The sequence below is a fragment of the Neopelma chrysocephalum genome, unplaced genomic scaffold (assembly GCF_003984885.1).
Source record: "Neopelma chrysocephalum unplaced genomic scaffold, ASM398488v2 Primary Assembly neopelma1_24, whole genome shotgun sequence".
NCBI lineage: Eukaryota > Metazoa > Chordata > Aves > Passeriformes > Pipridae > Neopelma > Neopelma chrysocephalum.
Genome location: NW_020897693.1, coordinates 19,622,730 through 19,742,640, shown reverse-complemented (window position 1 = coordinate 19,742,640; position 119,911 = coordinate 19,622,730). Strand labels below are relative to the sequence as shown.

The following is a 119,911-nucleotide window of genomic DNA, read 5'->3' as shown; positions in this document are numbered from 1 at the left end:
AGTTGTTTTTATTTTTGGTTCAATTAAATAATTTCACTTGCACATTGTAATAATATTTTCGAAGTGGTCATGCTGACATTGTGTTTGATTCTGCAACAAATCACCTCTTGCAATAAAGAAATACAGAGTACTGTTGGGAAATAGGGCCCTAGGGGGTGGGGGAAATGTGTGTGTGTATGTGTGTGTGCGCGCGCGCGCGCGCGTGTGTGTAGATAAACAGATTTGTATGTATAAGAGGTTTTCTACCTTGAATGGTAAACAAGTTTCTCAAAGTTATGGAGAATGCAGTTACAGTGAAAAACACTTAGAATGTCCAAATGTGTAATTAATATCTCATGGGCATACTAAAAATGAGAAAAAATTTCTCAGTTCTGATAGTTTTGTTGAGGCACTAGATCAAGCTGTACTTTGGTATTGCAGTCTGTCATGTCTTACCGTCACATTTTAGCACGGCAGAGATCCAGCTGGCACAGCCTAATCTATAACAATGTGATTGTGTAATACTAATGTAATTAGCACAATCTCATGTGAAATATTCAGTAAATGTTACAAAGAGTCTGAAAGGATAATACCAAAAGCAGGGCACAGAGAATGACTAATTACAAGGTGGCAGTAAACACCTCTGACTTTCACAGTTAGATACAGCTCCAGTTTCACCTGACTTGAGGGAAAACCTTTCTAGTTGTCAGCACAAGCAGAATAACAATGTATGTTCCATGTCTTTACCATGCAGAGAAAGCTTAATTCAGTCATCAGTAAATTAATCCATGTTGCCCAAAAGAAAAATGTCAGGATGCTATAAAAGTAGTTACAGAATATGCACACTGTTGTGCCTGCTAGAGTATGGTTGTCTCTTTTTCCAGGGGCTTATTCCCATGCGCTGTTTATCTTGGCAAGTGAATCACATAATTAGGAAGTGCTCTTGTTTGCCCTCGGGGTGAATGGTGCTCATTACTCAGAAGTGTTGAGCCTGTTCTTGAGAAGGTGGCCACTGGCTCCGGTGTTACGCATACATAGTGAGCTGCAGCCACTGAAAGAAGAGTTAAAGGATGGAAGAGTTGTTGGTGTCCTCCAAAAAATTGTATTGAGACACCACCCTCTTCTAGCTGGAAGGCGGCCGCTTGCTGTCACTTAGTGGCAGTGGAGAATTTTTTCTTGAGTCTCTTGCTCGTATTTCTCCTTCTCTTGCAAAAAGTGAAGGGTTTTTTTAGTGGTCTCTGTAGCAGAGAACATGCTTTTATTTTGAAACTTTCTAATTCTTCTTAATGAGATTTTTGAAAGGTAAAGAACTATGTGAAATTCCATTATCATTTAACACCATATCACTGTATTTGATCTAAATTGCCTCATAAAAAAAAATCTCAAAAGTTTATTGAAAGGCTTTAAAGATGATATAAGGGATCTGCAGCTGTGACTTTCAGCACCAACTGGGGTCTTACATGGCAGCTGTTGCTGGTAGATCATGGATGTTTTCTGTGTAAAATTGGTACCAAAATTTTTAGAAGGTTTTGCGGCCTCTTATCAATTGGATTACCATTCAGACAAACTCTCTTGAGAGCATGTACAATGAATAATAAAATTCAGTATTGTGACATAGCGTTAAAAATACTGCCATAAAGCAGTTTACCTCCAGGACATTGAGCTTAATGATGCCGTCTCCATCTTTATCAAAGGCATGGAATGCCCCTAAAACAAGGAAACAAAAATATATGGAGTAAATTAAATTACTGTACATGTAAAGATGATTCCCAGATAGCAAACCAAATGGTGCTCCTGTTGTGATATGCGAACTTGCTCAGGTATTTACTTACATGGCCAGCAAGTGTTCCTGCTGTATTTTTCCTTAGCTCATTCAAGGAGAAACACAGTGTTTCTTTTATGCTTGTATGAGACAGCTGTAATATTTTCGATTCCCTAAGCACATATCTTTAGTAATACCCTACACAGGCAATAGTGCTTTGAGAGTATGATGGGGCCCTGAGCAGCCTGGTCTAGTGCAAGGTGTCCCTGCCCACAGCAGAGGTGTTGGGACAAGATTGTCTTTAAGGTTGTTTTCAACCCAAGCCATTGTATGAACCCCTGATTCTGTGACTGTGCCTGGGGGGAGGAGGGGAGGTGGTGCAGTAGAACGGGGCAGCCACTCACTGAACATGGCGTCCAGGCGCACGAAGCAGCAGATGAAGCTGTCAAAGTCAATGTTCATGTTCTTGTCTGCATAGCGCATGGTGATGATGTCGTAGAGCTGGTTGTTCAGCCGAAACCCTGCAGAGGAGCAAAAACAGGGCACAGCTGGGCTGTGGCTGGGGGAAGCGCTGGTCCAGGAGTGGTTTGGCCATAGGTGCTTCCCAGGCCCAGCTGAGGCTCAGGCTGGATGGTCCTGCTGCAGCTGTTTAATAAAGTGAAGTAAAGCTAAAAGGAGCTCCACTGTGTCCAGCTGCTTTCTTAAAACAAGAGTAACATTTTGAAATTATGATTTGGGAGGGCCAGTAGCATGTGAGTTACCTCAGGCTGTAAGTATGAAAAGGAGAGCAGCAGACACCAAAGAGTGTGCTGCTCAGCTGGGCCTGATGAGAGCAAATCAACAAAAACTGGGCAACAGAAGCACAGGAGGAAGTTTCTATGAAAACACAATTACACAATGGTAAAAAAATAGACAAGGAGGCAACCCCTTGGTGTGGTGTGACTGAATTGTGGCACTGAATGCTGCAGCATGTGACCATGCCTCAGAAGGGTCTGTCACAATTTGGGTACAGCTGTTTGTTGGCTAAATGCAAGGTCATGCACGGCCTATGTGCTGTAAGATCTGAAATTGTTACTGTAAAATGTCATCTTAGTTCTAAAGTCAGAGTGCGAGGTATTTAAATATTTTCTCTTTTTACATTGACAACTTTCCTGGTGAGAACGGAAACCTGGAAAAATAAAAATTACCCATATTTCTACTGCAGGAATCCAAATACAGATATAGTTTTGTCTTTAGCACAGGATCAATCACTGATGTTTGGTAAAGTACACGGTAGCCATCTGTTTCTGTTCCTTGATGTGCCAAAATACTACTGAAGACAAAGTGTCACTGACATCATCCCATCTAGGTTTATAATACTACAGATTTTTGGAATAAAGAGGTCATCTTGCTCCCTCAGAGAGCTAATAAAGACATTTGCAGAGGGAGACGAGCTCTCCAGGGGAAGAAGCACACCAGTGTGTCTGAGACAAGCAAAAAAAGTCAAGTCTCTCTTTACAGGATGAATTTCACTAACTGCAAGTTTTGCAAAAATACTTGCTTCTCATTGTGCAGGTAGAAGAGACTGAACCCACAGTGGCTCAGTACCTAAGAAACATTAACATGACTCAATAAACGTTCATCTGATTGCCTCTGATGCAAACTTCGGCACTGATCTGCTCCATCTGGGTTTCAGTGCCTGTACAGTTGGGTTGAAGGTTTTCCACTGTTCTCTGTTTGTTACTTACACAAATATAAAGAATCCACAGCTTAAGTAAGAGCAAATGTCTTCAGCACTCCCTGAACAGCAGGACTCCAAGTAGGAGATCCTTAAAGCAGCAGAGCATCACTCATGGGAAATTTAAAGAGAAGCTGAAGAGATCTATTTGGCTGGCAAGACATACAAGGCTTGCCATTTGGATATTTGAAAAGCTCTGTTGGTGCAAAAAAATATTTTATAATTTCTCTAGGGTCTGTCTTTGCAAGGCAGCACTGTGTTTCTTATCTAACTCTGTGATAACATCAAACAAAATAAGGTTTTGGACACTGTGCATTGAGAAATACCTGCATCATTGACTGCATTGCGCATCTCGTAGCTGTTAATGGTTCCTGAATGATCTGTGTCATAATGCTTGAAAATTTTCTGGAAAAAGAAAAAAATAAATACACAGTAGTAATAAAAACTTCTATTTCTCTTGCATGTAGCCACTGACTGGATATAGGATGTGTGCCTTAGGCACTTGGAGGCTTTGCCATATGCCTTATGTTCCTGCTGCTGGGCAGTCTGGATTGTTAGCACAGAGTTCCTCTCAGTTACAAAGTAAAATAATTTAGATCCAATCTGTGGGAAGCAAAAAGCCCTCCCCTGGAGATTCTCCTTTTTTGACTTGAGTTTATGCTGTTAATCCTTTCTCTTGATTGTCCTAATTAAGCTATTTCTGAGGCCTGATTCTAGTTCCCATCATTCTCCTTCTTCAGTTTGTAAGCCTCTGTGCTATTCCTATGGGGAAAGTCTCTCCTCAAGTGCAGGAGCTTCAGAAATTCAGGCTATTTGCTTAGGCTGTGAAGTAGGATGACGAGAGACATTACTTTTCATTTTAGAAGCTAATGCACAATATTTTTTAGCCTTTCTTTTTGCTGTAGTGTACGTACAGAGTTCTGGTTTTCCTACATGACTTTTACCCTGCAGAAGCTGTGAAGAAGAGTGATGTGAATACCAGCAATACCTGCCAGCTTTTAATCTTGTCCCAGAGATGTTGAAATTCATCAAAGTTTATCTTCCCTGAGCCATCTGTCTGTGATGCAAATATTCAGGTAAAAAACCCACAACATTTTTAAGATAAAATTAATTAAGTCTGCAACTACTGGTGAAGGGATGAATGTGAAACTGAGTTTAGTATCTCCTCAGCATTAAGAGCTGGCTGAGCTGTGCAGTAAAATATTCTTAAACATTTTGGTTATTGTGTATAGCATATTGTTTCAGGAGTGTGAAGTATTGCTTGTACTTTGTGTAGAAGCAAACTTCTGGCACAGGAGACAGCCTTGCTCCTGAAGCTATTATAAAAGTGCATGAGTAGGATGTGGGCTCTTCTGAAATACCTCCAAATGTGAAGCTCACCCAATATTTTTTAAGACAACTGAGCTTTACTCTGATGTGAAGCTCTTTTTGCCTTGCTTTCAAATTAATTGAGGACTAAGCAAAATTTTGACTAAAGCTATTTACAAAAATGTGTTTAGGCTCCAATCATTATGGCTCTGGCTTGCAGTTACAGTTTTGTTCTGGTCATGTTCGAATGCGCCTATGTCCTCTCAAAATCATGTGTTATGTCAAACTGGGAAACGGAGTGATGTTACAGCAGAGGTAACCCCATGTGGCATGTCACAGTGTGTTTTATTACACTTGTTCCAAGACAATTTCTGTAGGCATTGCATGCTGAGCATACAGTAGACTATGTAATACATTATAAACTCAAGGAGAGAAATATAGTAAGTTTGTTGGCAAGAACTATAGTTATGTTGGGTTTGTTTAAAAAAAAATAAATCATGCTTTAGTGCATAAGCTGGCCAGTCCCTGATACCTAAGGAAGAGTATGATACTAACTGATTTATTCTGTAGTTTTCTGTTTTGGGATATATTTCTCTGCCAACTACATTAATGTTGAGATGACTTGAATTAAAATGTAACCAAACCAGGAATGGTGTGTTATCTGACTACAGACTACAACTTGCTCTTTTGCTTCCCTGGCTTACTAAGTCGTGTGTGTGCGTGTTGGTGAGAAATAGTGGACTAGTGTGGTTTCAAGCACTCCTTTTTCACCAGAAAAGGATACATCCATTAAAGCAATCATGCTGCGGCAGGATTCCAATTCAAATCCTTCTGACCTTAGGTCCTTATCTGAAATAAACGATCCCAAATGAATACAGATCATGCAAATCAGCAAGTGATTTTCCTCTCAGGTGCAACTCTAATCAAAGCAAAAGCCAAACCTACTTCGTTCATCCAGTAAGAAATGAATGTAGAGAACTGTGAAAAGACTCTAAGTAATGTTACTGCCTGTGAATTAGAGATATCTTTCTTGACTTGTTATATACAATAAAAATCTCTGGAAAACTCTAAACTCACTTCTAGGTTACTATGCAAGTTCAGAGTCTGAAAGCTAAAGTTTGCTAAACAGGGAGAAAGGTCTGTCTCTCCATTAGAAATTTTTTTAAAGGGAATTTGCAGACTGCTAGAAATGCTGTATTGTTCTGTGTGGTACTTCCAATGAACATATGCTCATTTCTGAATTATCAGTACTTGATCACCTGTAGAGATCACCTCTGTGAAAAGTTCAGCTTGCTAAAGTCTTGGATGCAATGTTCATGGAAATGTAACTAGGAAATTTCTGAGTTTGAAAACATAAATAATTTTTAGAGTGAAACTCCGAGGTGGGGGGTTATGCTATATCACAGATTTTTTTTGTTGAGGGTTAGTAAAAAATATGCTAAAACTCACGTTTTTTTACGACGTTATTGAGAACGTTCCTAAGTTCTTCAGCATTGATCTCCATGTCCTGATGAAAATGTGGTGAGAATATAATTGATTACAATGTTCTTTACTTATCAGATAATTTTATGGATGAATATGCTAAAAGTATAAAGTCTTTGGTCACTTTTCAGTATGGCACATACATGTTTCAAACTAGAGAGCGTTCTAGTTCATATAAACATTAGTCCGAATCTTTCTTGAGGGTGCAGTACAAGGTAGGTCTGAAGTTACCATATAATGCTTATTAAACTACAACTAGAAGAATGACCAGTAATTTCAGTGTATAAGACAAATAGCAAAATCCGACAATCTTTGTATCCCATTTGCAGCCTATTGTTTTATGCAGTTCTTTCATCTGTTTTTACCTTTAACTTTCCTTGTTAGGCGTATACTGGAGGGCATTGCATTTCTAACTTGTTTATACTTGCTGTGCGAAATAGCATCTTGCAGTAGGGATGGAAGAAAAAAGGCTGAATTTAAATGAGGTTCCCTCATACAGAATGGGAATAGCTTATACCTACATATGAGGATAGCTGTATGCTTAAGGGGTTTTTAATTTGATTTTACTTATCCTCAAATTTCAAAGGAATTTCATGGAAGGAAATTCAAAGCAACTTTTAATATTCAGTGTTTTGAATCCATGAAACAGTTGATTTAGGTGCTGTTGTGGCTAGGCTGCTTTGATGGCAGACAGGGATCAGTTACATACTTACATCTCCTGCAATCTGTCGGAAAATATTCCTGAACTGTTTTTGCTCTTCACTCTCCTCATGACCTTTTGCTGAAGAACGCTGAAAAAAGACAAGCAAAGAAGAGATACATCCTTAGCCCAGTGGGGAAGAGAAAGGGCCTGGATGGCTCACTTGCCCTCACATGGGGCATCATCTTAGTGAATCTGGAGCCCTTTGGAGGAATGGGTTGTCCTCCTGTTCCTTTCACCATTTTTTGGTTAATTCTGTTACTTAAAACTGTCAAGTACTTAACTTCATCCCATTGTTCTCTTTTCTATTTGAAGAAGCCTAAATGATTACTTTCACTGGCAGTTATCCTCTAATTTTTTGTTTCAAAACATTACAAATGAGAAGTTTGGAGCAGAAGAGGCATATTATAGAATCACAGAATGGTTTGGGTTGGAAGGGACCATAAAGATTATCTAGTTCAAACCCCTCTGCCATGGGCAGGGACACAATATCTGCCTCATAGCCGGTAGGCTATAAACAACCAAATGAGAGCTCTCCATAGTGTGGGGGGCCCGTTGCTGGAAGCATATAGCATGTGAGGCAGAAGAAAACAATGAACATGAAGCTTTCTCAGACACATGGAAAGGGCAAGCCAGAACTCTGAAGCTGATACTGAAAAAGGAAACTAGGAAATTATATGTAACAAAGTTAATTTCTTGGCTTAGTTCTTGTTTTTGTTTGTCTAAATGCGGAGGGAAATTTAGATTGGTTCCCACTTTGCCACCTGTGTGCTCTGGCAGTCATGCGGCAGAACAGCACCCTTCCTGTAAGCAGGTGCTCCAGCCATGCTTCCAGTGCCACAAGCCTGAATGTTGGATCTGGCTGTTACATTTTTTGTCACTCACCCACCTGCAGGCAGAAACTCTGAATTTGCTACTCTGCTTTCCTCCTCTCTGGTAGGGGGGAAAAGAGGAGGCATGCAGGAGCTCCTGGGTTTACTCATCCTTTACCCTCTGGTCAATGGGGACTAGTGTAGGGGGGTGTAGTTTGTAATGGGGAGAGGCTATGATCATTGCCAGGATCTTCTGAAGCCCTTCGGGTGCATTTATGCGTATGTCCTGTGTAAAGCAGGTACTGCAACAGGGGGCTGAGCAGGAGTGAACTAAACTTCACTGCTCATTGGAAGGGATCTCTCACAGCTGGGATCCTTGTATGATGCAATCATGAGAGCAACCAGATGTTTTTAAGCAACTGAATCCTCCTGCAGAGGTGTTAAATAACTGAAGAGATAGTCTCTGTCTGCTGATTCTGATTAGATCCACATAAACCAGATACAAGTTATTCTAAGATTTGATGAAAAGCTGTTTAGTATCTTAGGACACCTCTTTGACCCATTCCTGTGCTCTCCCCAGCCACTCTTTCATGCCTGCCAGACTAAGCCCTATTTCCCCCTTTGCTTTATGCTGCAGAAACCTTTTTCTCATCTACTTGGTTTTTTTCACCATCTTTGCCAGCATCTTCATCTGCTGTCAGCTCCTTATTGCTGTTCGCTCTGTCGGAAACAAAGATGATAGGCTAGAAGAAGAAGAAGGAAGAAAGCAAAAGAGAAATAGAAATTACACAAGAAGTAGTGGAAGGGAAAATATTTGGTGACAACCAGTCTGTTGTAAAGTGCATGCAGCAACAGCTTCCACTCCCTGAGAGCATGATCAGAGAAGCCAGATCTCAGAATGAAAGAAAAGAAAGAAAGAAAGAAAAAGAAGGTGGAGGAATCTCTGAAGTTACTGCTCTCCTTGTGCTAAAAATAGCTGCAAAAGTCTTTTTGCCAAATAGTGCAATTTCTGGCTTCTAGCTTTTCTTTTCAGAAAGCCAGTAACCGTTTGAATGTCTTTGGGTTTTGTGGGTTTTGTTTGTTTTTCAGTTGGTGGGGGTTTCGGTTTTTTTCTGTTTTTAAGAAAAATAAGCTTCCCAGATTCTCATCAGTTAAACTGATGAGCTTGCCCATCTCTTTGAAGGACAGTAATACTGAAAACTAACACAATCTGAATCTTACACAGAAAAGGAGTATTTGTGTAGGAGCTTGTTAGTTATGTGAAGCATGTTTTTTCTCTTGCATGTATTGATTCTTTAAGCACTCAGCTGTAAGCAGCCACGTACAGTTGTCCTGGTTTAGTGCACTTAAAACAAGGAAAACTGCTAAAAGATGTGAATGTAGAGCACTCTAGAGTGTTAATTACAATCAACCTGTCTTGAGATTAAAATGTCTGATTACATTTTCAAGGTCCTAAATGTGTTGTGTAGAATCAAAAATAGAATCCTGGACTTTGGTGAGCAGAAACTTCAGGAAAAGGGAGTAGCTGCATTAGGCAATAGAAAAGCAGATGTGAGGGCACATGTCTGAAGAAGGGTTGCTTTTCACTAGCAAGGGGTTTCAGGGTGCCTGTGAAGGGGAAGGAAGGAAAGGCAGTTTGAGCAACCCAGAGGATCAGGCTGATAAAGCTGAAAAGTTTCTGTTACCCTTTTACCACCTCTTTGAATGAGAGTGGTATATAATGCTAATGCTATTTCATTAGAATCCAATGTAGGAAGACAAAATCTTTGCTGCATGCAAATGGCCTCATATCCAGTGCCCTTCAATAACTAGATCAGGTTCTAGATGCAGAGAAACGATGATACCAAGGAACTCTGCTCCTGCTGCATGCATTGAGTGTGCTCTTTGCCTTGCTGGCACTTAGCACATTGTACAAGTACTTACCTTGCCCTTTTTCTTCTGTATGAAAAGAGACAAAATTAAAAAGGGTTTGATCAGATTATGCAGAGCTGATGGTAAAGTTGTATTTTTTTTATCTTTCCCTTTCTCATATTAATCTTTCCCATTCCTATATTCATACAAATTTTACCATTTCCTATGTTCACACAGCTTTCAAATCACTAAAAATGATGGAACAGGCACCCACCAAGGAATGGCATACTGAAGGACAGACATAGCAAAAACCATAGCAAAACTGTGTCCCATCTTATCTGGGGCTTTGTCCACTTGAATAAAATCTCTACTCTTCCTTGAGCTCTGACTATTCCTTTTCTTTTCTCCAACCTGTCAGTGCAGTGGAGATTGAACTTCTGTGCCCATAGATCAATGATATCTGAAGTGGCAATTAAATTTTGGTCTGACCAAATCAGAAAATAGTGTATACAAAGCAAGTGTCAATAAAAGTATCTTGATGTGAAAAAAACATGGAAATTTGTGATAAAGGAGCTGTCATGTGGCTGCAAATGGTTTCCTGCTGTAGGTTTCCCTAGATGTGGTGCTCCTCCTCTCCCTACCCCTATTCATACACAAAAGAGGACCAGGACAGTACTTACCAAGGGACGCTCTGCCTCAATCATGTTTTCAACCTCCCTAGTAGAAAGCAGAAAGTAAATAAATCAGGAAAGTGACTGTTCCCAATGTTGCTTGTTTTTGTAGGTGGTTTGTAAGCAGCCACTTGAACTTTTTGAACAGCCAGTGGTGTGGGCTGGCTTCAAGCATTACAGCTCCAGGCTTAACTTTTTCCCAGTTTAAGCTGAACATCCCAAGTACCATTTCCAGGAGGGCTGCTGCCTGATTTACTCCTGTAAAGAGCCTTGATTACAGTGAACTAGAAGTAAAACAGAAGTTTTTTAGTCTTAGTAAATGGCTAATGGTTTGTTTACAAAGGACATCCTGCAAGTAGTAAGCTTCTCCAAAGACAATTCAAAGAAGGTTCTTGTTAGATTATAGGGGAAGCTTGGGGAAATAAGTTTGCAGCTTGGAGTTTCTAATGAGGTTAAGAATATAAAAAGCAGGGTGCAGCAAACTGGTAACATGACTTTAGCAAACTAGCAAGCTGACCTCCACCTACATGACCAGATAAATGGATCTGCAACTTACTCTGAAAGACTTCTTTTCTCTGAGAAGACCCTCAGGATGAATTCTCCCTCCTGGTGGGGTTCGTATGTAGATGGAATGATGACGTATTCACTGGGAGGTAACCGGAAGCGTTCAGAGATTTCTCGCATATTTATGTAGGTCTTACTTCTTGCTTTGGAGGCATTGTAGAGGAAAAAATCCTTCTGCAGGTGGTGCTTAGTACCATGCATCTGCAGAACAAATGAGTCAATTTGTCTTCAAGGAAGCCTTACCCATTCCCGAGATGGCTTGCCATGTGGGCAGTACATGGCTGAGACGGGAAACAAAGGAAGCAGCAGCTTAGCAAACAGGGAGCTGATGAGTGGTGATACCTGGAGGCAGATACCAAGTCTATCACCTAAAAGTTGCTACTGACTGAGTCAAGTTGGCTTCTGAGGGCTGCTCCACGGCCCACCTGCAGAGCGTGTGGCTGACTTCTGCTGTGTAGGCATTTTAATTTGACTGTTTTGTTGGATGCTGAGTTGTGTGTAACTTAAGTTCAGCTACTTTCCTTGGAGGGTGGTATGGCAAGGAATGGTGTATGCAAACTCTTATATGCAGAGTGGTGAAGTGAAGGTGCTTTCTACTGGAAGCATGTCCTTGTCTGGACGAAACATGAATTCTGTATCTGCTAAACAAACATGACAATCAAACATGGCATTGGTTCAAATATGAAAATTAAGTTCAAGAATTGTGGGCTAAGAACACTTGCAGGACATTTTCTGCAGATATAATCATCTGTAAGATAGTAAAGAAAACATTCAGACTGTAATTTTCATGTTTTCCAGGTAACAGAGCCTTCAGTTGAGCTTGTTAGCAAAACTTGTGATGCCAATTATTCAGCTACTGTCAGGCTCATAAAAAATGTAGTCTGTGTACTTTTAATAAGCTTTCTTCAATGGCTGAAAATACCATTACTTTTCTAAAGAAATTCTAAGACTATAGAGAAAACACTGTGACTGCAGAATATAGGATATTGGCTTTATTTTTAAGAGAAAATGGAAATGGTTTAGGGTGGTTCTGCATGGAGTGCAGAGGCAAAGTGCTCGCTGGCACTGCTTCCTGCAGCCCGGGCTCACTGACTGACTGTGCAAGCAATGGCCAGGTCTCTACAGACTAGAAAAGAAGGACTGAGGAAGAGGTGCAAGTGAAAATGGGGTGCAAGTGAGAAAGAACTAAAAATTACTCACAAAATGTTACTGATAAACACTCAAAGCAGAAAGGTTAGCAGTTTCACTGCTGTTATATCCCTGAAAATGAACTTGACTGGGCAGTCTCCTGCTGACTTACAGATAGGCACTACAGTAACACTGGCTGTGAATATACACCAAGGTGTCAATCTGTCTCCGTTCTGCACATACCTCTTTGGGTACCTTAGGGAGAAACAAAGAAAAGAAACAGTCAGAGCTGCTGGGTGAGTACTCTTGTTTATAGATCATACAGAAGGGCATTCACATAGATTTCTGGGGACATAGACAGTAATCAAAATGCCCCTAGTTAGATAAGCAATATCCCACTTCCTGTTTAGGTTTCTTGGAGTCTACATGAGATCAGTTAAGATTTGTGCAAGAGACAAACAGACTTTTTCATCAGGTCAATAGTAGGGACAGGTTAATTGCTATTTATGCATCTTGGATATCTGTTTCCTTTTTTACACTCTTCTGCCAAAAAAATGTTTAGTTTCAGAAAGGACAAAAGGAAAATTGAAGAATATATGGGAAAGGATATGTTAAAATCTGGCATTAGGTCACTGTAAGAGCCTATAAAGTATGTTACTTAATAGATGGGGTAAACCCCGAGGTTACTATGGTACAGTTACAAAGACTTGAATTTCCTTCCTTACTTCTAGGTTTTTCCCTGACTTCCTTGCAAAGCAAAAATTGCAATTCTTGTAATCAGCCTGAATGATTCAGTGACTCTGTTGGTAAATGCATACTGTCAGAATTTGTGACCACAGTGTGACCAACAGAGCTGGTACCTCATAGATGGCAAAGCCAATGGTATACAGGCTGGCTCCCAGCTTGCGCTCTTTCCTCCTGTTTTTCTGCATCAGTGCAACAAGGAAGCTGCAGATAACCTCTTCATCCTCAGGATCATCATCTTCCTCCAGGAGCTTCAAGCGATACTGGGGATTGGTCCAAAATGTATCTGTGAAATCCCACCAACGACCCAAAGAAAACAAGTAAAGCTTCAGTTTTCTAATGATACTCACAATCAAATAGAACTTTTAAGTTTCCTGCATGCAGCTCCTGAGGGAAAGGTTAAAAATGGGCTAAGACATGGATAGGTTTTTTTACATGTTATGGCTTTTATTTAATTCTAACAAAACTGCAAAACAAAGGACGATATATGAAGAACTGTCATCTGATAAACTTCCAAAGCCCCTAAAATTATCACTAATCCACTACAGTGGATTTCCCAAGTGAAATCTGTTAGAGTGAAATTTATCTTTTACTTGAGGCACTGTGAAGTGTTGGAACAATGACTTATCTTCGTCAGGGCTGCCTTTTGGGCTCTTATGATGTTCTGTCGCAAGATAGTGACTTAAGATTTCCAGCTAACAGTTGCATGCCTTGTCCTCTGAGGAAGCAAGGCTTTTCCTGTGGCTGAGCACTGGTCAGGCTGTGATATGACTTAGCCTTTTGGATCTAACGTAGTCCCCATCAAAGAGGCCATATCTCTCAAAACCCTTTTCTCACCTGGATAATTGCGGCAACCTCCAGCTGAGCAGCCTCTCACCCAGCGCCCTTCATTGACTGATACAGTCCAGGTTTGGAATTTATCTACTTCCAGGGTGTCTGGTGTGAGGTTACAGATCTCAAGCTTTGTGAAGTGCCTCATGAAATCTTGAAATGGCATCCTGTAGGAATTGAGGGGAAATTGAACCCAAATGGATTTACATGGTGGGCAGTTGTCCGAAAGACCCACCTGGAGGAGGGTGAGCAACAGTACTGTCAGTATTCAGACAAGTTTGCAGTGGGAGTGCCATGTTTTCCAAATGCTTTTGGTCTGCTGGTAGGCCAATTAACACAGGTATAGCTCCAAACTCAGGGAAACTGAGCTGAGAGGATGGTATGTAGGAAGGGTGATGGAGGGTTTGTGGAAGTGTAGCATAATTACACTGTGTTGGTTGCATTGAATAATCTCTGGTGGGAGAATGAGGGAAGCACAGAGCAGGGCTTATTGGAAATATGAAGGGGAACAGGGATCGCTGCAATGGTTTTAGCAGATTTGTAGTACTGCAATGTGATTCATTTCTCCTAGAGAAGCACAGGTTTTTGACTGATATTCTCACCAGAACTCCCCATCCTCCATGACCTTGTGCTGCAGGCGGATCTTCTCTGCTTCATTAACAGAGTTCCACTCCTCTGACCTTCAAAGGAGTAAACAAGTTAAGTTGTGATTTGCAATACAGCTTCCATTAAAATTTCTACACTTTACTGTAAACATCATCGAGGGGAAAGGCAAGAGTCACCTTGCTACATCCATATAGACTTTTAATTTGTGAGCTTTGCAAACATTTGTTTTCAATGCAACCCTCCTCTTCATGTGCCTAAATAAAAAAAACAATTGTCCTATTTCTCTCTGCCTTCTCTTCAGACTTCCCCTTAACAGTTCTCAAATATCTGCTGAACTGTGTTAATTTTATTTAGCTTGTATAGCTTGTAGGAAAAGGTGTTTCCAGACTATCATTGCTGAGGTAGCTATTGAAATTCCTTTAGTAAGACACACTGACATCTTGCTTCATTCAGTTCTTTCATAACTTATAAGATTTTTCTCCTGTCACATCTTGTTTTGAAAATGGACATTACTGAACTTGATAGACAGTAAAATCAGAATTAATGTGTCATTATACTGGGCTCTCTCTTCATTTCCATTTCCTAAAGCCCCTCTTAACACCTTGTTTAGGTACCCTTTATTTTTTTCAGCTTCAGCTAAGCACTCAACTAAAATCGACTTCGAAGTGCATATGTCAAAATGACAACAAAAAAAATTCAGACACCTCATCATTGAATGTTAGGGTCATGCACAAGCTGCATAAGGGCAAATAAAGCTGCAACTTTTTTTTCAAACCACACGAAGCTCCTTTTTACTCACTTGTCACTCCAAGGTCCGTTCCATTCCACCTGTCCCCAGGGGTTTCTCAGCCGTACCAGACGTAATTTTTCCCCTTTAAATACTGTCTATTTGAAAAAGAATGCAACAAGAATAGACTGAGAGGTTCAAAAGAAATATTCTGCCTTTCAAATTGCTTACACCAGCTTCTCCAGTGATGGTGCTTTCCAGGGCCATAGCCCAGCCTGACCTGCTTGGGGTGACTGCAGGAAGACTGTAAGATCAGGAGGTGGCTGGCTGTGACCACCTTTGCCCAAGCGGTGGAATATCCATTTCCCCAGAAAGCAAAAACTTAGATAGGTTTGTTTCTCCACAAGGCATTCACTTATTTGAATATAAATTTTGGTTCCTTCTCTCATAATTTGTTTTGCTTTTTACCCCTCTCATAGCTTAGCTGACATGCACAGTGCTAGGCCAGTGTAGATTACAGCTCCCCACAGCTGGAGGAAAGGGACTGTACATACCTCTTCCACAGCTGTCACAGAGTAGGCATGACCTTTGACGAGCCCGCAAGACATCCGGGTTTCATACTGCATTGGCACTATGGTCTGTTAGACACAAGATAAAAACTTGTGGGAGTCATGCAAAGCTCAGTTGGCTGCTCTCAAGCAGATATTGCCACCCAGGGCTTTTGGAGGGAAGATGACACTGTTCAGGTGACAGGACTTTTTGCCTTGTTCTCCTCTCTGTTTGTCAAGTGCAAGCTTAGTGCCCATAGAATACATGTTGTTGGTTAGAAAGGAGTGAAGCATGAACTAAAAATGGAAGAAGTTAATATTGATTGGAAAGGACATTTTATGGCTTATTTCCCTTTTCTGTAGACTATTGCTTTTTGCACTCAGAACATGGTAGTATATAGCATGCTTAATCAAAGTAATTAGATTTTCCTATTAGTAGGACTATTCAGCCTTTTCTAGGATAGTATGTTCTTGTATAGCTCAGTAAGGTTATTACATATGAACTGGAAACATCAGAGCAAATCAACATCTAGAATACTTTCATCTTTATATGTGGCTATCTTATCACAATGGCATTTAAACACCCTATTTAATACACTATTGCTACTAACTGACACTATGTTTTTACTTAATTTCCTGTAGAAGTGGATATTTTATTCCATAATTTTTAAAATCCTCATGATTGAATTTTTTTCCATCTGACATTCAGGAAGGGCATAGCAATGTGTTGCTCAGGCGTAAATACATTTGTTGTCTTAGTAATCAACTTTTAGTGTGTCTGATAGATTTTTACTTGCAAATCTCAGAATGCTGGTTATCTGAGAGATAAAGAATTAAGATCAAGATGGCAGATGCACACAGGTTGCTGTACTTGTAGGAGAGATCACTGTTATCAGTTGGAGGGGAAGGCCCTACTACACACACATGGACCATGTGCAAAACGTCCCCTCCTCTGTTATGTCTGTTGCTGGGACATGTTGCAAGGCCCTGCCAGTAACTCTGCCACCTCTTCTTTACAGATCTGATGGCATGAGAAAGGCAGGGCTGGAAACAGAGGAAGAATTAGTAAGGTCATACAGATACATTCTCAGCTTGCACAGGGAGGATCTCATCCAAATATTTCCTGGCTGTTGCAATGATTTTCCATTATTTCACTTCTGCTCCTGGTTTTTGCTTTCCCTTGATCCTGTTTTGATACTTTTTATGCCTATAGCCTCAATTCTATTTCCTTTTTTCTTAATTTCTACTCATGTCGTTGCCATCATTACTTGTCAGAACCCCTTTCTCTTCTTTCTCTTTGAGAACATTAACTTCTGATGTCCTGGATCACTTCTCAAAGAGCAGGCTTTATCTGCCTTTTTCCATCAATAGTCATGATTTTTTTTCTGGTGGTGCTTTGGGAATATGTAATAACCAGCAGCACAACAGCTTCTGGGGCAGCAAATATAGAAAGAGTTTTGCAATCTTCTTTCAGTAGGCAGTCACTGGGGAGGAAGTTCTCCCCCCAGACATGGGTGGTTTGGACAGCCATGCTTGCAAAACAAGACAGTCGTACTGGGCTTTCCTGAAGAATTGCAGCATTTCAGTTTTTTAGGAAGAACTAAATATGGATGTGAAAAGAGGAAAAATCAGCTATTTCAGCTGTAAATGCAGAAGAAAGTTTGCACAACCAAAAATTTTAGGTGATGTAATTGTGGAGGATTTTTGTTTGATTTCCACCCCTCCCCCTCCAAGCAAGAGATGTAATTTCATTGTCATGGAAATGCAGCTCCCTAAAGGGCAAGATATGACAGAGAAGGAGAAGGCATCATGTCCCTTTACAGATTCGAAAGCTTTTAGGTTGCCTGATATGGGATTTTTCTTAAGTGGTTTTAACATCCCCCTCTTTATTTTGCAAGATACTTAGGTATGCTGGAGTTACTTTGTATTCCATCGCACATATAAAACTGAACATGTTTTTCCTCTTCCTTGTTGGGCATTTTAAATGAGGACTTTAATGGCAGTAATCTAAAAGGAGCATCCCTAAAGCATTCTCCTGCATTTGTGGGCAGAGCACTCAAAATAAGTTCACCAAGGGCTTTTGTGCCTGGAGTGAGAGCTGTGCAGAGCTTGCTTTTGGTCTCTTTCACATTCCATGCACACTCGGGGATCTTGTTCTTCCTTTCACATTCTATGCACACTCAGGGATCTTGTTCTATTCTAGTACTTTAACAGTTTTGTTCTCTAGCACCTGTGCAAGAGAAGGACTTGATAAAATCCACTAATAATTTTCTTTTTCTGGAAATTATAAGTCTGTGCCATGAGCCAACAGCCCTTTGCCTCAGTATCAATGAAGCCCTTTAATATCAGTCACTGTGTTTGAAAGCACTGAAGTCTTTTAACACGTATGTCAAACAGTATCCATAAGAACATTTCTTTAGTGTTGGGACAATTCTGTGAAGCCAAACAAGGTTTTAAAAGCATAGGTTATAAGTTTCTCTAACAGTTTGTAAATAAAAGCACTGTGAAGTCAACTGCTTAGGAGACATACGAACCCAGGCTGGCCTCTCATCCATCCCCTGGTAGTTTGCAGTAGAATGAGTCATCTGTGCATTTTCTAGATTCTTCACCATGCGAGCAATGAGTTCCCCAATGTCGCTTCTAGGAGCTGATCCATAGGAAAAGCCCAGGTTATCCTGGCACAGAGAATGGGAGAAAAGTATTATGCAGTATGATGAGGCAGGGAGAGAGAAGAGAAAGGGTAGAAGAAAGATGAGTTGTAAAAGATAGCCTAGATTACTTCTCTTCTTCCTCATTATGTCCGTAGTTATCTAGAGTGGTCAATAGCAGCATTTGTTCTCCCACCTTTACTGCAACATCACATTCCATAAAGTATTAATTTTTTAACTTTTAAATTTACCACAATAAATCAAGACAATCTGAGGCCACGTTGGCAATAAAAGGTTAATTTCCTAAGTATTTGCACACTTAGCATCTTTGACATGAAGATTTGTGTCTTAACAGAGTTGCAGCACTCCCATACTAATCTTATTTCACTCGGTGAGGGTACTGAGGGGGCAAGGGGTGCTGGTTTTGCTGGTACCCCTTCTCTCCACTTCCATGTTCTGTTTCTGTTTATTTCCCTTTTGGCACTCACTATTTGCTAATGGTCTTTAATGGGGATTACTCTATCTCCTAGAAAAGGATGTTTTCTATGTGGCCTAAACCAAGCAGTTCCAAAGGTGGCATAGATTTGGTTATGAATGGAGAGGTCCCTCTCCTCTGCCATTTCTTATGGCTTATCTGCAAAATTCATATGGACTCACATCAATGGAGCTGGCCATGAGGGATCCTCTGTCAATGGCATGTTTCATGATTTTATAGATATCTTTAGGGGCATCCTTTATCTCGTAGAACTCAGTGACTCCTCCAGTGAAGTCCTCCATGGCTTCGGTGGTGTTGCCTCCCTTCAAAGCTTCATATGACCCGTGGAGTCTTAGAAAGAGAAAGGAAAAAGATTTTCTTTTACACAGATAGAGATACCTCCCTATATATTTATATCTACCTTGTGTGTGTATAACTACAGCTATGTAAACACACATCATATAAAAAACCCCAAACCATCTGCTTGGTAACTCACAAGTTAAGAGTTTTAAAACATGCCACCTGCACAGATAGGTAAAAAAAAAAGGTATGCTGAAAATCAAATGTAGATTTTTGAATGAGGAGCAAAACTTCCTAGAAATCATGCTTTAGCCCATCCCCAATTCTGAGGCATGAGAAGCTATGGGAAAAGGCATTGGTACGTTCAGAGCCTCTCTATGTGCTTGTTGTAAATATTGTGTGCAGTGGTTTAACCACCTCCCCAGCCCGAGCCTTGAGGGGGAGCCCGTCACAGTCCCACATTTTGTTTTACTTTGCATAGGCCTTTTCCAGGAGGGCGCTCCAGAATTCGTTGCGCTGGGAGGATTTGGTAAAGACCAGCTGGTTGTTGTACGTGGGTAAGCAGTCATCAATGACGACGTCCACCCAGTCTCCATAGCGCCAGAACTGAATAAAGGCAAACAGAAAAACACCGTGGATTGACTTGGTGCAGAGAGGGGGAGCCTGGCTGAAAAGTCAGGCTGAGAGAAGGGAAACGTGGAGCTCAACTGCTTTGTAATGTGGCCAAAACTAATGGGAGGGAGGCAGCTGTACTGAATTCCCCTGGGCAATGTGTACAGGACAGTGAGAGGTCCCTTAAAAGAATCAAGGGAACTGTGGAAAGCAGTCAACCTTTTCTGAATAAGAAGTTCTTTGATAACTTGTTTTGACAGACCAGTTGTTTGTGGGCCTAAAAATAGATGCTTTTGCCAACTACCCATGTGTCTGTGCTGGCTCTAGTGCTGCATCTGAGCAGTGAGGCAGGACTGAGCACCTGTTCCTGTTCCTTATGCACAGGACACAGCAATCTGCAAATGCTTCCTTGGTGGGTTAATGCTCCCTAATTACTTGTATGGGTTGGCCCTTCTGTGATTGCCCTAATGGAAATATTTGGCGTGAAGCAATTCAATCCCTTTTCCTCCCTGCTATCACTCATGCTTCCAAAGAGAGGAGAAGCTAGAGGAAAGAGCGTGCCAAGAGGAGCTGAGCTCTGTCTTGGGTACATCTGCTTACCACTAGGCAGAGGGACTCACCTGGAAGTGAAAGATGCCAGCATAGTTTTGTATAAAGGACTGGTCATGAGGTATGACTCTACAGAGTAGTTTTTTATTCAGTGTCAGGCAAGCAATGGCAGCCAGAAACCAGCAGTTACCTGTAAATGAGCAGAAGCAGCAGACAAAATGAAGGGACAGAGCAACTAGAATCAAAGGGAAAACCTGAGATAGTGCAAAGTGACTTGTTAATTCTCAGTAGAGCATGATTCTCCATATGTTCTGCAGTACTTTAGCACTCTACCTATTTGTGCTCTAGAAATGCTCATGGACACTGTTCATGGCTGGGTACACACGTTACACAGATGATGTTCCCTGTAACTTAGAAAAAGCCTAAAATCTGATGAGCACTGTTACCTGTGTTAAGATTTCCCTGTCTCATGTGGATGCCTGTCTGACTTCTTGGATTAGTTCTCCTTTCAAGCTTAGGACAGAGACCAGCTGAGAGATAACTCTCTTGCAGGTAGAGCTCCCTACCACTGAGGTTCAGACTCTCATTTTCTGCTCTAAAGATGATTGTCCCAATCATCATTCTATGGGGGCTTTTTCCTGCTCTTTTCTTCTCTTTGAAGTGTCTGCACTGTTGTAAACACTGTTCTCTTTAACGCTTTTCAGTTCCTCCTTCAGACTCTTGTACAGTTTGCTGCCTCTGTGGGAGCCCTGGGAAAGTGGTTTTCTCCCATAGTACTTCTGTGTTCAGCAGAGGGGGACTCTACCCTAAACTAAAACCTAGCTGCTGTTGTAGGAGAGGCTCTAGGGTAAGCTTGCCTGGGCAGTGTGCAGTAGAGGAGTGAAATAATTTTATGAGGTAGTGAAAACTTAACCTGATTGAAGAGAGTTGTAAAAGAAACTTATGAATCTGGTAGAGTGATAAGACATACAGAAATACATAATGTGCATATATTTTAGAAAGCCAACTCTATACATATAGCAGTACTATATGGTAACTCTTCTAAGTTACCTATTTCCCCTTATGAAGGATGGGGGTCCACTTTGACCAGGAGTTTTCTAAACTATCCAGTATTCTGCAGATGTCAAAAAAGTAAACAATGCTATGAGTAGCTAGGGAAGGAATGGAAAACAAAAAAGAGAGCATATTATGCATGTAAGTTCATTTGCATCCACACCTTGGTATCTGTGAAGTTCTGGTCACCTCAAAAAGAAAGGCAGTTTTAATTAAATATAAAAAAGAAAAAGTACTAGGAAGGTGATGAGGACACATTAGGGTGTGTTAGCTTAGGAAAAAGATCACAGGAGGAGTTATAAAACCATGAAAGACATGGGCAAGCTGAGTGGTGAAGGACTTTACAAAGCAGTGCAGGTGAGTGCTGCATGGATGACTGCTGCAGAGGCATCACTTGTACCTAAGTAATGCCTCTATATAACAAAGTATCTTTGAGCATCTGAGCTTAAAGTATTCAATATAGTGGTTGTTCTTGAGTACAATGCACATTTAACTAAAGGCCTTTAGAAACTCCTATACAGAAATGACAGTACTAAATACCTGAAAAGATACAACAGTAACTGATTAGATTTTTCTCTCAGTCAATAACTCCTTTGTTTTATTCTTGTCTTAGCTGGTTTTGTCCCTCCTCAAAGTCCAAAAAAAAGGCCAAATGGTGTTTTGAAACACACTCATGACATTAGTTAATGAAAAGCAAAACACCCTGCAAAGCATCTTTCACTGAAAGTTCTTGCCTAGATTGCTACTAAGCAGATATTGATGATTTTCTATAGAGAGAAGGAATCCGTAGATGTGTAGGGGTACACTGAGACAGATGATTTTAAATATCATTGTGGAAGAAAAAGAAAATTAACTGAGAGCTAAACCATATTGCAGACTTTTAGAAGTGCAGAGCTGAAGTAAGAATTTCATACCTAATTCTCCTTGGCAGATATCTGTTCTGTTGGCTCCACCAATAATAAAGCGTGGATTCTCACAGATTTCCTGCAAAATAGAAACAGATGGATGAGCAGGAAAAGCATGCATTATGATGCCTCTTTAGCACAGAAATAAAGGCAGTTTTAGAAAGTTGTCTTGTAGGATAGCTTGTGGATATCAAAACCTCTCACACAGTTTTCATCTGCAGAGTTTCGCTATGAAAATGTTTTGGAATCTGGGTGTTCCAGGCTTCAGTGAGAGTTTTCTTCATGTACCTACAGGGTCTATTAACTAGCCTGGGGGGCTCCCTCTGTACAGGGTGCAAACACATTAAAATTAGAATAGGGAAAAATATTTTTTCTCCACAGTAATGAAAAAACCCAAAACACTGGAGGAGACAGGAGAGTGGGTAGCTGAAAGAAATATCAGGGGACCAGAATAAATTCTTTTAAAATGACTGCATGTTTATGGCGTCCAATTTGCAGTAACTAATATGCTGGGGCATTAAAAGGGTTGAAAAATGCATTTTGTCAGGAATGAACCTCGGTAGTACTCCTCCTTAAAAATTTCCTAGGATCAGATGTAATTACCAGAATAACTAGTTGCTAGTTAAGAGATTTTATTCTTTTTCTTATGTTGAAATATTTAATTGACAGTGCTGCATTAAAAAAAGGCCAAAGATATCATCTGTCTCTGAGGACAGGTAAGTCTTTCTTCTGTCTTGCACATAGTAAAATGTATTGGATTTGTCAGTATTTATACTAGTACAGAATGGGTACAAGATGCTGTACATGCATAAATAATTATGAAATTTCTGTAGGGAGGGAAGGAACTAAGAGCAAATGAGGTGGGACTATTGCAAGGTTACAAAGCCCTTTCCTATATAGGACAAAGAACTGTGGAGTATAGGAAAACCAAGGGAAACCTGTCCTACAGAGAAAAAAAAAGCCCCTGCTTTATCCCATCTCTCATTCAAATACCTGGTATGGGGAAGAATAAAAAGACACAACTTTTGGCCCCATCTCTTATGAGGGTAAGGAAAGAAAGATATTGCAAGCTGAGGACCACTGTCCTGAGCAGCTGCAAATGGGGAAGAAGGCAAAGTATAGTCCAAGAACTGAATCTGCTGAAAGACGTTGGGACTAGAGTGGGAAGGAGAAAGAAGAAACAACTGACAATTGCTTGTGTGGCAGCACAGGCAGCTGATGCTACCTCTGCAGTCTAAAGCTTTTACTCATGTCATCAGGGTAGCCCTGGCTTTTCCCAGACTTGTGTTTCAGGTTTAATAATTTCCCTTGGCTTAAGCCCACTTTTTTCCTCCTTCACAGTAATCAGCTTTGACGTAAATATTTGGATTAGTCATATAGCCAGATAGAGAGACCAACTTCCACGTCACTTTATTCTCCTCAAGGGAGAGAATGTAGGGATTGTCAAGTTATTTTGCACCTTGGTCAGCTGCCCTGGGCTCCAGTTCTGTCAAGGCAGCTGTTTGAGATGCCTTCATGCTTTTCTTCACCCACTTGCTTTGTTGAAAATATTCTTCCTCACATTGCTGTGGTGCTCTGCTGAAAACCAACTGTGAGATGCCAGATTTTTTGTTTGTATTTTTTCCAACTCTATTGTATTTTGGCTTGATCCTGCTCCTTTTGTTCTGAAATACAGCATGCTGTGTTTTAGTTAAAAGTAGTTAGATGGTGCCTATGTGTTTCCAAATATTAAATGTACAGTGACGATTGTTACTCAGGGCCATTTATTGCTTCTTTGGGATGCAAAGGAGGGAATCATGCATCTGTCATTTGGATTGGTTTAGTTATGACAGAAATGCTTTTGTTTCATTTCTTTATGGTGGCCAGATGTGTTTAGAACACTGTGGGTATGATTTTAATATTGTATTTCTCTAGTTGATCTCCAGCTGTGCTAGTTGTGCTGAGTATAGTTGAAGCTGCAGAGAAAGGTTCCAAGGTCTTTCAGGGCTGAAGTACTCAGTCAGCAGAGCAAGACAAACTGGTGTCTAAGACGCAGGTGGCAGGTCTGTCCTTCCAGTCTTCCTGGCTGAGCAAGGGATTGCTTTTCATCTTTTAGGTCAAGGTATCACAGAGAATCCCAACAGGCTGCACTTCATTGATGCAATGATTCATTTAGAAGAGTCCCCTATGATCTGAGTATTAGTATTATCCAAAGGACCTTTGTGTTGCACTAGGCTGATTCACTTCAGACCGAAATTTCATTACAAAGAGTCAAAGTTACAGCAAGGAAAACAAAGAATCTCAGGAAAAACCAACTAGTGGTGCATGCTGCTTTCTGGGCAGTTGGAAGGGAGCACTGGAAAATGCAAAGGCAGCATGCAACTAAAAATGGCATTTGACCTTTGGTATATTTTCATTAGATTTTCTTCTGTGTCAGGAAAAAATCTGCCAGGCATACTGTTGCAGCAAAAGGCATTCATTCCTTCAAAATATGCTGTTAATAAACTGGCATTCTAAGTAAATTCCCTGAACTGATCCTACCAAATAGAGGAAGCTTGCCTAAGATAATTGCACCCTCATTCTTCTCCCTTGATCTCTTGTGGTCTAGACCATGCTATTAAAGGGCTGTGCTACACAATTCAAGGCAGAACTCAACATTATCAGACACCAAGCTGGTTTTAAAGCTTCTGTGTCAGATTGACCTTCTCTGAAAGTCCTGCCTTGGCGGCACTAAATGCCATCTTTGCTTGTAGTGCTACCTACACAGGCCCCATTTTGTGATTAATAAATTCAAACAGCTTCACATGTGTGCAGTGAATCAGTCAGCAGATTTGACTGATTAATTTTCATTCTAAGCAAAATCCATTAGTTTGTTGACTTAATTTTATTTGTATTCATTATGAAAAGAAAGCTCCTCCTGGTGATTTTCTTGGCTGCAGAGAGGATCACCATTAGGAAGTCATTGAATGTGGCGGTTAATGCTGTGACCTAGCTGTGAGCAATGAGAATGACAGTGCATTTGAAAGCACAGTGTCATGGCAGAGCCTCCCTATCAACACCTAGTGTCATTAGATCCAAACAGGACTGCACCAGGCCTTCTCAATACTCTGCATTATGTTATAATACAGACTTTTTCTCAGCTTTTAAAGATCGGTAACTTCCTCTCTGCTCTCAGCTGTGAGAAATTCCCACAGGCAGCATAGTTGTGGGAGGCTGAGACCCTTAAGAAAACTGAGCACAGCCTGTCACTGAGCTGGATATAACCTGTTGCAGGTGAGAACGGTTCTATTTCCCCTCTATGTACTTAAACCCTGCTCAGGCATACTCTGAGCAGAAATACTGCAGAGATGGATCTTCCAGTCTTTACTCAGGGAAACTTTCAGGGCTGTCACTTGGCTTTTGCCTTGACTGAGTATTAGGAGATCTTCTCTGTGCATTTATGTTGTGGCATGGCAGTCACTAGCCGGGTAGAATTACAGAGGCCTTCTCACCACCCTCACGCCAAGGCTCACAGCTGCTCTGCATGGCAGCTGCCCTTCTGTCAGTGACAGACAAGACCAGCCCTCATGCACTTGTTGCCCTTGCAGCAGCAGAGGCCAATCGTTTTGGGAGGTGGGAGAGGAGGACCTGACCTCTGGGTAGCACTGACTGCAGAGAGAACAGTCTGTAGGGCCAGATGCATGAGAGCAAGGGGTAGCTCCGGGGCTGGGATGCTGGACACCTCTCACCACTCTACTAATGAATTGCAGAAGCACCGAGGAAAAGGTCAAGTTACAGGACAGACATTGCCAGGGAAAGCAGAGAGGGCCCAGGTCCCCACAGCCCATGTGTGGGAGAGGGAGTTGCTTACACCAGGCTCAGTGGGCATCTCAGCTCATTTTTATTCAACTATTGACCCAAATTTCAAAGTTATTGAAATTACCACTTTATAAGACTATAGTTTATAAGATAGTTTCTTCCTTTGCAAAAAAAAAAAAAAGCCATTACAATTTAGTAAGAATAGAAGTTGTCCATATCTTTACAGACTATTACAAAACATGGCCTGTGCAGTTGAGACTTTACATGTGGTGCTTCACTGATTGTTTTCATCTCTTAGCAAAATACTCTTTAGCCCACTGTTACTACTTTATATTCATTTGACTTTATGAAGTTCTGTTGACGTGTCTATCCTGGCTATTTGTGTGTACATAGTATCAGACAAGTCCTCCTACCAGTGCTATGTAACCTACAGTTTCAAAGCCTGGGGTCAGTCAGCGATCAGCACCAATAGATACAGGTCTTTTGCATCAGCGCCCAGGAGCAGTCTCACTTTGTGTTTGTGGTATGAATGACAAGATAGGGGACATATTATAAAAGGAGAAAACGTTACAGATGAGTGAGTTTCTCTGGGCACCTGCTGGGTACAGCACTGACATGAATTATAGGGTTTGTTTTAAAACAAACACGCTTGCTACAGAAGGCACAGGCATCTCTACAAATCAGGCCTGGTGTGTCCCCAGCAGGGACAACTGTCTCTGTCAGGGTCAGGACTGACTGGAGGAATAATCTCACAGCATAACAGTACTCAACAGGCGCAGACTACTGCTTTCTGGATTTCCTTCCTCTGCTCTACTTGCAGCTGGCACCACAGATACGTCAGGTGCCTGAACATTTGTGTCAAAAGAACATCGATAGCTTTGTTTTTGATGTTTAGGTTGTGTTTTAAGTCTTAAGTAGTCCCCAGCTTGTTGCTTCTTCATGAATAATAAGTACAGAGCTTCCAAACTTACTTGTTGATGAGTGACTTAAAGAAATGTCTTTGGGATAAAGACCCCCATGTCTGAACCTTCCCAGTGACAAAGTCTTGATCTATGCATGCACAGTTAATATTAGACAAGTCTGAAGTTACATTATACATTTTTTTTTGTTTTGTTTTGATGCTTTCTGATATGCACACTTGCAGTCTGTCTGCTCCAGGGTGCTGGCAGTCATGCACTGTACTGCTGTATCACTTCCCTCTCTAGAAATAGGGAAAATCACATCCCTTTAAGATGAGTGACTTGTGGCTGCATTTAACCCATTCACACACATTTCCAGGGGCTGATGCAGCCATTGTGATGATAAAGAAATAACAGGGCACATATGCACAGGGCATAGCAGATGGGGGACTCGTTTTGATCTCTGCACATTGCTCACATTGTTGTTGTGATGGCAGCATGCAGCCTTCCTCCACAGCTGTAACCACTACCCACAAGAGCTCCTAGTCTTTTGCTATTTAGTTACACTTCTAATCAGTTTCATCTATTTTCGTGATCAGTTTTATCTATTACCACTGACTTTGCCATTGAGGCACAGATTTGGGTGTAGGGGAAGAATGGCAAATCCAGAAGAGGTGGCCAAAAACTGCCAGGGAGAGGAAGCTGTGGAAGCTCCTCAGGACCCTCACTATCAGACAGGAGCTGGCAGAGGCCAAGGCACTGTCTCACGGGCTGCCTGGCTGGAGGGAAGCAGCTGCCCAACAGATATGACAGGAAGAGAGTATAACTCCTCCTGTGGTAGGACAAGGAATCAACTGGGAATTGAAGAATTAGTCCTCTGTCTGTGAGAGAGACAGGCAAAAAAAAAAGAAGAAAAAGAAAAGGAAGGCTGCCTGGGGAATACCCACAGGATAGGAAAAGTGAATGGGATTAGTAGCCAAGAGTGAGTCTTCATAGTGATTAGAACATCCACATTCATGTTAAGTGGGTAAAATGCTAACCAACAATACAAGTTGGACAAGCAATGCTGGGAACAACTAAATAAAAGCATGGTTTAGATCATAACTTGTCCTTTCACACATTAGGAAAACAGCAGAATGCTAAAATAAAGTTGTAAGTGAAACAAGGTAGTATTAAAAAAAGTTAAGCCTCAGTAAACTCAGTAACTTCTTGCAGAATGAGGAGAGTGTTTCTTTGGAAGCTTCACATGAGAAAATCCCAGGCAAACCATGCAAGAAGAAAATTAAATTCTCTATGTCTCTTTCTACCTGTTTCATTCAATCTCTTTTTTTTGTTGTTGTTTCATTCCGGTTTATTGTATTTTAGTCATTATATTCACATTCTCTGAGCTTTCACAGCCCTAGCTAGTTATCTTCCAGGAGAGCTCTAAGGAAATATATCTCCAGTTTATTCTGCCTGCCTTCTCCAACACACATTTTTGAACTTGCAAAAATGTAAGCTCAGGGTGGTTACTTCAATGTATAGAAAAAGGCACTCAGTAAACATGTTACTTACATGTGGTCTTTTCCATTCAAACTTGACAGGGCTTTTCTGGCTATAGAAAAGGGAGGACTCATTTGGTGGGAAATCAGGATCTTCATAGAGAATGTTCTTCTCCAGGCACTTCTTGTGAAGCTCTTCATAGGTCTTCTCCTTTGCACTGATAATGGGCTGGTTACGACTTATAATGGCAGAATAAATCCCCCCTGTGCCCCCACCTGCCCCTTCAGTTGTAGTGCTAATAGTAGGGCTGGGAACTGACCCAGCAGCTGTTTGCTGAGCCACTGCTGCATTTATGGCGGACGGCATGGGAATCAGGCATAAAGCAAATGTTGAAAGAAAGCAAGATCTTGCAAACTGAAAGGAAATTTCAGAAAAGAGGAAGTTGCTATGTAAACCGTCTTTTCAATCTGTTGAAAGTCTTCTAGTCAAATTTGCAAGCCAGAAAATTCCATGTGGCTTTTCATCCTCTCAATGGATAGAAGTTTCTCATAAGAAATTGGGATTTATTCCTTGATGTGGGATAAGATGATCTGTTGGCTAAGTCCTGTGTCTGACTTGTAGTATCTACAGCATGCCTGTGCGCCTGCCCTGTGCGTGTAAGTGTCCAGATGGGACAAGCTTTAACCCGTGAAATCTAAAAATAACTACAGGCGAAGAGAGAGGGAAAATGAGAGGGAGGGGGTTAGTGAGATGGTGTCAATCTTCTGTGCAGCTTGTGCTGAGGCCAGGCATGTTCCTGGGACAGGTTTTGTGTGTGGGCCGACTCCTGGGGGAAGCAGTTCATATTTTTCTTAACTAGATAACACTGAAACTGGAAGCTACACACCTGCTGGCTTGGGAATGTTATTTATGAGGTACTGCCAGGCTATAATCTCGTCCTGCCACTCGTAAAGGAATTGTTGTACTCTACTTGTTTCTACCCTTTGCTGTGGAAAAGATATAGACAAATATTTACTATTAGAGAGGATTATCTAAAGACACACTCCTAATGGTGAAAAAGGTGGTAATTTGATGCTACTGAGGTCAGGTCAGTACCTGCCCGCTGGGTTTGGTTCCTCTAGAGAGCAGCTTGGCAGCACTAAAACTCACCTGATAATAGCTACCTCCCATATAAAAGGCATCTTTTTGTGTAAGGGCAGAAAAGTTTATAAGGGGCCTAGCGTGGAAACTGGGCTGTTCTCTGTGTGTTAGGATATACCGAAGTTACAGGAGCCATCTGACTCTGCAATGCAAGTAGTGTGATGCAAGGGCCTTTCACTGCATAGCTTCAGCAAAGATGCTCATTTTGCAGCCTGAGCTGCTTTTATATTCTCCCTTTCTGACCAATATAACAATACATCTGTTTATTCTCATATACAGCTCTGTTTCCAGAAGAATTGTCAGTGGGAGAGGTCTGACATTTGACAAACTCCTTGTGGGCTGCTGGGGAGGATAAAGCGAATGATTAGCAGTGGGTTTTGTTTGGGTTTTTTTCTGTTGGGATGGTCAGCAAGGGTCAGGGTATGACCTGCTGCTACTTTTATAGCTAACAGTTCAGACAGTGACTGCATGTGGAATGGCAGGTGGACATGCACTTCTCAATTCTAAGCCAATGTCGCTCTTTAGGTATGTTCAGGAGTTACACCTGTTCAAAATACAATTTCTCCTTTTCTTATTTGTTACTGGACAGGTGGTTTTGTTATGGAGTCCTTTTTTTTTGTAAGAAACAGTAGTTTCTTACAGAGCAAAAATGAACTAATCTTTAATGAACTAATCTACGATGTTAATATTGCTAGTTAATTTTAATGAAGTTTTCTCTCCAGTGGTTTTTACTAATTTATTTCAATTATTTCTTTTGTAAAGATATACTAAAAATTTATTTCTTCAATTATGGCATAAATACATGGATAAGTACATGAGTTACTACAAATAGCAATGTAAATCATATTCTTTGACATTTATTTCCTCAGATCTAAAGACATGACTGCTATAATTTTCAGCAACTGATTCCTATTCAAATCCATAGAAGTTAGGCACTTCATACCACTGAAAATTTGACCCATGACTACTTACCATGGTGCAGATATCATACTGAGGGCCAGAGTATAAAAGCTAGTCACTTTAGCATTCACTTTAACCAGATACCCCTGGAAGAATACTCGGTAGTGATTCTCAACAGCAGAAAGAAAGTTGGAAGGAATAAGGCATGTAATTTGCTTAGTTTTTACTTTATTTCACTTTCCAACTTGAGAAAGAGCAGTTAAAATATTTCATTAAAATGCACCAGACAATAATTATATCCTGTCAGAAGTACTGCTATGCTTAAACATATTCAGAAATCATCAATTAAAGCTTAGAAGCTGATAGAAAAATAGTGTCTGTCTCTCTTTTCACAGACACAAAAGATGTATTTGTTACTGTTCTACCTGGATTAACTGAGCTGCATTAAGCACAACAGTATTTATGTTGCCAGTTCCTGGAGCGGAGGCTCACACGGTCTCCTAGGAGGTGCTGACAAACAGCTCTGCAGAATGAAAAAGAAAGAACTTAGGGGTCTGGTGGGGAGCAAGCTACGCTTGAGTTGTCAAGAGCGGAACACTCAGTTTGTTCTCACAGTTGCTATTCCCAGAAATCTGCCCTGCAGAGGACAAACAGCAGCAGGTGGGAATGACTGACTAAGCACAGGGAACTTAGTAATGTTATGTTGGCAAAAATCGTGACTATCCCTTTCTGTTTCCTACGAGTTAATTTACCAGTGTTTGTAGAAAATACTCCTTTATCTTACTAAAAGAAACTAAGTAAACTATGTCCTTTTATATTCAGAAACCCAACTGATGGCATGTTCAGTTTTGACTCAAAGCAGACTGGTTTTAAAATAACGTAGTTTACAAAGGAAAGGGCAAACAAACTGTAGAGCAATGGCAGCCTGCGAAAAGGGATGCCTAGTATGGAAAGGCCTGAGGGAACAGGCAGGATGTAGTGGATGTGGGACTCAGGATGTCTCCCAGTTTTGCAAGGGAAGCAAGCATCAGGACAAACCAGTTCTGTTTGCAGAGATGGTGCGAAAAGCAAGGGAACATTAGGCTGGCATTGTAACAAAATGGGAGAAAAGCATGAAGTGGGATGGCTACATGTAGAATTAATCCCATTAATATTAAACTGCTCCATAAATGCCAAGCTCAAATCTCAGCCAGATACTAAAAACTGATCAAGACAGTACTAAAAGATGTGTAATGGAAGCTAAACCTTGGCAGGAGCTGGAAGATGTGGAGGAGTATAGCTGCTTTACTGGGCTGGCTTTGATCAATGACACTCAATCATCAATGAAAATTCTTTTCTAATAAAAGACTTTTTTTTTTTTAAGTAGTACTTGCAGATAGAGAGAAGCAATAACATGGAAAATGTTTCCGTGTGAGTATAGCTGCTATCCTAAGCCAGTACTGCAGTTAATGTGGACCTGTGCCTTTTCAAAATCCAAGTTTCAAAGCCAGCTGTGGGACAGCCTTCTGCACTGCCACGTCACTGTCTTCTACTATTGCACAACTGACTGGCACAACCTACTCAAACCTTACCTCCAGTGACTGAACTGTTCAGCGAGCCTGTTGTTTGCTTTCCTGTACAGACCAGCTCATTATGTGTTGTCATAAGGACTGGAAAAGGGAAGTGTCTGTAATCACACAGGGTGGCTCCTTCTGTGTTTGTTTTCACAAGGCAGCTTGCAGGCAGAACTCTGGTGATAACCTCTGCATCTGGCATATCTACTGGTGCTGCTTGTCAAACTGGCCCAGATCTCAAGTGCTCCAGTCTCTGAATAATAGGATTTCCAAATACTTACATTAAGCCCTGTGCCAATTAGCCCCAATCTCACCTCATCAATTCATGATTTTTTAGTGCAAGTGAAGGCAGAACTGAAGCTTAATGCCTAACTAAAGCTAGCCTGGAGCAAATGGTATTTAGCTTATTTCCCCAAAGATACAATCCTAGTGCTATTGCTTTTGCTGAATAGAAGAGCTATCCAAGTTTAAATTAGTGCTTTAAAAGAAAAATTGTAGGAAATCTTAGTTTGGGGAGTGTCAGTGGAAAAAATATTTGTTGACTTGATTGGATTCAAGTGAATGTTTTAAGTCCTCCCAGTTTGTTTCTCCTCAACCTCTCAATGAATTGCTTCTCTGAAGAACTTGTGTCTCAGTTGATACAAATCTCCCAGTCAGCATCAACACTCAGGGCTAAGTTTCCCAGTGTCAGCGCAGAGGTCTTCGTATCATATGTGAAAACCACTTCCTTTTCTTTCCCACCTGAACAGGACAAGAGAGTTTACTATTTGATATACGAAGAACTCTTCTGAAACACAGTTACATATGACTCTCTCCAGTTTTTAATTCTGACTGACCCTGCCACTGGTGGAAAGAATCGATTAAAAAAGAAATAGAAGTCAAATCTGCCCAGAATACACATAAGAATGCAGCAGAACTGGAAAATAATTATTTCTCTTTTTCTGATCTTTCAAACTATGGTATGTCAAACTGTGGTACTATTAAAGGATTTTTCAGAAAAAAATAACCCTTGTTTCTGCATAGGTTTTCCTCCAAACACCCCTGACAGGTAGAGGCAGAAAGTCCATTTCTCCATGACTCCCAAAGTGAAGGGACATGCCTCAAAATCAACCAGAAATTATAAGCCCTTTCTTGTAGATGCCACTGCCTATCCATATGAGATCCCTCACAACTTCTAGAGAGCCCCACATAAGCAAGAACTCTAGAGCTTTTGAATAAGCAAGAAATCTGGTTTTGTCTAGAAGTTTCCTGTTCTAGATTAGGCAGGTTTACAGATCTGAGCAAATGGACCTTCATTTGAAATGCTATCTCTGGTCATGTTCTGTGCAGGGCAACATTGTCTGAATTTGTTAATTCCAAACCACTTTTACTGATGTATCTATTGCCTTACAAAGCCAGCGTGCTTCAGTTCTGCATGTAATAACAGTAGTGAATAGCTGCTGGCTCCTTTCACTAAATTCTGTCCTTGATACCAAAAAAGTAGCAAAGAAAATTAAACAAAGAGGCTTTGTATGCTGTAACACTTCCATTATAGAGCTGCCAGTTTGACATCTCTAGTGAATGGCCGCAGAGCAACAGGATTTCAAAAAACTCTTGAAATCAGTTTCAAAAAATAGAAGTCAGTTCATTACCCTTGGAACTGGCTGTCACAAAAGTGGGTTGCTTTCCAAATCCCAGAACTATCACCCGCTCAACCACACATGAGGTTTGGTATTGTCCACTTTCATCTGCGCAGCTGAAAAAAGAAAATTATTTCATATACATTAGTTTTTGGCCAACAGTAGAGGTTCAGTATCATACAGAGAAAGTACTACTTTGGTCTCATCCTGAAAGTTCCCTATACTATAGGTTTCCTTTCCTCTATTTACCTTTCTCCTAAAAACAAGTAAAACTTTCTCCCACTGTCACCTAATTTTTCACCACATATCAGATTTAACAAATATAGAAGAAAAAGTTTGAGAAGGTATTTTATGGCAAAAAGTATGGCTGACTACTAGGAAAGTTCTGGATTTTCACAAAACAGTAGTTAAAACTCCTAGGAAAATTGTAAAGCTAATTTTTAACACTTTTTCAAGTAAGATGTTTCAATCTGAGGCAAAATTATCTTTCATTTTAATTTTTATTAAAAAGCCCAAAAAAACTCAAATCAAAATGAAACTTTTTGCAGTGAACAAATGTTGTATCATTCATCTAAAAATTACTTTTTTCCAACTTCTAGATTTGCTAGCAATTTAGCAAAATTTTTCTTTCCCATGCTGTATTTTTAAGATCTTCAGATTGAATATTCCAGATCAAGAGATTTGAATTATACTTTAGAATTATCCAAACTAGACTACAGTTTTGCTCTGTGTTATATTTTTAGCTTTAGGACCACTGCCTGCATACATTTGAACCCTGAAGGACTAAAGAATGTCTGCAGAATCACCATTTATGCACTGCACAGCCCCACTGGCACCATACTTCAATAGTAAAAGTGTATCTAGCATCTTGTTCCTTACAAGCAGCTAAGGATCCTTTTGACTTTTAGGTTTTGCCACACAGCCTTTGCAGGTTGTATCTGCTTGTGCCTCCTTTTAAGTGCTTTTCTTCATGACAATATACATGGTGAAATTTGTGGATTACTTTTGGAGAATACAATGGCATGTGTTTGTGGTGCCCATACAGAAGCACTGAATATCTCAAGTTGAAAGTGACATATAAGATTCAAGTTCAACTCCCTGCTCCTTCCAGGACTACCTAAAATTAAATCATATGACTAAGAGCATCATCCAGATGTGTCTTGAACTGTGACAGGGTTAATGCCTTGACCACTTCCCTGGGAAACATGTTCCAGTAACCAACCACTCTCTCAGTGCAGATTATGTTAGAAAAATACATCTTAGAACAAAAACCACTCCAGGTGTTGCCTACTTGCAAATCTCCTAGTTTACCTTCTTTTGTCTCTCTGATGGGCTTTACCCTTTCTAATGACTTTCTCTGTACTTGTGTAAATCTCCAGAATCTCTAATTTGACTAGACTGAAACAATAGGAGACAACTCAGTATTTCATGTGTTGCTGCCCGTAGACTTATGCAGAACATCGTTCACCTCTGGAGTTTTATGACAGATTCTGCACACTTTGGGACTTCACTAAGAAGTAGATGACACTAATACTGCTACATTTGCAAGAAGGCCTCAAACTAGAAAAGACATTTCCAGTGACAATGTATGGGTGGCTTTTGTCCACAACTGCTGTTACCTGGAAGTGAAAATGTTCTTGTGGAAAGTGAATTTCCGATATAGGAACTGCTTCTTGTGGAGGTACTGAAATGAATGTCCATCATCTACATAGAGTTCACCTATGGCACAGGCCTGTGAAACACACCAGATGGAGCACAAATTAACAGCAGTTTCTAGTGCTGAACAATGAAACTAAAAATGTCTCACTATATGTTATGCTTCATATTGAAGATGCGTGTTTATTTTTCTTTAGCAACTTGTATCCCTGGAAGGCTCAGGCAGTCCAGCTCTGAGAGTGCTGGACATCCTGGTTTTGTAAATGGATGCGGGTGTCAGGTGTCACCTCATTTATTAGAAAAGACAGTTGTAGGAAGCTCTCTCTCTATGCCAAGAGGAAGCTTGTGGCCTGCTCATTCTCTGCTCCTTCCTCCAAGGGACTAGATGAGGGCTGAGAAAGGCTAGAAAAATGTTCTGCCTCTGCTATACTCTTACAGCCTCACTTTGAAGGAACAGTGCAGGAGAGGCGGAAGTCCCCTCAAATTGCAGAAGTGGAGAAGAGCCACTGGGCATACAGATGTAGATACCATTGTGCTGATCAAATAGGCAGCAAGGGCCTACAAAGGTCAGATGGAGTAGAAGACATCTTTGTAAAAAGGGAACACTATCTCAAAGTACCTCTGTGTCCAAGGCCACATGGAGTTCATAAGAAATATCTATCATCCATTCAGTGGATTTCCCAGCTGCGGTCTTCAGAGGTATCACAGTGCCCCCCCGTTGGAACACAGGAAGCTGAGAAAAACAAAGCCGGGGTAGAAAGGTTCACATACTCTGATCATATAATTTTAACATGGATCAGGAATAGCTGAAGTTTGCTCTTATCAAAATTTAGAAGTGAACTTCTACTACAAATATATAAAGAAAATGCTTCAATTAACAATGGGAATAGTAGTAACTTTCTGTATGTGTATAAGCAAAATAATTTTGCTCGGAAGAGTAACCCTCACGTCACCTCACTTTCTTACCAGGACACAGTAGTGTTCCATCTAGCAATAAAGGAGATGGGACTTTTCGAAAACAGCTATTTTAGGTTACATTTCTACAAAGAAATTGAAATGTCACTTTTCTAATTATGATTATTGACAAAACAAAAGCTAAGGTGTTTTTTCTGCTCAAAGGAAGTAGCATTTTAAAACAAAAACATACATTCTCTAGTGTTACTGGGATCTTCAGAGTGCCTGCATCTTCCATTCGTTTAAATTTTCTGAAATCATACCAAACCTAGAAAACATGAAAAAAGAATGAGCATAACATCTATGGCAAGATTTGTTCCCTCTGCAGATGCAGTTACTCTCCTGCTTAACCTGTCACTATTCCTAACAACCTATTTGATGTGCAAGAGGAAACATTCACTTTTCAATTAAATGACCTTTTGGATGGAAAGAATCAATTCTCATTCCTGAAGCACAAAGATAATCTGATCTTTTCCAATTCTCATTCCTGAAGCACAAAGATAATCTGATCTTTTCTACAGTTTGCGTAATATCTTGTATGTCTTAAAGCATCTGGAAGTGCAAAACAATGAAACACTTTTCTTTTTTTATCTAGTTCCTGAAAAAGTATATTTATATTGAAGTGAAAATTAACAACAAAGTTGCTATTAACAGGTGACAAAAAAGAGCTGCACCTGAACTTCCCACACACACTTGCCAGCAGGTTTAACTGCTTTTAGTGTGCAAGCAGTCAATTCCCACAGAGATCTTGATAAAAATATTTTTCTTGTTTGGAGAGCCTAGTCTGTTTTTCTCCCTACACTGAGAAGAATTCTACATGTCCTCAGGTGCCCTAGTGGAGTCACAAGGCTCTGCATGGTGTCACACACTCCCCTTTGTTGCTTACCCTCTAGAGTCTCAGGTTTTCCCTTAGGAACTATTTTCCCCAAATTATTTCCCTTCCTCCACCTCTCAGCTGCTGTAGCGTTAACACTCTTTGTAGGAGTGGACGACTGTGCCATCCTGTGGATAAATACTTTTACTTCAGAGAGGAACTGATCTCTGTATATGTCAGTCTTTGTTACACATGTCCCAGGCTACTGAGACTTGTATTTCCTTGTTAAAATTTTCCCTCCCCACAGCTTCCCTCTGATTTCCTTATGACCTTTCTTCAAAGTTCCCTTTTTTCCACATAAAAAGTGAAGTTTAACCCAAAGAGAAATACATGAAAAAGGGAAATTGACAATTTAGTGAAGCTGTTTTATGGTGTTCAATGAGAAGCAGCAAGCCTTGAGGGAACATTTAAATTATAGGGAATCTGAGATTTGTGCAGCAGCTCTTGGAAAGGCAAGAAAGTAAATTCCCTGTGAGCCAAGCATGCAAGGTATCGAGGTGGAAAGAAGGGTTCAGAACGGCTCAGGATGGCTGGCCAGCACTTGGCATGGCAGCAGTGCTCAGCAGTTACAAGACGAGGAGCTGGAAGGTTCCTGCGTAAAATACTTCTTTGGGCAGAACAGCTGAGCAGTTCATATTCGTCCTTACCTCCTCTGACCCTGGAAGCAGAACACTCACTGTCTTGGCCTCTTTCTCTGTGACTGGATGCACCAACAAAGCATTTCCTGGAAAAAAACATGAACATGGCTGTGGTCCTCAAGGCTGCATCACACCAGAGCAGAAACTGTGTGCTCTGGGGTTTTCAGCCTCCCATAACCATTTTAGGAACTTGCTTGGGCATGCCATATACTTAAGTTCACTTTCTACTGGAAAAAATGGCATGTGTAAGGAGCTGGTGGCTACCTGACTTCAGCAACCAGCCATACCGGAGTGAAAAACAATCATGTTTGGGTGGTAGTTGTTTGCTACTGCCATTTTTGAACAGACTGTGGTCTTAGCTGCTACAGCGAACTTTCATGTTGCAGGTCAAACCCAACCATGTTTTTTTTAAGTGACTAGTGAGATAAAACTCAATTTTGCATCTCATATGACCCCTACTTTCAAAGTGCTGTTAAAACCAAGTCCAGTCCCTTAAGAGGTTTCAAGTTCTATATTCAATTACAATATAATTTTTTTAAGTCTTGGGCAGAATTTTTGTGTTTTCTTTCTGTTATGCATACTTTACCACCTTAAAAGTATTTAAGTCAAATTCCAGAGAATAAGACACCTGCTTACCCAGCATGTACTCATACTCCACGTCAAAAGTTTCTGCTTTTCCTGGAAACTCTACCCAGAGAGGCCTGTAGAAAGAAAGAAAGTGGAATTCAGTTACTTTTTCCTCTCCAGTCAGCCCGTTCAAGTCCTTCTGGCATTTTCAGGCTCCATTTTCTCCCTCTCTTTCCAAGGTACAGTTACCAAGAACTGAAGATAGGGCAAGGTTCTCTTCTGTGCCAGGTGACTCGAAGTACCCCTTTGAGTCACTGACAAAGAGTCCCCAGTACAACATGGCTTATGACACTCCAATATACCTATGACTTCATCTCCTGCAGCCTCATTTTCTTCCCTCCTGCCTTCTTCCTTAAAAGCTTGCACTACTTCTACCTTCCTTCTAGCAAAGGAGAGGTGAATGAGCCTTTCTGATACAGTCTACCAGCAATGAGCAGCAGCTGATGAGCTAGTCCCTGCAGCACAGTTCTTCCTGTTCTCAACAGCTCACTGCTGCTTCTATAGCAAGTCTCCTCCTGGTCACACCTGAAAAACCTGCTCCAGAAGTTAATTTTCAGTCTTTCTCAAAAACAGGAGTTGTATATTTAAAGTTTGAGAGATTATGACAATGATAGCTTATTGAGAGACGGAGTCTGGGTTTCCTTACACAAAAAGCCTGGCTCACCTTCTTACTCATAGGCATCCACTTGTTCACTGCAACCCTGCTCCTCATGTGCTTGCTAATGAGACACATTTTCCACTCTGCTTGTCTTAGTGAGAAAAATATCATGTTTCCTCTCTAATTCTGTACCTACTGCACCAAATTTAACACAATAGAAGTGTTATTTAATATTGTGGGCAGTTCACATGTCAACATAAGCTTCACTTCAAGAAAGACAGAAACCTACTGTCTATGTCAGCGCATACAACAGGTGCATCTTGGCCTATATATGTGCAAATCATCTTCAAAACCCAAATCACTCAACCGTTCCCAAAAACACCTTTATGTTTTTAAAACTTAGGAGATGTATCTGCATAACAATACGTAAAGGTAAATGTGGTGCAAAAGAACAGTTCTAGGGCAACCTCGAAGACACAGAAATCAATACCAAGGAGATTACTGACATTCATCTCTTGTTGAAATAATTGCTGGATTCAGTTCCATTGAGGTATACTCTTAGAGGTTAGAGAGCAGCAGAACAAAAATTTATTTTCTAATTTCATTTCTGTTCTATATTATTAGATACTCTGCTAAGAGAAACATTAGAAGGGATACTGCAGTCATAAATTATAAACTTATTAATGTGATGTAAGCTTTTAGAACAGTAACGATTATGCAGTAACAAGTATTTTCATGAGGGGCAAAATGGCATTTAAATATTTAGGTCAGCAAGTTCAGAGTCCATTAAGCACTGTTTTATGTACTGGTTGGACTACTACATAATGTTCTTTATCATGACGGGAAGTTTGAAGTATACAGTATTTTAAAAACATGTTTAAAGACTGTGAAGTGTTTATTGAATTAGTGTGTTCCAGGTGTCTTTTGGAAAAAAACCCAAAACATATAATTTTCCTCTGAGAATCCTAGGAAAGCTTGCAGAATGCACAAAAATAAGAACTCACTATTATTATAATTTTTGTGGGGGTTTTTGTAATTTTTTAATATTCAAATAAGTAATCACAAAAGTAAGAGAGGCTAATTTAACTTCCCTTCTCCAAGTAACTTCCTGAAGATAATCACTAAATCTCCTGACTTATGTTCTTACCTCATAACTGGTTCAGCCGCTGTGTGTGCCCGATAGAACAGTGTGTATAAGTAAGGCAGGAGGACGTAGCGCTCTCTAATGGCTTTCCTGATGATCTGGGTGTTCTTCTCCCCAAAGAGCCACGGTTCTCGCCGTTTGCTCTCCATGTTAGAATGACCTCTGAAGAAGGGCTGGTAGGCTCCAGCCTGATACCAGCGAACAAGTAATTCTGGTTCTGGATCTCCAATAAACCCTCCCACATCAGCTAGATATTGCGCAGACAAATAAAAATACACATTTTTGGAAATTATTCTGAAAAATGTGAAACTCTCCTCTAACAAACATTCCAAGTGTATAAATCCATGCATTTCACAGTGTGCTCGCTGTTCTGCTCGGTGTAACAAGTTATCCTTTAAAAAAAAATATCAAGAGAGCTTTTGAAAGCTGAGTACCTTTCTCAGTGACAGAGGACTGTCACAATGATGCTACAGAACACCACCTGAGGACTGCTGCTGGACACGAACATCACATAAGAGCTAGCGGAGAAATGATGATGACAGCCAGGTTTCAAGCTTCTGAAACCAGACTGATCTGTGAAACTGTCTGGAAATGCACTGGACTGTTGAGCTTTCCACCATCTGTGTTGAAGTCTATGTTGGGAATACAAGCTTGGTGACACCATTTATGCTTAGTGAGAAACACATTACCTCCACAGAAGGAAATCCCTGCCAAGCTGATGGTAAGAAGCATTGGAATGGATATTTTCAAGTAACTCCACTCCGCTGTGTTGTCTCCAGTCCACACTGCCCCTGGAAATACCCAGTTTCAGCATTACGCAGGAAAACCAAGTGTATACTTCAATTTATGCTTGCAGTTAAGGAAAGAAGACAAGAATAGACACGAACCACTCGTGAACTGCTGTAATTTGGAACTTTTTTTCTTTATACATACATGTTCCTGAAATATGCAGTAAAAAGCAGGCAGTGGTTTGCCACAGGACACAGGTTGTTATTCTGCCTTTAACTTGCACACGCTTTGCTAGCCTTTTATGATTTTTTAATCACTTGCACTCTTATGAGATCACCATGTCAGTATTTCTAAGACAATTTCTCTCCTCTCTAGACTCTTATCCATCAAACTTAATAGAACAAAGCAGCAATGAAGGCATCCAGCTAGTCCTTACCATACTTCTGTGATCCAGCAAAGAAAGATCGTGTGAGGACAAATGGTCTCTCTTTTCCTGAAGAACGTCTGATGAGTCCTTCTGCAGTTGCCATTTGCTGAAAATCATGAATATAAAAGCCAGGAAGACGAACTCTTTAATTAGAGTATTTTCTAGACTGCCTCTTTAGCCCTTCCAAGTGAGAAAAATTAAGAACCCACAAATAATACCTATTATTAAAGCAACAAATTCTTATTAGAATATAATTGAATGAAAAATTATTAATATTGTGTAGTCACAGTCGATGTAATTTACGTTGTTATGGTAGAAAGGCACAGATGTCACATTTTCTTGTGACCAATCACATAGTTTATTCCAAATATTGCAATATCCAGCACAGCAGAATCCTTGATGAAGGCTACAGAATACCTAGTACTGTGTAAAGTACCACATTAGACATACTCCATGGCAGTGACTGCTGTTTGTGTCTCCAGATACTCTACCTGGTAGAATCCATAGAGGTTGTGTACTTCCCGATGCTCCCAGTTATTGTAGTGCACAGCATCTTTCTGCATTGTTAGTTCTGCCCCTTTGAAGACGGAAGGCTCATTCATGTCATTCCATACAAACAGGATATTAGTGGATCCCTGTAACACAGGGCTGCAATTAGGTCATGACAGAGCCATTGCTGTGACTTAGTGTGTTTATCTCTAGTGGGTGTCAGATCAGTCTGGGGTGTGACTAGAAACAGCAGCAGTAAAGCAAGATATGGTAATTACACTTCTGAGGTCACTTGAAAGCTGCCAGTTGTTCATCTCATCTCTCTTGGAGGCCCTTCTGGTAGCAGCCTGCAAGCCTACTTGATTTTTGCAATTCTTACCAACTCAGTAGGCAGTTGCTATTTCTGCCTTCTGGTGAGGGAAAAGAGGCAGGAAAAAGAGAAGTATTAAACAGATAGGAGGAAAAATCAGAGAAGGCCAGAGGTGAAAAACTGGAGAGGAATAGCAGCCTGGGAAATATGTACCATGCATGTCTACTAGGAGAGTGGTTTCAACAACTCTACTGCAAACTAGAACTTTGGGGCAGGGTGGGGGAACTGGAGGTGTCCAGCAGTGGTCACTCAGACACTTTCAGCACTAGGCAGGATGGTCAGAATAAAGTGACTATGAGCTATGAGAGAGCACTTCCACATTGCTCTTTGTGTGCTATCACAGTAGTAAAAGCTGAAATAGCAGCAGCCGGATTAGATTATGCAGCAGGTGATTCTTAAAATGCCTGAAGTTTGACCCTTCTACTGCTGCAACTAAGTGAGCATGTTCACTGGTGGCATATGGATTTCAACTGTCTTAGTTTAGATAAGTCCATGGAGAAAATCCTTCTATGGTGCTTCAGCTTATCAAGATATTTTCCTCTACATTACAATAATACAGCTACAAAAGTCAACTTGCTTAGCCAGTATCTTCTTTTTCTTCTCCATTTTCAGGCTTTCTGGGGTATGTAGATCAGAGCAAATAAATACAAACCTTGTATGTTTTGAAGGCAAATTGATCTGCATACCATTTTCGCACTTCAGGATTGGTGAAATCCAGGTAGCAAGAGGAACCTGTGGATGTGGGAGATCCCAATTATTTACCTGATTTTAAGAGCATTGTCTTTGCACCTAAATACAGTGGCCTAAAGCTACAGTGCTTTTCACCAGCAGCAATAATGTAGTCACTATTTTTTCTGAAATAAAAGCTCAAGAGCAAATTCCAGGCTGACTTGGAACTCAATACACCCCTTGCCATATCAACACATGTAGATTCTGGAGGTCTGAAGCTCAGCACCCTTTAAGGATGACTGCTAACAGTCTGAAACATGTTCAGATGTGAACAGGAAGCCAGGGAAAGACAACATCCCTGGTATTTTGAACTCAAACAGGAAAGCATCACTGAGAAGCTGAATAACTACATCGTGCCATGCTACCAGAAGTTGTAACATGTCCTCGAATTTTCCCATAATCGCTCCTTTGCCAGGACTGTGAGCTTCCTGTCTGTAAAGAAGTGGGACAACCTGCTTTGCCTCCACCCAGTGAGATCTCCTTATGAAAAATAACATGTCAAATCACTATATTATGATTGAATCAAAGGTTCAGTACCAGGGGTTCACTTAATTTCATCCAGCCTACATAAGCTGTGCTCACTGCAACAGATCAGACTGCATTTCTGTATCCAAGACAAGTTTGGAAGAGGAATGGCTGTTCTCATAAACAAATCCAATTTTTTTAGTTCTAGGCACTGGTACTATCTGCAGATTCAATAGATGTAACATAGGACGTTATACAGCTGAGGCAATTAGAATATGACTATATCAAAGAAACCACAAGGTATTTGAAATTATTAATATTTATAAAAAATGCAAGGAATGTAAGACTTTAATTCCTCTTCCATGGATACCAATTAAACTATTCTGCAAAATTTTTAAAATAAACAGCTAAAATGTGGAGACAGAGTGGTTTTTTACCTGACCAACAGATGCCCTCAAAATCTTGCCCATTTCTGTCTTTCACAAAATATCCCTTGTCTTTTGCCTGTGAATACAGGGTATATGTGGGATCAACCTTAATGTGTGGATCTACAATGACGACAAGCTGACAGGATAAGAAAACAAAATCATCATTAGCATCAATTGTGCTTAATAAAACAGTAAGAGTTCACTTTTGATAAAAGGTAGAGAATGATTTCACCTCAGGTAAAAAAAGACAGCTGTGTCACTAATTTTAAAAAGCAGTTACCAGTTCTTGTATATACTGTGCTAGACTTACATATAGGGGCTGAATTTACAAGGAGGGCATGAACTCATGCTTACCCCTCTGAAATAAAGGACAAATCCCATTGTTTCCAGTAAAAGCAAGTATCCCAACCCCTAAAAACACTGTGTTTTTTTCACTGCTGTATTCTGTGAATGGGAAAATATCTGCCTTACACGTTCACGTGCCTGCTTAAAATCATACGCCTTAAGACATTTAAATATATTTTAGTTTGTGTAGGATACAACAGCAACAGATACTGTATTTTGTAGTTCTTTTCTGCTGCCTTTAACTGCTTTGCTGTATAGCTGAGAAAGTACTATAGCTCCAACTGAGAGATTATAAAACTTGAATGCTATTTCAGCACTTCCACATTCATTGACTTTTGGCGAAGATCAATAATTAAGCAATTCTACAACTTTAAGATATTGTCTACATTTTAATACCTCTATAAGTATAAGGAAAATATTTTAGCTGTAAAAGCAGAAACACAAAGCAAAGCTGAAGCAAGCACAGCAACTACCAACAGTGAAAGCTCATGTTAGGAAGAAAAATTTTCTGCTGTGTCCATCACAGCACTGAACTGCTTCTGTAAGACAGAGCTTCACATGAGTCAAACTTAGCCTGATGGTCAGGATACAAAACAAACTACAAAATAAAATGGCATGAAGAACTGAATTAAACATGATAGCTTGCATGCTGTAAGCATCACCAGACAGCAACAGAGCCTAATTTACTCTGTTGTAGTTAAGCTGTTTTCAATATCTGAAGTACTTAGGTTAAAGGTAGATTGGGTAGACTCACACTACAGAGAAATATTTTCTTTCTTCCTGTTATATTTTTACCTTGCGTTTTTTCTTCTTGAGATGTTCTTGCATCTTTCTGGGGTTCTGGAATTTCTTTTTGTCCCAAGTAAAATACCTCTTGCCATCTGTGTGCTCTATGTCCAGCCATATCACATCATAAGGAATGTCATGTGCATCAAAGCCAGCATCTACTGCCTTGACATCTTGTTCATCCTCATAATTCCATCTGCACTGATGGTAGCCCAGAGAAAAAAGGGGGGGCAGGGCTTGAGTGCCTAGGAAGAGTATATGAATGAAGATAAAACCGTTAATGTCCTTCAAGAATTTATCTAGAGACTCTAGAAAAAGTTAACATGATTAATATGCGTCTCTCGAGCTAGGGAATGCTGGCCTAAGTTCTTCATACCAAAGTGACTAACTCTTGAAATAATGAGCATTACAATGAGCTCAACAGTCAGAAAGAGCAAAGGGCTGTAATGATAAAATGAGAGTGAGAAGGAACTTGCTGTTCCACGATGCTGAAGTGTTACTCCAGTAACCAATATAATTTTATTCTTTATCTTTTTCTAATAAATAATATTCCAGATTGGTTTATCTGTCATTAATGCAAACAATTACATAAATTTGAATCAGTACAATGCAATTTCTGTGACTACTTGAGCAGTGTAAACAGGTCCACAGGTGCTACAGTACAAGGAGAACCACTGGAACTGAAATTGTTAGGAATTTTTAAAATTAGCAAACATGCTTGTATGTATGCATACAGGAAAAGGGAGCTAGGAAACTTTCCTGAGCATGCACTTCTGCTTGCCGAGATCCTCCAGGAACCTGGCTACTTTTCTATTTCCATTCAGCTGAACCACGTTCTCTTCATAATATCTGTGCAGCAAAGAAACATTGCTAACAGACTAAAGAACTACCAGGAATATTTAGGTACTTTAATTCTCTTTAGTACACAAGGAATGTTGCTTTCATAAAATGTTAGTCCCCTTCTCTCCATTTTTTTTTTACTCTCTTTCTGAGCCTCTTGTTTCTTTCCTTCCCCATATATGCATGGGGATGTATTCTCTTCCCTAAGGGGCACACTGGACACTTACCTATGTTATTTCTCTAGTGTCCAGGACACATTACTTTATAACTTCAGTCTTTACACATTATAAGGGGGCCTGTCTTAATGGTGACTGGTAGTTTTAGGCCCCTGTATCTCCCCTCTTCTTCTAAACGTGTAGTTTCGGTTAGCAGTAATTATGCTGGCTTCTCAATTAGGGCCAAGTATGACCAGCTTCAAGTGCTAGGGAAAACAAGGATGGAGGCCAGTCTTCACAAAGTACCAGCCTTTGCTCTACACACTGCAGCTTGGGAACAACTGCACACAATGGGCTAGGTAAATATTAACCTGCTCTTGGGTACAGCATGTTCCTCAGAGAATCTCCCAGGTAAATGCGCCAGACTGACTCCAATTATATGAGTTAGTACCTGTCAGTTGTGCAAACTGCTTGAAGATATCAAAGGCAGTGGGTCCCATCAACAGGAAAACATCGATGATTCCGCTTTCTGACATCCAGCGTACATTAGTTAGAGGCACTGCTCTCTGCTTAGCAGTCTCTGCAGCAGACCTGGATGACATGCGCTTTGAAGGAAACCAAGGTAAAACTGAATCTCTCTCGGCCAAACTTTTATTCAATGAAGGAGAAAAGATGGAAACACACAAAATTCACTAACACATACCTGGCAGGTATTAGAAATACACACTGAATGTTTCTTATATATCCTTCACAAATCCTTTACCTTGCATACTGTTTATACAAAGTAGAGCAATAGTTAATGAGGAAAAATGGGTAATGAGGGGCAAAATAATTAAAGCTTTTCTGTAATTATAGACTATGCATTTTCTGTAGGATCTTTCAGTAATATCTATATCATAAGTAAAAAAGAAAATTAATAATTTTAACCACATAATGCAGTGCTGGAACAAAGCAAGATTTTCCTTTTCCTCATTGTTTCAATTTTAACAGAATTCATGTTTGTGTTTCAAGAGTTTGAGTGAATTTCTTTGCCAAACATTCTATGTTTCTTGAAGGTCAATTACATTCCACAGAGGGAGACTGCTTAGCAGAAATGTGTGCCAATACCAAGAATTTAAAAACTTTGAGAAATTCCTTAGATACAAGAGATTGTCAAGATTTTTGTCCACCCGTTTTTCTGCCTGCTACATACACCTGTGTAGATCTTTTCTGCATATTTCCTCTTTGCCTCCTCCTGTAGACCTGTTAAGATTCAAGATCTGTAACTCATCTCTTTGTTATTTTCAAACAAATTTAGTACTAGGGACAACAGGAGGAAGAGACTGACAATTCTTCATTAGGGAGCAAAAGATAAATCTCCAATAATGTTCCAACATTCCTGTTGGCACAGCCCTGAAGCGTTTTCTTTTGTTATTAAATTCTGAGGAAAGTGAATAATTCTCACCTCAGCTACTGCCTTTGTACTAATATCCACCAGCGTTTCTGAAGAGTTCAGCCAGAAGACCCCTGAAGTTCTGTTAGGCTTGTGTGCTAAGAGAAGGGGCACTGAACCGTAAATGCCTATTTTATCATGTATCTTGTGGCCGAAGATATCCAAATTATAAAGCCGGTAGGCATCACCATCACTAGGACAAACAAACAGATGTATTTATTACGTGTAAGCATCCTGCACCAGGCCGATTTTAACTCTATTGCCATTCCACTAAACTTGGTGAATACTCGGTAAGCACTCTGTATTGTGGCCTTTTGTTTGGCATCTAGAGCTGAAATATGGGCAGCCTAGATTACTGCTTCTTTGCTTTGGTCCTCGCTATCTGAATCAAACAAGATTTTTGCTGCCAGTGAGACTGTTTGCTCTAAATCCTAAAATATGATTTCTGAACTCTCTCATCGAGTTGCTCTGAGTTCTGCTAAAACATGACTCATCCTGAAGTCCAGAAAAAACTGAATGGAAAACCGAGGGAGAACAGAAGAGGCCATTTATGAAATTGCAGAGTGGAAAGGGAAAGCTGAACAACTTACTCTACATGGATAGTGGTTTGCTGTATAATTAATCTAAAATATACACTATATGATATGCATGTCTCAAGCTGTTGTCTGCATTAAAGTATTAAGACAATGTTATAGCTCTCCTCTACAAAAAAATCCCAACTGCACTCATTAGCAATCTGGCTCCTTTACCTGGTGTTTTTGAGAAGAAGTGTTTCTGTGTGTTGTGGTATTCCATAAACATGATCATATCCATGTAAAGAGAAGTCCACGCCTACAGAACTAGGACCTGTGGAAATAACATTAAAAGAGAAGAACATAGAGTGCCATGCTCAGGCTTATCTGAAAGCAACAGAGCAGAGCAACCTAACACGATAAAACAACTGAAAGTTTCAATAATTAACTCTTTCATACTTCTTTTCAACTTCACTTCCATTATTACTTTTGTTTCACAGAAGTAATGCTTTAAACAGATTTTATTGTATTTATTCTGATTTTGAACTTCTTAAGAAGATAAAATGAATCACTTGAACAGAACCTCCCCCCAAACAAGTTCACATAATCATGGGTCATTTCTTTATTCTGCAGTGAAAGGCTTAAAATTACCTCCTGTTTCTATCCCGGTACGTAAAAGCCAAACTTTGCAGCATAGTGGACTTCAGAGTCTGAGCTGCCTGTTTCCCACTGCTCTTCTCTTCAGCCTCAGCCAGTGGAGCAGCATGCACAAGAGTCCCTACCAGTGATATCATCTTGTCACAATACTGAATCCAGGGCAACTTTTGACAGGTGACCAGAGATCCTGTAGACTGACAAGCAGTGACTTCAGGATCAGAACCTGACCACATGGACTTTATTCCTCCAACACAGAAAAAACCATGATGCTGGCCTAATACATCAGATACAGCATGAACAACAGAGACATGTCTTGACTGTGAACTGAAGAAGTTTCTGTCACCAAAAGGAATGGCTTTCAGACCCCCCTCTCCCTACTGCAGCTGCTGGGTAGTGCCGGTTGCTATAGAACTCTGCATGCTAGTGGTAATGAACAAAGCTAACTAACTTAATTAATACAGAATACAATGAGACAGACAGCAGATGGCCATACATTTTGGTAATTGATAATTTAAATCGTATTTGAGCTACTGCTCTCACGTGTATGTAACCTCCTTATCTCTTAGGATTGCTCAGTATTTCCTTTTGTAGTCCTCACTTTAAAAGAGTTTCTTTGTACCAATTATTAATGCTTAGATATCATGATTTCTGATATGTCATGAGAATAAACTACAGGTGAAATCAATGTTATGTACTAATACTAAGAAAAGAACATACAAAGAAAATAATGTATTATATACATGTACACTCAGACAACACAGATAGTGTTATACTGTGTCAGAAATGGCACAGTGAGTTGATGAAACAGATCACATTGACTGTGTTTCCTCTTGAACAGAAGTCTAACGAATATTTGCAGTACTTTTGTCAAATTTGTTACCCATCACTGATTTCTGATTAAAACAAAGTTAAGACAACTGAAAAGCAGGAGCGAGTGAGACATTGATAAATTTTAAGCAGATAAACAGAAAGCAGACAGATGAATGAACACAGGTTTATACAAAGCAGTAAAGCTGTTTTCAGAACCATACTGAGGCTTACCATGAGCTTTGATGTCTAAGAAACTGCCAAATTTCTCTCGCCAGAGACCTAGATCCTCTTGTTTTTCCTGCACAAACAGAAACAGCTAAGCCTAGCAAACGCATCTGCTCACATCGTGTATTTCTAAGAAAAGTATGTTTTTTCACGAGACTTATAAATTGTTAACTGCTTTTTTGCCAACTATGGTTAATACAAATAAATCCAAACCACATTTAGATTCTGCTGCAGCAATTTACACTGCCAAACTGACATGCATGTGTTGCACATATGGCATCTGCTACAGCATAAAAGTAATACCCAAGGTCTTGGATAGAATCATAGAACAACAGAACAGGCCATTTTGGAAGGAGCCTCAAAAGATCATCTGGTCCACCATTTAATGGGTAAAGGGAGCCTAGATGAGATTATCTAGCACCCTGTCCAAATAAATCTTGAAAATCAGAAGTGATGGGGACTATACCATGTCCCTGGGGAGGTTTTTCCAGTGAGTAATTATTCTCACTGTACAAATGGGTTTCTTCTGGATGCTGTATACATTTATGAAATGCAAATCTGCATGGATAGAACTAAACAGGAAAATCCATACAAACAGAAACCAACCTATTCCTCCAAACAGTAAAGGTAAGACAACAAAAAAAACTCTCCAAACACTCTGCAGTCCTGTGTGTGTAACTGATAGTTTTAGCCTCCTTGTGTCCTGTCATTCATTGTCCTAGAACTTCCACTTTTTGTAGCGTGTTTCCTAGTTTTCTTTTCTACATTCATCCCAGAATAAGCGTGGCCTCTTGCAGCTGTGTGACTGCCCTGGCAGAACTCAGAGCTTAGACATAAATAAGCTGAAGGCACATAGCTCTTGCCATTTATAACAGCATAGCAGAATAAGCAGCCATCTGCTCTACAGAAGGCTAAAATTATATCCCGCACATAATTCAGCCTCTTCAGAAAAGTGCAATGTGCCTCTATGCACTGCCAGGACCTGGTATTTTTTCAGAGAGAATCTTACTTCTGTATTAAGCCTGAACATAGGTGGAGGTGTAGTTTTTGACTGTTCTTTTGAAACTCTCTTTGCAAGGAACAGGGAATTTGAAAATGACCGAATATCACCACAAAACTCCCTTTTACATATCTACTCCAGATCAAATAAGAGAACATAAGAGAAAGAAATGATTAATAAAAAGGCCATGGAAAAAACCATTTTTGTGCTAGATCTACCTGAGTGATGCCTTCTACAGACTTGTTCAATCTTCATTGAACTAAGAATTTGCAAAATATCTCAATAGGTATACCAGGTCCTTTTTGGATTTCACTAGAAAGTGGTTAGACTATATTTGTAAATGTAGTACCAGGTGAAATGAAAATGTGATTTTAATTCCTTTTTTTGCAAAACATTTGTGCTGCAATTGCAGTAAGTATGAGTTACCTTAAAGTAATCACTTGCTGCCTCCTCATTTTGTGCTGTAGGTTTTCTAGTGAACACAAATACACAGAAATAATCAGTTTATTGTTAACATAAGTGAGGATTTCAAACAGAAAACTCAAATAGTACTATGCATTGCTTTATACATTATCTAAGGGTTTTGGTGCTTGACTATTATGAAAATTGATTTCATAGTTGAGAGCTTTAACTTGCAAATAATTTTAATATTCAATGCCTTAAAATAACCTTCACTCAGTATTCGAGTCAGGTTGACTTCTTGGCCTTTCAGGTTTATTTCTATCTGTGTAAGCACTTTACTGACCCAGAAGATCCTCACTTCTTTATCATTCTGGTTTTGAAATAATGCTTTACAGGAGATACGCTTGCTATGCTCTTTTTCTAGTCATGACATGTCCTGCACTATGGTTTCTCATCCTTCCAGCACTTTGCAGTGTGATTGACCTGTCAAATCTTGCAGCTCTATGGCACAATGTAAGTTGAACAAAACTTGACTTCAAGAGCTTGTAAAGTGAATAAAACTTACCTAAAGAGTAAGTCTAGTGATAAAAAAGATGAAACTAATAACCTCATCATACTACCATCACTCATTCTCAAGAAATATAAGGATACTTCAGCATTTTACAGAATTGGCCATTAAATGAGGTTAGCATTTTGCATATGGCTGCTGCAAGGGATTAAAACAGTCGGCAGCTAGTCGATCTGGAATTTGTTTGTTAAAACTTCACCATATACTTATTAAACTTACGAAGTAAAAGAAAACACAGAATTTAATGCACAAGAGCTTTCAAAAACTGCAATTCCAAAGAATTGTTTATCTTCAGCTACAGCACAAGCAGTACATATGATGATGCAATAGACAGATACTGTACCTATCACTGGGAGGTGGTTGTAGGTGCTCAAAATATAACAACCCATTGGAATTCATGCTCATAACAGTTTCACCCTTGGACTGCAGCTCAACTTGGAAGGGGTGTGCTGTGACTTGAAGTTTGTAGTCCCCATTAACACTTGACAGTGCCAGAATACCTGCCTCCTTGTGGGATATGAACAGTCTGGCAAATGAAAAGCAACAACAGCAACACGTGAAATCCACTGTAACTAAATAACAATTTGAAACAAAAGACGGACTAAGAATATCCGCATGCATTATGCAAACCTCAAGGCTAATGTTGAGGCAAAGAATGCCTGAAATACATGCTGTGCTCGGGGTTCACTGCATAGTGCAACAAGTGGCTACAGAACTGCTGTGAAAACTATCCAGAGCTTGCATTCCTGTCACATTAACATATAATGCCTTAGGTAAAAACAACACATTGTAACAAGTAGGTTATTTTCTGATTGGGTCAAATAGCCTCAGGTTTCTTTTGTGTACAACAAAACTTCCTCCTATGTATTTAACAAGAATTTTTGAAAGTAAATTAACCATATGCATTTTTATTTTTAATTCTTGTAACAACTTTGTATTGTAGAGAGACAACTGTACTGTTGCATAAGTGAGGGACAAAGAAAAACACTTGCAAATGAAGGTGTGTAAGTTACTAAGGTGCTAAATCATCTTCCCATAACTTACCTCTGGGTGGTAGGTTCCTTTATAAGAACATCAGGGACTTTGTATCTTGCTCTGAGAGGTGAAGCTTCATCAATTTTAAGCCTGAAAATATTGCCTTCTATTTCATAAATTTCTACTTGTAGAAGAACCTGGGAACAAACAAACAAATAAACTGTTAGTGATAAAAAATACCAACTTATTTTTTAACACAATATCACCAAACACTTACTGTCTGGAAAAAAACGAACATGCCTGCTTTCTGATTTAATGTTCTTCAGCACTGTTGAGTAAAAATCATTATCCATATGAATTTACACCAGCTAAATCTACTTCACCCCTTCGAAGAAGCAATGTTTTTTAAGTGAACTCTTCATCTTCAACTTACAAAGTGCACATAGCTGCATTTTGCAGCTCTCTCCCCACAGCAACATGGAAAACAGCAACATTGTACACAAATCTCAAGGTTAGTACAATTTCACTACTATGCTGTCAATGTAAGAGTGGTAAAATCCTGAGATGTGGACCTTTTGCAAAAACATCAGTGCTCTGTCTTCACTGGTATGCACAGTGCTGACATTGATCAACTGTGTCAGAAAGACACCTAAAGAAAATGTGCTAATACTGCCCTACTCACTGTAATTTGCTATTTTTTAGTTCAGGGATCTGGGAAGTCACTCTATTCTAGAAAAATTACTTACTTTTCTTCCACAGAGGATCCTGACACCACAAGTCTGATTTTTTTTCTGTTTTTTTTTTCTCCTTAATCTCTCCTCCTTTGAGACACAAAACTGGCTGAAGAATTTTAGCCTGATATCTTTTCCCACTATGTGGAAGCAAATCAATCCTGCTCTCTTCAAACGCATGAAAGCATGCAAGAGCCATAAAACCAGAAGAAAAGTAGGCAAGACAGAAAAGATTCATTTGGAGTTTCAGGCACTGCTTCCTAGGAAACATTTTACATTATGCTATCTTTGTATAAACCCCCAGATAGTCTAGGAAGCCATAGAATTTTCAGTCTTTCATATTCCTTAAAATCTAGACAAAAAATAGGCTCCTTTTTCTGTGCTGACTGCAAAGAAGGTTAGGATTAACAAGAGAGACAGAAAATAACTTTATGAAAAGTATCTACATAGTGTGATGGTTAGAGCATGGAAGTGACTTGTAGTTTCAAACTCTCATAATCTGAGCATGTGTTAGGTTGTCTGTTCCCTGGGTAAATGTGCCAGCTGCTATGCCATTAAATTAGAGAAATAGAAGACCCTCATCTTCCTGTTTGTCATCTTACATGCAAAGATGACTTCTTTTTTTCAAAAAACTGCCTTTGAGCAAACACAGGAATACAGAGGCATGGTTAGGTGGTGCTGGAAAATATGTCCTCTTAGTCCATTATAGAAAAAGAATTTATTATTTCAAAGTAGTGGAGAAAACTCTGAATTAAAACCATTTTTCAGCTAAAAAGAGTTCTATTCACATTTTTCATAAAGCTATTAATTTTTTAAAGTTCCTTAAAATACCTCTTTCTCTTGCACAGCCTCAAGTTGTCAAATAAATACTGACCAGTAAGAACATATTTAGGCTTATAGTTTGCATTATATCTTAAATATCTATCACTGAAGAATCTTAAAATCTGCAAATATTATCAGTCTTGTTGATAATATTTACTGCTCTTTCTGTAAGCACCCTCTTATGCAAGGTGGGATCTCACCTTAGTCTCCTCATGAATAATTTGGAATTTGACATTCTCATCACTTAATGTGACTGAATCCAACAATGCTCGATACGAGGATTTTCCAGGACATAACAGTTTCTGACGCCTGTCAAGACAGAAAATTATTTTTGGTCTCTCTAATTCTTGTAGTTTATATCACATAGAGGGACACAGTACTGGTAGAAATGTTTACTTAATGATTTTGCCTTGAATATTTTCAAATACAGTTATCAACACTTCAAGTCAAATCGGAAAAAAAGGAATATAGTTCTGAGCATAGATAAATGTTTATGAATGAGATGTTAGAGGGGTTTGGTCACCCATCACCACTCTACAGGGTTTTTTTAAACAATAGTAGTCTTAATTCAAGTGTCCAATTAAATTCTTAGCTCTACAGTTACTGTTCTTTCATTGATCCCAGAAATTTCAGCTCAATAATCTGTTTTTCATTTTCTGTCATATATCTTGGCAACTCCGGTGAACAGCTTTTACATTCTGTGGTGATGAAGCAGTGTATGTTTGTAATTAGTAACCTCCTGAATACATACTGAGGAAATTGTTTCTCAACATGTCTGCTGACTACAGAGATTTGACTGTGGCTTTTGGCCCCAATAATGTTTTTAGGACAGAAACCCTGAAACAGAGGCTCTTTCAGCTGTTTGTAGAATGCTCCTTGCCAAGCCCAGGTTTTATGAACTATTTCAAGATAAGTGTCTTAGAGGCTACCTTAAAAAGAAGCTTCTTCAGTAGTAAACTGATTTCGTTTCCTTGCAAACAGGAACACAAATGTGAGCAATCAGTTAAAGGATTTCTTTTAAAAGCAGAGCAAAGGCAGGATCTGATACTTACCAATGTGTAGCAAGCTCCTCCTGAGAAATTAGAGGTCTTATGTTAAATGGTGACATTCTAGAAAGTTTTGGTGTGAAAGGAGCCATGCTCCCATTGAAATTTTTTTTGTTGTTTGTTTTCTGAACATAATTTCCTGCAGAACAGATATGAATATCTGAGACTGTAACCCAGTACATCAGCGACTAATTGGTGTAACACTGGGAAATCATTCCTTTCAGTCAAGCAGCACAGGATAGAAGACAATGGAGGATGTGAGGTAAAAAAGGTTGAGGAGAGGTATCACAGTTAGAAATGGGATGAGAAAGATAACTTAAGGTTAGCTTTAAGAGACTAGTGAACTAGAATTTACATTTGACACTCAGTTCTGGCCAATGTACTTGCTCAACAGGACTGTAATCATGTATGCTATTGTCACAGACTAAGGGTTTCTATTGAGTGTTTTGCTGTTTTGAACTACAGATAGTCAAAAAACATCCACATCAAGAAAACAACCTGCATCTGAGTGGAACTATAGTTAAAATATTGCTGGAGCTTAGTCAGATGAGAGGATTCTCTTGAATATTAAAAGAAGACATTTTGGATGTAAGATTACGCCTTTTAAATATGGTGATTACTGTTTGCTGATAGGTGAGTGGAATGCTCACTTTGAAAGATAAATCCTGAAAACAGCAGACTTGTGATTAAGAATCAATGTGTAACTACTTCCTGTATCTTTTAATATTACTAGTTTAAAAATAACCACCACTCTACACTACAATTCTCCTTACCTGTAAAAAGCAATCTGGTTGCATTTCTTAAAGGTGCTTTTGTCCACAGCCTCATCTTGTACACTACAAAGAGCAGATAAAGAGTTTACTTGTGTTCACCAAACACCTGCTGAATGATGAGATGTCAGGGTTCCTCTTGAAGACAGGTCAGGATTAAAGACAATGCAGAGAACTCTGGTCCAACATTAAATGTGCTGAAATTTGAACTACTGTGTTTAGATATGGGAAGAACTTCTTACACATTTAGTTCCATGCTGAACCATTTCCTTTTAAACTTTGAAACTTTATGAAATGATTGAATCTATGACTAATGGAGCTGAATTTCAGCATGACTGAATTCTTGGGGGTTTGCATTTTGAAGCCAGACCTCTCTCTGCAGTCATTACAGTTAATTATTATGTTCCAGTAAAAAGAATGGAGAAATAGGCAGGACTGGCAGAAAGGAAGAAATTCTGCACACTCCTTTTCTACCTTTAGTGGAACCGACAAGGAAGGGAGGCTTGTGATGGCCCTGCTGACAGCACTATGTTATCTCTAGGCTTGGGGTAACTTTTAGATCTATTAGATAACAGTAATTTTTTGGGTTGCCTGAAATAAAAATGGGCTGCCAGTAGTGTCTATCATCAAAATACTTTCCAGGTCATGCTAAATTCAGACACAGATGGAAGTGAATAAGGTATTAGTTCTGGCAGACAAAGCACTGATGCTTATAGAATACTTACTAATTACATACATGCAACATAGAAAATTCAGGCGGCAGCCATTGAAACTCAGTCACAATTATAGATCCTGGATTATTATTGGAGATCTCATAGAACCCATATATTTAGACAATTTAGCCATTCCCATTTTTGCCTGAAGACACATACGTCCTTTCAGGTTTTGCTCCAGGTCCGTGGGACTTTGTTGCCGCATTTAAAATCCTGCAGCTCGCCTGCCTTCCAGCGGTGAAGCTGTCCCGCTCTGCGGCCCAGGGCGTGGGGAGGCTTTGCCCGGGCAGGGCGCCGGGGACAGCACCGCCCCGGCCCCGCTCGCCCGCTCCTCACTCCCGGCACACTTGCTGGAGCCGGGCCCGCTCTCCGCAGAAACGGAGGGAGCCGGTCCGGCAACACCGGGGGAGCGAGGATAGGGTCGGCCAAGGAGTCCCTACCAGGCAGCGTTACCTGACTTCCCCTGCTGTGGCCGCCTCCATGGCGGGGCTGCTCCGAGCGACCCCCGCGGAGAGAAGGGGTGACAGCCCGCCGGCGGCGGCAGGGCGCGGGGGGCTGCCCGGCGGCAGGGGCGGCAGCCGGGGAGCACTGCGGGACCCGAACGCGGCCGAGTCAGCGAGTGACACCTGGAGGCGGTGACAGCCCGGGCCGAGGCGGGGAGCGGCTCCGCCCAGCGCCGCTCCCGCCGGCCCACGGCCGCCGCGTCCCCCCGCGAGGAGCGGAAGAGGCGCGGCCAGCGCGGCGGCCTCCGTACGGCGGGATGGCGGCGGCGCCGCGTTGCGGGGGGCGGTGGCGGCCCGGAGTCGTCCTGCTGCGGCTGCTGCTGGTGCTGCTGCTGGCGGGCGCGGCGGGCGCCGGGCAGCGCTCCAAATGGCGGCTGCCGGTGCTCCTGGTGAGTGCGGGGAGCGCGGCCGGGCCCTGCAGCCGCCGGGCCGGGCGGTGTGGCGGCGGTCGGGGCTAACGTGTGCGGGGACAGGGGCAAGAGGCCGTGGCTGCTACGCGCGTCGTCCTCGGGCGGGACGGCTGCGGCCGGGGGCGTCCCTGCCCAGGCTGCTCCTCTTTGAAGCCTGACCGCACCCGGGGCTGGTGCTCGGGCTCGGGGCCGTGGCTGCCCCCTTCCCCGCTTCCAGGCTGGAGCCCTCTGTGGCGGGTCGGTCGTGGCGGCGGGGAGAGAAGGCTTGTGCGGGAAATAGTTCGATGAGCAGCGGAGGGAGCGCGGCCCCTGTGAAAGCCGTAATGTGGGAGGGAGCGAGGGAGGGAGGGAGGGAAGGAAGGAAGGAAGGAAAGAAAGCGGGAGGGTCTCCCCGGCTGGTGCCCGGCCTTGGGAGGGCCTGTGCGGGGAGAAGACGCCCCGCGCCCCCCCTGCGGCCGGGCTGGCGGCCCGCACCGCCTGGGCCTGGCGTTGGGAACGCTGGACCGAGAGAGGTGCGGGCCTTAGGGAGGGTGAAGGGAATTTCGGCACTTCTGACAAAGCATGTGTGCTTGAAGTTGTGCGGGGGAAAGCTGTTTTGCCTTACTTTAGGTCTGCCTTTACGTGGCGGTGGGAGTAATATGCGCTTTCTCTGAGACCCTTGAACTTCGGGAACAAAACTGAAGGATCATGGCAAATGCTTCTTTTGGTTCTTAGAACAAAAAAATTTTTTTGTTGAATAGTCCAGACTGTCTCATCAGCAAGAAAATGGTAATCGTTTCAACAAATGTCAATGTGAAATTAATTCCGTTTGCAGAACAAAAAGCCCCAAGCCTCTCAAACCATCTTTAAAAGTATGTTGAAGGGGTGGTGAAGCATGACTGGAAAGTCCAGTAAGTCTGGCTCCAGATTTGGCATTTGCTTTCATTACTGTATTGACTTAAAACAGAATGGAAGATTATGTTTACTTAAGCTCATTGACATTAAGCTCACTAATGTCTCTTCTGTTTTTGCGCCTTTACAGGGGAAGAAGTTTAACTTTGGGAAAATTCTCTTCAGCAACACCACCATTTTCCTGAGATGTAAGTGCTTATAAGGGATTAACCTGCTTTTTCTTCTTTTGGACACCCCTCCTACTTTTAACATTTGGGACTTAAAACACTGTGAAGTGTTTAACTGCACTGGCTGCCATGACAGCTCATCTAGCGCTGTATGAAAGCCATAGCTCTGATATGATTGGGTCTGTTAACAGCCTTGAAGCTTCTCAGTTGTGATCTGTTTAGGCTGGAGCAGAAATGAATGGCTCTTCAGGCCCTCTGTAGAGAGGGCAAGATGGGTAATGGGAGCACCACTTCATTTCAGATAGGGAGTAATCAGGTGTGGGATGTGCTGAGCTGTACTATGAGGTGTGCTTTTCCTATTGAAGATTTGCTGAGTTCCTCTGACTGGGAGATCTGGTGCTGACTGGGACAGGGGCTATTTGTATTGCAGAGTGACTGCCACTGTACAGGAGGCAATGCTTTTTGAGGACTTGTTCCTTTTTAGCTGAGTGTTTCTGGGAGTGGTAAGGGAATGTTGCACACTATGGCAGAGCTCTTCTGAGAGGTGTTTCCTTCTCCTGATCCCAGTGTGCGAGTGTGCTACAGAGCAAACATGTTTGCAGCCTTTCAGTTTTTTCTGCACGTTGCTCTTTGCTGATCTGGCCAGGTCGATAGGTTATGTAGGTTACTGCTCAAAGGAGAGTTTCTGTGAAATACCCTCTTACCCGTGAACATGAGCACAGCATTTAGATGGCAGTAAGATGATGTAGGTGAGTGGTAGAAGTGACTAGCTGACTTTGAAAGGCTTGAAATCCTTGCCATGTGCTTTGAGCACTTTGAGGGGTTGTTTGCACCATGGAGGGGGAAGCTGGTCTGCACCAGTTCTTACCATTCAGGTGGGGGGAGGAAGCTGTTTGGTTTCTGTCTGCTGATTGGGTGCTTACACAGGTACAGTGCCTGTGAATACCCTTCTGCACTTGCGTCAAGTGAGGAAGTGAAAGTCTCACAAGAGAGACTAGTGGAATCTGTGCCTGTGTCAAGACTTAGTTGCTGCAGTGATTGTATTCTTTTTAACTGAGAAAACTAAGGTATTGTGGGGTTTAGCTAATACTTCTTGGTGAAATTGCATGTTGCTGTGCAATGTATGTTTAGTACTTACCTTACTGTTTTTCAGGTTTAATTTCCAATACCTGCTCTTCTTGGGATAGTGTTTCAAATAAAGTTTGTTAAGTGCCTTCATTGATCCCACATTAATCTGAAACAGGAGGCTAGTATTTGAGTGGTTGTTAGTGAACACTCATCATGTCAGGGTTAAGGATTTCCCACTTGTAAAGTGTAGCTCAGATGCTAAGGTTTGTTTCTTGCAGTGAGACAATTGTGAGTTTACAGCTGCAGGATCAAAAGGTAGGAATCTTCTTCTTGGGGAGAAGGAGGGGGGTTTGAAAGGGCATTTGGAGCTTTGGTAGGTTTTAGGTTCTTTCCTAAAGTTTAATAGAAATAGTGTACTTGTAGTAATGTGGCATCTGAGATATGGGTCCTTGCAGTGAAGTGTGTGGTAAGTCTAATCATGCTGAAATAACTGCGAGAAGGAACTAAGGCATAAAATTTGTTTGTTAAAAGGCAGATCTGGTGTTAGAATTTGATCCCTTGGCTCCTGATGTGGACTTCAACTACACTGTGCTTGCAACCTTTAAACAGGCATTAAGATTTAAAATTCTTTAGTGAAGACACTTGTTTTACATACCAGAGTGATTAAAAGATTTACATGAATTTGGATAATGAATCATGGGAAGAGGAAGGAACAAAAGCTGTGGACTTAGTTTCTCAGCCTAGATGATATTTAAACTACATGTGATACTGGGAAGCTTCAACTTTGCATATTTTTTCTTTTCTGCCCATGTCTCTGTGGAAACTGATCTCCTTTTTTTTTGGCGTCTGTTGCCTCTTCCATCTGCTGTGTGATGTTTGTGTGGACAGTATGACCCTTCTTGTCGCACATGATTGCTCGTGGGTTGTTCATGGTTTTGGTGAGCACCTGCGTCTCCTTTTCCACTGCCTCTTTTTCTCCTCTTCTTGACTTTTTTTGGTATGTTTGTGCTATATTAGTGTCTGATGCTTTCTGATTCTGGCTGGGAAGACTGCTGCTGGCATTTAGTGTTGTCAATAATGAATTTATTTTTATCTACTACTTTTCTGAAGTGCTATTCTAGAAGGCATTTGGTTTCTTGTTTAGGATCATGGTAGAAACCCTGCTCTCTGTAAATGAGTACAAAGACTGCATTCAAGTGAAATGTTGCTGACTTTTTTCTGAAGGCTGAGGAACTTAGATTTCCATGTTGCTGAATTCAGTAAATGCCATGGATGCTTTTTCTATTTTAGAGTACTTCCTTTTCAAGGTTTCTGTAATTTTGATGTTTGCAGATACTGCGCATTTTTCTAGTCATGACCTGTTTTACCTTTAGTGGGTACTACTGCTGAATATGTAGTTGCTTTTTTATTTTTAATAGATAGAAAGGTATTTAAAAGGTATTTTTGAATCTTTTGCTAGCTTTTTTTTGAGATGTTCCTCATTTGATCAATTTTATTAGAAGAGCCTTTGTCATCAAAGAATTTGCCATCTACCCATGTCACTGCAATGCTTGTGTTGTCTTTTAGTTTCTTTGTTGTGCCCTCTGCAACATCTAGGGCAACGAGGAACATGTATGCCTTGTTTTCATGCTTACTAGGAGGTGTCATAAGGACACTTATTTTTCAGTAATTTTCCTTAAACCTTTGGTATTAGGAACTGTTGTTGATTTCTTAGCTCTACATATAGATGCTTTAGTAGCCATGAGGTTTAAAGTGGGATTAGTCAATTAAGATTCCATGGCAGGATCTTTCTTCTAATTGCATTTTTTACCTTCAGTGCTCAGTATGGAAACATTCATTAAAAGTGTACATGTAACAAAGTCTGAGATGAATGTGCCTGTGAAGTTGTGGGAACTTCTTAGCCACTACAAACATGCTGTTAACTCAAAAGAGTTTTGCCATCTATTGACTGGGAAGATGCAAACATAATCATCTAAATGGCTCTTCCAGAATAATCGCTGCTCATTTTGTTTAAGGGTGAAGCTTGCCTTCTTAATGTCAAATTGTCTTCATCAGGTTCTAGTTTAAAATTTGAAACACAAAAAACATTTTCCTGACCGGGGGAAGGTCTTAGCTTTCACTTTTATGCATGTTGTTCTCTAATAAATCAAAGTGGCAAGTTGTCCAATTGCTGTTTTAGGTAGCATTGCAGCATTGGCAGCAAGAGCGAATGTATAGATGGCTGGTTTGTCTTTTGGGGGGGGTGAATGTTGACTTGCAAAATCTTACCTTTTGTATTTATTTTCTTGGTGATGGTATTGATATATTTAAATTTTATGTGCAAATTGCTCTTAGTATTAATCTGTTCCTAACTCTCTTTGCTTGGTGTGTGTCCCCCCGTCTCTGGAAGGGAGGCCATTTTTTTGTGTTGTAATCACTGATAGTCACTGCTGTTCTCTTGTTTGGTATTTGCAGTTGCAGAAACATCCCTGATTGTCTTCAGAACAAAAGGTTTCCAAATGATCTTCAACTCTAATAGAATTGTATGATGTTATAGTGGAATTCTGTGCTTGCTTTCTTTCACTGAACAGTAATGGGTTACTTGAAGAAAATGTTTTTCTATTGTTTTCAGTTTCATGTTTAAAATGTAATTATGGTAGTTTTGCACAGATTGGAAGGAAAAGCATGGAAGGTAGATGGTGTCTTACATGTTCTTATCTGGTGGTTTTTTTTGGTCTTTTTTTAGTTGAAGGCGATGAAAAAGCTTGTGATCCTTCCTTAGGTTTCAATGTTACTTGGTACTTAAGATATTCTGACTGCTACAATGAAGTCTTCAACTTTGGGGTAAGAATTGCATGGAAAAACATAGGTTAGATTTTTTTCTGGGTAAGCAAATCTAGTGGGGAAGCAATTGGAGATGTTGCTCTTGCATCCACATTGCGATCTTCCATTGGAAGATAACAGATTTCTGGAATGGAATTGATCAACAGCTTGCTGCAGTTGCTAACTTTTTTGGGTTTTGGGTAAGGTGGAAGTGTTTGTCAGAATTGTTCTAAACCCAGGAGCTTAAATAAGTACATTGACTAAACTAAAGCGTGTGAGTTTATGCTAGTTGAAAATACTTACAACAATGCTTAATGACAGTGAATAGAAAAAAATGAGTTTTTTCATGTTTAGTCTGAATTCTGTTCTTTATGTGTGCACATTGTAAGTATTAGCAATTTGTATGAATGTATAGTGTTTCTATCAAATGTGGTAGAACACAATTGTGCTTTATATGGCTTATACTTTTCCGTGTTTGCTTTAAATATTAATTATGACAGTTGTAACTACTAATCTAGCACAAGACTGAGTCTTAAATTTTCAATGTAATAATGTAGAGTTTGTTTGTGTAGGCTGAAGTTTATGTTGGCTACTGCACCTCCACTGTATTAGTTCTTACTCAGAGCCTGTATGCCATCATTTTTATAGTCTTGTGTGGTCTTGATGGCCTTTATTCTATTAAATTTGGTTCAAGAGTGTGTGCAGAGTGAAGCTCTCCAGGTCTTGCACCTGTCTACTTAGATAAACCATTTGAAATATTGGATGCTAATCTAAGTTCTACTCTATGTTTGGCAGGATGAACAGGCAGATAACTATTTTGGGACCACAGCTGAAGAGCATCCGGGTTGGTCAGGATACTATGCCACTGCTTCTCTTCTCTTTTCAAACTGCTCTGAGCTCTTTAGGCCTCAGGTATGGGTAGAAATTTCACAGTTTGCTCTGTTGTCTCATACAATATATAGAGAAGGTGGTAACTCTTGTTAGATGTGTTAGCATCCTATGTAAGTGTCACTGTAGGTTGGGAGGTACTGCTTTTTATCTGTTTATGACAACAAAGCTGTGATGATGATTTCTTGGTTTTGCTTTACTTCTGGCTTGCTATTCAACATCTGGCTCACTATGGTGGAAAAAAAATCCCAACCAAACCACTGTAAAGTTCAGTGCTTCTTTTTGTTTGTGGTTTTGTGTTCCAAATTTGTTTCATTTATGGGAGGCTACTGCTAGTTGAGTAGAAGTGGCAGCAGAGTAAAGATCCCACTAAATTTGGGTGAATAAAGGATTGTCATTTATTGTTCAGATAATGTTAATTTAGAATAATGGAAATGAGTGTTGAGAAGTTAATTACTTAAGCACTGATAGCAGGTTAAAACTGAAAAATAGTAGTGCTCGTTTCAAACAAATCAAGTGGAAGTGAGAAGACAATGCAAAATTAGTGCGGGAGCAAAGTGCAGACGTCAGCCCTATGCTGGCGGTACATCAGCAGGCAAAGCTGTGCGATCCTGCTGATGGCAATGGCAGTGTAACATGGTTTCTGTCTGTGCTGGTTTAAAAGTTAACCAGCAAGGGAAAATGAACTCAATTCAAAAGAGAGATTTATAAGTCAGAATAACAATTTATTAAAATAATGCAATAAGTACAAGTATACAGACAGACAATTGGTTTTAACCCACAAAACCCAAATGTACAAACCCAGCACCCTGGGGTATGAACAAAAGTGGTGTACCTTGGCCCACCCCCCGAGTCCAAAGCAAAGGGAGAGGGAATAAACCTGCTGGTGGGAGAGCTGCTGCAGTCTGGTCAGAAGTGGTGATTGCAGTCCAGTCGAGGGTGGTGGTCTCAGCCTGGTTGGGAGCAGCGGTGGTCTGCTGTCTTCCTCTGGGTCCCACGAGAGAGAGCCCCAAGGCTCTGAAACTCCCAGTTATATACTCTCCAGTTCAGGCGGGAGTGCTCAGTCCCTCCCTCAGAGTAGGGAATTCCATAAAAGGGCATGCGGATGCTCAGTCCCTCTTATCAGAGCGGGGAATTCCATATAAGGATATCAGAGCGGGGAATTCCATAAAAGGGTACAGGAACATCTTCCCACCTTGCAGGCTTCTACTGACAACAGTTTTTGGGAAATGGCATGGAGGCTATAGAATACACAGTTTTGGGTTACACCCATCCAGGGATGAATTGGTCCCAGCCGTTCTAACCAGGACACTGTCTTTAATGGTGTATGTAAGAACTCAAGGCAAATTGTGGAGTGTTGCATCTACGTTCAGCCATTCCTGATTTGAACAAGTTTATGGATAGAGAATACTGGGAAATGTCTTATAACTATTGAACTTAGTGTTGTGGGTTGTTTTTTGATGATTTTGGTTGTTTTGTTGTTTTGAGTTTTTAAGAAAAAGGACGTGTCTAAAGATGACTTGAAAAGTGTTTTTAATAATCTGTTTGCAATGCCTCTAGTTCCTCTGATGTGTGAAGATGGCTTGAAGGGTTTTTAAAAAGAAAGAAAAAACTACATGCTGCCTGCTTTTTATGTTTAATAATATGAGAAGTGTCAGTCTATTTTTACTGGGTTTTATAAAAGAGATCTTGTGGGTTTAGCTGTGTAATATGAATTCGGGCAACTTAATGTTCAGATTTGTGAAACTGGGGTTTTAAAAGTCTTTAAGTGAATTATTATCCAATTCCTTTGAAAAGTCTACTGAATTTCTAACATCCTCTGAGATACTAATTTCTGAAGTTTCACAGAAATTTCTTCTGATTGTTCAGGCTTTTTCTTGTGGTATAGCAGTTTGACTAGATTTTGAGTCACCGTAGTTCAAAAGAGTTGGCAAAATCTGGATCTCTAATAGGCACTCACTCATCTAGGAACTTTTTACTTCATAGATTAAGGCAGAAATCTCAAAATCCTGTTTCTGTCTGCGTAGACTTTATCTAGTAATGGGGATACCCAACAGATTAATATTTGGAAAATAAAATTAACTTCACTACTGTCGTGTCTGTTGGTTCTAAAAATAGATACCTGTTATCTGAGGGGACGAAGAGCAACTCTCAAATGACAAAGTATTAATCTAAGTATTCCAGACTCCCTCCACAAATGGACAGTTGATTTATCAAAATGAAAGCTCTCTAATACAGCTGTTCAGAGAATAATCAAGTTTACTGGAAGCTGTTCTGGTAATGTCATGTTGATGTGTAAAGTGCCTATAAACGTTAAAGTGTCTATAAATGCTGTACCTTTGTTGTATCCTGCAGATTTTCTATAAAGAATTTGTTCATCCAGAACCTCTCTCACCTGAGAAACAAGAGGTAATTTTTCTTTCCTTCTAATGAGTGAGTATAGTCATGGAAGAGATAATTTTGACATATTGATTTATCCATTTTTCTGTGATGTGTTTTTTGTTTCCCTAAGGGCTTAAAAGATAAGAAGGAGAGCACAGGAAATCACACCATGGTGACAGATAAAACTGTATGTATACTGAATTTAAACATGGCTTGTAATCCAGCAGTCTTTTTTTGTTTTGGTTTGGTTTTTAAATTTATATTTATTTGTATACAAAGAAATTATTGGTAGGATATTCTATGTGTTTCTTTGACATCTGGAAACTGGGTAGTGCTGTGGAAAACCAGAAAGCAGAATAACAGAAACAGAGTAACTGCTTCTTCTGTATGTGAAATATAGAACTCATACCATTCAAACCAATGGTAGAAATTAACAAATAATTTTCTTTTTTCATTGTAATTTAAAATAATAATTGAAAATACCTGTTTTAAATGGTGACTAATTCTTACAGAATACATTTGGTTTTGTCTTTAGTCAATTTTTTTAAAACATTGTACCTAGCAGGTTGACTGATTACTCTTGATTTTCAAACCTGTTAGTATTTTTATTATATGTTATGTTCAAGACTCAAGGCGGAACAATTGTCAAAATAGCTTCAAGTTGATTGTCCTGGATGCCAAGAAAGAAAATGTATTTAACTCCTTGTGTACTTAAAGGCCATTAACTCTAAAGCTAAAACATAAATAGTTGCTTGTGCAGTTGTGAAATAAGGAATCAATGCAGCAAGAGAGGGATAGTTTAAAGGCAAAAGTGGTGTATATAAATTTACCCATTTACTTTTGAGTTTACTGTGTTTCTAAATAAGTTTTATTTTCAGTCAATATTAGCAGAATTTTTTTTTTTTATACATAATATGCTGTTGGCTTTAGGTCTTGCAGTCAGGAGGTTTCTTAAAAGAAATGCATGCTCTTAATACTGAAATTCTCTTGGAGAGGGTGTTATAAAAAAAAGTCTTTGTGGCAGTTCTGCAGTAGTCATGTGAGTGGCATACATGTAGATAGTTTTAACTTTAAAGCTCCTGGTAAATATTGCAGTTTCTGAGATAGCTAGAACTTCTTCAGTTGTGGAAATCAAAGAAATCTGATTTGTTTTATGGTGCGAATATTTATCTGGACAAGCTTACTCTGTTAGTTTATTGGCAGGATCTGAGTCTTACAGGGGTGAGAGCTGCTGCAGGGACCACAGTAGTAGTGTCCATAGGAAATGACTACTATGGAAATCTCTCAGCTACCTCTTCTATCTTACACCGTAAAATTCAGCCTTCACCAGGGAACTGAGTTATATGTAGTTGTGCAGTTGATTGCAGCAAGAAATACTTATCTCTGTGATGGTCCTAATGCTTCCAGTCTGAAAAGAAGAATTAGGATGCTCTCCTGAGTTCTTTGTAGCTTTTACAGAACCTTTGAGTACTCTTGCAGTAAGCCAGTATTAAATTTGCAAATTTGCAAAAAAAAGCTGTGGTCACCTCCCACGTCTTTGAGGATTCTTCTGCATTCAAACAACTAAATTTTAAGTATTATGTCTAATAAATACATTTAAAATTTACATATCAAATATTTACTAACAAGTTTTAGGTCTCAGAAGAGGTGAACTTTATATTTACATGTAAGATATCACCCATGTATGGCTAGTCTACTTCTGTCTTTTCTTTGTCTTCTCACTGTGCACTGTTAACATTTAGATGTTTTATTTTCAGGCAATGAATGCTGTTATCAAAACTTGGCGAGATGGGCCATATATATTTATTGTGCAAATTGGAAAGGATTCTAATGCCAGAGTTAAAAGAATGGAGAGGACAACACCTTCCTCATATCAAAATAAGCTCTTTACAAGTAAGATAGCTGTCTATATAGAAATACAACTATACAGCACCATTTTTATGTATTACCAGTCTGAGTGTATTCTAAGGTACTTTTAATATATACTGTATGGTTCAATTTCATAAGACACTATCTTTCACTTCACATAGGTATTACTACAGCTCTTTCTTATCATAAGAAAATAGGTGCTTGCTACTTTCTTGAAGATCCTAAAACTGTTGTTCTATCTGTTTACTGATGGAAATAAAGAGGAATCCAAAGCATTTCAATTTTGAGGCTTGGTGTTTTCTTTAAAAAATGTGCAGACCAATACAGTGATATATATTAATAAACTCAAAACATGTAGAGTACTAAGATCATAATTCTTGCCTTGATATAATATAAGATATCTAACCGTCCATTGATAACCTATTCAAACTTCAGAGAAGTTTGAAAATCCCCTTAAGCAGTTAACTTACGTGTTTTTCTGAATTTTTCTTGTTACACATTAATCTTCAGCAAAAATTACTTTTAAATACTGCCATGAGTTACTTGGTAATGGAGCGTGTAATTTTAATTGCATGCTTTTAGCTGAGCGTGTTATAAGTCTTAACTTTCTTTAATCAAGTGCAAGTTAGATTTAAAAGCTATGTGAAGACGTAATTTCTTTATGCTTGAGTGAAAATCATTTAAGTCCTGGCTTCCTTCTTTTGGTTCTTGTTCAATTTGGTTATTGAATTGTCTTTTGACAGTGACAGTAGAACTGAAGGGGCCGTATGAGTATCTCTCACTTGCAGACTATCCTCTGATGATTGTAAGTAAACCAGCTTTTCTTTGATCTGTAAAATTGTCAGTTGATTTGAATGTCAATTAAATACTCTGCTTTCATATTTCAGGAAACACAGAACCAGTGTCTCAGGAGAAAAAGTTACTTGGCAGAGGGTGTTTTTGGGTTTAGTGGGTTTTTAGTTTATTTGTTTTGAGGGGTTTTTGGCTTTTTTTGTTTGCTTTTTCTTTTTGTACTAAGTACAGGGTAGGGAAAACAGAGATTTCAAATGCTTGCGCATGACACTAATGTTGTCCTTCTCTGGATTGTTTGAATTAATGGATGTTAATTTGTAGTTCCTGAAGTTATCAGTATTGTTAGCTCTAAACTGAGTTTTACTGACACTGTTATTCGCCTTAGCTCACATCTTACAAAATTTGCTATTCCATGCTTTTGTTTGCAGCTACCCTTTCATTTGTCACTGCTTTCTTTGTTCTTTTACAGCTTAATCTTCCTTCTTCCACCAGCTGTCTTATACCCCATGAGGAGGTCTTTAGTACTGCCTAACAGTGAAAGCATAATTGAGCTACAAAGAGCTAATCCCCTTTTTATTCAAAGGAGTTATTGACTTGGTAGCTCGTTTCCTCTGTTGAGAAGGCTAAAGAATAAAAAAACTTTAATGTTTATGTAGTGAAGGCAAACTTTAGCTGGGGATCAACAACAAGCAAAGTCTCTAGCCTGACTATTGGCAAGAATGACCTGTAAACAGTTGAGCCTGACAGCATTTCTGAAACACATTTTACTTCCGGCAGAAATAAAAAACCACTAGCAACTCTATTGAAATGTAATTCACCAGTGTGAATATTCCATGTGACAGGTCCAGAAAAAGGTCTGTCTCTCTAAATGGAGCATCTGCTCATGAACTATCATGCCTAGGCCTTTAGCATTTGAACTGCATGGGTTAGTCAGATGTGAAAATCTGTGAGGATCAGTAAGTTGTTCTCCTAAGGAAGGTGTTTTCAGTTTGTGAAAGTTTCAATGGATTATGCAACTAATTTCAGAGTATACTTGCTTTAAAAAAAAAAAATCTTCCTTCTGGAAGAGGAGACTGCTTGATTACTTTGGCTAAATACTTCCTGCTATTCGTTTAATGTCTTGCTCTCCTTCTAATCCCTCTTAGTGTGCTTTTTAAAAATTTAACTTGCTCTAGTATGATGCTGTCCTTTAGAAAATCTACTATTGAGCAGCGTTGTCAAGCTTATTGTTTGCTGTAGGAGATGTACCATGAAAGTTCTTCTCAAACAAGTAATACTGGACCATAAAAAATCCCAAAAAGCACAAAACGTTAATATTTAAATGAAAGCTGGGTTTCTTTTTCAATTCTAGGTTTTTGGCTGACCTAAAGCTTGGTTAAAAACTGAGTTTGCTGGAAATTAACTTTTGAGAAAAGTTGTTGAATTATTTGAACAGAGGGCTTACAAGCATTAGTTGCTTATCTGTGTTCTATGGAATGGTGTGTAAAGGTGACCTGTAAGTTTATTTGCAGAATACTGTAAATGTACTATCAAGTTATTAATAAAACAATATGGGAGAAAGAGTAGAGTTTCTAGTACTTGATCATTTGCTTGAATTATTATCTGGGTTTTTGAAATCTAGTAGCTCATGATATCTTCCTTAGAAAAGCTGCCTGTCAATAAATTGGCAGACTACTGTTCAAGAGAGCAGTTGCTCAGAAAGTCAGTTACTCTGATTGGCAGTGAGAAATCAAACTGTCACTGTTAAAGAATGCAGAGAAGACAAATGAAACAGTCTATTTAAAAACTTCCGAAGTTGCTATACTGGGGGAGAAAATAGAGTTATCTTACAGCTGTGGAATGGAAACAAGGAAATTATTTTTCTGGGTCTAAAGTTCCTATTTCTTATTTCTTTTTGTGTAATAGTTTTTCATGGTGATGTGTATTGTGTATGTATTCTTCGGGGTTCTATGGCTTGCATGGTCAGCCTGTTACTGGCGGGATCTCCTGAGGATCCAGTTCTGGATTGGTGCTGTTATCTTCCTGGGAATGCTTGAGAAAGCAGTTTTCTATGCAGAGTTCCAGAATATTCGCTACACAGGAGAATCTGGTAGGTGACAGCTGCATCTCCCAGTTTAATTGATGGGGCACAGCACTAATGGCTTATGCTGGGGCACAGCACTAATGGCTTATGCTAAGTTGGGGTGACATATGCATATTAAGCATATGATTACTTGAGGATTGTTTCAAAACGAAGAACATGGAACCAGAATTTCTGTATTTTTTTTATATGTTGAAAACATGATGCTATGTGTTCTTCTAAAGCTAAAGTGCTGTTGCTTAGTCTGACTCCTGAGTGTAGTGTCTTAGGCATGTAGAATGCTAGATTCTGGAGAGTATACGTTGTAGTGCTGGCTTGAAGTTTAAAATAGGACTTCCTAAGTGTAATTTGTAATTAATTTCTGACAGTTGGTGTTGGCCTTGGAAAGATACTGTGAAACTCCTTGTTCAACAGGACAGCATTGTAGATAACTCTTGGTATTTAGCCCAACCTGATAATCCATTTTAAGAGAGTTCCTTCACATAAAACTGGGGTACTCTGGTTTTGAATTTTGAAGCTGGATGCATACAAATGAAACTCTGCAAGTAAAATGTCATTATGACTTTGCTAACTGGCCACACCCATGGTATACAAGGTTTTATTGGCTGACTTGTTTGGGAGAGTATCCAGGCTGACCCTATGAATAAATGTTTTATGGATCATTTACTCTCCACTTTCTGTGGATGTAAACTTTTTCAATAGCTTTTTTTTTATGCCAAGTGACCTATCTTTTCTGAAAGATTACTCCAGATGTAGGTAATAAAAAGATTATACACTTCAGTAGCCTACCTTCTATATCTGCTCTTGTGCTACAATTGCATATGCAGTAGTTAATAAAACAGAAATTATATTTTAATAACCGAACTTCCTCCTCTTTGCTTTTGGTAGTTCAAGGAGCAGTAATACTGGCAGAACTTCTCTCTGCTGTGAAGCGATCATTGGCTCGAACTCTGGTCATCATAGTCAGCCTGGGATATGGGATAGTCAAGTAAGTAATTTGTTACAGGTTTGTTGTGTTCTATTTAAAGGGTTTTCACTATTGTCTTTTAATAACTTAGGGCAATATTCATCTCCCTGTACTTTGCTTGTGAAAAGGTAGGTGCTTTAATTAAGTGCTGTGAAGATCTAGACTTCTTCACTAGTAAACAGAGACATACAGTTCTGTATTGCTATCACTCTTCCTTCCATCCTTTTCTGTGTACTGCTGTAGGGTGAGTGTCTGAGTCATTGTTGATACTCCACTGAGTGGAATGGGAGCTTTATGTGCCTGCCTTCTGGCATCTTATAGAAATTAGAGGAGGTCAATAATCACTGATAGAGGAGGGGATCTGCTTTAGGAGGCTTCTGTTGCTAGGAGTGCTGCTTATCTGTCCATCCCTAACTATATTCAATGGTAAAACAACACACTGTGTGGTAGTGGAAGCTTTTGGCAAGTGTGGGTGTACTGGTGGAACTGGTGTAGAAGTGGGATGTGACTTCTTGAAATGGTTGTAAGATACTAAGCAGGTTAACTAGGAAACAGGACTGTTACCAATCTCTCCCTTGGTGCCATTATACCATAAGACAAAATTAATAGTATGCTTTGAGCACCATGATAAAATTATTTTTGGATCCAGAAGTGGCTTGTCACAAGGACCTTTTTATTCATGTACTTCATAACTTGTGTGAGACTCAAGTTGACATGACTTCACTTTTAGTTCCCCACTTAATGTGAATTTCACTTTTTTTTCCTACAGGCCTCGCCTTGGAGTTACTCTTCACAAAGTTGTTATGGCTGGAGCTCTTTATCTATTATTTTCTGGCATGGAAGGTGTTCTTAGAGTCACAGGGGTCAGTAATAACTGCTTGAATTTTCCCATATGCCACAGACACTATCAGCTTTATTTACTTGTATGCCAAGGAAGAATCCTAGAGCTATGCTGAAAGAGACAATGAAGTGGTTAAATTCTGAGACTGTCAATATAGATTATTGACAATTATTTTAAGTTCAATGTCTTGTCTATTTAGTAGGATATAATTTGGTATAGTTTGAAATAATTCTACTAGTTTTCTGATTAGCCGGGTTTCAGCCTGGACCCTTGTGTCTAAGACTTTGGATTAGGTAGGGCTAGTTGCAGACACAAACGTACAGCTTGGGTCACCTGGTCATGAGTCAAAAAAACCCTACCCAAGAATAAAAAAAAAAACCAAACAACAACAACAACAAAACCCAAAACAACAAACAACCCAAATCCCCACCACTCCAGTTTTGGAGGCTGTGACTGGGGAAGCATGTGTAAGTGCTGCTGCTCCTGGATTCATTAAGAAGTGCATCTTGGGATGTAGATTTCTATTGTTCTGCTTTTGGTATTTTGGGATAAGGTTTTTAACCTGTCACATATTTGGTACTTTTCCAGTTTTTCTATGACACTGTGGCTCTGATAGCAAACTTGGCCCTGTCCATGATTGATGCCTGTATTATTTTGTGGATATCCTTTTATAAACTTCAGAATGCTACAAGCTTATTCACAGCTTATTATTTCTGTCTTACACTTAAAAGGAATGTGGTTTGCTTGTTTCTGTGAGGACTTCGATAGTTTTTGATGTACACACAAAGGCAAGTTTTGCCTCTTTAGTCAAACTTGGGGTTGCCAGTGGAGCTTTCAGTTTGTCCATGGATAGGGTAAAAGATTTAATTACTACATCTCTAACAAGCTGATTGCTAGTTTTCTGTAATGGAAGTGGCCAGAGCAATTAATCACAGCAACTGCCTCAGCAGAGACTCCTTTTAACAGTGCTAGATTGACTTAATCTGGAAAACTGCTTCTTGCCTTGCTGGTGGAGAACTGGGAACTGACAGTGTGGTACTGTCAGTTCCTCTCTGTGCATTGGGCTAAACTCTTGGTTCAAGCCCTCTGTTTCTGTAGCAAAACTCAGAAGCATTGTGGTGGTGTATTTGTGGTTTCATGTAAAATAGCCTCACCCTCTTCACTTCTATACCTTGTTTTCTTTTTTGTTCTTATTGGCTCTCTCTTTGTCTCCAGGCCCAGAATGATCTTGCCTCCTTGGCTTTTATTCCCCTGGCTTTCCTAGATACTGCCCTGTGCTGGTGGATATCCTTCACTGTTTTACTTGATGGAGTGTGTTTTCTTTTAAGTTTGTTTTTTTGGGAAGTCTTTTTGGCTGATTTTTTTTTTAAATAATCTTCAAGTATATATTTTTTTCTACTTCTGGTAAAGGTTATAGAATTTCTGTAACTGAGTGTTCAGGTAAGCTCCTACTACCTACTGCTTACCTAGTTTTTCTTGCACTGGATGAATCTGTGTTAAAGCTGCTCCTGACTATAGTCTGTCTGTTATCAGTCTCTGATTGCTGAGTATGAAAGCAGTTTGTTCTAGTGTAGCATGTCATGGCACCAGAGAAGGAGCCTTTGGAGAACTGACTCAGTTTATGTTTTGGGGAGAAGGTTGCTTAGCAACATCAAACCTAAAAGTCTTTCTGTAAAATCTGAAATAATCTTGAAGTAGGTGACAAAACGGGGCAGTTCACTTTTTGGTGTCTTGACAAGCAACCCTAATTTTGTGTGACTTTAGCAACTGACATTAAATACTGAACTCGTGTATAGCAAAATCCCTATAAAGTGTTCTTAGTGAACACTCTATTTCTTAGCAAAAACTCTATTTAAAATGTGAATAGCTTGCTGCCAAACCATGAAAACCACAATTCTCCCCTACCATGATATGTCTTCTAAGCACTTGTTTTGTCACTGGGAATAAAATAAAAAAGAAAGTGTGATGGCACCCGTATACATTACTTGGATTTTAACTCATTTTTAGTTCAAATTTTACTTTTATTTTATCAGAAGTAAAAGTGACACTTTTCTGGAGGAATGGACCATAGCCCAAAATAGATACCTGGATACCATCTTTGTGTGACAAGAGTTACAGGTGTAGATGAACTAAATAACAGTCATAAGGGACTGATTCTGCTCTTTGATACCTTTGCTATAGGATCAACCTTTTCTTCTACTGAGAACTGTCTTTTTGGAGGGCTCTGGGGGTGGGAGAGCTGTTGATCATAAGATCTGCGTCTTAGCTAAGTCTGTGACCAGATTGTCCCTTCAGAGGCTTTTCCTTGACTTTTCATACATATTCATCAGCTTAACTCAAACAATGAAGCTGCTAAAACTTCGAAGGAATGTTGTGAAACTCTCTTTGTATCGGCACTTCACGAACACGCTCATCTTGGCAGTAGCAGGTAAGCAGAAAATTATGTCTATCAAGTAAGACCTCTTTCCATTTCCTTATATAGCTTGATTTGGTCACTAAAGCAAATCTTAAAGTTTGGTGACCTTTCTGTAAATACAATCAAAGTTCTTGATATTTCTAACTCTTGACCCGTTTCTAACAGTGGGTCTTTGCCAAGTGTTATGTTGATATTTCAGAAACAGTGGATTATTAGTCCTGATGTTAATAAAATCAATAGTAATGCAGATCCTCTAAGGAAACACTTAAATCCCACTACAAGCTGCTAGGGGGCAAAAGATTATTATCCTGTGCTGTTAACTTCACAGAGATACTTTTTGCCAAAATCACAATATCACTGTATACTGTCTCATTTTTAAGATGTCTGAAGACCAGATAGCTGAAGGACCAGAGTGATTCTTGAAAAATGTATTCTTAGTATTGTAACATAATGCCCTCTGTATTCTGGAAGAATACACATTTGCGCTCTGTATTCTGGAAGAATACAGGTTCAGTTTCTTTTTCCATTTATAATAGTGATGAACTGAACTTCAAGAACAAATCTGTTGATGCTTCCAGGTGCTCTGCTATCAATACAATGAGCAGAAAACTTCTAAAGACTGTGCCTTTATTTAAACAATCAGGCAAAAAAGCACATTCCTTTTAAAGCTCTGATTGAAATTCCTTTCAGCACGTGGTTCTTAGTCAACTTAGAACACCTTAGTGGAGGGAAGTCTGTTGTAAAATTATGGTAAGGGCATAGTTTGAGCATTGGAACTGTTGCAGTTCAAGATCTGAATGCTTAAGGCATTCAAGCAGATCACATTGCTGGGTTACTTCAAATAAGCTTTGTTTGTCAACTGATAATGAAACCATGGTTTGGAGGCTAGATAAAAGTAATGTAAGAAAAATAAATTAAAGTGAGTTGGTTAAATACTTAATATTTGATTTATGCCTTGTGTCTCTGTGTGTCTGTGCCTAAATTATTGTATAAGGCCAGTACAATAAATCCATCTCTTGTTTTTAAAAACTATTGAATTGGATTTCAAGACTTCACTATTTAGGTTTTTGGTCTTTGTTTTGGAAACAGTCCTGTTATTGGGATATTTGAATTGGCGTATTTTGTAGTAATAAGCAGCTTGTTTGTTTGAATATTGCAGCATCTATTGTATTTATCATCTGGACCACCATGAAGTTCAGGCTGGTGGACTGTCAGTCGGTGAGTTTATATTGAATGCTTTCTACAATTGCTGCCTCTTAATAAGTTTACATTTGGCAGTGAGATTGCCACATAGTACCACATGCTAAAATTCTCACTGTTGTGAGTAATGAGCCTGTAGTTCACCCTTGGAAAGAGATGAGGACGTGGAATTTCTTGCTTCTCAACACTTTCCATTTGTGCTGCTGTATTTCTTGGCAGGACTGGCAGGAGCTATGGGTGGATGATGCCATCTGGCGTTTATTGTTTTCAATGATCCTTTTTGTCATCATGATTCTGTGGAGACCATCTGCTAATAACCAAAGGTTCAGCTTTTCTTACCTTTTCCTAAAAATACTGGGTTTTGGGAATGCTTGTTTATTCAAAGAAGTACTGGAGGATGATTTTTAGTTACTCTATACTTCTCCATAAGGATACTAAGCAGTGTGTGTAGGGGCTTTGAGGAAAAGTAAGCATAGAGAAGTCACATACATAAAATCCAGTCTGTTCCTGGTGCTGAACTTGTTTAAAAGGAAGTGACTCTTAAACTTTTGATTATATAGTTGAGCATCGATCTTAAAAATAGTGAACTACACAGAATAATCAAGTCATGTGAATGCTGGGGTAATGGATCTCTTGGGAGGCAAGAGATACAATTCTAAAATAGCTTTCATTCTTTCACTCCTGAAGGTTTGCTTTCTCACCACTGTCAGAAGAGGAGGATGATGATGAGCAGAAAGAGCCAATGTTAAAGGAAAGCTTTGGTAAGAGAAAATTTTTTCCACCTAATTTCAGTGTTAAAGAGACACTTTTGTGGAGGAAGGTGTCTTGCTCTCTGCAAAAAATTCGTTGCTGCTGGAAAAGTGGAATCAATTGCCATCGATACATGTAGTTGTAGAGAAAATACTGGCTTTATGTTTAGTATTTACCTTGCCAATGTTTAATTCTGGGGTTGACACTGGAAACACTGCTACTGCTGATGTTGCTTTACCAGGTCTATTGGACTTTTATTGAATATGTCAAGTCTTAGGTTTGAATCCAGTCATGATGGCAAGGATCTCTTGCATATTGTTGCTAGGCAGCGGTTTAGTGTGCAGTTCTCTTTTAAAATCCCATTTAAGAATTTTCGTTTATTATCTGTGCTCTGAACTCTGCAATCTTCATTTTCCATGTTAAGGCCTAGCATAGGAATGTCCAGTGTAAACATAGGGGTGAATATGTTTATTCATGAAATTGTCTGTTGTAACACCTCTGTTTATAAGCTGTGTAAAAGGTAGGGCCACATACCTGTTGCTGCTGTCTGTCCACAATTCAGTTATGTTGCGATGTATTGGTGCTGATTGCCTTGTGTAGCGGCTGAGGAGAAGTGTGTAATCCATTAGGTGCATTTGGCAAATCAGCTCTATCTGGCTATCTGTCAGGCTGGGAGATGCATGTTGCTGTTCATCTCGTAAGTCAACCAAGTGGCTGGTCAGCAGCCAGTAGGTAAAATAAACTTTGGGAGTTGCCTGTGTCTCAGAATGGTTAAGGCTGGAAGGGACCTCTGGAGGTCATCCTGTCCAAACCCCCTGCTCAAGCAGGGTTTACCTAGAACAAGTTGCCCTAGACCATGTCCAGATGGCTTTTGAGTATCTCCAAAGATGGAGATTCCATAGCCTCTCTGGGTAACTGTGTCAGAATTCTATGCTGCTGATATCTGGCTTAAATAAAATGATTAGAAAATTTATATTTCTTAGGTAAAATTGCAAAATTCAGGAAAAACTAGGTATTCCACCTGTCAGGAAAAAATACTACAAGCCTTCTAATGGGAAAGCTGTCTCTAATCATTAACTTGTCTAATTCTGCCTCTTGAATCTGATGAAATATCCTAAATGAAGATTCAACACTTTCACTTAGTCTACGAACAATTATAGTTCAGTTATCACAATCTTTTTTCCTTTTGTTTTCAGAGGGAATGAAAATGAGAAGTACAAAGCAAGAACCAAATGGGAATGTAAAAGCAAACAAAGCTGTGAGTACGCTCTCTCTACCTCAAAGAATATAGATTCATCTCTTTGTTTGCTCACAGTAGTTATGAGTAGTTTTGCAAAGTTTTGAGCCAATAAATATGAGGGTTTTTGTTTGCTTCAGTGTGAGTGAGTCAAAGTATTGTAAGTTTACAGTACTTCTGAAAAGAAAGCAAATACAGGTTTTTCATCAGATTTCCTGTATGTACAATGGAAACTTTATAATTCAATCTGTTCTTTAGGAATGTTTGTGCAATCCAGTATAGATAGAACTGTATAATACCATATTCTGATAATGAGTAATACATTATTTTAACAAGTTTGTCAGTCTGAGAGGGAGGCTCAGCCATATTTTAAATAAATTGCCTTCTGGTTTTGAGATTTGTGATTTATTACTTGAATGGGGTGATATGGATATTGTTATGTACCTGCCTAAATACTTCAGGATAATGCGCATTTTTTTCCATGTGGCTTACAAGCCACATTGATCTAGGAGGTAGAAAATATGTCTTGGAATTTTCATGGAATTTTTGCATAAACTTAAAAGTGGAAAGAACATGTAGGAGTTCATTATAATAGCAGTCATATTTTTGTTGTTGACATTGTTTTTCTCAAAGGTTGATTGCAATTGTGTCCTACTTACCTGAGGATAACACAAAAATCAAACTTTTCTGTTTTGGGACCCAGGGGGATGAGAGGGTCATTTCCACAACTTCAGAACAAATGTGCTTGTGTTGTGAATTAAGAGACTGTTCACCAGATAGAAATGAGAAATCCTGACAGTATGGTTTAACTTACCTTTGATAAATCTGACTTGTGCTTTTTATATTGTTTCATCTATTAACATCTTCAAAAGATAGTGTTCTTTGTTGGGAGACTAAAAATAGATTATGTAAATAACCGAAGTGTCCTGAGGTCCTGCTTTTCCTAGTCACCATTAGACTATTAAAGAGTTCACAGCTAGTTTTTCTTTAGTCCTCTTTTTCTTTCCTGGAATGTGTTTTCTGTAATCCAGAAATCAAATTGAAGATGTTTTTTCCTGTTGTTTGTTTGGGTTTTTGGTTTCTGTTTAAATTTTTAACTGTCATTTTAAATAAATTACTTTTTGTCAAGTAGGTTGAGAAGAAAAAGGTTTGCATGTGACAGCATTTTGGGGAAACTGACTTTTGTTTTCTGTTTAATTTCTGTATTTGTAGCAAGAAGATGACCTGAAGTGGGTAGAGGAGAATGTTCCTTCATCAGTGACAGATGTGTGAGTATTTTTATAGTCACAATAAAAGCGGGTTCCTTGCCCAGAAGAACACAATACATTAGAATGCTTTATAACTTGTATGCTGGGCTTCCATGAGCAGAGCCTGGCACTGGCCTCTGACTTCTTAGTGTGATGACACTTGGCTGTATGCAGTCTCTCGGATTTGAACATGCTGACTTAAAGAACACTGCCTCGGACTGTGAAACCACAGACTGCTTTGCACTTCACTAAAGTTAAATCTAGAATACAGAACAAACAAACCCACTTTCTGTTAAGTGCTCTGAAAAGACCCTTGAGTATCTTGCTGCATGTAAACCATGGAATAATGTAATTTAGTTTACAACCGACATTCCAAATAAAGTTGAAATTTTTATGTTTCTGGCAGTATAGTCAGCTGTGTATGATGTCTACATCTATTCTGCTTTTAATAACTTTTACATCCTAAAAATGCTACCTTTTTTGTAGCAAAACCGAAGTTCACAGATTAATTATGTTCACAAATTTGAAGAGGTATTTTTGGCAGAGGCTCTGGATTGAAGTACAAAACTTTGCTTGAAGTTAGGTAAAGACAAGAAATTAGGTTGAAGTTTCTAGAGGGTGAAAAAGTGCATTTTCTAAATTGAATTTGGTTTTCCCAGTTCTAATACTGATTTTTTGAAGACTGATAGGATTCCTTAAGAAAGAAAGGACTAGACTGGTGTAAGCTATGAAAGGACACTTCGACCTCCTCTTCTGCAGGGTTTTCTGTTCCTGAGAGTCTGATCAGGGTTGTGAAGAGACAAGATCTCAACAGATGGGATGTCTGTTATAGGCTGGAGTACCAGTGGAACTTGTTTGATTCCTGGGCTGTGTTTTTACAACATGGTCCCATATTGTAAATTTCTTCAGTGTAGTTCAACAGTGTTCCTGCATGAATGATGCGGCTTATTTGGAAACTTGGAAATTGTTCAGTTGATAATGAGAAGCATAGAAAAAAAGAATTTGAAACTGCAAAGGTGGTTGAGGATACTTCTTGGGCTCTTCCTTTTTTGTGTGTCTTTGTCTAATTTCTGTAAAATTGAGAGGTTTGTCTTTGTTGCTCTTCTGTGCCCTAAAAGCAACATAAGGTTAAAAATGATTGTCAATAGTATGCTCTTAGTATGTATTCATTTTAACTTTTTTTTCCCCCTCCCCCACTGCAGTGCTCTTCCAGCTCTTCTGGATTCAGATGAGGTCAGTAAAGAAGTCTTCAATTCAAATTAGTCTTCTCACATGCCAAAGGAGTCATGAATCAGCTGATAAAGACTTGGCTTATCAGAACTGGACTCTGATCTTGTCAGTGCAGCAGTAAAATACTACAAGGGGGGAAGGATAGTGGGGACAACTTCTTAGAATACAGACACGTATTCCAAATATGTATTCTAAAAAAAGCGCTATATCTGCTGCGTAAGTTGGATTCCTGACTTAAAATGCATATGAGTTTACATTTGTTGTGAATGTGCACATTCTGAATAAGGTAAACCTACTGGGGGAAATGACACCATTGGGTATTTTATTTTCCAGGAAAGAATGATTACACACTTCGAAAGGTCCAAAATGGAATGAAGGAGTAGTTTTTCGCTGCTGGAAGTGGAGACGCCTCTTTTAAAGTTGCTTGGTGGAGCAAGTGCATCCTGCTGATTTGTTTGTTGATCTCAGCCTTGAAAGTTTGATGCTTTACTGTCGTGGAGGGTGTCTTGCTGTGGAAGAAGTTCACAAGGACAATATAAACCTTTTGGAAATTTGAATTTACAAAGTTGCTGCAAGTTTGGATTTTTAAGCAATTTACATATGTACTATTCCAGCACCTTCTGTAACTTTTCAAATATTTAATCTGTGAAACTAAAATTCCTAATGTCTGCTTGAGGAGTTTATATTTCAATGTTACAATTGACACCTAGAGGTGAACTGCCCGTACCTTTTTGGGGGGAGGGTGGGGACAGCTAGAAGTAAGCACTGAAGAAACAACAGACCCATTTTCCGGTAGCTACAACTGCTGTTGTATGTTATGTGCCCAATATGCATGAGAGGGTTTTAGAGAGAAGCTCCAGTTGATGAAGAAAATTAAGATGCCAGAATGGAAATATTTGGAAAAGTTACAATGAAATGAGTTTTTAACAAAATCAAGTGCAATTTTATTCATAACACTGTGTATGAAAGATTTTCTATTTTAAATGCCATTGACCTGTAGGTAACAGCTGTCTAGAGCTAACACTTGCTGTTGTGGCACATCTCATTGCCGGCAATGTGGTGGATGCCTGGAAAAATTATTTGCCCCTACCTTTCATGTGTTGCATGATTTAATTTAAAACAACAAATAAAACAACAACATCAAACATCACCAAACCCACTCCTGCAGCGCTCCAAAAGTGCTTGACGACACGTTAAGCAGATATTAACTAGATGACTCAGCACAGCTCTTCTCCCTTTACATGTAACATCTCCCACCAGGAAGTTGGCGCTCTTCTATGAGAACATGGCATTGCTTTCTAGAGGGTGCAAGCACTGCCTACCTTACTTGAAAGAGGCTTTATGGGGAGTCCACAGTGCTGGGATAGTTATGTTCCCAGTTTCTGTTTAGAATTGCTTCCCATGTAAGTAATCTGATGATGAGCTTTCCTGTCCCAATTGGTCCTATGGCCAAGAAGTACTCTGAGATCACTGTGTTTCAGTCAAAGTTTCAGACTCCTATATAATTGCATTTTGTTTCTCCTTTTGAGATTAAAAAGAGCATTTGGTGTTCTGTTTTTATGTTTTGCTTGGCTGTAACAGCTACACTTGCAATAACTTCCTCATGGAAACCCACTGTAGACTGTATGCAAAAGGTCTAATTCAGGTTCATAACCTTTACAGCTGATGATTACCAGGCAAGCAGTAGCTGGACAGCTCCGGAGCAGATGTGGCTGCTGCTGGAATGGCATAGGGAGTAAGCTTTTCTGGTTCTTCACTCATAGCTATGTCAGCAGAAAGAAACATGTGCCTGTACTTCATTCATTCCACTGTAAGGTCTGGTAGCTTAGCTGTAGTTCATCTTTATCAGCAATTCAAGCTGAAACGTGGCACTTTACAGTAGAGTAGCTGAGGCACAAGGACATAGTATCTTCTGCTAGGTGTGCTGTGGGGCAGTGAACCCTCAGCAGATGGGCAGAGAAAAAAAAGCTGTGGCTATAGCACCTCACTCTGCTTCTGCAGGAGTTGCTGGAGCTCTTCTTTAGGCTACAGGTAGAATCTTTAATTAAAAAACACTTCTAATTTGCTATGCTTAATTGATATAGATGAAAAAAATGTTACCTCCATGTCCTTTTGAGGAGAGGAAATTTTGTGAAATAAAGCTACACAAAGCTCGCTATTTAATGGGGGGGGTTCTGTTTTCTTTTTTTTTTAAAGTCCTGTTGTTCTGGGTTGTTTAGGTTTTTTTGAAACAAATAGGTAAAAATGTTCTTTACTGGAAGCACAACAGTTTGTATGTACTATTTAATAAAGGCTAGGCAAAGAAGAGAAAGGCTTATATTGTGTCCTTCCACTTTCTTACTACCTGTTGTCTCACAGGAGGAAGTGTTAACATCTTCACAAAGCTCCATGATTTTAGCTCTTTATTGCGCAGTATTTATAATACAGTTATTCCCAACAGTTCTTTTTTTTCTTGTTGAGCTTGACAATAGAGTGGAAGTCTGTCATTTGAAAAGCTAATAGAGGTAGAGCAAATAATAAATTTCTGAACAAAATTAAAAGATCTAAACAGCTTCCCTAATTGTATTCATAGTTGAATTAATAATTTAAAGACTAAAATAAATGCAGTAGCAGTGTAGTGCATGCAACCTATGACTACAGTGCTAGGTCTTAGGCAATCCTTGCTGCCTTCTGCCCTTCCATTCTTGTACTTACCTGAAGCAGTATTTGAAGTTGTCCTGAATTCCACGGGGGGCTTGTTGATCCCTTGGTTAGCCATTTTTGGTTTTCCACTTGTTTTAGCAGAGTTTCTGTATCATTGGAAGGTAGCATCTGCTTCCTAGCCTACAGCAAGTGTCTGCCTGCTGTGACTCGTTTGTAGTCCTATGGAAAAATTGTGTGAGTGCCCAGCTCCCACAGTATAGTGTGGGCTATTGCACGTGCACAGCTGCTCCTGCAATTATGATTCCAGGAGAGATGGCTAAAAGCAGTGGATGAGATGTGGGTGAGGAGCAATGAGGGTGTGTGCAAGGGTGCAAGGGAGTTGTAGCAATGTGGCCTCTCCCGCAACAGCATGTTTGGTCAAGTAGGTTGGTTCTACTGAGGGGATCTTTGCCTCTTCTGAAACCTAGTTTTGCTCCTAAAGATGTGTTGGCTCCATGATTTGGAAAAGCTCAGGAAAGCTTAATCAGGAAGCTAGCTTGCTAGAATGCCTGATCAGAAATCATGCAGGTTGTTACTTTAATTATGTAGACAGGGAAGAGAATTCAAATTTATACCCATTCTTTCAAAAGGGTATTGGAATTTTAAAACAAACCATGCAAACTACTCTGAAAGACTTGGTGAGCTGGAGAGAGAAAAGATCTACTCTTAGGTCTGAGGTCTGCCAGTGTTTTTATTAATTAGAATGATGTGGAGAAGCTGAATTTTCTTTAGGAAATTTGGCTGCTGACTTCAAATATCTTCAACAACCTGTTCCTAATAATTTTCTGCTTACAGAAAAAATAAATGTCTGACAGGATTTTAAGAGTTCTTGTGCCTAATTAGTTCTATATAGATTTGTGAGAAGTAGCTGTGATACTACTGTTGCAATTGCAGCATGTGCATACCATGCAGAAAACTGAAAACATACTGAAGCAGTTGATATTGTTGACCAGCTTTTCATTAGGGTGACAAAATGTTCCTGCTGAGAACGCTGAAGGAGGGACTGAGTAAGAGGTCACATAGCATGGTAAAGAAATTACAGAATCACAGGCTTGATAGGCAGTGAGTCAGGATCAGAAGACCTGGTGTAGGGAAGGGTATGTTTGTCTTATTCTGCACATATAGCGGTGTGTGTTTGTGGGCTTTGTTTATCGTCCTGTTCACTTTATACGGCATTTTATGTTGTATGCTAAAGTGTGGTACTTCTTAAAACCTGAAAAGGCCAATGCCTCACAAATAATTTGCTCTCTGGATTACAACTATTTGCATGTGAAGTCATTATTACCCAGTGTTATTGAAACTTTTGTTTCCTTTCACTAAATCAGTATTCTATCCCTTTTCCTTTTGTAGGGATCCTAGGTCAAAGAGACCAGCTACATACCTGAGCCATAACTCCTTTGGCAATTTGCAGTTCTGGTATCTGAAAAAGGGATGTGACTTAGCACAGTTTTGTGCTTTAGCAAGGTTTCATTCCTGAGCAGGAATGAAGCTGGATGCAAGAACACCATGCTTGTTCTCCCCTTCCTGTGCTTTGATCTCCCAGCACAGAGCATCCTCAGTCCCTGTTTTCTGAAACAGTGGTTTCTGTTGGTGAAAATGCTTGCAGAACTTAGTGCCATGTGTTTTTTGAGTTTGGGTTAGTTAGTTTAGTTTCTACGTCAGTGATGGTGAAGGTTGCACCTCTCCATGATTGAAATAAATGCAACTGGAAGGGACAAGGTAACAAGTAAAGATTACCCCCTGGAGTCTGAACTTTACCGGCCAAGTTCATAGGGTAAGTTCACTAAAGTAGAACTTATGACCTCCAAAAATAGACATTTACTCGCAAGATACGCCTTGCTATTCTCATCTGGTTGCCTTAGGTTATGCAGGCCCTTGTATACTTTGTGACTTTCCTACCTGCTCTGGTTTATGTAAGCCAAAGGAAACCAAACACCTCTCAGACTGACGCTGTGGGAAGACGAGTGTTTGCTACAGCCAGTCCCTTTTTTGGGCTGTATGAAGCTGCACAAGGATTATGACGGGGTAAGGAGAGTCCCCTTGGGGACAGCATCCTGGTCATGCCGACATGCGTTTCCCGCTCGCGCCCGAGCCCCGGGACAGGCCGCTCCTGTTTGTCGGGCTGCTGGGGCGGGGACTGCGCTGGGGGACAGCTCCTGGCATTCTGTCCCTGGCGGAGCGCCCCGGGCTGTGCCAAGAACCTCGCGGAGCGGCGGAGGGACGAGCGCGGCGTCGCCAGCGGGGCGGGAGCAGCGCAGCGGGCGGGGCCTACGGCGGAAGCGGCGGCGGGGCGGGCGGTGCCGGAAAAGGCGGGGAGCCTTCGGGCGGCGCGGGCGCTTCCGTCGGGGCCCTTCCCTTCGGGGCTTTCCCCCGCCCCGCCCCGCCGGTGCTGCTATACCTGCGCCGGGCGCTGTGGCAGCCGGGGCCGCGGGAGTCGCCGCCATGCACGACGCCTTCGAGCATGTGCCGATCCTGGAGAAGCTGCCGCTGCAGATCGACTGCCTGGCGGCCTGGGGTGAGCCGGAGGGGCCGCGCCGCCGCCCGAGCCGCTCCGCTGTCCCGTCCTGGTCAGCCGTGCGGGGGGGTGCCGCGCCCTGCCCTGTAGCGGGCCGGGGGAGGCAGCGCCGCCCGGCCCCGGCCGGCTGCACCCTGTGCGGGCGGGGCCCTTCCGCCCACCGGGCCGGCGGGAGCGAGTCCCGTGTCCCGGCTCCCGGCCGTGCCCGCAGCGGGACGTGCCCGCGGCGCGGGCCCCGCTATCCTGCCCGCCTGGCTGTGCGGGAGGCTGCCAGGATTCCCAGGGTCGTAACAGGGGACTAGCTAGTTTCTTGCTACAAGAGCATCCCCTGTGTTCTGACTTAAATTTATCTTGAAATGCTGGTGGTACGTTGAGGTCTTAGATTTAGAATCTATTTGCATGTGTTAATGGTATATCACTGTAGGTTGTATTTTTGGGCATACTTGACTGTCAAGGTTTTGGTTAGGTGACTGCACCAGCTGTCGTAATGATAAGGCTTGATGAGGCTTATTGAAGCCTTGGGCAGTTACCATCAGATGTCCTACCATCACACAAAATCGATAATTAAAATAACTCTGAACACGATGGAATCCCAGTAATCTATCTTAAGAACAAAATTATATCTTGAATTGTAGCGCCCCATTTATACATGGATTGTTTATGCTGGAGTTATGTATTGGAGAGAATGTGACGATAGTTTATTCCTGCATTGCAGCTTTTATCTTTTATTTCTTTGAAAGCGCTGATTTTGCTGAAGTAGAGAAAAAGCCTAAACCTCCAGGCTTCTGGCAGTATAGATGTGTAAAAAGAGGTGTAATTCTGTCTCTACAACTTTTGTACCAACTAGTGGAAGAAAGGTCTTGCAGGAAACAAGACTTTATTAAAATGCAAGTATATTTGGTAATGAGAGAGTACTAGATGTAGAAAGAAATGTATACTGCTTTCCTACATGATATTCAGTGAGGAAGAAATTCATTCTTATTTAATCAACCTGTGAAGATTCTGTGCCTTTTGTATGGTGTAGATGCTGTAAAGAGGAAGAGTTTGAAAGCCTGCCATGGAGTTTGTAGATTAAAAGATTCTCTTTTATAAATCTTAAATGGCTTTTGGTTGTCCAGTCAATCCAAATGTCACCTAAGCAAAGCTGCCACTATCTTTCCAAACATAGCTGACTCTTTCAGAGAGTTCTCATAAAAACCTGACTGTTAAAAAAAAATCAACAGTCAAATCCAGGTAGAACTCCTTGTTTTTCTTTCTAACAGTACTTCGCACTATGCAGCACTGTTCCTCTCAGAGATAGTAACATCTGAAGAATAGTTTATTGCCTCTTTTGACTGCACAGAAGATGCAATGGTTTGGTTATTTACCTTTGTATAAACAAGTGGAATGTGATGCCTAGTCTGTTCTGTTACTGCTTGATCTTTGGCTATCCTTTCCTGACAATGAAACCTACTTCTGAGGACTTCCACTGGAGAGGTGATAGGAGACGAGTAGTCACTACAGAATGTCCGCTTTATCATTTGAAAAAAGTTCCCAAGTACTCTGATAAATGTAACATAGTCCCATACTAGGGGGAAGAAAATTAACTACCCTGGCCAAACCCAGCACAGCTGGGAAGGGCAGTACTTGTTGAACTAATTAGACTCTATTTCTCCCGTGTCTTTGTAGAGGAATGGCTCCTTGTTGGTACCAAACAAGGGCATCTTCTGCTTTACAGGATCAAGAAAGACGTAGGTAAGTTTATTTTAAGAATGGCACAAAAAGTTTATTATGTTATTTTTATTTCCTGCACTTTAGGAGGCTGTAGTGATTTTAACACAAGTGTGTTTGATTGCTGATTTTTTCCTACATAGAGTTTAATGAATATTTGTGTATGATCTTTGGTGAAAGTGTTCATACCATTTTTCAGATATACAAGAAAGACAGCAAGTAATGTGAGCCTTTATTTTAAACTATGTTTTATGTCAAGTTTCTATTTGTTTGAATTTATAGTAAGCTACTGTAATTTTTATGAATACAGTGCGCAAATATATGCAGAAGCAGTGCCAGTTATGAGGGGTGTGACATTACCTTTTAAGGGACTGGATTAGTGAAAGAGCATATATAATCAGTGGGTCCATGAGCATCATAGATGGGGGAGAGGGATCCCTCCTAACTAGTTCTATCATGTATATACTCTTCTTCTTGTCTCTTCGACAGTCATAAGTGTTCATAGTCTATTCTAGAGATGCCACAAATAGAACTGTTCTATTTTCAGTTAAGTTAAAATTGATTTTCAGTAAGAGATTTGTACTTCATGTTACCTGCCATTATGTAGAAACTGATGTTACTGAACACACTAATATTGTGTAGCATGGGACAGGAAAGTAAAAATCAAATGTATGTTTCCAAGTTCTCAGCTCTTGGAAGAATGTTCATTTTTAGTTACTTGGATTCTACAGACTGAGTTCAGCTTGCTTTTTCTGAAACTTGTAGGCTGTCTATTCCAGTCAGAACATGCTAGTTTTGAGTTGCTAGTGTCTTATCTCACATGGTAAATTTCTTCCCCTTTTTTGCATCAATGCCAGGAGAGGTTATGTCATCAGAAAGTGTCTGTAAGTCTTTCTCCCTAAAACTCCTTTTAAACCCTTGTGGTGTAGTGTTTATTCCATGTCTATTTTGCAGTGATGTGCTCCCTAGCAATTTAAATTGCTGATATTTGATGGATAAAGTGTGGATAAAGACTTTATGGGTATCTTTGTATTTCTGGGTTTCAAATTACTTAGAAATAAGTCTTGTAATCTAAAACTCTGGCAAGGCAAAAGTATAACTATTGATGAGGCCCTCGGATGGGTACAAGTAGTGTAGTTTACATTTTCACCTGACTATGTAGAGGACCTTCTGATGCATTTAGCTATTAATCAGAGGTAGCACAGATATGTTAGAAGTGTCATTCTTCCAGTGTTATGTTTGCTTTCATAATTATTTGTAATCTACTTAGTGTGAGATGTATGCAGTCATGAGTGAGGGCAACCTCAGTTTACATACTCTCTCAAATCTTTCTGATAGGTTGCAATAGGTTTGAAGTGACACTAGAGAAATCCAACAAGAATTTCTCAAAGAAGATTCAGCAGGTAGGAAATACCATCTCCTTGATGTGGGGACAGTTTTCTGCTGTTTTCAGCCAATAAATGAAGTAATGTATATCTTCAATCTCTGCTAAGCTTAACAAAAAAATTTCCCAAAACTACAGATTCCTCTAGTGATGAAACAGACAAATGTTTCTGCCCACTCTTCCCATAACAGAATAAGCTTGGTTTGATTGCTAAAGCAGAAAACGAAGAATTGGAACTTGCAGGTTTATTTTGGGCTTTGGTTAGCAGTAAGCCTTCAGCTACTCTGGCTGAAAATATTTGTAAATATGATGGTAATACACGAACAGACTGTAATATATTATTTGATCCTGATATGCAATCCTATATAGGAATGTGAATGTAATTCCGCTTACTTGAAATGTAGAATTAAAGTAACTGCCAGTCTTGCTGCCATTTTCTTTTTTTTTTTTTTTGGAGAACTTGTGCTCATCGATTATATTGATTCTTGGGAAAACACCTCAATGATTATGCAACTTCTTTCAGCAGCACTTTGCATATCCTTTAGAAGTGTTTTTGTACTAGTAACATGCCAATTATTATAGCTTTTTTTACTAGCTTAGGTTGCAAGCTTTTAAAAAGTGAGTGTTAGTTAAAAGGGTTGCAGTGACTGAAGGAAGGTGGTGCATAGATAACTGTCTTGCTGTTTTCATTATTATGAGATCATCTAAGATGCATTTTCTTAGACTATCTATAATCAACCCTTGTTCAGAGGTTTATTTTATGAATGGAGTCACTAACATCATTCTCCCTTTCAGATTCATGTTGTTTCTCAATTTAAAATTTTGGTCAGTCTGTTAGGTAAGTGAAGAAAACCCTTCTAATATTTAATGAGCTCAATGCAGTTACTTGTCTGAATGTGGCACTCTTTCCATACACCTGTGTAGCAGTCTCATTGTTGAGAAGTCGTTGTGTGGAATTCGAGCTTTTCATTTTGCAGACGAAGTGTTAAGTGGCATGGATTGAGAAGTAGCTTTGCTTTTCGTAAGCCAGCTTGGAGAACAGAGCATTAATGCTGTTTTGTGATTAGAAATGAAGTACATTTGTGCGCTGGAGTGTGTGTGTATACATATAATTTATATGTACATTGGAGTATACACATGCACGTGTATGTGTGCACTGTACGATAGGGGCTAAAACTTCTGTCCAAACTTGTTTGATATAACAAACTTACTGTTGATGTGTTACACCAAATTTGGTTTATATGCAGATGGCAATCTTTTACCATCCTGTGGAAGGTCTAAGTTTGCTTGGCTCTGGCTATCTTTCTTTAACCTTATGATCTTCCTATGGTTTTTTTTTGCTTATGTTGCTACTCCCTTCCTTATGATCTCCAAGTCCCCGCTCTTCCGACTCCAGCATGTGTAGATTTCTGCTGCTTGCATCCTCATGTGTATAAAAACCTGACCACAGTACCCTCTGCTTGCAACTGTTCACTTTACGCTAATTTCAGGAGCCAGTTCAAAATGCTCTCTATTCAGACAATCTTCCATCTTGAACTTGCTCTGCTCTGGCCTGCTTGCTGGCCCTTCCACTCTCACTCCTGCTTGGTTAGCACTTGTTCTCAGTTCCTGCATGTAATTTACTAACGTTGGTGTTAGTCTTCTTTTCTGCATTTTTTGTATTTATATGTGCCTTAGCACTTCTCAGCTTTTGCGAACACATCTTTTCCTTTCTTACAGCTCTTAGTTACGAAGTTCTTCTTTTTATATAAACGTAAAATGTGATAACTTATTTGAATTAGCAATGACCTCTACATGTATTAAATATTGAATAATAATTGGCATTTTGTTTAAAACAGAAAATAACATTTATGTTCATGACCTGTTGACATTTCAACAAATCACCACGGTTTCCAAGGCAAAAGGTGCATCTCTCTTCACTTGTGATCTCCAGGTAAGGGGAGGAATACAGTGGCACAGGTGTCCTTACTGTTTGTAATAAGGATAACTTTTTCATGTCTCTCTATAGATTAGATTTGTTAATTTTGTGCTGCATGCAAATTGCGTGGGTATTAGTGTTTTTTAAAATTAGTATCTACTGCATTTGCTTAAGGCAACAATTTTTAGTGTAGTCACCTTCATTTTCTTCCTCTGCTTCATAAGGCATTTTCCTGTGCCTGTTATGATTGCAGCTTTTGATAAAAAACTTAACTTTGACTGTCTTGTTTTTTTGAAAGGTCCTCTTCATTATAAAAGCCATTCCCTTTCCTAGAATTGCCAGTATACTAGCTCATAGTGGTTCCCTTGTCTAAGCAACTCCATCACTGTTTTTGTTACATTTTTGTTTCTGTTTATTGGCCTGCAGAGTCCCAGGGTAGTTGTGATAGATTCAAGCCATAAGGTATAGCAGTCCCCTGTTCATGTGCTATGGTTTATTAGGTGACTCATTTTTATCCCAGTGAGTTTCTCATCCTACCATATAATTCAGAAGCCTTCATAACCAGAAGTGCTCTTCATCATGTTTTCTCTCTTTGCCCCATGGAAGCTCAAGTGTTAAATAGTTTCTAGAAAGTACTTGGGGTTTTCTAGATGTGAAAAGTAATGTGTTTCAAAGCACCTTTACATCTGGTCATTGCAAAGTGGCTTGTTGTTTGTGTGTACAGGCACTTAACTTTCCTAGTATTTCTTGTCAAGAAACTTTTCCAATAGGTTAGAATATTAGAAGTTATTAATATTTTCATCTGTTAGTATAGCACATTCTTTGCATTGTTCCATTTCCTTACCTCTCCTATACTGCACAGAGTTCCAGCTATTAATCCTAGTTTCAGGGCTGGACTGATAACTCTCTACTTATCTTCTGTTTGTGTGTGTGTATGCCTTTGGTGCTCTTTTATTTTGTTGCATTTTCTTGGTGTCACAATCCCTGCCAAAGTTTGTTTTTAAGTATTTTGACACCACCTTCCCCTCCCCTTCCTTTTTTTAGGCAGTGCCCTTCTGGCAGGTTTGAACAAAGCTGCTCTTCAGTTAATGGCTTTGCTTCAGGCTGAGGATTCTTTTGACCTTGTATTATCTTACTTGCCTCCTATTTTGTGAGTGCCTATCTGTTTGTGAGTTAGGCCTATCTGTTTTCACAGCAATCAGGTACGGGGGAAGAGGTGCTGAGAATGTGTGTGGCAGTGCGTAAGAAGCTACAGCTTTATTTTTGGAAGGACAGAGAGTTCCATGAACTACAGGTGAGTTGTGTTGTTTCTGTAATCTAATATGCCTTAACAGGGGATGTAGTTGCTCTTTACTACTTGCTATGCAGTCTCCGTTACCCAGAGACACCGCTGACTTCCGGAGCGTTGACTCTGGTTGGTTCTGCAGAGTTGTAACAACGAAGCACAAAATAAAAGTGAAAATAGATGGTTTGAATCACAGTTAATGTCATCAATACAGTTAATAAATTAAATTAAGGGCTGTGTCCTATATTTTGCCATTCTGGTTGTAGTACACTTGTAAGTCAGTGGAGCATATTAGCATACAGCATCTGTGAATGTATACCTAACGACAACATTATGAGAGTGGGTGCACTTCTACTCGAAGTTTTCCAGATATGTCATTAAGTCAGAAGATGGTTACTGACAACAAGTGTAGAGAGCTGCAGTTGTGAATACTGAAATGATAAAAATAAATAATTGAAGTGGGTAGAGGCTTTTTCACCTACAATGCCCTTCTAGAAAATTACCAGTTAGCTCAGAGCACACCTCTTTACTGTGCATGAATCTAGCCTTTTGGTTGAATACTGCCATTCCTTGACCAGTAGATGTCGGGCATGTGTGGTGGGGAATATGGTTCCTGTTATGCTCTGCACTGCCAGATTTGACTTCTGCTTTTCTCTCGTAATAGCCAGTTTAACCTATTTTCCCTGTTTTTCTCAGGGGGACTTCAGTGTGCCTGACATACCCAAGTCTATGGCCTGGTGTGAAAATTCCATCTGTGTAGGCTTCAAGAGGGACTATTACCTGATACGGGTAAGACTGGGGTGTGTAATAGTATTTTAAGAAGATTTGGATTGCATTGAACACTATGGGGGCTGCTTCTGTGCTCAGGGACTTAGCTAACAGATTTATGAAAACCAGCATGTGGTACTCCAGTATGGGAAGGGCAGTCTAAATCTGTCCTTTTAAACTGATGTCATGGGGAAGTGATATTTTGTTTGTTACTGTTGAAACCAGTGTTTGCAGCTCTTGCAGAAAAAGGGCATTGGAGAAGATACATTTTGGTTTGGCAGCAGTCTGTGTAAGCTCAGCTTGCATTTTATTTAATGTATTGAGAAAGGAGATAGCTCAAAGAGGGAAAAAAGACCAAGAATATCTTATCTGACATATAGTGAAGCTTAACTGTTTTTTTGTTTTTGATTCTCTTGCTGAACAGTAGTAGTTTCAGTTTGATAGTCTCTAAACTTACTGTCATTATATTACAGTTTCCAGTTACGCTTCATTTACAGCTATAGTTGATTCTCTTTTCTGCCTTTATAGTTGGTTTCTGCAGATATTATAGGAAAATAAGATGGAGATGAAGTGCACCACACGTGTTCTTGCATGGTTGGCAATACTGATCTGTAGGCAACAGGAAAACTCCACATAATTTTTGCAGTCACTTGAAACTGATGCTGCTCACAAAAGAAGGGATGCCTTTCTGTAGTGCTGTCTGAGATGTTTATTCCTTCCATTCTAGTTATATAAGTAGTTGTGCAGCTGCTCATGCAACCAGGGTGGAAACTACCTGTCCAAATATCTACTTTGGGTTAGTTCTGAAGCTTAACAGACCTATCCTTGAATGGCTCCATTTCACTAAATAGGCAGAAAAAATATACATGTATTTATGGTGTTGCTTTCTGCTAGCTAGCTGTTGATGTAGAAAATGCTTGAGCCGTAAATGCAAGGGAAGCAGCAAGAATGTGTAGCTGGAGTTAAAGGAGAAAGATTCTCTGTTTTGGTGGCAGTGAGTTGTTTTATCAGCTCATGAAACAGCAATTTTTTGTGTGGGTTCAGTTCCCAGGACAGCATGTGGCCACAAAATGACTGGCTAGGGCAGGGGAAAAAGACTAGACAGGTTGCTAGGCTTTTAGTTTGTTTTTTTTATGTGGCGGCACTCACTCATGCCATAACAAAACAGTGTTAAAGTTTTGGCCCGAATTAAGTGTTTGGACACTTCAGCTGATATTGCTACTGTGCTATGCATTTTATGAACCTGTATGAGTGATGTGCTCAGCTACTGTTATAGTAACAGGAATACATCATCTCAGACACAAAAGTATTAATTCTGTGTTCCATAATGATGTATAAGATAAGTTAGGATATGCAGAAAATGTTGTTGCTTCTCTTTAAAACTGCACTTGTCCTGTTAGTGATTAGTCTGGGATGTAAATCCCTCTAGGGCTTTTTGGCTTTAGTCTCGTGCGGCTGTGAAATAAAGGTTATTTTAAAAAACAGGGTTTTTATCTTCTTTATTATCTTAGGTGGATGGAAAAGGATCCATCAAAGAACTGTTTCCCACAGGGAAGCAGCTGGAACCATTGGTAGCTCCTGTAGCAGATGGAAAAGTTGCAGTTGGCCAAGATGATCTAACAGTTGTGCTTAATGAAGAAGGGGTCTGTACTCAGAAATGTGCCTTGAATTGGACAGATATTCCTATAGCCATGGGTGAGAAGTAGCAGGTGTTTTTTTTTTTTTTAAATTTGCTTCTTTACTCTTTTGTATGTGATAAAATCATTATGTTTCCAATATTTTGAAACTAGCTGGATTTGGAGTGTGATAGTTTCTACAGTATTTTAAGTTGTACTGTTGGAAAGGTTTCATATGTTTATTTTTGCTTCTTAGCCTTCTTTGCTTGTAGTCTATATACCTTTCTCCTCATAAAGTAGGCATATTGCCTATCTTTTATGAAGGCACAAGGTCTGAAATGGAAGGTAGTGTTTTAAAGCACTGTAGTTCTTCTGGGAAAAGAAGGGCACGTTTCAAGGGGAAAAAAATTGAAAAGAAGCCTTTAAGTTCTGGTTTATGTGAAGGAATACTTGGGAGCAATCAATTTAAATTTTTCTTGGTTCGTTAATAGAACACCAGCCTCCCTACATCATTGCTGTTCTGCCAAGGTATGTGGAGATCCGCACTTTTGAACCCCGGCTGCTGGTACAGAGCATTGAGCTGCAGAGACCACGCTTCATCACCTCTGGAGGGTATTGGATAGAACTGATTATTACTGTTGTCAGGCTCTCTGGGTGTATGGTAGCAATCTGAAAAACTGGGAGAAGAACAGCTTTTCTACATCTCTCAGTGTATGAAGTAGCATTAAAGCAGTCTGTTGGGTTTTTTATGAACAGATTGTTGAAGGCCATATCTTGAGGAGGAAATTATAGAGTTGAGTGTCTTTGGGAATTTGTGATCACTGGACATATGTTCTTCTCTTTCTGCTTTGGAATAATGCTCAAGTTGCTCTTGTATCAGATTGATCCATGTGTGTATTAACCAGGATTGTATTTTTTAGATAGGGTATTGCTTCTTTCTCAGCACTGGAACTTAGTAACTGACTACTTTTGTCTTGTTTTCAGAACAAATATTATATACGTGGCAAGTAATCACTTTGTTTGGCGGCTCATTCCGGTGTCCATAGCAACACAGATCCAGCAGCTTCTGCAGGACAAACAGTTTGAGTTGGCTTTGCAGTTGGCAGTAAGTACTCAAAAACTGAGTTTGCAGCGGATGTGATTGTGCAAAAGTAAACAAATGGATATTTGCCATCTGCTTGACTACAGCAAGTCCACTAATCCGTCAGTCGTAGTATAGCCTCCCAGCTGTCTACTTTGCACAAACTGGTACACTCTAGCCTTTTTGACTTAAGCTTTAGTTTTGGGCTGCCATTATTCTGTATTGATGTCCTGTGGTTTAGATTTTGAGATATCATCCTTTGTGTAAAAGCTTACCTCTTAGCTGTTTAATTGATTATCTTCTTTTAGATTTTGAAGTCAGTTAGACTTCAAAGTCTTCAGACTGCTTGTGAACAGTGTTGTTTGAAGTTATGTGTTTTGTCACATGGCTTTTGGTTTTTTTTAGTACTAATCCTGAAACAATAACATTTTATAGATGCTGATGCAGTACGTTTAATTGTACTGCTCTTACTGTTTTACGATTGTTTGGTTTCTGGAAACTTCCCTGGAATTACATTAAAATGAATTAATGGCATTTTGAATTGCTGACTTGAAAAAAAATTTTGAAAAGGCGAATGAGTGAAGAGACAGTTGCTGTGACAGAGCAATTATATAGATAATAAAAAGTAGCTTTCAAACCTTCCAGGTTATCTCCATGACACAATAAGCACAGCATCTGACAGGCACCATTGGACATGTTCACTTTGGAAGATTATCTTTTTTCTTTTTAATCTGTCCAATATATAATGCTCCTGTTATTTCTTAGAGTGTTTCCTTCTTGTATGTGAGGCCCAAGAGTTTTTAATGTTTGTTAATTTGTATGTTTGTAGGAAATGAAAGATGATTCAGATAGTGAGAAGCGACAACAAATTCACCACATAAAGAACCTCTTTGCCTTCAACCTTTTCTGCCAGAAGCGCTTTGATGAATCTATGCAAGTTTTTGCCAAGCTTGGTACAGGTAAATGCTTAGGTCAGCTTTGAGGTACCTAGGTTAGAAGGAATGAAATGAAACTTATGGGCTGTTGCTTGAGGCTTTTTATTTTAATGCTTTGTTTAATTTAAAACAGTGGTGTCTTATGCAGACCAGTCCCCTGTGAATGGCAAATAACCTAGACAGCTGTTTGGTTGTTTTTTGGTGAAACTGGTAATAGTACACCTAGTAAGTTAAGTTAAATCAAGAGTTTGCCCTTTGTGCAGAATGTATTTGTATTCTAGGCTATTTTACAGCATGCATAGCATGTGCACAGACCCTTGAAGCTGAGTGCTTCAGCAGCTGCTAAAAGCCTACTCATAGCTTGGAATGAAAAGTAAGGAACATCTGTAGATTTGCAAAGTCATTTTACTCAGAACAAAGGACCCTTAACCCTTGGTTTAACCAAGCTGCTGAAACGAGGAAACTTTTCTGTGCTTTTGGAAGTCAAAATAGTCTCTGATGCTACTCGTCTGATTTGTACTAGGGCTATTGGAAGAACACTTAAGACTCAGCTGTACCATAGAATAGTGCTTAAGACTGAGATTCCTGTACACTTAAACCTAGAACTTGTTTTGATGGCACCTCATATTTGCTTTGGAAAACTACAGTGAAAGAAAAGGACTGAGAACTCAAAATACTTTAAACTTAAATTAGAGGACAGTAATTTTGAATTTGATTAAACTCTGTGAACACGGGTGTTCATTAGTTACAGGTGGTGCTATTCAGTTCTTTTTCAAAAGCACAATAAATCTTCTCTTAAAACAGTGCTTCTTCCTAGAAGTCCTGTCTTACTGTCAGAGTCATTAATGCTGGGATTCTGTAGGAAGAGCAGCAAGATAATTATAATAATGGCTTGTCCTCGACTTGTGCCAAGTGCAGAGGTTGAAACTTTTTGTGCTTGGATTTTGAAACGTTTTTTCTCTTGCTTCTTTTGCCTTGTTTTAACTTCTCTTCTATAACGAGTGAATTTTGTTGTCTAGAATCTCATGGATATACCAGTTGACTACAGACTGCTCTGTTAGAAAGCTAAGCTGACTCTAAGAGTTTACAAAAATATTATGAATGGTTACTAATACTAGTTATTTTTTGCTTAGATCCCACTCATGTGATGGGTCTGTATCCTGACCTCCTGCCCACAGATTACAGGAAACAGCTACAGTATCCCAACCCCCTGCCAGGGCTCTCTGGGGCAGAGCTGGAGAAGGCACATTTAGCTCTGATAGACTACCTAACTCAAGTGAGTTCTCCTCTACCTGTTTTTAGAGCAGGGTTATTCAGTTTTAGCATGCTTTGTTGGTTTACTTTGATGTGTAGGAAGCAGTACACCTACTCCAGCTCTGTCATGCTAGCCTTAGTGGGCTGTCTTCATGGTTGGAAACTATGGCAGCAGCTCCTGAGTAAGTAGGGGAAATAGAACATGTGAGATACCCCGCAGTTATGTGGGAAACATCATGTGTGACTGGACCAAATTTACTTACGGATCGGATCTGAATACGAGTCCAGTATTTTATTTCTGGTATCCTTCTGAAGAAGACTTGAGCGCTTGATCTTTTGTTTTTGTTTGGTGACTACTGTGGAGGACATTGTCCAGGAGACAGGTCAAGAGCATGCATTAAAATGTGGAACAGGAGGTAATGGGCACCGTAACTTCCTGCCCTCTTTATTTTGTCGTTACTGGAACCTGAATTGTTTGATTGCCATCCTTTCTAGACTAAAAGGAAGCTTGTGTCCAAAGGAGGATAGTTTTTGTGCCTAGTAGTTCAAAACCTAAATAATTTTCCAAGTGTTTTGAATGTTGCCTGACTTCTCTGAAATGTCTCTACTCAGGTTAACAGAATTTCCTTCTGACTATTTTCTCAAGACTCTGAACATTTTGCAAAACTATACATTTGCAAAACAAATGTATACACCTGAATGTAGTTGTAAAGTTCATCTGTTGAATAGTTAGTAACAATAAAAATTCTTTTGGAAACAATTTATTAAATCAAGTTATTAAATTGGCTTAATTTAGTCTTTTTACTTGGTGGATTATATTTTCTAAGGTGAGGTGTAGAAATTCATGGCCTTTTCCAGTTAAAATTTCATTTGATGTCCTACAGAAAAGAAGTCAGCTAGTGAAGAAGCTAAATGATTCTGACCATCAGTCCAGTACCTCGCCACTCATGGAAGGAACACCCACAATCAAATCCAAAAAGAAGCTGCTACAAATCATTGATACCACCCTGTTAAAGTGTTACCTGCATGTGAGTGTCTGTCTGACCTAGAGGCTTTTCCTTTGCCACATGAGCTCTGTTGGAATTTCAGGAATATTTAAGAAGGAGGATAAGGAGCTACTTCAGAAATTCTCACACAACTGTTTGTCTTTGGTCTAAAAATGATGTGTAAGACTTGGTTAGCTAGTTTGATCACTGATCAGGAAACAGTTCCATGGAATAAGCAGATGTGTCTGTCTCTGGTTGCTATGTCTGTTGAAAGATCATGGGCATGCCTGTGTATTTTGATGTTCTAACGAATGCTTACGTTGCCTTGTACTGTTAAATGCAGAAGAGTATGATCTTTGCTGTTGCAATGCTTTCCAAAGCTGACCTCTGTTCTTGAAGGGGAGTAGCTCTGATACAGTTTTCTTTCCAGAAATGATGGAAATGAACATGGGCCTTACTCTAAGATGTTAAACTGTCATTTCTTGTATTTCTTATGCTATAAGGCTTCCTTGCCCCCCAGCCCCTGCTTCCAACTCATGTTTTGTACTATATGCTTTGAAGTTGCACTTCCAGTGAAGTACCTTGAAGTGTTCCCTTTTTGCTTGCAGACAAATGTAGCGCTGGTGGCACCACTGCTACGTCTGGAGAACAATCACTGCCATATTGAGGAGAGTGAGCATGTACTAAAGAAGGCACACAAATATAGTGAGCTGATAATATTGTATGAGAAAAAAGGTCTGCATGAGAAAGGTAAGTATGTGGTTGGGAGAGGAGAAGGAATAGAACCATGTATTCCTCATATTGAGTTTTTACTTGTCTTCAGTGAGCAGACAGTATTCAGAAGAGACTGTTTAATCACCATCTTGTGATCACATCAGTCTTTGTTCCTGTTACAGTTTGGACTGTATGTTCAAAACAAAACTTTCTTTTGTCTTCAAATGCACTTTTTTATGGTTCAAGTTGAGACTATACTTGTGTTACAAAGGTATGAATTTTTTTTGTTCTGAAAGCACTACAGGTACTGGTGGATCAGTCAAAGAAAGCCAACTCACCTTTGAAGGGTCATGAGAGGACAGTGCAATATCTGCAGCATTTGGGTGAGTGTGAAGGAGAGCAGTATTTTTGTGAAGCTGTTACTCCTATTTGGCTTAGTGGTTATTCTTCTGTTTGGCAACTTTTAGAGGCTATCAAGCTGAAAGATATCCTTGTCATCTAGTTTGGTTTCTTGCATAATGCAAACTTCAAGTATTAGTTCACGGATGTTTTGTTGAAACTTGAGTGTCTTACTGGAAAACATTCCTTATTTCTGATTAAAGTTTCCACTGGGAGAAAATGGGCCATAGTATTTTGAATTTTCTTCCAGTAATGATTTATCATCACTGACAAAAGGAAAATTTTAACTTCTGGTTAGGCTTTCCAGATGAAAGTCTTAACTTCTAGTTGCTGGTCTTTGTATTGTCTTTTATGAGATGAAAATCCTATATTAAGTTGTTGTTTCCTGTGTTTAAGTAGATCTAGATAATGACTTAACAACTGTAGTTGCTGTTCAAGCATCATGGTAGAAACTTGTCTGGTTGACTATTTGTTGTGAACTCTTGAGTCTTTTTTTATTTGCTAAATCTGAGAATAGTTCCCTTCCATCCAATATTACTTCTAAAAGCAAAACTATTCAAAAGTATCACACTGCTGGTTTGGTAGTGCATAGTTTATGAGGGAAATACCTTTGTTCATCTCTTAGTCTTATACTGTTACCCAAATTTGGTATTTTTTTTCCATAATTACTTATTTTAAAAACTGCTGGCTTCAATTAGCAATATGTTTATTCAGTGATAATGCATACATAGCAACGATATTGAGACCTTTCCCATTTGTACCATGTCTCTCTAACACTTCTTACTGATTGGTGTCATTTGGTAATGTCACTCATCTTAGAGAAATGTAAATATGTTGTGTTCAGCACAGCTTTACAAAAGAAACTTCTAATCTTACTTAAATAGTAATTCTGTCATCTTGATAAATTCATCTCAATCAACTTATGTCAGCTGTTCATTTGTTTTACCTGAGATTGCTGAAGGTTAAGACCTATAATTACCCAAGTTATCTGTAATAATGTTTTTAAAATCTTGGCAGCTTGCTAAATTTATTTAGACTTTTGGAGCTTCTCTGTTTCAGGACCCCCTGAAAATTGTTTTTTCTGTATTCTTCTTGGTCAGCTCTTTAAAACTGATAAAGGATGTTTGTTTACTTCAGAGTAGTGAAATACAGTGGAAACAACCTAGAAAGTTGACTCTTCCTGAGAAACGGAATGTTTTACACTGGGGTCTCTTGCAGAATTTCCCCCCAAGTAAATAACAGAAACATAACACTATATGTGTGGTTGTTTTAGCTGCACTGCCCATTCTTGATTAATTGATGAGTGTTGTTTCCGGGAGTCCCTAAACTAAGTTGATAAAAGCATTTCAGACTATGGGGTTTCTCCAGATTTTTCCCTTTGCCCACCCCTTTGGTGAGACTTTCGTAGTTATGATCTCCTAATCCAAGCAATAATTGTTTGGGGTTTTTTTTGTTATTATTATTTTAGTTTTAGAGGGTGTATTTCTGGTTGCTTTCACTTACATTCTGAGTGAAGTAAAAACTCTTCCTCAGTCGACTCTTTTCTATAGATTTTTGTGGATTTAATAAAATACTCTGAAATAGTTCTCAAGTAATTACAGAAAATTCCTCCAGGCTTGTGGAGTCATCTTTTAAGTCATCAAGTATGTATTACTGATGTGTATTTGATACTTACCTTGTGTCAACAGAGACACACAGTCATGTTTTCCTAGCGTGTTTTATTAGTTTTGTGAACCGAATTGTCCAAACAGAAGTATTCTTTCTAAAAGGGCAGGTCCTACATTTTCTTAAAAGCTGAGAAGCTATTAGATGTCATATAGTTTCTATGCTAGTTACTTCAGCACTATGAGGCTTTACTACTTGTTTTGAAGTATGTGACCATTTGCTATAGAAGTCATTAGACTGACAGGCTGGAAAATGACTGAAGGAAGTTATGTAAATGAAAAGTACAGTGCTTTCTCTACCCTACTAAAAACAAGTCATAAAGGGAGACTTGGAATGTGATTAAGACAACCAATCTTAGTTTTGGGCTGAATTGTTTATGTTTGGTGGCACTTAGTATTTGAGTTAATTTTTGTTTCTGTTTGAAATCATATCTGTGAAGTAATGAAATTGTGGATTTAACCTGGAATGCACAATTTGCTTGACTTGAGCAGGGAGAAAACCAAATTGGATTCTTCATGTAAATTAAGCTTGGCTGGCTCTGAGGGCATCTGCTTGTGTTGTGAGTAGATAGATGCTTAGGATTTTAACATTGAGCCTTACTGCTTTTTATATTCCAGGCACAGAAAACTTGCACTTGGTATTTTCCTACTCAGTCTGGGTGCTAAGAGATTTTCCTGAAGATGGACTGAAGGTAAGTGTGGTTGAAACAGGCCCCTTGTCGTTGAGATTCTTAATGTAGTATATGGAATTGGGATAACTTAACCTAAGAAGCTGGGTATTAATGCTAAATCCAATTAAAGATATAATTTTTGTTTTCTGTGTTCAGTACTGTGGTAATGTTAGCAGTAGATAGAGCAGGACAGTCTTTCACTTTTTCTTACTCTTGTCCATTCTTGAAATACTTTACAACATTTAATGTTATTGATGTCACACTTTTTGCGCAAGAGCCTGATTGAGTATTTAAATGTCAAATGTTGATTTGCCTTACTTATTTTCTTTTTTCTCTTTGATATAAAATTGAGTACCTGTATTTGGAAGATGTTGGGCTCTGTAAGAGAAGAGTGTTCACTAAGGGGATGTTTGTTAATCTCTTCAGATGTGAAGATAACTTCTCAATGCCTGAATAAACTGCTCAGATTTTTTTTTTGTACTTCTTCTGCTTACTCTTTGGGCACATGTGATGATATGCTGGGCTTCAGTGCCTCCGAGAAAATACACTGTGGCACTTAAAAAACCCCCACACCTTTCTGTGAATAAAATTTTGTTTAACAGATATTTACAGAAGACCTCCCTGAAGTGGAAGCTTTGCCACGGGACAAAGTGCTCAGTTTCTTGATAGAAAATTTTAAAAGCTTGACTATTCCTTATCTGGTAAGAATTCAATCTCTACTACTGCATTACATTCAGTACAAAATGTTACATGTAAGATTGTAGTTCTCCAGGAGTCAGACTCTGATGCTGTCTCACAGAATGCTAGCCTTGCCATAAGTTGTGCAAAAATCCCATAATTGAAATTTATGAAATCCTGAAGTCAGGATTGGTAAAGGCAAGCATGGAACTGTTGCTTGCTTATAATAAGTTACTTCCCAGAGGAAGTGTCTGTAACTGAACCTTAACATGTATTCACAGGAACACATCATTCATGTTTGGGAGGAAACCGGTGCAGACTTTCACAACTGTCTGATCCAGCTGTATTGTGAGAAAGTGCAGGGATTAATGAAAGAATATCTCAATTCTTTCCCTGCAGGTATGTTTAGCCTTTTCTGGTGAGAAGACCAGGGGTATGGGACAGCACAGGGGAGTCTTCATATACCATATTTTTTTAGCCTTCCCTGTTCAACCCTAAGTGATGGAGGAACTGGAACAACAAAAGTTGTGGGTTTGTAGGGCAAGCTAGTTTATTGCCTCCCAAGAGATTTTAAGGGATCAAGCAACTCTTTATTCATAATTAAGTAGAATGGCAGCTACTGCTCCCTGAATCCTGCATGTTAAGGGTAGGGAAGGGTTTTGAATAACTGAGTATTGTTTTATCCGGCCACTTGATGTGTTTTAAGGAGCTGAAGTAATTTGGCAGGTACACTGGAGTCCCAATCCACGTAACAGTTCTATCAGCATTTAGTTCCTCTTCATGATGATTTGTTTGTTCATCTTCTCCTCTGTACTAGTGTAGTAAAATAGTTGTAAGAATTTAGCGTATGTTGTTTTCTTCCATATAGATAGAACTCCAGTGCCTGCTGGGGAGGAAGGAGGAGACTTGGGGGATTACCGTAAAAAGCTTCTACTTTTTCTGGAGAAGTCTAGCTGGTATGAACCTGGTCGGCTAATTAGTGACTTCCCCTTTGATGGTGAGTTCAGTTTTCATAGATTAATTAAACTCTAGCTTATTGCATTGTACAGCAAAACCTCCTCACTTATTGTAGAATCATGGTAACTAGAAACAGACAAGATGACTGTATCTGTAGTTGTAGGCCACTGGTACGTATACTGTTTTTGCTGGCACAGTTGGGTTTGCCAGTCTCTGCAGGATTACTGTTGACCTAAGACCTTGTGGTATCTCCCATCTCTTAAATATTTAGCCTAACTTTTTGATGAGCCCGAATTTTTCAACAGTTCTGAAGATTATTGTTTCTTAAGAATTCATAAAAGGTTTCTGAGACTCGTGTGAAGTGTAGACTTACAGTCTCAGTGTAATTTAAATTAGTCTGAGCACAGATTAATAATTCCTACTGATAGTCTGATCACTAATTGAACTTTTTCTGTCATTTCTCTGTGTAGCTATTGACTTAATTGTTCATGCTATCACTAGGTCTCCTAGAAGAACGTGCTCTGCTCTTGGGTCGAATGGGGAAGCATGAGCAAGCTCTTTTTATTTATGTTCATATTTTGAAGGACACCAACATGGCTGAAAAGTAAGGATTTCTTCATTTTATTTTATTTTTTAGCAAGTCTTAGTTTGCTCACTTCCCTATGGATGTGTAGTGAAATGTTTCTGTATATGGAACATGAACACTCTTAAGTTTTCAGGATCTTCTGGGTTTCCATGTTTTTTTGACTTTTAGGCTTTTCCGGGTATGTGTTCATTACAGATGCTCATTCTGTCCCCTTGAGGTTTGCCTTTTCATGCTCTTCTGTCATTGCACTTTAGAGCAATATGACTGTCATCAATGGGTTTCTTGTTTCCATCTGTTCTTAGCCTGTGAACTTCTGTTGTTTTGCTTCCTTTCTCTTTGGAGAGACGTTCATTAGCCCACATGCCAAGTTAGGCTCCTTCAGTTAGACAGAATCTTCTTAGTAAAGATACGGTATTTTTCTAGATATTTTGTGCCAGGGAACCTCCTGAGTGAATCAGAAGTATTCAGGTACTCAGCGCTGGCAGGTATATGTGAACACTGGGGCCTGTTCAATGTAGCTTCTTTTCAAGCTAGTTTCAGCAAATGCCTGTTACAGGGCATTCAGCCCCTGTATGCAGCGTACTCTAATGAACAGCTTCTCTTTGTGATTCGGATACACTACTTAGAAATATCTACGCATATGTTATTATGCTGTGATGTGTTGATTGGAGATATCTCTTTTCCCCCTTTTTCTTACACAGCTAAATTAAATTTAGCTTGTGCATTAAAGCTTTTTAAGTTGATTGGTAGTGGGAGATTTGCACAAAACCTCCCTTCTCTCAGCGTTTTAATGCAAAATAAATGGTGTAATTTTGCTGTGCAATTTGATTAATTGATCCAAATTGGATGTATGTTACTTAATTTGATGACTTCAGTAGTCAAAGCATTTAAATGTTAATTTCTGTGAACTGATTCTATGAGTTCTAAAATTGCTTTTGTATTTTACTTGATTCTTCTCTGTTCTAGCTACTGCCATAAACATTATGACAGAAATAAAGATGGCAGCAAAGATGTAAGTGGCTTCATCTTCGTAGTCTTCCTGTTCAGTAAGGATGTAGCAGACTACTCATACCTTTTTCAGGACTTGAAAGTTTTGGCTCTGTATAGACTTTTTCAAGGTTTGTGTAGGGAGCCTATGTATAAGCTCTTAGAATTTAGGAATTAGTAGATGACTGATTGGGTTCTTTTTGGTTTTGTTTGTTTGTTTGTGGTTTTAGTTGTTTGTTTGTTTTGGGGAGTTGTTTTTTATTTGGTTTTTGTTGAGAATGATACTGTATCATTGGAGTTATGATGGAATTCAAAAGACAAATTACTGTGTATTCCACGTACAGCTAGAGAAAAGATAGGGGTAAAAAGCAATGAAGCGTTGGTTTCTAAATGCTATAAGTGAGTTCTGAAATATAGATGAGGGAGGCATTATTAACTACTTTTATAGAAAATCTTCAGAATGCAAGTCTTAAAAGGCCTTGAACATCATTGGTACTTTTCAGGTTGTATTGTTTTAAGGTAAGAGCTGTTTAAATGAGCTCTTCAGAATTTTGGATGCCATGGGTACAACTTAGTACCATTGCTGGGTTCTACTAGCACTGTCAGTTGTGGATACATGCAGTGTTTTCAGAACTTTCCTTTTGTGTGCAACAGGTCTATCTGTCACTGCTCCGGATGTATCTCTCCCCACCTAGTGTTCATTGCCTGGGACCAATCAAGATGGAAGTGCTGGAGCCTCAAGCCAATCTGCAGGCTGCTCTGCAGGTTTTGGAACTACATCACAGCAAACTGGATACCACTAAGGTAAATCAGACCTGTAACTACTCAGTTTGTACTGTTGGCAGAAGATTACAGAAGGTACTGGAGTAGGCAAGTTAGTGGATTGTAAGTGTCAAGCTAAATGTGTCAATTACTATTCTATTTTGGTCTCTATTCCTTTTTAAGTAGCTTAAGTATATTTTTCCTAACTTAAGTATATTTTGTTCCAGGCAATAAACCTACTCCCAGCAAATACACAGATTAGTGAGATTCGCATCTTCTTAGAGAAAGTCCTTGAAGAAAATGCTCAGAAGAAGAGATTTAATCAAGTGCTCAAGAATCTTCTCCATGCAGAGTTTCTGAGGGTAAGCACCCAGCACCTGTCATTTATTGGAACAGTGTTTTAAAACATGTTCAATATTTAAATTAACTGTTCCTTACACGGGATGTGTGTCCTCTAGATGGTGCTGTAGTGCACTTGAAATGTGATCCAAGTAGATAGAACATCCCAGCAGGAGATGGTGTGTACATTCATTTTAGTTTGGATGAGGTATCTGTTTTTCCAGTAAGTCTCTGGACTCACTGTGCTGTGGTGTGCATTGCAGAACCATCTCAAATGGCTTGGACTGGATTTCTTTCAAATAAAGTGAACCAGAGGAAGCAGTTCAGTAGTTCACCTTAACACCCCTTAGCGGTTAGAATGCCTTAGTCTTTGGACTAAGTTGAAAGTAAAATCCTGTAATTCATATAGTGTGCGTATTGGGTGTTCAATACCACCTGCTCTGCTCTACAGATCTGCTTCTTTTGTGCTGCATAACTTGGTAATGTGGATACTGAAAATTAAATGTTGTGACAGTTTGCACTTTCTCCAGATTATAAGGCAGCTGTAGCGTGGCATTAATCTTTGAGCAAGTTGGGTTTTTTATCCTTCTTTAGGTCCAGGAGGAGCGGATCTTGCATCAGCAAGTGAAGTGCATTATTACAGAGGAGAAGGTGTGCACTGTTTGTAAAAAGAAGATAGGTAACAGGTGAGAGAGCTTGGTAAACTGAATCAAATATGGATATCTATTACACTTAAACTAAAAATGTTGGAAAAGCTGGAATGTGTATATATCCAGAGAGAACAGCAGTATGAGGGAGCTATTTGAAGACTGTTTGAATTACAAATTACATTGCTCAACTGGTTGATGGGGAATACCTCAAAGCTTTACTCAGTGAATTTACTGCAAGAGTTTAATCCTACTTTCAACAAAGGAGTATAAAATCTCTTCAGAAACTCCCTAGAGGTCTTATTTCACAACTCTAAAAGGCTTAGAATCATTCTGCTACTACTTGCTTCTTAACTAGAATTACGAAGGATGATATAAAGAATTTCAAACTAAGATACATGTGTAGTTTTCTATATCTGATGGCTTTGTAGTTCTCTGACTGATTTACATTTTGTAGCCTAATTATTGTAGGATATCTAAAGGTAAAACTAATTTACTTGATTACATGGATGCCAATAACTTTTATTCTGCTATTCCTAGTAGGCAACTAGGGCTTTATATGTAATGTAAATTTTACTTGCACTTTTTCCTCTTTGAACTCGAGTGAAATGCCATATGACTAACTTAGTCATTGTTTCTCTTGTTGGTGTGAACTCTTCTGAGATATCAGTAGCATTATCAATGATAGGAAAGGTTGTTTTTCCAGAATATTTTAATAAACATAGGTCTAAATATTGCTGTGCATATTAAGTTTTTTGCTCTTAATGTGTAGCATATAGCATCAGAATTTTAAGTTTACACAGGCAGTATTGTTTTTGTTTTATAGACTTTTTCTAATGCTGTTAAGTTCAACAAGATTTTAAAGGTCAAGCATGTCGCCCAGTCCTTAACTTGTTACCAAGTTGAAGTAAAGTGAAGTATTCCTATAGAAATGAAAATAGATTTAAAAAAAACCAAACAAACCGACACCAAAAAAAAAACCGGCTTACAAAATCTATAGAATTCTTTTGTCTGATTTTCTCAAGAATATATTCAGGCTGTAATTTAAAAAAGAGAGTGTCACTTTCATGTAGGTGTCTCTGATTCTGTACAACTTGGATGTTCTTGTTTGAATATGGAAAACTGTCTGTCTGTATTGACAGCTGATTTTGGTGTTTTGTTCTCTTTACAGTGCATTTGCTCGATACCCTAATGCAATAGTTGTGCATTATTTCTGCTCCAAAGAAGTCAACACGCTCGACACCTGACCTTGTCGTGGTCAATAATTCCAGCATTCATATGAAATTCAGAACTGATGACTTAAGAAGTTGATGTGTCTGAGATTTTTGAGGCTTGTTGCTAGGTTCTCTTACACTGGGTAGGAGTCATTTGTATATGTGGACTGACTGTACCTACCTGGCAATATTGATTTACTAGAAAATTACTTTAACCAAGTTGTTATAGTGCTGGCAACTACACTGAACCTCTCAGTACTCAGATGAAGAACAGAAATTGATTTTTGTAGTGGGTTTTGTAATGCACTCCAGCCTTGCAAATGAACTGTTAGACAACTGTTGGACGTTCACCACAAATCAAGTTTTACAATAAAACGTACTTTCTTAGGGTGAAAATGTTGTGATTTGGCCTTGTATGTAAATATTTATTAAAAAATTGAAATTCCCTGAAAGTCTATGCAGCTATATCAGTGTTGCATGGAAATCATCAAGTGTTTGCCATAGAGGAGGCTTCTGTCTTTCTAGACATAGAAAGTATAATTTTACATTCATCTCAGTGACAGAAATGTTTAAGTGCCGGCCAAAGGACTCTTTTGATATTCAGTGTTATTGCCTGACCTTCAGATAAAAAGTTGTTTCACAGGAGGTAGTCAGACAAACAGTAGATATCACCAGTAAGCTTTTTTCTTTTCGCTTTAGTTTGAGAGCTTTAAATTGAAATAACTTGCGTGTTGTTTGCACTGAATATGTTCCCTCTTAGCTTTAGTGGAAGCTCAAATACTATTTGAAGAAGTTCATATCTGCACTCGTAGCAAAATGCAGAGAACACCCTCTAAAGCAATTTCTGGAAGGAGTGAACTCTGGTTATTGCTTGAGCTTCTAGACTATGCTTGAGATTTGTGTATATAAATTCTTTAGTCTCTGGCTCACTTTCCGGCATTGAAGTAAAATCCAGACTGTTTCAACATCTGTCTATTTTAAGTGCTCTAGAACTGTGTTCTGCTCAGGCTGGTACTGTTCTTAAATTACTCTTGGGCCAGAAGTCTTAACACAAGAACTAGATTGTACCACACTCACTGTAGGCTGTAATATTTTTGTCTAACTTATTTTTTGAAAAGCATAAAATAGCAGATTGGTAGAGGGGTATTAAAATGTTTGGTGCAGAAAGAATCTGTGTAGAGGGATAATGAAAAGGCAGCAGTAGCCAATAACCCAATAGAGTAGCTATTTGACTCCCAATATCTTGCTCTAGCAACACTTATAAATATGGTATCATTAAATAGTATGAGCATGGCATGTAACTACCAGATATCACATCTTTATGAATAAATCCTGTAAGCCTAAGATGTAGTTAGATCTCAGTTAACATTATAGGTTTACTTAAGCCTTTATGTGAATGTTTTTTAGGAACAGATCTGCTGTAAGCTGATGAGTCCTAATTCACTTTCCCTTGCCAGTATTAGTTTCCCTTGATAACTGTTTTTTGCTTTTCCACATGTGTTTTGTATTTATTGTTCATATATTGTTCATGCATTCTTATGGATTTCTTGGTCCAGTGTTTTGCTACTTCTATACTTGGATGTCTTTCTGCAGAGACTGGGTAGAGGGAATCTGTGGTGTTAATGTTTTTAAACTTGTATTTCTTCTATTTGAAGAAGAGAGCCTAAAAATACTTATACTGGATTTGCACATTCTGTATAGATCTTTATATACTGGTTCAGGTACAGAGGGAAGGTGGTTTGGGAGAGCTGTGTTTACAGGTAATTGAGAATGAAAGAAGAGTATTTAAAAAGACCCTGTATTCTTTGTATACAGATATAACAATACTACTCTGATTTTTACCATTAGTATGAGTTTTATTTACCTTCATTTTCTGTTACCAGGAGAGCTGTACTCGCATATGAGGATCTTCATTGTGCTCTTACTTACAGGTCTAAGGTTGTGCCTGTCTTTATCTCCACTGCATACCTTTTACAGAGATGTGGTTTGTGCTGTAATTTTTTTTTCTTGGTTCATATAGTGTGGTTTGGGTTTACTAACCATACAGCAGGTTTATCTAAAGCAATAGGTTGTAATAAATATTGTGTACCAGTGTGTGTTTCAGTCATTGTGCAGTTAAGCTTCTGCTTTAGATTTTATTTTCCACTTTGTCCTGGAAGTCAGACTCAATGCAGGGATTTTCGGTATCCCTTCCGCTTTAATATGTGTGAATGAAATGTGGCCATGTCATCAATTCTCAACTTAGGTTTTCAAATCTACAAGTTTATAGATGCTTGTGAATGTTCTCAAAATCCTACTAAAACCACTTTTGTATTCTCTCTTTGAATAATGTTTTTGAAAGTCTTATGCCATTAAATATGTACTTATTAGAGAACACTAAATCTACTGGCAAATTTTTTTTTTGAGTGGTGATAGCTATTTTAGGCTGGGGGAGGGATGTTGAGCTCTGTGTGACCAAATCAGGAAATGTTTAGATTCACAGATTTGCAGCTGTTTAAACTGTAGGTTGCAGAGTAGTCTAGTGTTGGAAGTAGAATATAGATCTTCACTTTTCCCATTTCTATAGAAATGGGAGATACCAACACAGAGGAAGTCTTTTGTCTCCATGTTACAGAATCACAGAACGGGTAAGGTTGGAAGGGACCACAGCTGGTCATTTGGAGGGTCATCCTAGAGCATGTAGCACAGGATTGCATCCAGATGTTCTGAATATCTCCAGTGACAGAGACTCCGCAACCTCTCTGGGCAATCTGTTCCAGTACTCTGTCACCTGCACGGTAAAGTTCTTCCTCATGTTCAGATGGAACTTCCTGTACATCAGTTTCTGCCTGTTGCTTCTTGTCCTATTGCTCAGCACCATTGAGCAGAGCTTGGCTCTGTCCTCTTGACTCCCTCCCTTTAGATACTTGTATACATTGATGAAGTTCCCTCTTAGTTGTCTCTTCTTGGGGGTGAACAGGCCCAGCTCCCTCTGCCTTTCCTTGTATGAGAGATGCTCCAGTCCCCTGATCATCTTCGTAGCCCTCTACTGAATTTACTTCAGAAACTCCATGTCTCTTGTACTGGGGAGCCCAGAACTGGACACAGCAGTCCCAATGTGGCCTCACCTGGCAATGCTCTTCCTAATACCCCCCAGCATACCATTGGCCTTCTTGGCCACAAGGACACACTGCTGGCTCATGGACAGCTTGTTGTCCACCAGGACCTTCTCCACAGCACTGCTCTCCAGCAGGTCAGATCCCAGCCTGCACTGGTGCAGGGGGTTATTCTTCCCCAGGTGCAGGACCCTGCATTTGCCCTTGTTGAATTTCAGACAGTTCTCTGCCCATCTCTCCAACCTGCCTAGTCCTTCTGAAGGGCTGCACAGCACTCTGGGATATCAACCACTCGTCCCAGCTTTGTGTTGTCATCAAACTTGTTGAGGAGGCACTCTGTCCTTTCATCCAGGTCATTGATGAATAAATTAAACAACTAAGTACACTGATATTTCTGAAGAAGACCAACCCACCAAAAAAAAAAAAACCAAATCAAATGCTGTCCTTGATTGTATCCTTTCAGATTTTCATCTCTTCTAGTTATGCACTCAGCTCTCCTCATAGTGTTGCTAATGGGACCAAAAGGGACTCCTTGTGATATCTGGACACATTTTAAATACCACGTAGTGTAGTTGATGATGGTGTCATTTCATGCTTGCTGACAAAAAAAATAAGCATAACATGTATATAAATCTACCTTTACCAGTGTGGACATGTTAATACAAGCAGAAGTAAAGTTACTGGGTATGAGGCTTTCTTTGCCTCATCTTTTGATGCCTTTTTACTTGCTTGTTTTCTTACTAGGAAATGACAAAAACAAGTAGATTCTCTTTGGATATGAAGTTCACTGACAGCAGTGCCTGTAGATGGCTAAAACTGCACACAATGTTAATGGGTGATCTGTTGTTGACTATGAAACAATTCTTAAGCACGTATTCTAAATAGAACATATCAGTTTTTCTTGACAGAGAAATTCTATAAATGTGAGATCCTGTGCTGAGAGATTTTATTGGAAGGGGAGCAAAAATGCCAGAAGAAGGTAAGCCTAATTTTAAATGCAGTTGGGCACTCACAAGACAAGATAGAGGCTTTATATACTGCCTGTAATAAACTTGAGAATAAATGTGATTTCTCCATGTTACTGTGCTATGTGAGGCCACCTCCATTTTCCTGTAATTTATGGTCAAACTATATTAGATTAAATATAAAAAAAAAAATCACACTGTTCTGCAATTTTTTGAAGATAAATAAAACCTAGTTTGATAGTAATAGAATGATTTGGGTTGGAAGGGACCTTAAAGATCTTCTAGATCCATCCCACCTGCTATGGGCAGGGATGCTGCCCATTACTGGATCAGCTTGCTCAGGGCCCCATCTAACCTGGCATTGAACACTTCCAAGGATGGGGCATCCACAACTTCTCTAAGCAACCGGTTTCAGTGCCTCACCATCCTCTGCGTAAAGAATTTTTTCCCAATGTCTGATCTAAATCTACCCTCTTTTACTTCATTCCCCCTTGTCCTATCACTATCTGCTAGTGTAAAAAGTTACTCTCCCTCTTTTTTTAAGCCCCTTTAAAATACTGTAAGGCCTGTAAATACGTAAGCCCTTTTTAAATACTGTAAATTGGGTCTCCCTGGAGCCTTCTCTTATCCAGGCTGAACAACCCCAACTTTCTCAGCCTGTTTTCGTAGGAGTGAATCTCGTCCAGTCCTTCACCTTCAGTGCAGTGCAGAAAAGCAAATAACTTTTTCAGCCCAGTTTCAGCCCCATTTGGTACCACACAAGACCATTACAGCAGTTGCTGACTGTTTCAAGATGGATGTTTGTTTTTTGCCTCTGTGTTGACTCTTAATTCTGTGGATTCACTAACTAGCACTGACTTGTTTATGTTCTAAATGTCAGTGCTTATGCTTTTATTAATTTTCTTAAATTCTGGTATGGTGACTGACACTAATGACAGGAAATGATTAATGAATGGGACCCTGCTGGGAATGTGTCACATTCTCATGTTTGTATGGAGCTAGTGACATACTGCATTATTGGCTTTCATACATTTTCTGCCACTTTTTAATTGTTGAAACACTAAAGTTTGTCTCTTGGTCTGCAGTTTCAGTTTATGCTCTTTAATAAAAAAGCTCCAGTGAGCCAACTGCCAGCAGCTGTTAATAAACTAATCACTCCCAGTAAACAATTTCCTTTACGACTTTTTTAAGGCACGATAGACTCCTAAAAAATCTGCCCTATCTCTTGTACAGTTTTTTGAGAACCTTTGGTGGAAGAATCAAGACTGTGCTATATGTAAATGAGGAGAAAGGGGATACTTGTACTGGCTGCTCACATAGTGAGAGGTGAGACATAGTGGGGAATTGATATTCTCTGAGGCACCCTATTGCAGATCAAGTTGTGGTACCTTCACTCTGGCCTCCCTGAAACCTCTCTGGGCAGCTACAGTCAGTGACAAATTTGGCTTTGCTTCAGGCTGGTAAGATGGGAATTTCTTTCTATTTAAAAATACTCTGTTAGAGTATGCTGTAACTCTGAAAAGGGTTTAAAACAGTCAAAGTCATGGATCAAGTTGCTGGAACTCTCAAAGAAGATCTGGACTGGGGGTTTTGATGTTGTGGCTTAATCACAAAGCAGTGCTTCCTCCTGTCCAGAGCTTCCCTGTTTGGTGCTGCTTTGCTGCCCTTATCTCATACCACTATTTGCAAAACCTGCCAGCAAGGTTTTGAACTGGCTTGTTTGGCAAGTGCAGGCCACACCTCAGTTTCTCACAGCTGGAGTGCAGCCCAGTCCTGCGCAAAACTTCAGACCAGTCTGTAGCAAACAGCGCTTCACAGCCGGGCGTCCAGGGACTCTCCTTATTTTCTGGGTGTCCCTGTCAGATTTTCTGCAGAGACAAGAAGACATTTTTCCCATGTTCCATAAGGTGCTGCGGGGCCCACTTCCACCCAGAGTGCTGCCTTGCCTGGCAGCTGTGCTCTTCCAAAGGAAGGAGAAGAAAGAGACTGGGTTTTATCACTGGCGGGTAAGACAAATCATAGTGCTGTCTTTGAGATGTCTCTCCTTATCCAATGTGTTCAGTAGTGACTTCCTGTTACTGCATGTGTGGAAAACCGGTTCTGTACTTCCACAGGAATTAAAAAGTTTGTTGTTATTTAAAATTTGCCCTGAATGATAATGCTAATAGAGATGCCAGGCTTTTATTAAATTTAGGGTCTGTGTGAGGAAATGCAGAGCAGGTCTGTGTTTCCTTAGTTTTTGGGGAACACAAGCTGATGCCAAGTACTTTTTTAGGGGGAGAATACCGCACTTCTCATTAGTAGAGACAAAACCATGCTTATGTGTTTTCTTACAAAATATCCTTGATTACAGTTCTCTTCTTTTATGCTCTCTATCTTATCCTACATAGATTAATGGTCTCAAGTAGACAAATATTAATAATGATGTGAGTCCCTGTTCAAAATGCAGTGCAACCACTACAGATAAGGTGGTTTTGATGTGTTTGTCCTTTGACTGGTGTGAAATCATTTCATTGTGTAACATGGTCTGACCAATAACCTCAATTTTGAATTACATTAAATGTTTGTGAAGGAGCCTCTGACTAGGAGATCTGATCTGTAATCTGATCACCTGTCGTGTTGTCTCACACTAATCCCTCAATATACAACTTAAAATTGAGATGACCATTAAATGTCACAAAATGACTTGCTGCCTGTATGCCTTTATGCACTTCTGTTTGCTGCATGATAAAAATTATCTTGTTGACTTTTTAATGTTGTTGTTTAGTACTTGGGAAATCAGGGTAGAAGAGGCTAGTGTTAGCCTCCATTATCCTGCAAACCACTGAATATTATATTTCCCCTTAAGTGCTCACTATACAAATAAAATTTAAAAAGTTAACACTACTTAGTGAAGTTAGGCTGGCTGGTAGGAAGACAGCCCAACAATTAGACAATTTTGTATTGTCTAATTGGTAGCAATTGAGCAAGGAGTGAGGCAGCAGATCATCCTTTTGGCTTTGTAAGTAAATTTCACATGATCAGATCTCTTTAATTTTCCAGAGTTTAGCTTTACTTTCACACTTCTAAAGGCAAACAACAATAAACTGAGAGTGACCCCAGTGTTTGCCACTGCTGTTGTGTTACTGAGCTGCTAGCACTACTCATAACCTGACTAACTATAAATCTTGCCTGCCAAAAGACCATGATTCTTAAGGCTGCATCTGTAAGCCTCCATTCATGACTGCAGATGCACACTCCTGGGGGAGGAGGGAAGCTGCAGAGTGCCTAGGAAAGCCAGGTGTTTGCTTTTGAGTTTAAAAGCAAACTTGTGACGCCTTGACCACAAGGAAGGGAATAATGGGCAACATGTTTTCTTGGGAGCAGGAACAAGATGGGGAGAAGGTGCTCCATTGGTATACTGCACATTTCTTTGAGCTACCTGATTTTCCCAGTAACTGTGAACACAAAATATATATTTTTATTTGCTACAACAACATTTTTATAATGCAACTGGCATGCACTGACAGATGTGGAGTGGATCCCAACACTTCCATCCCACTGAATAAAGACAGTTATTCTGGGCTATATGAGAGTAAAGACTACTGGGTCCTGTAGCTGGGATGACTAGTTTTACAGTTGCTTGCTGCTGCAAAAGCACCTTCAGTTTAGATGAAAGGTACAGACAATTGTTAGTGAAGTTAAGTATGTGAAAATTCAGTCTTGTACCCTCATTTTAGGATTTAAAGGGTTGGATTTTTTTGCTTCAGATGGACTCTCCGAAGCTCTGGAAAAGCAGTGATTCTGAAAAATCATTAGACTGCAAAGTAGAAATTAGTTGCTTGCATCAGACACATACATTGGTATGCTGCCACGTATGCCGGTATAGGCAGAACTGTCATCTGTATTTGTTCTCCATTTCCCGTACAGATTTCCTACCTGCCTTTTCCTTGATCATTCAGATAGAGCATATCTGATACTCCCATGCTTTATTACTCTGCAAGCTCACCTGGCAACATGCTATGACCTTGCTATGCCTTGGCTAAAAGATAAGTACAAAAGGCATATGAGAAGGTTCTGGCATAATTGATAGCACAGGCTTGGGAGCACAGTGAAATGTCAGCTGGGTTCTAGGCCCTTAAATTATGATCTGGGTGTGGAAAATGTATCATCAGCTGTGTAACGACTGGCTGTAAATCAAAGGTTGTTAGAGACCTTTGGAAAGGACTTTTTTTTTGAGCATGTAACTACATTTTGACAGATGGTATGCAATAAAAGAGAGATAGGCTATCTTCAGGGTGTTCTGAGCTTCCTCTGCTAATAGTGTGTGAATTTCAGGTGATAGCCAGGCTACGTGAGTGAAGATTACTTTCACAGCTGTGGAAGTGTGATTATGTAGCTTCATTTCTCAAAAACCAGGAGAGTTGCAGCAACTTTAGGAAGTTGATGGGAATGACACACAGTCTTGAATTTCTATGTGTAGTGCATACCTCAACTTGTTGAGGTTAGGCTTTGCCTGAGAAAGTAGTGTCAGTGACTGAATAAAAGTGATTAGGAAAGGTTTAAAAAGGAAGAAAAACTAGCATCTCAAGGGTGAAGCTCATGGTGAAATTAGATGTAAAGGCATGTCTTGTTCCCAGAAACAAATAAAGGAATGAGTATCTTCAACATGTCAGTGCTGCAAATAAGAGTCCTTTAATAATAGTATAATTGGGGTTTATTTGTCCAAATTTAATTTGGTACCTGCATGTGTGATATATTAGATGATCCATGTAATTTTTCCTCTTCAGTTGCTGGTCAGGGTGGATGGTATCTGCTTAGTACAAAGATATTCAGTATGCTATGTATGCTTTGGTTTTATTGTGTTGTTCAAACCCTGTTTTGCAAAAGCTGGCAAGTATCTCCATGTGATTAAAAATGAGGAAAACTTACCATGCATGACTGCTTAACAAACATAGTATAGTGCCATTTATCAGATAAGGAATATTCAAGAAGAGTTTAACAGTTCAAGGTTCACTGGCTTCCTTGAGATTCCTGTTAGTGGTATGTAGTATGTAGTGATTTGTATGTATTTATATAATATTTCATAGAATTATAGAATGGTTTGGGTTGGAAGGGACCTTGAAGATTATCTAGTTCCAACCGCCCTGTCATGGGCAGGGGTACCTTTCACTAGACGAGGTTGCTCAGAACTCCATCCAGACTGGCCTTGAGCACTTCCAGGAATGGGCCAACCACAACTTCTCTGGGAAATCTGTTTCAGAGCCTCATTTATCAGTCTGCAGCATTTTTTTGTAAGTGAAGATCCTGTTGAATTCAGTTCTAGATGAACACTTAGCGTATCTGGAGTTAAACTCTTGTCTCAAGCCAACCATGTAGGAAATTGTGAATGTAAACTATTGACCACTTGTGAAAAGCATTTTGAAAATGTGATTTAAGAATAGAAAAAGTTCCTAACTGGCCAGGATTGTGTCATAATTGATGAAAATGAGGCAGAATCCCATTTTGTTCCTGAGCCCTACACAATTATTTCTGTGCAGTCTCTGTACTAAGTCATCTCATGCTGTTTTCTCTTGTCTTCTCCTGCCCTCCCCCCACTTTTCCTTCATAATCTTCTAGAATCCAGACAGGCTTTTTTTCTCACTTCACATGCTGGCAGTTAGATACTAATATTACTTTCCAAAAATAGTCTCCCAGAAGCTTTCAAGAGCACGGATTACATTTTGATCTATGTTGGTAAAGTCACATGCATGTTTAGAGTGCTGATATCAGTAACGGTCCAGAATGAAAAGGAATTTAAGTTTTGTCTTTTCTTGCTCAAACTGCCATGAAGTATGTGTTCCTGCAAGAAAGTGTTAGTTGTTTTTTTTCCTCACTGTAAACAGCATATGCCTTCTATGTCTTGAGACCATGCTGTTAAGATTCTTGCCATGTCTGCTTTTACTCAAGTGTGCATGTGCCCTTGGCAAGTAGTCTTAAATTAGTCGAGTCATGATCATAATTATTTCAGCAGCTTCAGTATCTGTTTATTGTCCAGTAAGAATGTACTAAGGAAGAAATTAAAAATTGATCTATAATTAGAGGAAACCCTAAATAAGGGATTTATTTTCTGAAGTCTATGAGGAGTTACTTTAAGATATCACTCATGCTGCTGAAAGGGAATTGAGTTTCCTTCTGGACTCCTTTGGTCTTCCTCCAGGACACTGAAAGTGCTGCAGAGATTCCCAAACTGACTCATTAGTAGTTTATTTTGGGCTGGCTGGTCTGATCTGTTTCTCTGGACTTATTCTAGTGTGTTTATAGAACAGGCATTGCAATCGAGTTAAATGCTTAGCTTGTTCCTTTCTTTTCAGTGGGAAAAGCACCCTTACTACAACCTAACAGTGAAAGTCCTCCGAGCCAGAAACATCAAGGGTACAGATCTGTGTAAGTATTTAGTCAAGGTATTATGAAAACAGGTTGGTTGGTCAGTGCATACCTCTAACACAGGTAGCATTGTTAAGGGAGCTTCTTACTTACACATACTGTATTGCCTTTATGTCTCAACAAGAGCTTCTCTTGTAAAGCATTATGTATACTTTAAAATCTTGATGTGAGCCAAGCTGCAGATTAAGCGTGCTACTTTGCAGAACAAGATCAACTCCTGATAATGTTTTTCTTCCCTGCTCCTTCACCTGTCCTACTGTGACCTATTCTGTATTCCTTTCTCTGGATTCAGCCCTCTGCTCATGGCAAGTTTCACCCTTGCTCCTGCTAAACAGTCTTCATGAACCTGGAAATAGAAATCTTCAATTCTAGCTTCCAAATGTTTATTTTCTCAGCTGTAGTAGTGCTTTATTTCATGTACCTGCTATTTGCCATTGAAGCCTTTAAAGAAGTAGGTGGTTGACTGATTCCAAGACAAGCTGCTTTTTATCTGTTCCTGTTTTTGATAGCATGGTATATATTTCCTTCCATTTACACGTCTGTGTAAAGATCTCAGGAATGTTTGAGGCATTTGGATCTTTAAAACTCATTTGAGATTTAATTACTTCAGATTTAATCCAGTAAGGTAGTCTGCCTTAAGTTTATATCTGGCATCCAATACTGAACTACTTGGAATGCTAAATAGCTGTTCAAGGAATGGAAAACCCTCCTGAGAGGCTGAGGGATAGATTCACACTATGAAGAGTTCTTTTTCATGGGCTATCTGTTCAGCTGGAGTGAAGAACTGTTCCCATACTTGCATTGAAGAAGGGGCCCTAACTGGAAGAAAGTAGGACTCAAAGACAATCAGTTATTTTCAGGGAATGGAAACAGATAGCTCAGCTCCTGGCCAGACTAAATGAGGGTATAGCAGTGGTGGATGTTCTCTACTTGGACTTTGGTGGGGCTTTTGACACTGTCTTCTGTAAGATTCTCATAGATAAACTGATGAAGTATGGGCTGGATGAGCAGACAGGGAGCTGGACTGAAAACTCAGAGGATGGTGATCAGTGGTAAAAAAACTGGAGTGTCTCTCATATGAGGAAAAGCTGAAAGATCTGGGGCTACTGAGTGACACATTGGAGGATTCAGGGGGATGTCATTGATATGTACAAGTATTGAAAAGGAAGATGTTAAGGGGATGGAGCCAGGCTCTTTCAGTGGTACCCAGTGACAAGACAAGAGGCAATGAGCCTGGTATCAGCAGTAATCGTTTTTCAAAATTTGATCTTCTCCATTTAAAATAGTAGTCTCTTTTATTAAGGGCTTTATGATTTGGATGAACGAGAAAAAAAGAAATAATATTCAATTTGCTGCCGTTTGAGAACATGTACTTCATTAAAGGCTTTTGCTTTAGAAGTCCAGTCTTAAATTTACACTTTTCTATGATGCAATGAGATCTAGAAAATGAGGAGTTTATGGGAAAAGTTATGTTTGATTAAAGTTGTTCTGACGTCTGTCTCTGCTCTCTCTGCTGTAGTGTCCAAGGCAGACTGCTATGTGGAACTAAAGCTGCCCACTGCATCTCCCATAGTCTCCCGAACTCAGGTTGTTGACAACTCTGATAACCCAGAATGGAATGAAACTTTCCGATATCGAATCCATAGTGCTGTCAAGGTAAGGAGTGCACTTTGTGGAGCTGGTTGGACTATAATA

The 119,911-nt window shown here is 39.6% G+C and overlaps 5 protein-coding genes across 13 annotated transcripts in view; 3 read left to right on the top strand and 2 right to left on the bottom strand.

The window, feature by feature from the left end:
- Positions 1–307: 307 nt before the first annotated feature.
- On the bottom strand, positions 308–28,799 carry CAPN3 (calpain 3). The gene is made up of 24 exons (XM_027706838.1): positions 28,203–28,799; positions 21,982–22,051; positions 20,086–20,204; positions 19,326–19,459; positions 18,736–18,904; positions 17,965–18,105; positions 15,437–15,520; positions 14,955–15,040; positions 14,152–14,229; positions 13,556–13,716; positions 12,835–13,004; positions 12,218–12,229; positions 10,839–11,047; positions 10,292–10,328; positions 9,684–9,698; positions 8,402–8,503; positions 6,962–7,039; positions 6,216–6,273; positions 5,551–5,615; positions 4,447–4,515; positions 3,785–3,863; positions 2,146–2,262; positions 1,628–1,686; positions 308–1,030 (listed from the first exon to the last, which is right to left on the bottom strand). The coding sequence occupies exons 1-24, from the start codon at positions 28,494–28,496 to the stop codon at positions 1,004–1,006; spliced, it is 2,433 nt and encodes an 810-aa protein (XP_027562639.1). The 5' UTR covers positions 28,497–28,799; the 3' UTR covers positions 308–1,003.
- Positions 28,800–30,119: 1,320 nt separating this feature from the next.
- GANC (glucosidase alpha, neutral C) lies at positions 30,120–56,857 on the bottom strand. Of its 4 annotated transcripts, XM_027706855.1 has the most exons (24): positions 56,713–56,748; positions 55,550–55,612; positions 53,931–54,039; positions 52,247–52,374; positions 51,546–51,728; positions 50,659–50,704; positions 49,239–49,305; positions 47,778–47,874; positions 47,041–47,221; positions 46,048–46,201; positions 44,611–44,846; positions 43,480–43,606; positions 42,501–42,580; positions 41,481–41,624; positions 40,999–41,095; positions 40,523–40,624; positions 39,837–40,080; positions 38,101–38,165; positions 37,474–37,550; positions 36,146–36,220; positions 35,618–35,731; positions 34,962–35,074; positions 33,355–33,458; positions 30,120–32,464 (listed from the first exon to the last, which is right to left on the bottom strand). In XM_027706855.1, the coding sequence occupies exons 1-24, from the start codon at positions 56,739–56,741 to the stop codon at positions 32,355–32,357; spliced, it is 2,745 nt and encodes a 914-aa protein (XP_027562656.1). In that variant the 5' UTR covers positions 56,742–56,748; the 3' UTR covers positions 30,120–32,354. The 4 variants fall into 4 exon arrangements, 1 of the variants encoding a protein (XP_027562656.1); XR_003537878.1 differs by lacking the exons at positions 30,120–32,464; positions 33,355–33,458; positions 34,962–35,074; ... (1 more) ...; positions 36,146–36,220; positions 37,474–37,550 and adding exons at positions 38,394–38,625; positions 38,756–38,884 and having other exon boundaries at positions 38,108–38,165; positions 56,713–56,857; XR_003537877.1 differs by lacking the exons at positions 30,120–32,464; positions 33,355–33,458; positions 34,962–35,074; ... (1 more) ...; positions 36,146–36,220; positions 37,474–37,550 and adding an exon at positions 38,394–38,884 and having other exon boundaries at positions 56,713–56,857.
- A 147-nt stretch (positions 56,858–57,004) lies between these two features.
- Positions 57,005–83,501, top strand: TMEM87A (transmembrane protein 87A). 2 transcript variants are annotated; one of them, XM_027706870.1, is made up of 20 exons: positions 57,005–57,151; positions 58,194–58,251; positions 62,024–62,121; positions 62,896–63,012; positions 65,344–65,397; positions 65,501–65,557; positions 67,128–67,263; positions 67,983–68,044; positions 69,937–70,120; positions 71,000–71,099; positions 71,848–71,941; positions 73,135–73,203; positions 74,239–74,347; positions 75,495–75,553; positions 75,755–75,858; positions 76,223–76,296; positions 77,482–77,543; positions 78,735–78,790; positions 79,972–80,002; positions 80,333–83,501. In XM_027706870.1, exons 1-20 carry the CDS (start codon positions 57,020–57,022, stop codon positions 80,372–80,374), a joined length of 1,698 nt encoding a protein of 565 aa, XP_027562671.1. In that variant the 5' UTR covers positions 57,005–57,019; the 3' UTR covers positions 80,375–83,501. The 2 variants fall into 2 exon arrangements, with proteins under 2 accessions (XP_027562671.1, XP_027562665.1); XM_027706864.1 differs by lacking the exon at positions 73,135–73,203 and adding an exon at positions 72,508–72,579.
- Positions 83,502–85,024: 1,523 nt separating this feature from the next.
- Positions 85,025–109,843, top strand: VPS39 (VPS39, HOPS complex subunit). Of its 2 annotated transcripts, XM_027706826.1 has the most exons (26): positions 85,025–85,196; positions 86,865–86,930; positions 87,764–87,790; positions 88,245–88,309; positions 89,086–89,128; positions 90,129–90,223; positions 91,404–91,502; positions 92,190–92,282; positions 93,773–93,956; positions 94,369–94,489; positions 94,862–94,982; positions 95,788–95,917; positions 97,027–97,169; positions 98,032–98,175; positions 98,742–98,883; positions 99,144–99,230; positions 101,529–101,602; positions 102,184–102,282; positions 102,541–102,658; positions 103,128–103,256; positions 103,718–103,820; positions 104,769–104,814; positions 105,444–105,593; positions 105,779–105,913; positions 106,485–106,576; positions 107,709–109,843. In XM_027706826.1, exons 1-26 carry the CDS (start codon positions 85,124–85,126, stop codon positions 107,782–107,784), a joined length of 2,655 nt encoding a protein of 884 aa, XP_027562627.1. In that variant the 5' UTR covers positions 85,025–85,123; the 3' UTR covers positions 107,785–109,843. The 2 variants fall into 2 exon arrangements, with proteins under 2 accessions (XP_027562627.1, XP_027562632.1); XM_027706831.1 differs by lacking the exon at positions 87,764–87,790.
- A 3,762-nt stretch (positions 109,844–113,605) lies between these two features.
- The window catches only part of PLA2G4F (phospholipase A2 group IVF), a 26,172-nt gene continuing 19,866 nt past the window's right edge, over positions 113,606–119,911 (top strand). The window contains exons 1-3 of one of the 4 annotated variants that reach the window (XM_027706781.1): positions 113,606–113,817; positions 118,144–118,216; positions 119,736–119,872. In XM_027706781.1, the coding sequence (XP_027562582.1) occupies positions 113,707–113,817; positions 118,144–118,216; positions 119,736–119,872 (321 nt within the window). In that variant the 5' untranslated portion in view covers positions 113,606–113,706. Of the gene's footprint in view, positions 113,818–117,568; positions 118,217–119,735; positions 119,873–119,911 lie in introns of those variants that run through there. The other 3 variants (XM_027706775.1, XM_027706763.1, XM_027706768.1) reach the window with 3 other exon arrangements.

Coding starts and splice junctions, on each gene's coding strand:
- CAPN3 (XM_027706838.1), bottom strand. CDS start 28,496: ATGCCGTCCGCCATAAATGCAGCAGTGGCTCAGCAAACAGCTGCTGGG. Junction 7,040..8,401: donor ACCAAGTAGATGAGAAAAAG/GTTTCTGCAGCA, acceptor GTCTTTTTTCAG/CGTTCTTCAGCAAAAGGTCA. Junction 1,687..2,145: donor GCGCCTGGACGCCATGTTCA/GTGAGTGGCTGC, acceptor TCCTTGTTTTAG/GGGCATTCCATGCCTTTGAT.
- GANC (XM_027706855.1), bottom strand. CDS start 56,741: ATGGAGGCGGCCACAGCAGGGGAAGTCAG. Junction 51,729..52,246: donor AAGGAACCTACCACCCAGAG/GTAAGTTATGGG, acceptor TTCATTTGCCAG/ACTGTTCATATCCCACAAGG. Junction 32,465..33,354: donor TGTGACAGCCAGTTCCAAGG/GTAATGAACTGA, acceptor TGTCCTGTTCAG/GTGGGAAAGAAAAGGAAGTG.
- TMEM87A (XM_027706864.1), top strand. CDS start 57,020: ATGGCGGCGGCGCCGCGTTGCGGGGGGCGGTGGCGGCCCGGAGTCGTC. Junction 65,398..65,500: donor TCTCACCTGAGAAACAAGAG/GTAATTTTTCTT, acceptor TGTTTCCCTAAG/GGCTTAAAAGATAAGAAGGA. Junction 70,121..70,999: donor TCGCTACACAGGAGAATCTG/GTAGGTGACAGC, acceptor TGCTTTTGGTAG/TTCAAGGAGCAGTAATACTG.
- VPS39 (XM_027706826.1), top strand. CDS start 85,124: ATGCACGACGCCTTCGAGCATGTGCCGATCCTGGAGAAGCTGCCGCTG. Junction 86,931..87,763: donor CAGGATCAAGAAAGACGTAG/GTAAGTTTATTT, acceptor CATCAATGCCAG/GAGAGGTTATGTCATCAGAA. Junction 101,603..102,183: donor TTCCTGAAGATGGACTGAAG/GTAAGTGTGGTT, acceptor TTTGTTTAACAG/ATATTTACAGAAGACCTCCC.